General features: G+C 42.6%; 2 long non-coding RNA genes across 2 annotated transcripts; both read left to right on the top strand.

Moving 5' to 3' along the window:
* The first annotated feature begins 545 nt into the window (after window positions 1-545).
* Window positions 546-80,458, top strand: LOC123597954. Its single transcript, XR_006712322.1, has 4 exons — window positions 546-659; window positions 24,066-24,153; window positions 71,982-72,155; window positions 79,102-80,458. It is a non-coding gene; the product is annotated as an uncharacterized LOC123597954 (long non-coding RNA).
* On the top strand, window positions 38,709-39,360 carry LOC123597955. Its single transcript, XR_006712323.1, has 2 exons — window positions 38,709-38,976; window positions 39,085-39,360. It is a non-coding gene; the product is annotated as an uncharacterized LOC123597955 (long non-coding RNA).
* Window positions 80,459-121,896: the final 41,438 nt, after the last annotated feature.

Here is a 121,896-nt window from a genome sequence, read left to right as displayed (position 1 = left end):
TTCAGACCAGCCTTCCTAGAAACTCATTTTCAAACTACGCCCACTGCTGTGATTGAAAGTGGGTATTTTCAAAATTGCTTGGCTCGGCACACTTGCTGCTCTGGAATTACTTTGAATTGTGGCTTGACTGACAAGCTTATAGAATAGAAATTTGATATCTGAGTAAATAAACAGCTGCCAGGTTCATGCAGGGACTTCTGAGCGTGGCATTTTTCTAAGGACAAGTAGATACATCATCACGAGGGTCCTTGTTAAAAAGATACTCACTTTACCCTGGAAAGTAGGGCCAAAAACTATTCATCTTTATACCCATAACAAGTTCGTTACTTGTAAATATTTAGAAATGAATAACTATGTGATAAATCTCTTTTATAATCATTAAAAAAAATATCAGTTTATAAAATGATTCTTTTCAAGAGCATATGATAATTATTTTTTTAAATTTTGGTTTACAGAAGCTAAACGATGTCTTTTTCTTTTTTTTTTTTTTTTTTTATTTTACAGAGAGAGAGGGAGAGAGAGAGAATCCACGCTGAGCAGGGAGCCTGACATGGGGCTCGATCCCAAGACCCTGGGATCATGACCTGAGTCAAAATCAAGAATTGGACGGTCTACCGACTGAGCCATCCTGGCATCCTTAAGAGATGTCTGTCATTGTGGTAATTATCTATTAGCATAAGTAGTGAATAGTTTTGTTTTCTCTTTTGCCTTTCTCGTTTTCAACATGCTATTTTGTTTTAATATCTTACGGTATTTTCCAGAATCATACTTTCCTTTAGTTTCAAAACTACTTTTGGAAATACATCGGGCATACAATGCAAACAAAAATGGATGTATTAGATGTACTGTGTTTCTTCAGTTGAATTTCCTACTAGAAAAATATAGCAAAATCTTTGCTTTCAGAACTAAAAATACATTTTGTGTGTATTTGATATGATAAGTTAGAACAATCTCCTTCATTTCAATAAGCCTTTATTCCATACCTTCTGCATGCAAGCCACTGTGCTAAGCACTTTATAAGAACTGATCAAGGCAAGTCTAGATATAGGGAGATAGACACCCCCATTGACAGTTGCGAAACAGTGTGGTGATGCTTCCATTTATATGAAATATCCAGAGTCAGCAAATCCAGAGAGACAGAAAGCAGATTAGTAATTTCCAGAGACTGGAAGCAGAGGGAATAGGGAGTGACTGATTAATGGGTGTGGGGCTTCCTTCTGGGCTCATGAAAATGTTCTTGAACTAGAGAGTGCTAGTGGTTGCACAACGCTGTGAGTGTGCTAAATGTCGCTGATGGTTCATTTCATGGTATGTATATTTTACCATAATGCATTTTTCTTAAAAAAAAATACTAAAACAACAAACAGAAATCCCAGTGTGGTAAGGAAAACTCATTCATTCATTCATTCATTCATTCCACAAATATTTACTGAGAGCTTGTTATGTGTCAGTCACTGGTTACGTCCTAGGCACCAACTGCTGAGCAACACCAGACATTGTCAGTCTCTCATGGACTATGTCTAGTTGAGAGACAGAAAATTAACAAGTAATTTTTTTAAGTTTAACCATGGATAAATGCTATGGAAACAAAATGGATAACTAAGACACTTGGCCTAATTGAGGGTGTTGGACAAGGGTCAGGGAAGATTATACAGGGGAAGGACGCATCAGTCCGGGTTTTCACGGATGAGTAGAAGCTGGAACGGAACTGGGGCAGAGGGGTGAGGTGGAGGGACCATGGGGAATATGGTAGCCCCTTTAGGAGCTTGCTGCCATGGACAAGGAGGTGGTGGATATAGAAACAGTGCAAAGGGTGTTTAGAAACTTAATGAGACAGAATTTGATGATGGATTGCATCTGGGATTGTCGAGTCAGGAGGGAGGGAGACAAAGGGGGAGAGAGACAGAGTGCCTGCTTCTTAGCTTTCTGGTTTGCAGATCTGTATGACTGACAGTGTCACTCGAAGATAGGAAATAATCCAGAGGCACCTTTGCCAGATAACGGAAGGTGTTGCAGAAGAAAACACCTAACGTTGGAAGTGGGTCACGTTGACTCAGGTGGGAAGCCTGACACAGTCTCTTCCTCAAATCTTGTGTAAGAATTTTTCCTATGCTCTTTGGAGTTGTAATTAGTAGTCAACAATAAGTCCATGTTGCAATGATAGCTCCATATTCTTGTAACTCAGTAAATATATATTAGCTGTCTAGGAAATGATACATAGTTCCATTATCCCTAGCACATACTTTAATTTCTTTTTAAGAAATTTTTTTTTTTTTTTTTTTTTTTTTTAAATTTTTTTTTTCAATGTTTATTTATTTTTGGGACAGAGAGAGACAGAGCATGAACGGGGGAGGGGCAGAGAGAGAGGGAGACACAGAATCAGAAACAGGCTCCAGGCTCTGAGCCATCAGCCCAGAGCCTGACGCGGGGCTCGAACTCCCGGACCGCGAGATCGTGACCTGGCTGAAGTCGGACGCTTAACCGACTGCGCCACCCAGGTGCCCCTTAAGAAATTTTTAAGGATAAAATAAGAATGAAAGAGAAAAGGGGCACCTGGATGGCTCAGTCGGCTAAGCATCCAACTCTTGATTTCAGCTCCAGTCATGACCTCATGGTTCGTGAGTTAGATCCCCACATGGGGCCCTGTGATAACAGCTTGGAGCCTGCTTGGAATTCTCTCTGTCTCTCCCTCACTCATGCTTGCTCCTACTGTATTACAAATACAGGTCATAAGTAGGAGAGGTAGGATTTAAAATCAAGTCTCTAGGGGCTCCTGGATGGCTCAGTCGGTTAGGCGTCCGACTTCAGCTCAGGTCATGATCTCACGGTCCATGAGTTCCAGCCCCGCGTCGGGCTCTGTGCTGACAGCTCAGAGCCTGGAGCCTGCTTCGGATTCTGTGTCTCCCTCTCTCTCTGCCCCTCCCCCACTCACGCTCTGTCTCTATCAAAAAATGAATAAATGTTAAAAAATTAAAAAAAAAATCAAGTCTCTAGTTGCCTACCAAGATTCACATTTATTCAACTACACTGACATTTTTCTAACTTGAATCATTTGCATGGCACTTTTATGATTTTTTCTACATATGTATGCCACTTATACTAGGATTTTACAACATAGTTTCCTTTGAATTGGCTCATCTGTTTTTAGACTCAAATATATTTTATAAGGGCACTTTATAGTACTAGCATGAATAGAAAGTTAGTGCAATTATAAAGGCAATCATAAAAGGCAAATGGAAACTATAAAGATTACAATTAAACAATGAAACAGTACTAACTTCTAGCTACATGCTGTTGTTTTCTGTTGAGGTTCTGAGTTTGATGCTTGTTCTCTCCCTGTAAAATGAAGGATTAGAAAAGTCAGAGGGGTAATCAAGACCAGTAACATATTGAGAGATAATCCCTGATAATTATTGCAGAGAACAGAAAGAGAAATAATTTTCTCACCATGTGATTCAATGTTATTTACTGCTGTGAACCACCTGAAGCCGTTTTGTAGGCTACTGACATCAAATGTCCCAAGGCTAGGGAGCCACTAGTCCCATCAATGGGATATCCACACTTTGGATTTTCTCTTGATATTGATCCCACCAACATTTGTATTCAAGATCATGGTGGCAAGAGAGTATGTAGCAGTTCAAGTTGCCTCTTTTACAAGAATTATCTGGATCGGGTGTAATGTAGCCTCCCGTTGGCTATGCAGGCATAAAAGAGAAAGGATTTGTCAACCGAAATCTCAGCTCTTACAGCATGTTATGAAATTTACCTCAGGATGGAACATTTCCAAAGCTTAAGTGATTTTAAAAAGGGGGTTTTCATCACTTAGAAGGCCCCCACGTGACCGTAAATGAAATTATAAAACTTCAGAGACCCTGAGAGAATTATTGTCCCCAGTCCAGGAAGATGAGCCCACAACGACAGGTCAAAGCTGCGAGCAGAGGAGGCACTTAGGCTTGATTGAAGAAGAGAGGAAACAAACCTACCGCACTTGGCATTCATTGAAGGGAGACAGAGAAGCAACAAGTGCCTTCCTGAGGAAAGACCAGATGGAAGGAAAATTAAGCAAAGTTGAAAAACATTGCTGTGGTCTGTTCCACAAAAACCAGCAGAGCTGTGGTTTCTCTGGAGCCAGAGATTTGAAAGGTAAGGAAAATAGAGATCACATTACATGGTACTCAAGGGTTCAATGTGCAAAACAATGATTCTAATGAAGGTCTAGCTAACGCCTTTTCTGTCTCAGAGATGAGCAAGGGGAACGAGAGGTATCTAAACCTATAACGGCCATGTATTAACCCAGTCGGAATGATTTACTGTTACCATATTGGGGCTGACTTTGAGTTCAGGAGAGGAAAAAAAAAATGAAAAACAAGCTTACCCATAAAAAGAGATTGTAGAACTTCATGTCCCAACAAGTGGGTAAAAATGTTAACATTGTTTTTTATGTCTTAATAAATGTCTTTCATAAAAATTGCTGACAACACACTCCCTAGATCTCTTTATTAGATCGGAAGAGATATTGATCAGAAGGAGGAGTTGATCAGGAAAAAAAAAGCGTAGAAGGAAACCGGGTCTTAGGTTACATAAAAATATATTGGCTGTCTTTTTGAATTTAATAATCTGGTAAAAATAAGTATTTTTATACAGGTGATAGAAATGAGATAAGAGAAGTTAGGGAAAAAAAGAAGAAGAAGTTAGATAACTTGTCTGGAAACACATAACTGAAAATGTAGAAATCAGAACTTAGAGCCTGCCTGGATCTACAGCCTTTCGTCTTTCAACCAAACCCCTAAACCTTCTCTAATTAATCCTACCAGCTCAATGGAAATGGCCCATATGCTACTAATATTACCTTCAAAACTTCATGGAGTCACAAAACTACTGTGTCGGGAAAGAAGGATGGTGAGTTTGACCCCATTTTGGGGACATTGCAAAACTCCATGGGCAGTAAGGTAATGGTGCCCCCACTCCACAGATGACCAAAATAAGGCTCAGGCAATTACATGTCTTGCCTCAGGTGACGTAACTAATGTGTGGTCGTTCTGGCCATCCGCCTCACATCTCAGGTGGAATTCTTCTACCACGGTAACTTTTGGCTTTGCACGGAGAGCCAGAAGACGCCTTCAGTCATTATGGTCAGATGTGTTTTGTGAGCGACCATCGGCACTACTAGAGCAGTCAGTTTTAAAGACCAGACTGCTATTGTGGGGACTGAACTCTTCTTCCGAGGAGAAATTCAGAATGTGGTTTGTCTTTGCTGTCTCGAATTCCAACAGATTGGTAGGTGATCCAGACTTGTACTTTGCATACTTAGTACGTGAACTGTTTTATCCAGTGAGTGCAAAGACACAAAACGAAGGTGTCGGGTGACAGGGTCTCGATCCTCAGGCTGCACACAATGTCATGGTTACCTTCAGATGGGCAAGATAGGCACAGAACCGAGGAGTCTCTTTTCATGAAGGTTGCTGTAGGGCCACGGGGCCTACCTGCAGCGGGCCCAGCCAGAGGTGCATCAGGTGTAAGCACGGGAGACTAGATCAGAAATGAGGAGGAACGGGTCGAGGCAGTTGTTAGAATGCCCTTGACTCAGAGGTTTGAGTCTGTGATCCTGGAACCGTAAGTTAGGAGCCCCCTCCAGGACTGCCATCTGGAGCGTGCACCGTTTCCGTTATCTCTTGAATCCTTTCATGAGCAATTAGCTCATGTTTTAGCGTTGAAAACCTTCTGATTTGATTTTCCCCATTCTCACTGCCAGTGAATCGTCGTATAGTGTTTCACTGGGAATGTGAATGTGTGTGTATTACGCAGGATCTTTACTTGTATTGGGGAATGGTTGGCGAAATCCCCATGGGGACGGCTTGGCACTTCAGCACTGACCCCCAACACTGAGGGCTAAATCCCAGCCTGGACTGTCTTGGTGAAGCCCTCCATGGTGAACAACAGGGTAACTTAACTGCTGTTTGATTACTGTGTCTAGAGATAATCTGTGGAAATGATAGGAATGATGGAAGCCGTTGTTGAATGATGAGAGTCACCATCCTTCCCTAGAATCAGGGGCAGAAGAAGGAGTCACACCGTAGAGACCTAGGACAGGAGGTCATCGTGCAGTTTTGTAGATACGGCAGCACAAGGTGAGGAATCAAGTGTGTCTAACGGAGGTCTTCCTGTGAGGGGTTTACCTTTTTTGCAATTCTGTCTTGGATTAGAATGGACAATGACATAAAACATCTTCTTCCTGGGGCGCCTGGGTGGCGCAGTCGGTTGAGCGTCCGACTTCAGCCAGGTCACGATCTCGCAGTCCGTGAGTTCGAGCCCCGCGTCGGGCTCTGGGCTGATGGCTCAGAGCCTGGAGCCTGTTTCCGATTCTGTGTCTCCCTCTTTCTCTGCCCCTCCCCCGTTCATGCTCTGTCTCTCTCTGTCCCAAAAATAAACGTTGAAAAAAAAAATTAAAAAAAAAAAACATCTTCTTCCTTCGACATGACGGTTAAGTTGGTTATGCTTAACCTTTAGAGAGGCCTCTGGGCTGGTGTAATGGAGAACAGAGGTCAAAGTCTGCACAGGAAAGTGTGGCTTCCCCACCTTCATCCAGTGATGCCCATAAAGGAGGGACAGCGCCATCTCAAGCGGAGTGCAGTTCAGGAGCTTCCGATGCAGACCCTTTCAAAATGAGCAGGGGCTTTCCGTGGAGGGGAGGAGCGTGGGGCAGCCCTCAGTGGCAACCCACACCTTGCACTTGGGGCCAATGACTCTTTTAAAGGATTCTGAGGAGGGTGCCCCTTGAAGTGAGGGAAGCCTGGAAGGCTGTCGCTTACATAACAACGCATCCAGGTAGAGTCCACATTGATCCTATAAAAATACCACTCCTCTTACCTTACGGAATGCTTCCTTGAGAGGGAGGAATAAGAGACGGCATCCGATGGGGCGCCTGGGTGGCTCAGTCGGTTAAACGTCTGACTCTTGTTTTCAGCTCAGGTCATGATCTCGTGGTTCTGGGGTTTAAGCCCCCCTGTCGGGCTCTGTGCTGTTAACACATTCTGCATGGGATTCTCTCTTTCTCAGCCCCTTCCCCACGCACGCTTTCACTCTCTAAGTAAATAAATAAACTTAAAAAACACAGACACATCATTAGAGCTCTGGAATGTCAGGTAGGGATGGCATATGGGGCATAACCCACGAATAGTAGTATCTGTGGGAGAGTGCTGGGCTGGGTGCTTCAGCTCCGAAGAAGGTCTTAGCAGAGACACAGAACTGAAAGCAATGAGATGATGGATGGCACAGTAGAGGTGATAGAAACAACACGAGCTTGGGACTCAGAGTGACCTGGATCTGTCTTGGCTTCAAAAACTGTTCTCTTGGGGCGCCTGGGTGGCTCAGTCGGTTGAGCGTCCGACTTCAGTTCAGGTCATGATCTCACAGCTCGTGGGTTCGAGACCCGCGTCAGGCTCTGTGCTGACGGCTCAGAGCCTGGAGCCTGCTTCGGAATCTATGGCCTCCCTCTCTCACTCTTTGCCCCTCCCCTGCTCATGCTCTGTCTCTCTCTCTCTCTCAAAAATAAATAAACATTAAAAAAAAATTAAAAAAAAAACAACAAACTGTTCTCGTGTTTGAACAAGGTACCGAAACAGTCTCTGCCTCAGTTTTACCCTCTGCAAAATGAGACACATCGCTGCCCGCAAGTAGGGAACATCATATAAAACATGGTAGCATCTCACATCTCAATAATTAGTATCTGTTAGTATTTTCATTATCATTTTTACTCATGCTTCTAGCATAATTCTTGGGGTTAATTCTTAATAGCTAATAACAGCCAATACCTCTATCTCACTTAGCTGTGTCCTCGGCACTGTTTCCAGCACTTATATTAACTAACTGAATCCCCGTAACAACCTATGAAGTAGCTTGTATTTTCCATTTTACAGATAAGGAAATTGAAACAGGAGAGGTTAGTAACTTGTCCAGGGGTGCACCACCGGTAAATGGCAGGATCAGGATTTGAATGAAACCCAAGCTGTCAGGGTGCAGTGCTTATTCTGTTAACTGTGATGTTATAAATGTGACTCCTTGTCTGCCTAAGAGGATCTATGAAAAAAAGCATAAGGCATATCATTAATCTTTTTTATTTTTTTAATTTTTAACGTTTATTTATTATTGAGAGACAGAGACAGAGCATGAGCATGGGAGGCGCAAAGAGAGGGAAAGACACAGAATCCAAGGCAGGCTCCAGGCTCTGAGCTGTCTCCACAGAGCCCGACGCGGGGCTCAAACTCACAAACCGTGAGATCATCACCTGAGCCGAAGTTGGGTGCTTAACCGACTGAGCCACTCAGGTGCCCCAGCGTATCATTAACCTTGAAGGACATGGGGACACAAAACTCAGGTGCATGAGGCCAGTGGAACAAACACAAAGTCACATGGGCCCGGTGGTGTATCACAGCCTTTGAGCCAGTGCGGTTGGAGCCGCAGTGAAAGGCAGGAGTCTGAGAAGTCAGGTTGGGCAAGGAGACGCTCCAGGAGTTGGCCGAAGTAGTTAGCAGGGGAAATATCTGACCCAGGGTTCTCCTCTCCCATCTGGCAAGCACACAGAGACCAACAAGGAAGAGAAAGAGCAAATCCTTGCAGCAATTTTAAATGCATAGGACTTAACATCAGACATTACGGAGTCTCTTCATTTTACAGTTGACAAAATGGCGTCGCCAGTGGAGCCAGTGACTTGCTGGGGGTCGCAGAGGTAGACTGCGTAAGGAGGCATCCAGAGGAAGTGGCAGCGGCTCGTGGTAGCTATGGAGAAGGATGTGCTGTGGGAACGGGGAAAGGGAAGACAGGAGAAAGGATGTGTATGAGAGGCTCATGTGAAGCACGTTGACCACAGACTCTCAAGCGATGTCTTTGTGCTAGCTATTATTTTGATAAACATTGTCTTCAAGGGAGAGAGATGGGAGGTCAGTTGGGCAATTATTTCCTAACCCAGGGCAGTAATGAGAGTGTGGGTCAGGTCAGGGCCATGGTGGAATAGAGGAGGGAGCATGTTCAGTAAACACCTCAGAGATAAAACACATAGGTTTGGTGGGGTGGGGGTGGGGGTGCACTGAGACCCGACGATGTGATGAAACACGGTTCTCTTTCTAGGTGGAATCCCGAGGCCACTATGGGAATGGGAAGGAGGCAGAAGCCAGGGAGGGGCCAGAACAGACAAACCCTCAGCCTGCTTGTCATTACACAAAGGTTGGATTCTGTTGAGCACAGAGGAGTTCTTTCCTCTCTCCAGCTGAGCACATCTGGCTTTCAGGACGAAAGGATCTGATGTGTCAGGTTTAAACGTCTTGAATGACCAGCTGAAGCAGAGAAGGGATGAGAAGCATGTCAGGTCAACGCTGTGACCTCCCTGGGGCTGTAAGTGATATTCCCAATAATAAACACGGAGTCTGGGCTAGGAGAGGCCCACGATGGTCATTGTTTCCCTGACTAGAATTTTACATGCACACAGGCTGGAAAACTTGGCCAGAAGTTTGAACCATGTGTTTCGTCAAGTCCTATAAGTCTTTAGACTCCTTTTTTATATTATCCCAGTGAGAAATGGATCAGGAGGTTTATACGAGCCAGGCAACTGTCCTGATATTTTGCAGAGAGTATCATTGATATTTGGGCCACTGTGGTAAAAAAAAAAAAAAAAAAAAAAAAAAAAAAAAAAAAAAAGTCCTTTGCCCAGGCACACGGGTATAGAGTTGGCAGTTATCAAAATGTGGACAAACTGGAGAGTCAGCTTCATTGCTTCCACGCTGCCTATTTGCTGGTATTTGTGCTTTGATGACCTCCTCGGTTTGGAATATCTTCTATTATTCCAACCTGCATAAGCAAAGTACTGAAAATTCACAATAAGATGTGAAATACTGATGGAAGCTGGCAGTGTTCCTCCTCCCTGGGCGTTTGCAGGCACAAAGCAGTAGGGCTGTAAGGCACTGTGCTTCAGAAATCAGCCTCAGTGGTAGGGAAGTCACCTCAGTCGCTCCATCTGAAATGCACTTGAATTTCTTCCCAGAGCCTAACCTGTTCTTGGAAGCGCAAATCAGCCCCACCCACTTGGCAAAGCCTACTACCAACCCCAGCCCACAACAGTCTCCCCTACGTTGAACTTCTCCCGGATGTACTGCTTAAGACGTGTATAAGAATTGTGAAAAGCAAACCGATTAGCCATCTCCCTTTGGATGGCATGGTCTAAAACTGAGTCCTGGAAACCCAAAACCTGGAGTTCAGATCTCAAGTTCACCATTTACTAGCTGGGTGCCCTTGGGCTACATTACCATCCAGTGCCTCACTTTCCAAATTTGTAAACTGGGTGTATTCGTGCCAGGCTCACAGAACTGTGAGAATTAGGTGGAATCACACAGGAAAATACCAAACCATGATAAGGGTCTTCTAAAAGTTAACTATGCCCTTTTTCAAACTCCTGAAATTGTGACAAGAGGCCGCACATAGTAATTCAGTTGTTTTCCAAGCTCCCAGAATCTGCATTTAACATATGTATGTTCTGTGTGTGCGTGTACATGCTTGTGCATGCACACCCTACTTATATTGGTAATAATTAAATATTTTCTTTAAATCAACTTATGAAAAATTTGAATTTATTTAAAAAAAATTTGTATTACAATTCTAAATGAAAGGAGCAGGATCTCCTGCTCTAAAAAGAACGTAAACTGAAGTCAGGAAGACAAAGCAATATTATTTGATGCTAAGTAGGCTATAAGCATTAGATCTGCTCTCTTAGTATTAGAGAAAGGAGAATCAGGGGCGTGTGGGTGGCTCAGTCGGTTGAGCGTCTGACTTCAGCTCAGGTCATGATCTCGCCGTTCCTGAGTTCGAGCCCCACGTCAGGCTCTGTGTTGACAGTTCAGAGCCTGGAGCCTGTTTCAGATTCTGTGTCTCCCTCTCTCTCTGCCCTTCCCCCACTCACGCTCTGTCTCTCTCAAAAATAAAAATAAAATATTAAGGACAAATTAAAAAAAAAAGAATCAGCAAATGTAAAAGAGGTTTTGTGGATAGGCTCTTACAAAACTTAGCATTTTTTTTCTTGATGTAAGCTAGTTAGAAATACAATTGAAAAAGGGGGCTGACTGTTTCACAGTAAGACTCATTGTCCTTTAATTGATGTCCTTTTATCACTCAATTCATCTTTCAGGGCACTCACTCTTTAGAGCAAAAATTACAGTCGATAGTGCAGCGTTTTAGAAGCAGAGACATCAGCCTTTGAAATTTGGCCCTGCTCCCTACTTGCCAATTACATCGAACAACTTACTCAAGTCTTTGTACTTCCCTCTCATTAGTCAAATGAAGTATTAATACTCAGCTTGGAGGGTATTTGCGTGGATGCCATAAAGTATGTTACATACATAGTAAAATGCCTTGAATTCATAACAGAAAAGCATAATGATGATGACAGGGAAAATTGCCTTGTCAAAGTGCAGACACATAAAATAAAGAGCAGGGTGTTTGTGTGCCCAGCCATCCAGTTCACAGGGACAAAGATGTTCTGGGGCTCTCACCCCAGACATCCGGACAAGCTGTTAGCACATAACTGGGTGGTTTGAAGCACTCCAGGATTATATAATATTAGATGGCAACCAGAACTGTTAGACCTTTTTCTTTTATTCCTTACATAGATTTCATTTTTCAACCAAAGTTAGAAAAACATTTTTTTTTTAGTAAAATATTGAGAAAGCACCATAAAGCAGAAAGGAAAAAATAAAATCACTTCTGATTCTGCTACCCAGGCAAAACTGAATATGGTATTTTGCAAATATTTTCTTTCAGATTGTTCTACTCAGATTATAGGTATATAATGTTTTTTGTTTGTTTTCTTAAGATGGAAAGCTACTCTGCCCTCCGTTTTGTTATCAGGTCTGTTTCTTTAACAAATAAAATGTGTACTCATGCAAATATTTTTCTGATCGTTCTACAACCTGGCTTTTATGTTTATGATAGCATATCACATGGATGTAGCAAAATTTACTTAGTTATATCTAATGCCATTAGTTTATTTTTTTAAAGTTTATTTTGAGAGAGAGAGCTCGTGTGTGCATGAGCAGGGGAGGGGCAGAGAGAGAGAATCCCCAGTAGGCCCCCTGCTGCACAGAGCTGGACAGGTGCCCCTCTAATAGCAGTTATTTAAGTTGCCTTGAGTTAATATCTACTGTTTTACAATTTTTTTTAAGTTTATTTATTTTCAAAGAGTGTGTGCGTGCATGAGTGAGAGAGGGGCAGAGATACAGGGAGAGCGAGAGTCCGACCTGAGCTGAAATCAAGAGTTGGACGCTTTAACCGACTGAGCCACCCAGGCACCCCATACCGTTGTACTATTTTTCAAATGTTGCGGTTCACTTCCTTTTAAATGAATCATGACCCAGAAACAAGACAATTTCTTTCAGATAAATTGTGAGAGGTGGACGTTCTAGTCAAAGAATACGTGCAGTTTAAGGCTCTTTGAGACTGCCACATTATTCTCAGGAAATTTAATATTAGTTTACAGTGAATGTGGAAAAAATGCACACTTTTTAGCCTCCCTGCCCAAAGTAGGGGGTATCGCATAAACATTTTTTGGGTGCCCATTTAGGTGAAAATGTTATTTTAAATGTTTGTACGTTTCCTATATACTTACTGATGGCTTCTATTTTTTTCTTTTAGGAGTTTCGTGTTCAGATCTATACTTACTTTTTCCCCTTTGGGGCATTTATCTTAGTCTTATTGATTTGCAAGAAAATATTTACATATAAGATCAGTAATTTGCACGTCCTACACATTGGCACTGATTTTGCCGATAACCTGTTGGTTTCTTATTTTTACAAATGCCACGTGTGATAGCTACAATATTAAAAAATTATCACGTAGTCCTATCTGTTAGTGACTTCTTTCATAACTGTGCCTTTGGTATCAAGCTCAGAATGCTTTACGCTATAGTCAATTATATAAATTTTTGCATATATTATCTTTCAGCGCTTTACCAGTTTTAAAAAGTTTTGCGAATAATACACAAATAGAATTTTATTGCAAAAATTTTAATGTGATCAGAAACCACTGAAGCATGCCCTCATTCCCTTGGTTATCTCATTCAGTCTTGTGGCTTAAAATGTGACCTGATGACTCCCAAATTTATATGTCCGTTCCTGAACTGTTTCCCGGATTCCAGGGTCAAACATCCACCTGACTATTTGACAGCTCTACCTGGATTTGTAACAAGCGCCTCAAATTTCACAGACCCCAAACGAAGCCCTGACATCTCTTCTACAACCTACCTCTCCTGTCACCCTTCCCACTTCAGTTAAACACGAATCCACCATGCACATGCTCATAATAAAGTCCTCGGAGGCTTGCTCACTCTTTTTTTTAAAAAACGTTTTAATGTTTATTTATTTTGAGAGAGAGAGAAAGAGAGAGAGAGCAGGGGAGGTGCAGAGAGAGAGGGAGAGAGAGAATCCCAAGCAGGTGCCATGCGGTCAACACTGAGCAGGACGCAGGGCTCAAACTCACAGACGGTGAGAGCATGACCTGAGCCTAAATCAAGAGTCAGACACTTAACTGACGGAGACACCCAGGCGCCCCCCAACTCTCTTGTTTTTACAGTCCTGTTGAACTATTCAACAAATCCCATTAGCTCGCCCTTCAAAATATATCCAGAAGTCAATTACCTTATGCCACCTGTCCTGCCACCACCCTGGTCCCAACCACCATCATCTCCCTTCTCCAGGTTCGCAACAGCCCCCGTCTAGTTTTCCTTCTTGCTGTTCTTGGCTTAGTAACCGCGGAGTAATCCTGTTAAGAAAACTACGTTATATTGTGTGTCCTTGGCTTAACATCTTTCAACAGCTTGCTCTGTCATTCACAGGAATCACCACAATCCTCAAACACCCTTTAAGGCCCTGCAAGGTATGCCTTATCTTGTTGACCTCATTCCCTGCTACTCTTTCTTCGGGGAACAACATGCCCAAGTCAGGGTATCGAACGTTCCAGGTCCACTCCCTCCTGAGGGAGTGCTCACTGTTCTGCAGCCTGGGAACATACCCACGTGGCACATTCCCTCACCTCTGTCACATCTTTTCTCAAGTATCACTTTCTCAGCAAAGTGTTTTTTCTCTACCCCCTTTTGTGCTCTGTTTTCCTCTGTAGCATTTTTTCACCATTTATCCTATATTTTACTCATTTATTTTGTTTATGGTCTCTCTCCTCCCCACTAGAATGTATGCTCCGTGAAGGCAGAATTAGTGTTGCTGTCCCCTGCTGTATCCTCAGCACGAGGAATAGTGCCTGGCACATGGCAGGCCCTCAACTGTTTGTTAAATGAGCCAATGAACTTATATAAACTTCCCTTTTGTCATCACTCTCAAACTCAGTCCCTTCCCCAAGCACCAGAGGTAACTAATAATAAACGAAGAAAGCAATTGCAGAACATTATATACAAGGAATCCTTAATGTAAAGCAGATAAATAAGTAAATGCCAAAATAAAGTTATGGAGGCATACACACCAAACTAAGATGTTGTTATTCCATCTGGAACTTATTTCTGTCTGAAGGAGGGGAAGATATACATTTTTTTTCCCAAGTGACTAACCAATCGTGCTATTATTATTAAAACCTATCCACTAATATTCTAACATATCCTCACTGATACAATATGACACTTTGAACATATATTACATGTGTCTCAACTGGGGCCAGTTTGCTGGACTATCTATAGCTGTAATGCAAAATTTTAAAATTATATCACTATAGCAAACTTGTGTATCAATTAGAGTTAGTCACCTCTTACTACTCTTTCAAAAAAATTTTTTTTAATGTTTATTTTTGAGACAGAGAGAGACAGAGCATGAAGGGGCGGGGGGGTGGTCAGAGAGAGGGAGATACAGAATCTGAAGCAGGCTCTAGGCTCCGAGCTGTCAGCACAGAGCCCAATGTGGGGCTCAAACTCACGGACTGTGAGATCATGACCTGAGCCGAAGTCGGATGCCTAACCAGGCGACCCATCTTACTAGTCTTTTTTAAAAATGTCCCTGCTTGTTTTCATGATTTTATTCTCTCAGCTATTTTTTTTTTTTTTTTGGATATCTTTTAAAGCTGTTAGGTTAAAGAATTAGAATTTTAGTTGGAATTTCATTACGTGTACAGAGTAGTTTGTTAACAATTGACATATTTATACCATTAAGTACTTCCTTCTTGGAACATGGAGTGCCTTCCCAATAATTCATATATTTTATGGCTCAGAATGTAGTCATGTTGTCCTCATTAGGTTTAGGACATTTCCCATTCAATTTTTTTAAATTATTACACACAGCTAGAACAGAGATTCATTTTTGTGTATTCGTATTGTGAGCCAAAGTACTGAGTCCTATTAGTAGAATTTTGTTGTAGTTGTTGTGTCTCTTGGTTTTCTGGATAGATAATCATCACCTTGAGATAATGACAATTTTGTCACCCCCCCTTACTACATCTGGATTCCCCAACATTCACAACTTGAGATGGTGGCCTATATATGAGTGATTTGGTGGGAAGCACAAGGGCTCCAATCCCATGTAAGAGCTCTTTCACATGGGGGAGCAGAGAGAGAGAGAGAGAGAGAGAGAGAGAGAGAGAGAGACAACCAAAAGATGTGCTATTGAGTGGGTCACAGCTAGAGGTTATTTGTTGTCTGATCCCACAGGACTGATTAAGGATCATCTGTGAGGCATTTCCATATTAGCCACAACAAGGAGAGAGAAGAATTTATGCCTTTTGCCATTTGCTAACAGTCCCAGCACATTTCATGCCTCAGGATCAAGAGGGAAGCTTCAGGGGGAAAAAGGTGTATGGTGCAGGTCTGACAACGTGAGGCTCTGTCATATTATACTGCCAATAAGTCAGTCTGAGACTACACAGAACAGTGCTTGCTGGAATGAGATAAACAAGGCCAAGGGGATCTGAAGTGGTGGATAAGAGATACCAGTACAGTCCACCCCTTGTACCTATATCCTCTAGTGCTTGCCATCACATCTGGCTCCTATTCTGCAGTATGGAGCCAAATAATCCCTCACCTTATTCCCCAGACAGAGGAAATGCAAAGCCAATCTTTCATGGAGTCACCTTCAGAGAGGTAGCCAGCCTTAATCACTGAGGCTTTGTGAGAGAGTTAATGAAACAAGGTCTAGTCCCTATTGTGAAAGCAGCTCTGATTACCTCTCACTTTCTGCCCAGGGGATTCTCAGACCTGCTTTTTGGGATACTTGCAGAAGAAACTGTGCCAGCCATTCTGATGTAAAGAACAAACAAAGAGGTGTGAGGTGACTAACACCAATAAGGTGACCTTTGACAAATGGAGGAGAATTGGCAGATAAATAATCCTCTTTCATTCTTCAGTGGACAGTTTGAAGGCTTATTCTAAATTATTCTTCAGAGGGTCTTTAGCAGGATCAAGCCATAGATGCCCCCACTAGGGACCATCTTGATAACATATCATTGGATTGGTTTTTCCCTGCTTTTCTGCTTCATTATTTTCATTGACCCAACTCTGCATCTTTGGTGTTTCTTCCACCAGTTGCTACCTACAAGCAATCCCTGTCTCAAGCTCTGCTTTTTGGGAAAATCTAGACTAGCTGACATCCATGTGTGTCACCTCTGACCTATTATCCAATATTCATTGAAAATTCTAGCTATTTTCCTTTTCTCAATATTCCAGAAAAATCCAAGCACATGTTTATGGACAAATCACCAGAATATTTGTCATATATTCTTGTTGTGATATTGTAGGACCTTCAACAAGGAGACAGGCCTTCCCTTCTGTCAATAAGGGCTGGATCTGTGAACAGTTTTAGATCTGGAAATGAGGTCAGGGACCATAATTTTCCATAGCAGCAAATGAAATCATATTTTTGCTTTCCAGCCTTTTTTCTTCTAATCATGCAAGTTGAGCATCACCCTGGTCTGTTGTTCACATGATTCACTCCCAGAATTTTAAGATGTATTATCTATTGCCACAGATCTTGGCAAGCCAAAGCATCCTATCCTACCGGCCACTCCAAGGCTTGCTGCCCATTTTGGTAATTATGTCCGCTTTGTCTCCAATGTTCCTGGCTTCTACTGTTCCACAGCACCCCCCTGTCCATCCTGGCTTATACTAGAAAGTCACCACTGGGTTTCTCAAAAGTGCCAGTAGCCTTTTTGCTAGTGTATGTGGCCTTAGTAAAGTGAATGTGCTTGGGACCCACCTTGGGAACACAGACAGTGGAATTTCTGTTCTCACCTAATAAATCCATTTTCATATTCTCACTTACTTTCTGACCATTTTCCTTATGGCATGCTTAGGCAATTCTTGCATCCCCATCTCATTTACTATTGTCCTTTGCCAGGTTCAAGCTAGTGAATTGGGACTAGCTCCATATATTCCTGAAAGAATGTTGAATCTTGGGTGAATAAATTCTCACCTGTTCAGTCTTAGATTCTACCTTCTTAGATCCCACACCTCAAGGTCCACTCCTATACATGCTCCCTGGTTCCTGTGAGTGTCCTGTGAGTGGTACCAAGAAGTTATTTCCTGGAGCAGAGAGTAACTCCCTGCTTGGACTGTGCTGGAGACTTGGCTTGTGTTATCAATCTGGAGGCAATGAGGAGTGAAGGATTGGATCTTAAAGACAAACATGAAATTGAAATGCATTTGCCTCGGTCGATGTCTCAGGTTGGGTTTTTTCAGAAGTAGATTTGGTGCCAAGGATTCTGGTGCAAATCTCTGAAGATGCTAGTTAAGGAACAGGAGAACCAGGATAGGGAAGGACAGAAAGCCAAGCAAATGTGCAATTTCAGATGAAGTCCCAGACTCATTTGTTCACAAATGTTCGTAGCAATTTTAGTCACAATAATCAAAATCTGCAGCCTAACAATCTCTTTTTTAAAGATGTTTATTTATTTTTGAGAGACAGAGCACGAATGGGGAAACAGCAGACAGAAAGGAAGGCACAGAATCCAAAGCAGGCTCCAGGCTCTGAGTTGTCAGCACAGAGCCCGACGCGGGGCTCGAACTCGCGAGTCACGAGATCATGACCTGAGCCAAAGTCGGCGCTTAACCGACTGAGCCACCCAGGTGCCCCTGCAACTTAACAATCTAAAGGCCCATCGACAAGTGAATAGATAAACAAATTGTGCTATAGTCACTTAATGGGAAATTACTCGGTAATGAAAGGGAACACATCACTGAGAGGCAACAGCAAGATTCCATCTCAAAAACATGCTAGGATGCCAGATTGCAAGAGTTACATACCATATTAATCCATTTATATGAAATTCTACAACAGGGAAATATAATATATAATGACTTAGAGCAGATCAGATGTCACCCTGGGCTGGCATTAGTGATAAGGCGGTAGTGATAATCTAACTGCAAGGATACTTTGGGGTGGTTATGGTGGTATATACATGGATTATACACCTTTATCATAACTTCCGGAACTGTGCATTTAAAATGAGTGCATATAATCGTATGCAAATTCATTTTCTTTCCTCATTTCTTAAATAGAAACTTAGATCATTTTGAGACCCTCATTTTACAATATAAGCATTTCTTGCTAAGAACTGCTTTATCTGTATTCTTCAAATTTTGATGTGTTGTGTTTTCATATTCATTCAGTTTAAAATACTTTCTAACTTCACTTCGGATATCTTCATTCATGGATTATTTAGAAGTGGGCTGTTTAATTTCCAACTATTTGGAGATTCTTCAGATATCTTCTTGACATTCATCTCTAGCTTAAATTCCTATGGTCAGATAATATATGTTTGATTAAATTTATTGAGACTTGATAAGTAGCCCAGGATATGATCAATCTTGTTGCAGAACTTGTGTTCTGCTGTTTGGGTGGAGTGTCTAATAAATTTCACTGAGGTCAAGTGGGTTGAGAGTGTTCTTCAAGTCTTTCATATCCTTGGTGATTTTCTTTTTTCTTTTTGTTTTAATTCTTATTCTTTGGTGATTTTCTATCTTTGTGTTCTCTCACTTGTTGAGATCAGGGTTTTGAAACTCTAAATTGCAATTCTGGATTTTTACGTTCCTACTTTCAATTCTGTCTGTTTTTTGCTTCATATATTTTGAAGCTGTGTTGTTACATGCATACATTTTTTTTTGGATTGATATTTCTTCCTGATGAATTCTTCTCTAACTTACTATAGTTCACCTTCAAATTATTATGTCACTCTGTGCTCTGAAAGGACCTTATAGCAATATACTTCAATTTCCCCTTCCAATACTTTGGGCTATTCTGGTCATACATTTTACTCTACCTATGCTCTAAACCCCACAATTTAGTGCCTTTTGTTTGTTTGTTTTTATAAAGTTAATTGTTTACAAGATATTAACAATGAGGAAAAAAGGTCATGTATTTATCATTTCTGGGGCTCACTTTTTTATTTCGATCTAAATCTCCATCTGGTAATATTTTCCTTCTGCCTCAAGAATTTCTTTTCAACATATCTTACAGTGCAGATCTGCTGGAAATGAATTTTACACTGCTTTGTTGGTCTGAATTTTTCAGACACTATCCTTCATTTTGAAGGTTATTTTCTTTGTTCTGCCTCGACACTCTTCATTTCTTTTTCTCTTTGTGTTTCATTTTGGGCAATTTTAATGGGTAGAGCTTCACATTAATTTTTCTTCTTCAGCATAGAATCCATTTTTGGAAGTTTATTTATTTATTTTGAGAGAGAGACAGAAAGAGCAAGTGGAGAAGGGACAGACAGAGGAGAGAGAGAATTACAAGCAGGCTCCGCACCACCAGTGCTCGAACTCACAATCTGCGAGATCATGACCTGAGCCAAAGTCGGACGCTTAATCAAATGAGCCACCTAGGTGCCCCTGGGTATAATCTTTTTTTTAAAAAAGTTTTGGACATCGTGTTTTTATTTCTAGAAATTCCATCTGGGTCTTACTTTTATATCTTGTATTTTTTTTTTCCTTATCATCCTATTTATGTGTTTGCTGTCTTCCTGAATATATGGAACATCTGTTTTAACATTCTTGTCTGCTAGTTTTATTATCTCTTTCATTTAAGGGTCTATTTCTATCGATTAATTCCCTCCTGATTGTGGTCTCTCTTATTCTGATCCTTTGAATACCTGTTAATATTATACCGGATGCTAGACATTGTGATTTCGCATTGTTAGGTGCTGAGTTTTGTTATATTCCTTTATATGGTGTTGGATTTTGTTCTGGCATGCAGTTATTTGGAACAACAGATTCCTTTCCATGTTTGCTTTTTAAGCTTTGTTAAGGCGTGTCCGGAGTAGATGTACGTGTGGAGTTAGTTCGGCCCCACTGCAGTGGCGATACCCTTTTCAGAACTTGACCTGGTGCCCTCACAATGACACTGTCTTTCCATTCTGGGTGACTGGCGCACACACTATTTCAGCCCTCTGTATGGTTCTTTCCTGGCTTCGGGTAATTTCCTTTCATGCACGCATAGAATGGTGCTCAGCCAAGAATTCCAAGGACCTCTCTGCAGATCACTGGAGCTCTCTCTGTGTGTACTTCCCTCCACGCGGGTGCTGTGTCCTTCAACTTCCAGCTACCTTCGCTTGCCAGGTTCTGACCTATTTGAGCTTTCCCACCTGTGCCTCAGCAGGTGGGGAAACCTGAACTAGCACAGGTTTGTTTGCTTCCTTTCTCTCAGTCTTGTGCCGCCTGTTGTCCAATGTCACAGAACCATTTTTCACATTTATTTTTTTCCTGGATTTCAGGTTGTTTGAGGAAGGACAGTAAATATGTTCCTTGCTATCCCATTACGTTCTGAAAAAGGAGGCCACTTGCACAGAAGTTATACTTCCAATCTTTTAGGTAAGAAAAAAGAAAAGAAAAGAATATTGCTGTAAATTATTCAGTTTCTGAGTGTATGACAGATACGTTTTGAGAATTCTTATTCCCTTTAATCACAGCTTAAATCTCTACTTTGACTCCAAACTTAGGTATGTTAAAAAAAAAAAAGCTGGAAGTAAATATTAGTGGTTTATTACATTTTTATTGGACTAATTGTCAAGAGTTTGGGGTAAATCGAGGAGTTCAGTTTTGGCCTCATTTTTGAAGTTTTCTGTTCGGTATCAGGTGGAGATGTTCAAAAATCAGTTGGATCTATGACATCTGGCCCCCAAGAGAGTTCTGAATTGCAGATTTAAAAATCACCAGCAGAGAGGGGCGCCTGGGTGGCTCAGTTGGTTAAGTGTCTGACTTCAGCTCAGGTCATGATCTTGCAGTTTGTGGGTTCGAGCCCCGCGTCGGGCTCTGTGCTGACAGCTCGGAGCCTGGACCCTGCTTTGGATTGTCTCTCTGTCTCTGTCTCTCTCTGCCCCTCCCCTACTCACGCTCTGTCTCTCTCTCTCAAAAATGAATAAAGTTTAAAAACAAATTGAAAATCACCAGCAGAGAGCTGGAGGCTGAAGCAATGAATATGAATAGCTTATAATGAAGAACGAGAGATGAGGGGACAGGGTGACGTCCTGTCCAAGGACACCGACTGGCAGAGAAGCCGAGGAGAAAGAACTTAAAAAGGAGCATAACAGGAACAATGTTGCAGCTAAATTCAGTGCTAGTCTTCTTAGAGAAACTAACATTTAGGTGAATAAAGAGTCCTCCTGTAAACTTGTTTGATATTAGTAGTCATTCTCTGTGAGCTAGGCTGTCCCAGATCTATCTCTTGGCATTCTTTTCCCTCCCACCCCTCCTCTCCCCTCGAGCAGGGGTAAAACATTCAGCCCGTGGAGGCTGAGAATGAAGCGTTTGCACTGAGTGGGATATCGCCTGAGATCATGTCTAAGGGTCCTTCGGAGTCTAATTGACTATGAAAAATTTATAAAACACAGATCTTACAATAACCTAGCAGTAAAAGCTAATCAGAAGACTTTGTGAGGTATTCTGCCACACACACTGTTAAGGCCAAAATAGCTGTGCAATATATTTTCCGTGGCTTTTATAAAGAAATTCTTGGAAAATACTGCAAGCTGGCTTGGGGCTCCTCACTTATGGAACTCATATTTCCATGTCATTTCTCTCCATCTGAGGTTGAATAACTCTGAGGTTACAATTGTATTGCTCTTAAGTGGTAAGATGGTTTAGCTTTTGAAATGATGCTTCTACTCGGGGCTCTGGCAGCTAGTGGGTTTACTCTTCCTTGAATAATGAATCCACAGAAAGGAGTTAGATTGGTCTTTGGTTCGATCTCAACTCTTCTCCATAAAGGCCATTTTATATGAAGGTGTTAACCCCCAAACAGAGCAGAATTCAGTCTTCTTTGGAACCCTATAATTGAAAGATTTAGAGTTTTATGGGCAGAATCAATTCTTTCTTTAAAAATATTCTTTATTGGCAACAGAAGGTGATAGTCATTTAAGAAACAGAAAAGATGGTGAGTTAAATTTGTTGATTTGCTGAGGTGTTTAAAATATGGTTTTCATTCCTTACCACCCAGAGAAAGAAGACATATTATTCTCATTTTCTACAGCAGAAAATGCCTCCAGGGAGTGAATAACTTGCTCAAGGTCATCAAGCTAGTATGCCATGATTTGTCTGGTCTGCCTCTTAAGCCTTTTCTCTCTTTATATGTCACGATGCCTCCATAGTGTAGGGAGATAATTTCTGCTGTGTTCTTTCTGAGAAATCAGAGTTCACTTCATCCTGGAAGGTTTAGGAATGAGAGAGTAGTACAGAAGGAATTGTTACCACCACACCTCGTAGGATGCATTGTTTTTACTACTGAAATCCTAAGTGTATAGAACAAAATAACAGTTCACAATATAAGCGAGAAGCATGCACTTGGGAAATGGCATAGGGATTGGATCCAATTCTGAATCTGCCAATTCTAGCTCTGTGGCTTTGAACAAGGTATTTCCTGTCCCAAGCCTCAGTTTCCCCACTGGAAGAATGGAGCAATCATGCCCACCTCAAGGTGCTTCTGTTGAAATCTCAATGTCCGAGAAGCTCAAAGAGGCACGCTTTGCTAATAATTTCTGTTCGGAGTCCATAAATAAGCATGAGAGGCTACATTCCTAGCCCATTTTGAGTAGTCTGAAATTCCATCACTGAGCCAATGGGCCACAGCAAGGAAATGGGACTAGGGTGTGTGGGCAGACAGGACAGATAAAAATGACCACTAGTGAGAGAGGAGATCCACAAAGGGTGATGGGAAGGGAAGGTAAAGTCTGGCATCATTTCTACTCTGGAAGGAAAGTGGCCCACAGCAGTTCCCACATCTGCAGGAAGAGGTGTGCTGGCAAGTACGTGGGATTCAGGATGGAGCAGAAAGGGTTAAATGATATTTGCAATTGTATAGCCCTCCTAATTGTTCTTGTTACGCGATTGTCTCACCTAGAGTACCGCTGGGTACAACTGGGAAGATAAACCCTAAGTAGAATTCATATATATATAGATATCTATCTATCTAGATAGATAGATAGATAGATATGAAAGTACTTTGTAAATGGCAAGCATCGTAAATTTAAATTACTATCCTTCCTCTTTTATCGATGAGGATAAGTATATTTCCCTAGTTTCTATGGTTAGTAAGTGGCCAATTTAGGACTCTGAAAGCCATTGTTCTTTACTGTCCAGTTCTATTCTTCAGTAAAGCCTACTTGAGCATATGGGTGTGATCTCACGGAGGAAAGCTTCAGATTCAACAAATATTAAAGAAGTGCCCAGCAGACACTGAATTAGACACTGGGAATCGGTGACATAAGAGGCCATCGAAGACCTCACCGGTTAGCATGGGAGACAGACACATAAGAAAGAAAAAAAACAAAGAAGACAGTTCCCACGTTGAATACTCTGAGGATCACAGAGAAGGGAGGACTTGGCAGTGTATATTTTATTCAATTCACTGCATATCTATTATCCCCATTATGTGCTGAGCCCTGTGTTAGTTGAGGAAACAGATAAATAAGACAGAATCCACATCCTCAAGCTTATCCCCCAAAAAGGTGGCAGCACTGGAGAAATTTGCTTATTCATACTTAAATAAATACCTATTCCTTCCATATGGAGATATCTAAATCCCATCTTATTGCTGGCTCATTTTATACAGAAATTGGAAGCTCTAATCTCTGCTTTCTGTGTCTGTATTACACCGTGCCCTCTTTCCCCCGACATGTGCCTAGAGACCCAAGTATCAGGTAAAAGTCGTTTCATTTAAATAAGTAGTGATGAATAGAGGTGATATAGTGAAGAAATAGCTAAACCGAATGTGGGTAAGAAAATGATACTTCAAAAGTGGTTTCATCTAATATGAGATTTGAACTTTGGCCAGTTTTCACACCTCAGCACCTTGACTGTATTGTATTTCTAGAAGGTAGAGAATATTAAACATTGTTAATGATTGATTGCATCTCAACTTTCAAGTGTTACATCAAACAGACCTTTAAAAGGGGAATTTTATTCTCTTCGAGCACATCGACAGAACTTTTTGGTTATTAAAAACTAATGCCGTGGATTTACTACGTTTAATCCAAATTTGATCCGAGAGTGAAATTCCTTTTTGGCAGCATCATCAATAATTTACTGCATCATGAGCTCTCCTTTTGGGGGCACAAAATATTGGCTAGGGGAGTTCTGGCTGACACATTATAAAATAAAGCTGGCAAATGGATTGTATGGGATTTTGCCAATGCTGTACCCATCGGAGGATTCCCAAGTGAACGAGTATGGCTTTCTTTTAAGCTGCCCTCTGAGAGCTGGTGTGCACCACTGAACACCCAGAAACGCCTAGAACTTTGGAAATTTACACCTGGAATGGATATTAGTAGTCCTCTAGCCTACCCGCTCTCCTAAATCAGGAATTATTTTATTTCAAAACACCCTGATACAGGTTCAACCAGGTTCAATGGAACGTCAAAGTCACACCATTGACGCACCTTTGGGGCGCCTGGGTGGCTCACTTGGTTAAGTGTCCCACTCTTGATTTTGTCTCAGGTCATGATCTCACGTTCATGGGTTTGAGCTCCATGTCAGGGTCTATGCTGTTGGTGTGGAGCCTGCTTAAGATTCTTCTCTCTCTCTCCCTTTCTCTGCCCTCCCCCACTCATGCTTTCTCTCTCAATCTCTCTCTCTCTTTCTCTCAAAAAAGAAAAAAAGCCACACCACTATTGGTTAGCTCTGAATGCTGAACACCTGATAGACGCCCCCCCCTCAGATGCTTCAGATGACCCCACTGGTGCTAGGTCATTCCTGGGAGCCATAGTGAACCTAGCTGCCCCTCTTTAGTACAAGCCTTGCAGATAAATGAAGAGTTTACTCTAGGCTTTTCTAACTCTTCTCATTTTCAGGAAAACATTCCTGTTCTTCAACTAGACTGACTGCTCTTTTCTGGGCTTTCTCTAATTTGTTGGAATCCTTTGCACATTGTGAGGTACAAACTGGTACCCAGGAGTTCAGTTAGTTTCAACACACTGCTGACCAGTTGGATGTTCAGTGATAATGAATGTGATGTATGTCATGTGCTTACCTCCAACCAGTTCCTTATGAGGGGCTGCCTGGCATGCGATGTTGTGGAAGTTTCTAACGCTTTCTCTGAGCTCTCATGTTATCTCTGGGCTTGGCCATGTCTGCCACAGGTGCCCGAGGTGAGAGTGGTGGCCGGTTTGCCAATGCCGTAGATTTAAGGACCCACTGATTAAACATCTCTCTAAGTTTCCCTACAGAGTTACTGAAAGCAAAAACTAAAAAGCCTGCTCGCTTTTATTTCCTTAAGTTCTTTTAATGGTAAAGTATTCTCTTTATCCTTTGAAGACATCCTCCTCATCGGGTTTAGTTGTTTAGTTCCACATATCCCTGAAATTGAAGTATTGATAGCCAACAGTGACCAAGCTATGGAATATTCCGTAATGAAGGAAAATCATAACTTTGTGCTAAGATGGCTTATTCAGATATTCTTCTGAAATCGGTGAGTGTTTCCGGAGATGATGGTGATGATAAAAATAAGTAGCATTTTATTGTGTTTTACAGTTTTCACATCACCCTTAGATACATTCTTCCCTTCGATCCTGTGATACGCTTGGTATTAATCTTCCTATTTTAAGCTGAGAAGATAATTTTGAAATATTTAAGTAACATGCCCAAGAGCATTTGAGCAAGATGTCCTATTGAATCCAGTTTTATTTGTTTGTTTGTTTGTTTGTTTGTTTACTGTGAAATCTGAAACTTTCCCCACGTAGGATGGGCTCTGGGGACATTTGTTCTTACCTGTCTTTGCCAGCTCAACCGCCCTGCTGCTTTATCAGTAACTGCTCCTCTCTTCCTATGGCAACAGCACCTGCCACGCCTACCCTCTCCTGTGACTAAATCTCTCTCCATGTCCCAATAGCAGCCCCCTCCCCCGTCCTTTCAAAACTTAGAGGGGACGATGGCCTCTAGCTCTGGATGGGCAGGGAGAGAGGGTATGCCCGGGGGAAGCTAGAGCAAATTACGACTGCAGTCCCCGAGACGTTCGCCAACCCACACTGGTTCCCTTAACCCTGACCTGAACTCTAAATAGGCCTTTCATTAAACCCTCTTCAATTACCCCTTTGAGTGTGATTCTCCTTTTCCTGCCAAGGCCCTGACTGATACCACTGACCCAGGGCAGACACGTCTCTGCTGCCTTTCTCTGATTTACAAGGCACGCTTGGGTCTGAATGATACTAAGACTGGATATTAAAGAGAGGCTGCCCCATTCTTTGGTGGGAACAATCATGAAAGCACAACCCAATTTGTTTTGTTGGGAATAGTCTCTTAGGAAGGATAACTCCCCACATTCAGGGCCATACAGGACCTTGGGGATTTCTCTAACTTTAGGATTGTCGGGAGGAAGGTGCTGTTTGGATTCTCAGCCAAGTTTGATTTATTAATCTATCTTATTTGTGTCGAAAGAGAACCTCTCTTTCCTGGTGACATAAGTTTCAATTACATAGTCCACCATCTAGGTGTATGTATGTCTATATGTGTGTGTGTGTGTATCTGGTGTGTGTATCTATGTATCTATCCCCACCCCCTCAAAAAAAAAAAAAAAAAAAAAAAACCCAAACAACTTCTGGTGTGAATATGGCAAAGTTTATTTTTGAAACCATCTATTTAAACTGTTTAATGAATCCTAAAAGCATTAAGTGGGAAGTAGCCCATTTGTTTCCCAGCAGTGTTCTTTTATAGCCGCTAGGCTTTCCGTAGAATTTAATATCCTATCTTTTGGAGGCCTTCATAAATTTCTTCCTTTCTCAGCCTTTTACGCACACAGGCCATGATGGCTGGAATGCTGTCTTATGCTGTTTCTTTAATACAAACGTAGTGGCTTTTCTCTCATAAGTTATTAACGTGTGTGCAATATAATGATATCACTCAGACATATGCGTAGGAAACATATATCACTCAAGGATTTTTAAAGATCTTTTAGCAGGGAATTCAGGGCTTTCCAAAGTGCTAAAAGGGCTGGAAGTGTGGACAGTAGCTGTATATCTAGGAATGCCCCCGAGCATTACAAGAATCACACTTCCTCCCCACACCCCAGACCTGCTGTTTCTGGGCGGTTGGAAAGTGAGGAATTTGGGGATAGCTACTGAAACTACTGAGTTCAAGAGCATACCTCAGGGGCTACTATCCAAGGAAGCTCCCGGTGCTGTCACCACCTTGACCTCTACGAATGTGGTAATTGGGCAAAGCGACACTGAGTCTGCTCAGGGCTTTAACTATCTTGACAGTTGAGCCGAAAGACAAGTTGCTGCAATGACACTCTAGAAGAAAATGCCCAAGTCTCAGGCATGATGATGACCACTGTCTTACTCCCCCCCTAAAATCTCCAAGTCCTAATTTGCATCCTGAACTGTTGCCTCAAAGGACTCTGGGAAGAGTGGTTTTTCATTGAGCTTTCCGTAGTGCAGGGAAGTATGGCACATTGAAAGGAGGCTCATGCTAATCAACTCTACCTGCCCCAGCGATACAGCGAGCTTTGGAGGCAGATAGGCCTAATTTTAGTCTTTTTTTTTTTTTAAAAACTTCTTTATTTATTTTGAGAAAGAGAGGCAGTTAAGCCTAGTTTTAGTCTTTTTAAAAAAAAATTTTTTAAGCTTATTTATTTATTTTGAGAGACAGACGGGCAGAGAGAGAGAGAGAGAATGTGAGAAGGAGAGAGAGAGAATCTCGAGCAGGCTCCGCTTGATGGATGGGTAAGAGTTCTCAAACTGGGTACCAAGTTACCCTGGGGTGCCAGAGCAGTCAGAGGGGCATCTCAGGATAGCTTAAAATTTCAAAGGAAACACAGTGATATTTGACATCTTTTGGACTCCAAGGTATTAGCCTGAGGTAGTTCACGGTCTCAACATTATGCTCCTTTCCTTTTGATGATGTCATATCTCCTTGAAAATGCATTTTCAACAGCTACCGTCGTATCAAGCTTATAATGCACAAAAACCAATTGTGCATTGTCCAATTTGATTCCGACATTTGAGAAAGGATACAAGGTTTGAGAAAGGGCACAATGCCCCATAGGCCCACAAACCTCACGAGTCAGTATTATGGGCTGAGTTGTGTCCCCCTAAACTCAAATGTGGAAGCCCTAACCTTTGGTTCCTCCCAATGTGACAGTATTTGGAAATAGCGTCTTTTAAAAAGGCAATTAACGGGGCGCCTGGGTGGCGCAGTCGGTTGGGCGTCCGACTTCAGCCAGGTCACGATCTCACGGTCCGGGAGTTCGAGCCCCGCGTCGGGCTCTGGGCTGATGGCTCAGAGCCTGGAGCCTGTTTCCGATTCTGTGTCTCCCTCTCTCTCTGCCCCTCCCCCGTTCATGCTCTGTCTCTCTCTGTCCCCAAAAAAATAAATAAACGTTGAAAAAAAAAATTAAAAAAAAAAAAATAATAATAATAATAAAAAGGCAATTAACGGGCACCTGGGTGGCTCAGTCGGTTAAGCGTCCGACTTCGGCTCAGGTCATGATCTCACAGTTCGTGGGTTTGAGCCCCGCGTTGGGCTCTCTGCTGACAGATCAGAGCCTGGAGCCTGCTTCGGATTCTGTGTGTGTCTCTCTCTCTGACCCTCCCCTGCTCATGCTCTGTCTTTCTCTCTCTCAAAAATAAATGAACATTAAAAATAAATAAATAAATAAATAAATAAATAAATAAATAAATAAAAAGGCAATTAAGTTAATAAGGCCAATAAGATAAGGCCTTTAAGTTAATAAAGACCAGTGTCTTTCTAGGAAGAGAAAATTGGGGCCCCGAGAAGGACGCAAGGACAGCAGGGATGCATGTGCACAGAGGAAAGGCCACAGAGGACACAGCAGGAAGGCAGCCATCTGCAAGCCGAGGAGGGAGACCCCAGGAGACCTCAAACCTGCCGACATCTTGATCTTGGCCACGAAAATTTTCATCCTATCACAGCCTAGAAGAGAGGGGCTCAACCGTGAAATAAGAGATGAAATGAAGGAACCAGTCGTGAAGGTGCGAGGAGAACGGAATACTGAAGAGAGCACTGGAAGCTCAGGCAGTCATCAGAGGGGCAGGCTCTATATTGCTGCCTGGCATCCGATGCAGACGTGCTGTTCTAGTGCGAGCTTTGTCCTTCGTCAGCTCTGTCCCCGCAGCAAGTCGTCTCCTCCCTTACCTGGATCACGTGATCGTTCTGCTTCTCTAGGAGACAAAGCTGCACGATGCAGCTTGGAATGTAATACCCATGCACAGCCTTTGCTACGCAGCCAGAATTCCTGCTGCGTATGCCTCAGTCCCTTCAGGCAGAGAAGTTGCAAAAGTACTGAGTGAAGAGGAAAGACACTCCTGGTCTCCAAACAGAGTTGATCAGGGCAGAAGGAGAAGGGAGAGTCTTTCTGTAACTTGTTCCAAAAGGCCATTAAATAGTGTCTGGTTTTAACCTTCTAAATATAATCTGTCCAAGCACATGTTGCATGTGGATGTGTGTGTGTGTGTGTGTGTGTGTGTGTGTGTATAAAATATACATATCTGTCTATCAAAGTGGGACTTTGATAAAATTCTCAGTATGGACCATCAACAGGGAGTGTGGACACATAGGATTTGTACTGACCTTCAAGACGTTGTTATGTTTTGCTGTTGGCTTACACTTACTGGGTGCTTATTCTGTATCTTCACAAAGAGTAGCTCTTTTAAGACTCACACTGACCTTAAGAAGTTGGCACTATTCACGTCATTGTTTTCGGAGGAGAAGAACTGACGTGCAGAAGGGTTGGTGACTTCTTCAAAGTGACACAGCTAGTAAGAGGTGGCAGAGCCAGGATACAAATCCAGGCAATCTGATTGCAGAATGCCATGTTGCCTCTGTCGTACTTTATCGTGTGCACGTAGGTAAGCTTCCATCAGCCCCTTCACTCTTCTCCTCACTTTCACAGGACCTGATGACAACACGAAAGGGCCCTGGGTTTGCCGTTGCGTACAGAGTCACGCAGGGGACTGTGCCACAGGCAGGGAGACGAATTAGGAGACGGCAAAATCCAGGCGAGAGACCAATTTAGGAATTGGCAGAAGGAATGCACCTGGTTTCTCCCCAGATAATTTCAGGCCTCAGAAATGACAAAACGCCATTCTTCCTTTAAACCCGCCTCTCTCTATCTTAATATTCGTGCTGGTGCCCCTCATTCCAGGCAGTGATTTCATGGGCGCTTTGGAATCAGCTGGGAATGTTCTCCTGGGCCCTTCTCAGCTATGCAGCCTTCGACGGTAACGCCCCATTTTTCAATAGATTCTCATTTCCCTCTTTTGCAGCTCCTCTCCCTCACCAGTTATTTCTTGACCTTTCATCTTCTGAAGGCTGCCTAGCATGCAGACGGACAGCTTCCTTGGAATTTTTAGCTGACAGATGTGATCGCAAGTTCCCTGCCGTTGCCTGAAAATAAAGGGATCAGAACGCAAAATCGTCCCTGGTCTTTAAGAGAGGGATGATAAAGTAAGTGTCGGGGGAGGTGGTAATGAGAAGACCATACCTACTCCTGGTTTCCATCTGCACACACTCACAGCGCCTCTCGATGAGGACTCCTAGAGGCGGTGGAATTTTGTGCCCAAGTATGTTTTTTAATGTGAGATTCCACGTGGACCAAGTTGCACGTGGCCCGAATTTCAGCGAGAAAGGATTGGAACATTCTGTTTTGCCATGTCATTGTTTGTAAAGGCAGGACAGTGATTATTTTATGAATTTTTGAAGCAGTAGGAAGAGAATTAACTGGGATTGTCAGAAACCTGAGTGTGGGATTTTATTCTAGCACTCTGTAGATATGTGGGGTAATCATCCACACAGCACAGGGGTTTTCGTGAAATAATCAGGAAACACACAGCCATTTAGGTTTCCGCGCATGGCACTTCTTTGGAACTTCCTTTGTGTAGGTTACCGGTAATGCTCATGATGTGAAATCCAGTGGCAGCCTTTATGTTTTCACCTTGCTCACCCAGTTAGCAGTATTTAACACAGTTGATCCTCTATCCTTTCTAGCTCCCACGGTTGGCTGCTTTTCTTCTGTGACGCCTCGGTGGGCTTTGTCAGTTTCTCCTCCCGTGTCTGATGGAAATGTCGGTGATCATATTCTTAGCTCGCCAACTCTTCTTTCTCTGCGCTCCGTGCAAAGCGATCTCACTCGACCTTTCCAGTAGTATGTTTCATGGACATCTCAAACTTCACATGCACGCACCAGATATGTATTGGTTGATTACTAACCTGCACTTGCTGCCTTATGTTCTCCTGGAACTGCAAGGACGTGAAACCTCCGAACGACAATGCCCAGACTCCTAAAGCTGTTGACTTTCACATCAGGTTCTGCCAGTAAAAGGCATTACATGGAGATGAGGGAGGGAAAGCAGTTCAAAACCATTGTGCTTCTGGCAGGACCCCTGACAATGGCGACCCTAATGTCTTCCTGCTCAGTGGCAGCTGCCATGGTTCCAGCAGTTTCTGTAATGATGGTTTAAGCAACTTTAGTAGTAGAGGTTGCTGTAGTATTTGGGAGAGCAAAGAGGGCCCCTGCGAGGCAGCAGGAACTGATGGTTCCCTCACTGTTGGTGGCTAAGTGTGGCTCCTGAGCTCGGTCCCATTGGGGGCACCAGCTACCCCATCTCTGTGTAATATCCCACCCCCTTCTGCTTTCCAGTCCTTTCAATACCGTAAGCCTAGCAAACTTACCCATTAGTCACAACAGGCATGGCACCTAGAGCCCACAACAGTTTTAGGGACCCCAGAAGTTTTTAATTATTATTTTTTAATCAGAAAGGAAAGAAGTGAATGGAGGAAAGAGCCCATAAAAAGCAGGAGTACCTAGCTATAATGCAAAAGCTATAATGCAACCATGATCTTTGCAACCGTTTTCCAGGAACAAATTCCTCTTAGCGTGAGAAGCTGATAGCTTCTGCTTTCCTCATTTGGACACTGGCTAAGTCAATGCTCCAAATGGTACTCTTGATTCCTACCCCTGACGTCCCTGTTCTCCCCTGTCCATATCTCTCTCTCAGGGAATGGCGTCATCATTCACCATAAACTCAGAGACCCAGCCATTATCCTTGAGTCCCCACATCTAAAACATTACCAAATCCTTCTACCCGTTCAATGGACACGACATATCTCAACTCTGCCCACTGGTCTCTGCTTCTGCTGGTACCAGTTTGTCCAAGCCACTGTCAGGGCTTTCTTCTTGGCCTCAAAAACGAAACAAGACCTGGTTAGGCTGCTCCATAAGGCTCTGTGTTGTCTGGACCCTGCCTCCTCCCCCAGTATGTTTTTGTGTTCCCCAACCCTTGCTTATGCACCCAGTGTGGTAGGTGGGTTGCATTAATGGCCCCAGCTTTTCATGCCTCCCTGTTGCCATGTCTTTTGGTAGTACCTTCCCACACAGACTATGAGCTCATGTCCTTTACATGCTAACCTCACAGGTAACTACCTAAAATTGCCCCACCTCCCCCACACGTCCTAGTGCACCGTCAGAGACATTGCAGACCTGGTTTCAAAGGTTGGCCCCATTATTTTGTAGCTCTGTGACCCCTTAAGCTCTCAGATCTAGTTTCCTCATATGTAAAATGGGAATAATAAAGACCTTGTAGGGCATCATGAGAATTTAGTGGAATAAAAAGACATAATGCATGGGGCGCCTGGGTGGCGCAGTTGGTTAAGCGTCCGACTTCAGCCAGGTCACGATCTCGCGGTCCGTGAGTTCGAGCCCCGCGTCGGGCTCTGGGCTGATGGCTCAGAGCCTGGAGCCTGTTTCCGATTCTGTGTCTCCCTCTCTCTCTGCCCCTCCCTCGTTCATGCTCTGTCTCTCTCTGTCCCAAAAATGAATAAACGTTGAAAAAAAAAATTAAAAAAAAAAAAAAAAAGACATAATGCTGATCCATGATGGATCCTTAGCAAGAGTAAGGTTCTCTTATGAAATGTCACCGGCAATATTTTAAAATTAACTTCTGTTTTTGACTTAGGAGCCTACCCACCTACCCAGCAGGGTCAAAAAGACAGAAACGGCTTTGAGGAATAAAGATATCCTTGTAACTCTGCTTCAGCAAGTGTTTTACAATTACAGTAAGCGCTGAGAACTTTGGGGTGTTCTGTATCCCAATGTCTTCGTATTCACCACAGGTCTGTGCCCGTGCGTGTAGTAGACCAGGGACCCAGGAGACGAATAACATTGAACTCCGCACATGAGTGTGTTTTACGAGCGTTTTCCTGAGGATCACAGTGGAGGCATTTATGGTTGCAGAAAAAGAGACTTTTCAAGAGTCACTTCATGGGGCAAGAGACACCAAAGTGGTTATAAAAAGTAAGGCACCTCTGCATAGTGCGTCTTTTGGAAAGCAGGGCTGTCGAGGCCTTGGCATCATCACCCCTCTGGTTCCCCAGGTCGTCTTCATCTTCTTTTTTCCCTCAGGAGCTGTGAGATCTAAAAAACAGGTGAGGTTGATTGAAACAGCTTCTGCTACTGAAAGATTCCACTCCTTAAAACCAAAAAATTTAAAAAGGGATAAAAACTGCCTACAAAGGATTTTTTCCTCTGGACAGCCCTGTCATTTACGACACACAGGGCTCAGCCTTTGGCTGCCATCAGCCCCGAGAAAACCGTTGAACTCTTTCCCCTGTGTTTTGTGTTTCTCAATATTACAGCTGCCACTTGGATTTATGTGTTTCCACAGAAAGAGTGGACAAAGAGGTCCGTGCTTTTGAAGGAACAGAATCACGTTCTAGAGGAGAAATCAAAGCAAAGGGCAAATTTGGGTTCGAGGAGTCCCTGCCTCAGACATCCCTGGAACTGGTTACCTCAATGGCAGAAATGCCAGGTGTATTCTCTTGCTCACAGAGAAGTTTTCTTAAACACAGAGAAGTTAAAGTTCTCTGTGTTTAAGAAAACTTCTCTGTTTTACTATTACCTATTACTGTTACCTATTACTACCCAGCATACTTTCTTTTAGCAATTGATGTGAGGGGAATTCCTCTTATATTATAAAATTAGTGGGTTCCACTATCTATCACTGTCCTTATCCACCTGTCATCCCCAAAATGAGGAGATAAGGAACATTCAAGAAAGTCATGGAGGAACACTATTTCTCAAGAGTTATTTTCTGGAGCATTAGATGGATGATTATATTAATAAGTGTTCTGAGAGAAAAGATCCTGTGGTCAAGTGAGGTTGGGAAATGCTTCTTTAGTTAAGACGAAATAATCTCTTTTCTGCGGAACTTCTTAAAAACTTTATCTATGAGTTTCTACTGTCAACATCCAACACTGGGATCTGGCCTGTGAAAGATTTGATAAGAACGTGCTATTCACATCTTATGGGATTTTAATGGAAAAACAGCGTGAAAAAAAAAAGTTCCTGTTTTCAAGTCAGTCATTGCCTAATAGGGAGAAGATCCCATAAATAGACTATTAAAACCGACTAATAAAAGGGTAACAATGAAGACAAATATGGAGAGGACTGTGGAGGCTCAGTAGAGGGAAACTGACTGAGCAGGGGAAGCCAGTGCTTCCTGGAGCAGGTGACTCTGGAGCTGAGCCTTCACGATGAGTGCATCGTTCCAATCCCGTGGACAGGAGCCTACCTTTTCTGGTCATCTACATGGAATACGTGGTCCTTTGTCTTCACTAAAGCATAGAGCTTTTCTATGCCAGTATTTACATGCATATGCCTTTGTTATCTTCAGAAGCCAGACAGATCTAGATCCAAACCTCATCTCTCCCTATTACTACCTCTGTGATCTTGAGCAACGACCTGAGCCTCATCTGTTTTTCAGAATTGTCATAAGAATTAGAGATCGTATAAGTAAAGCACTAGCAAAGTGCCTGAAATGTAACAGAGTCAACCATTTATACTATTATTACTTTTATTAGGCCTTGAGATTATAATGGATTTGCAGATACCTAATCTAAGCGTTCGCTGGGTGTAGACCAATCCCATTCTGTAATATTACAGCTTTTGTTTGAAACTCCGCTGAAATTCAATTTTGTTTAATAAGCTCTCGGACACCAAAAGACTGTAGTGCTACAGCTGGGATAAATACAAAATGAATTAACCACAGATCTTGTCCTGGATCAAAAGTTTCCAGTTCAATGCTCGGAGTGGGGTAGAGTTGGAGAAACTAAGAGCATAATAATAGGCACAAGAGATGGGGAAATCCATAGACACTAAATATGAGACACAGATAAGATACTGTGGGAGAGAAGATCACTTCCCTTTGGCAGATGAGGGAAGGCTTCCTGAAAGAAGTGATATTTAAGCAGGCCCTGAATACATGACTCATATACGGACATAAGAGATTAGCAAGGGAAGAAAGCCAGGAGAAGAAAACAGAAGAAGCAAAGTAATAATTTGTCAATTTGGCCTACTTATGTAGCTCCTGTGGGTGATACGTGGAATATAAAACCAGAAAGATAAATTGTCAACAGATTATGAAGGGCCAGAACAGCTCACTGTTCATTTGCGTCAACGTGTCACTTTAGATAGCTCTATAAAATACAACAAACATCACTTAAATGTATAGCTGAGTTGACAAGAGAGGAAAATCTACAGGAACCCGAAGCGCCGCAAACTTCACTAGTAAGCTCATGAGCTGACCCTGTTAGTAACAAAGGTCTTGACTTCGATGTGCCTCAGCAGACAGTGAATGAGACAATAGTCCGGAGTGCTGGGGATAGATGGCTGCATACCTGGTATCCACCCACAAAGTAAGGGTCTTCGGAGCACTCTAGAAATAAAGTATACGGCTTAAAGAAATCCGTCTAATGTTAGAGGAATTCCCGAATAAAATCTGTTTGTCAGCCTGGACATAAAAACAAAGTTGTCGGGGCGCCTGGGTGGCGCAGTTGGTTAAGCGTCCGACTTCAGCCAGGTCACGATCTCGCGGTCCGTGAGTTCGAGCCCTGCATCAGGCTCTGGGCTGATGGCTCAGAGCCTGGAGCCTGTTTCCGATTCTGTGTCTCCCTCTCTCTCTGCCCCTCCCCCGTTCATGCTCTGTCTCTCTCTGTCCCAAAAATAAAATAAATGTTGAAAAAAAAAAATTAAAAAAAAAAAAAAAAGTTGTCATCTCTGATAATTTGTTACCATAGACCTGCTGCACTTGCGTGTGGAGGTTGAATAAATACTGCAGAAGAGACCTGGAAAAATGCAAGCTGAGAGATTAACGGAAAAGTTCTGCCAGACAGCTATTATTTTGGTAGCTCCGGGGAGAAGCAAGCACAAAACCATGCTGGCAGGACAGACCAGCAAACAAGGTTACAAAATATTTTTTTAAGCAGAAGCCCCATTGCAGATTAGCTCACAAGGAAAAATTATATAATTCATGAAGGAATAATCACTAGGGAAGGGTAAGAGACCAGTAAACAACGCGGAAGGAGACCTCCCAGAACTTTAGATAATAGAAACTATGAACTAGGTATCTTTAAAATGATTAAAAACATTAAAAAAGAAACCGCATATATGAGAGAAGAGGAAGACATCATTTAAAAGGTATCGGAGAAAGAATAAAAGTGAGAAATACAGTTTTTGATATAAAAATCATTATGTAGTATAAATAGTAGCCTAGGATAAGCTGAAGAAAAATTAGTAAATTGGAAAATAGACCCTAAGAAGTTGCTAAGACTATCATTTAGAGAAATACACATGAAAAAAATTTAAGAGACATGCAAAAATTTAAGAGGAATGCAAAATAATAACATAAACAGAATTGACAAGTGGAAGTAATAGTTGAAAGATGATAGCTAAAATGGTTCCATGTTTTCTATTAACTTCACTCACCACTATGACTACAGTCCACCCCACCGGTGTCTTTCACCGGGATTTTTTGGTAGCCTCCTACCCAACCTTCCTGCTGCTGCCCCCGTCTGCTCTACTCTCGACATCTGAACCTGAGACAGTAAAAGTTGGATCATATCGTGTCGATCCTCTGCCCAAAACCTTCCAGTGGCTTCCTATCCCATTAGTGGTAGACGTACATAAAAGGCCCACATAGCCCTGTTTGGCATGCCTTGTTAACTCTCTGAACCCTTAACCCCTTCGGCCCTCTGCTTTGTCCTCCCTCTCTGCTCCAGCCATACCTCCCTCCTTGCTCTTCCTCAAACACTTGAGTCAAGTTTCCCCCTCCAAACCCTTGACCTTGCAGTCTCTTGGGTTTGGATGCTCTCCCCCCACATAGCTGCATGGGTCCTTCCTTCCTCTCCCTCAGGTCTTTGCACAGATATCACCTTGTGTGTGAGGCCTTGCTTAATAATTCTATTTAAAATCACAAATCCCCCTCCCTACCCCTAGCACACCTTTATTCCCTTTTATGACTCATTTTTCCATAGCACCCATCACTTATAAAATATATTTTGTGTATTGATTCACTTATTTCTGTCCCCCATCTTCTACTACCCAATCCAAGAATGTAAACTTTGCACGTGATAACGTCAACACTAGTGAAAATTGGCTAACACAGTAAGTGCAGAAAAATTCATAACTTTAAATTGCTATATTATAAAAGAAGGCTGCATATTAGAATGCCAAACCTGAACCCAACAAATTAGAAACTTTTAAAAAGTGTAAGCCCAAAGGAAGAAATGAGCAGTGTAAGAACGAAAGTTAAATGCGTAGAAAACAAAGCTGTATTAGAGAGGATTGTTAAAATTAAAGCCATTATTCAATTTTAAAACATGAATTTAAGGGAAAAACCTCCAGAGAAGCTGGTTATGAAGGAAGCAGGCAACGTTTGTAATTGGCCTCACGAGTTAAAATGTGGCCATAACAGTAAAAGCAAGAGAGAAATGAAAAATACTGAAGCAATTCTATAGACAACTTTATGTCAAAAATTTTGAAAACTTAGAAGAAATGGAACATTTGCTACCCGATTATAACTTACTTCCAAGAAGAGCAGTAAGGAATGAGAAGGAGGGGATCCCAGGGCCTTCGTGCCTAGATCTAATCTTCAGGGTTAATTTTAAAAAGATTTGATGTGGGGCGCCTGGGTGGCGCAGTCAGTTAAGCGTCCGACTTCAGCCAGGTCACGATCTCGCGGTCCGTGAGTTCGAGCCCCACGTCCGGCTCTGGGCTGATGGCTCAGAGCCTGGAGCCTGTTTCCGATTCTGTGTCTCCCTCTCTCTCTGCCCCTCCGCCGTTCATGCTCTGTCTCTCTCTGTCCCCAAAAAAATAAATAAACGTTGAAAAAAAAATTAAAAAAAATAAAAAACAAAAAATAAATAAAAAGATTTGATGTGATTATCGCAAAATGTTAAGATTTGGCAAGGCTAGGCGGTGAATACATGGATGCTTATTACATTATTCATTCATCTTTTAGTATCTTGAAACATGCCACGATTAGGAAAGAAGACTGTGCCAAAACAATCTGTCTTTTTTGGTAAGCAGTGAGTAACTTTTGAAGGTGTTTAACGGGAAGTCTGACCATTGAGTGCTTCAACAGGCAGGCCATCATGGAAACCTGAGTGCTTTCTCTTCCCTCTCACTGAATGGATCTCAACACTCCTTGGTTCAAATGAAAATCCAGAATGAACAGGTACAGACAAGGTGGGTCTCACCAAGCCAGACATGGAACAAAGTTGCTTTATTGAGAAACTTTCTGAGGAGACTAATATGAAACTGTTTGTTTTGTTTGTATGTCAAGGCACCCGGAGGCAACCACACAACATTGTGAAATCCTTGGAACATAACCAGTTTAAACCGGTGGTGTTTCAGGCGGGGAGAGTGAGCTCCTCCGCGCAGAAGTTGTGAGACTGCCTAACACCTCTGTTATAATCAAGCAGAAGCAAAATCAAAACGTTATTTCTACCAAGTGCAATTTATAGAAGAGATTGCGTATAGAAAGGATCATGTAAAAACTATATGTGTTTATATCTCTACTTGCCACAGCTTACAAAAAAAATTCCTCTGTAGAATTCCATTATTGTTGTTTTATGTTTTTCAGTTTCTCTGTGCAATATGTAATTATTTCAACCTCTGCCCCTTTGTCTGTATTAGTGGGCTAGAATTCGGAAGGGGTTCTTTCTGAGAACTCCAATAGTCTCAGGAAAGCAATCTTCCCCCACTCAGCTCATCTTCCCTGATCTAAATAATTCTAGTTCTTGAATGCCCCAGTGACTTGAATAGGATGAAGCTTTCAAGACATAGTGTTCCCTTCAAGTATTTAATCTCAAAGAAAAGCAAGCTTCATTCCCTCAAGGAAAAAGAAACCTAATGCTAAATATGAATTGCTTTTCATTTCTCTGTTCTCTCTCTCTCTCTTTTTCTCCTTCTGAGACTGTTTTTATCTAGATAAAGGAACGAAATGGCCAGAGCCATTATCTGGATAATTTAATTCTAGGATATTTTGCCCAAGATTGGATGGCTGAGATAAAAAGTAGGATTTTACAATGTTAGGCTATTAGCTGCAGCCTTGATGCTTAGAAGTAGTTAGAAAAGATGGGAGTCTCTCTTGGAGGGATGGGAAGTGAAGGACAAAAGATAAAACAACGGGAAAAGGAAAAGAATGGGTTTCTTCTGAACGCTTGACTGTGTTCCAGATACTCCACGTAAATCACCTAAGTGAACTCTTGCACTCTCTCCAGGGAGTAGTTATCGTGTTCTTCGTGCCGCGGGTGACGAGCTGACTGGAACAGGTGGAATAATGACCAAGTGGGGGGCACGGAGGTGCATTAAAGGATCTCCGTTAAAGGAAACCTGCCGCTGCATCCTCAGATCTACACTGGCATTTTTGCCGAGACCACCCTCCACCCAGGCTGCTCCCCGGCCATGACCGAGCACAGCAGTGGCCCTAGAGCTGTGCGGTCCTGCCCGAGGTGGGATTCCTCCAACTTCCGCCCCGAGGCTCTGCATTAGCCAGGCCAGCGTTTTCTCAGAACCGTACTCAGATCTGCAGGGATTTTCCTACCGGATGCTGCTTCCTTCCCCCTGTCCTTTCACAGTATCAGACCTGCATTACCTACCCTCCCCTGTTCCCTCTATCTTTATCCTTTGTATCACTCTCCCCAGCGAGTGTCTTGTACATCCTGCCTTGTCATCTGCTTCTCAAGGGACCTTACCTGACACGGGCCACGTAACTAATGACTGTCACAATGAAAGGCTGATTCCAAAGGCATTGCTCTTTCAGTATTGACATTAACACCACTAATGGTACTAATATTGATACTGTTAATAATTAACGCTGTGTGTATATCCTTTGTTGAGTACTTCCTGTGAACTAGGTGTTGCGCTTAGACTTCCGTGCATTATCTCGTTCCGTTTTCACCACCGTCTATAGTAAGATAGATGTGATCTGCATTTTGCAGATGAGAAGACAGAGGCTCAGAAATGTTATTAATTTATCCATAGCACGTAATTATCCGGTAGCCTAACCAGGATTTGCACTTGGGTTTGTATGACTCTAAAGTCCATGTTCTTAACCCCTCTGTACATTCTGTAGCGTCTGTTCCTTACCATAAACCACCCCGCCTCCTTCCAACTTACGTGACTTTACATGTTTTTGGACTCCGATTTGACGGGTATTTTTCCACTTGAGAATAAGCAGCAAGCATTTATAAAACACCAGCCCCGTGCCCAGGTTTTTGGATATAACCTGAGGATTCAATAAAAGGAAAGGGCTAGTTCCTGCTTCCAAGGAAATCGTTATTAATCCGTGACATTATTAACAATGTAAGTGAAGAGAAACTATCGATAACGTCCAAAACAAAAAACCATCCAAGAAGCTAGACAACTATATGGCTGTTATTAAGTGACACTCCTTTTCAGAACGACACAACATAAAAGTGAACAAACGCCAAAGGCTATGAGATTTCAAGAGAGCAAAGAGTCCCTATTTAGCTGTAAAAAGGGAACTAGCTCTTGAAGAGTCTGTAACATTTGGAAAGGCAGAAAACGGGAGATAGCAAATGTGCTAGCTGGAGGAAGAGTCAATCCTTAACATAATGACAGATTCAGGGAGAAATGTAATTAGTAAATTCTCACTTGGCATCACCTAAAACATTCCCTCCTAGAGAATATAGTGGCATGTACTATAATGGAAATAATATGCACTTGGCTGTCAGACAGACCTGCAACCCCCAAGACCGTCAGCAAGAACTGGTTAAACAATAAAACCGCGAACTAGGGCAACCAGAAGGATGTTTAATGGTGCTGCACGGGAAATTTAATTGTGCGCAGGTATCTCCCCAATTGGGGAATCTGTTTTGATCCTGGACCTCATTCAGGAACCTACCCTTCCTCACTCAAGGAGTCTTAAAATACTTCCTGACATGCAAAAAGACAGGGGGGGGGGGGGAGGGGCAAAAAACCACATACTAAACCCAAAGAGAAAAATACTGAGGCCACTGGCCTTGAGTGTACAGGCTACCGGAAGGTTGTTGGATTCTACACTCAGAATGAAGCCCTGCTGTTAGTAACTCTCTGCCTACCGGTCACCTGTTAGCATCTTGGAAGCAAGCAAAGCCTCTTTATCAGTTCCTTAGAGAAGTTCCAATGTTTGAAATAAACACTGAAACAGCATGAGCAAAGGTTGAGAATTTTCTGTAACACAGCATGGAGAGCCCTGTTACAAATAATCGGTAACTCAGAATGAAGTTGTCTTAGGCCCACAATTCAGGAGAGACTCAGAAAGAGATCCATAGAACTTGGATGATATAGTAAATGAGGAGTTGAGACCAGGCCAAAGCAGAAATTGTCCCATTAGCCTTAGCCGGTTGAGGCCTTCCTCCTTAGAGAGAAGGAACTGGATGTTACTGTCACAGCCTGCTGGGTACCACTGGCTTCTCTGTGGCCAGTTACAGCATGAGGTGCACAGTCCATTAAGTTTTCCAGGTGGGCCAGCCTACACTGATGCGTTGAGGGACCCCCCCCAACTGAATGAACTTCTGAGGAGCCAAAGTGAGAAGCCCTGGATAGGAGGGGAGGAAGAAAGTCTTACTTTTCACTCCTCATTGAGATGTTCCCAAAACTAATAATATGGTACATCATTTTTATTTTTTTAATTAGTTTTTTAATGTTTATTTTTGAGAGAGGGAGAGAGATGGGGCACGAGCAGGGGAGGGGCAGAGAGAGAGCCGGAGACACAGAATCCAAAGCAGGCTCCAGGCTCTGAGCTGTCAGCACAGAGCCCGATGCGGGGCTTGAACCCACGACCTGTGAGATCATGACCTGAGCCCAGGTCAGACGCTCAACCGACTGAGCCACCCAGGTGCTCCTGGTATGTCATTTTTAATAAGAAGCCGCAAACTGAAAGATGAACAGCATAGCCAGAAGGAGGAGAGCGGAGGAGTTAACTGTGGAAGGGTGGGGTTTGGAGGGGGCCAGAATCACATAGGGCTTCCTGGGCTGCTTTAAGGATTACACACATGGGAAGTCCATAGATTACACACATGGGAAGACACGGAAAGGTTTTCAGAAGGAAGGTGACATACCGATTTCTGTTTCCAGAAGATTTGTCAGGGTGAGACTGGGTATCAGTGTAAAAACAGCAAAGTTGTAACAGTAGTTCCAACAAGTGCCCATGGTAGCTGGACTGTTGGTGGTAGTGTGAGTGAAGAGAGTACGTTGATTAAAGAGAGCGTGAGAAGGTGGAACCTCACAGGACAGGTATGGTGTAGGGGGAGGGAGAGGGAGAAATCCAAGATGGCTCCTAGATTTCTGACCTGCTTACCTGGAGGGGTGGTGGTGAGCTCACTGAGCTAGGGAGCACCGGGAAGCCGGTACCAGGAAGGATCACAGACTTGCTCTTCGGTGTGACTTTCAAGGGCTTTGAGACAGAAGAAGCAGGGAAGGTGGGTATGTGTGTCGGGAGCGCAGAGGAGGGGTCTGAGTGGGGACATAAGTGACTGGAATGGGTGCCGGTACATGGGCTGAGACTGAATGGGAAAGTGGAGTTCACAGGGAGTCAAGGAAAGAAAGAACAGTTACTCACTCAACAGGGCTTGCATTCTTTTCTCCTTGATCTTGGGCCAAATCCTCTATTATCAGCCTCTCTTACAAGGTAATATCACTGTGTTCCTCTGTTTGTACCCCTGTAGGACTGTAAGCTGGTTGAGGGCAACTCTCTTTTACTTATTTAAATGTACAATGCCTAGCAGAGTGTTCAGCATAGAGTCGGGGCAAATAAATAATGGGTGAGCAGGTGCATGAATGAAGAGTATAGCTACAGAATAAACCAGGGATTGAGACCTGAGAAATCTGGTTTCTGCTTTCCTTCTTCTGTGCAACCACTGGAAACTCACCTGATGGGGTTTTTTTTTTTTTTTTTTTTTTTTTTGAGGGGGAGGGGAGAGGCAGAGAGAGAGGGAGAGAGAAAAATCTTTTTTTAAATATTTATTTATTTTTGGGAGAGCATAAGTGGGGGAGGGGCAGAGAGAGGGGGGACAGAAGATCCAAAGCAGGTTCTGCACAGACAGGTTGGCAGCAGTGAGCCCAGTGTGGGGCTCCAACTCACAAACTGTGAGACCACGACCTGAGCCAAAGTCCGATGCTCAACCAACTGAGCCACCCAGATGCCCCAGGGAGAGAGAAAAATCTTAAGCAGGCTCCACACCCAGTGACAAGCCCAATGTGGGGCTTGATCCCACAACCATGAGATCATGACCTAAAACCCAAAGCAAGAGATGGACAGTTTCTGAGCCAGGCGCCCCTCGCCTGATTATTTTATAGCTCAATTTTCTTATTTAATCTGCTTGATACATCATAGGACATGTGCTTAGTGAATGAAGGCATAGTCTTCCTGACATCATAGGAGGAAGGGGTCCAACATCTACCGGATACCTAATATGTGCTACTGCCCTGATCCTGGAGCACGTGCACACACGTGCACATGCGCGTGCGCGCACACACACACACACACACACGCAATCTCAAAATTAATCCTCGTAACCATGCTTTGAAGGTAGATAGGATTGTCGTCACCTTTACACATGAAGACATCCAGATTCAAATACATTAAATGATATTTCAGGTCACACAGAGTAAGTAACTAGGGCACAATCAGAGGCAGAGGCAGTCCCAGACCCAAAACCTTATTGCCACTTGTTTGAGAAAGTTAAGAGCAGGGTATACAAATGAGGCACTGCTATTGTTTCAGGTACTAGCCTAAAGGCACACATCTAAATGTTTGTTTCTGTATAAAGCAGCCCAACTGGTTCTCCTACAAATTCACACAGGATGTGAGGCAAGAGAGAGATTTCAAATATTTATTAAGTGGGGATAAAAGGTCCAGATCTTGCCGAAGACCGTTTCGTTTTGGTTTTACTTTTCAACCTGGCAACTAATAGCAAGGGAAGCAAGTGAAATGTTGGCAGACAAGTTGGCTAAAGTACCAGACTTCTTTGTCATCCAGTCAGACACCAGAGATGGAAAAAAAAAAAATCTGACTGGTTATCTTTGTCTGGTCTTTCTTGACTGATTTTCTTTGGAGGTATCAGGGATGGTCCATTCCCCTAGTTAAAAAGGACTTTACACACAAAGGTTACCTAATATTTGGCAGGGGGGTGAAGAATGAATGATGGACATGTACAGGTTACTTACGTGAAGAGTTTATCACATTATACATGAAAGCCCATGTTTTCACTCCATAGAATGTACAGGCACACATGCATGTAAATATGTTGGTGAGTTAGATGTGTACGTATTTCATTTTCATTGCAAGTTGTCGTTCTTCTTTTTCTCAGACGTCTTATTTTCTTTGCCCTTTTGTGAAGAAAATGTCCTTTTTCCTGTTTCTTTTTCCTTTTGGCTGTCAGGAATCTCAAAACTCATGCCACGCCTGATTAGAACAGTTTCCTGGGGTTTTGTTGTAAATGGTCCCTCATAGACCGGACTTTTAGTAATAGACCCCCTTCCATGCCTTTTGTTGTAAGCTCCGGCAAATCGCTGCTGGAAGTATGAGGTAGGTTCTATGAATAGCCCTGATTCTTCACCCATCCCAGCATGCACATCCTCGCCGTGGCCTCATCAAGGGTGGAGTGTAGTTCCCCACCCCTTGACTTGAGATCTGCCCCGTAACTTGCCTGGAACAATGACAGATGCTGGAAATGACACTGCTGAGCCTCGGTTTGCAAAAGCCTTAGTGTTCCCACTTGCCTTCTTACACATCTGCCATTACAACGAAAAGGACAAGTTCAGGCAGCCCACTGGTGGCTGGAGGATGAGAGACACGTAGAGCAGACTTGCCCTACCTGCACACAGTCTAGATGAATGTCAGCGGACTTCCAGTAGACTTGTAGATACAAAAGCAGTAATAAATGACTCTTGTTTTTAGCCACTGAGTTTTGGCTAATTTTTTTGCAAGCGAGTTAACCAGTACAAGGTTAATGGGAAATATTTCTACTTTATTTTTTTTTATTTTTTTTAATGTTTATTTATTTTTGAGACAGAGAGAGGAAGAAAGAGACAGAGACAGAGCATGAGTAGGGGAGGGACAGAGAGAAGAGGGAGGCACAGAATCCGAAGCAGGCTCCAGGCTCTGAGCTGTCAGCACAGAGCCCAGTGCGGGGCTGGAACTCACAAACCGCGAGATCATGGCTGGCCTGAACTGAAGTCGGACGCTTAACCGACTGAGCCACCCAGGTGCCTATTTTAAATATACATACATATATGTATCTATGGTTAGTATACTGAATGCATCGAGTCTTTTAATTTTCAGAAACAGTATATTATTTCATAATTCAATACTTCAGAATATGTGCTTTTTCACTCAGTCTGCTTACTGAACTTCTATTCATCCTTTACAACCCTATCATCATGTCAGAAATCTCTGTGAAGACTTGCCGATGTCTCTTGAATCATTTCCTCCTCTGGATTAAATGTAAACCTTCAGTGTATTTGTTTTTTCTCTCACTAGATTTTTGTGACACCCAAAGTCAGAGACTAGGTTTCATGATTCTTTGTAACCTCTTCATGGGCATATCAGACATTCAAAAATGTACATCAATGGATATGCCCTGTGATCAATTTCCAATCAATTCACTTGTTGAGAACAAACTGTCCAAGAAGATGGTCCTCTAAGGAATACTGAATATGTTGCTTTTGGAAAACCCAAGGCATTGGTGTTACTAAGGAAACAAAGCACTCGTATAGTATGTAAAATCTAGTGCGGTGAAATGTAAGTCAACTCAAACAATGCTCTCAAGCCCAGACTTGCTCCCCGGCATCAGGATGATAGTTAATAGATAATGTCACAACAGTCCTGAACTTCAGTGAGAAAGGAAGTGCCAAAGTAATTTCTTCCCATTGATTTCTCAGAAGGCTGCAGTTAACTTCATTATTCCTATTGACATCAAATGAAATAACGTGATAAATGGAATAATGAAAATTAGCTTCAACAGCAGCAGAGTATACGTATTCAGGAAATTTTATGTGATGATCTAAACACTATGGATGGATGGAAAATACTTACTTAGGGTTTAATGTGCATATGTAAGTTGGTGCACGGCACTAGGAAAGAAACTTGTTAATGAGCACTGTGTGCCCTTTGTGCCATCTGTTACACTGTCCGGATCAATTATGGTGAGGTGGTCCCAACAACCTGTCTTGAAATGATTTAAATTTAGTGGTAGGGAAGGACATGGGTTCCTCTAGAATTTACATCATGTTATAAATCATCTGTAAGTGGTGAAATGACTGGGTCCATGAGATCGGACCAGGACTCTCTGTACCTACATCAAAATAGTTTGTTAAAAAAAAAAAAAAAAAAAAAAAAGGGGGCGCCTGGGTGGCGCAGTCGGTTAAGCGTCCGACTTCAGCCAGGTCACGATCTCGCGGTCCGGGAGTTCGAGCCCCGCGTCAGGCTCTGGGCTGATGGCTCAGGGCCTGGAGCCTGTTTCTGATTCTGTGTCTCCCTCTCTCTCTGCCCCTCCCCCGTTCATGCTCTGTCTCTCTCTGTCCCAAAAAATAAATAAACGTTGAAAAAAAAAATTTAATAAAAAAAAATAGTTTGTCAAGCAAGGGAGTGTAGTGTGGTCCTTCAGGACTGCTCTCAGCATTGAGCACATATAAACCCATTTAAATCTCACAGCATTCATTGAAGTAGTTCTACTTTTATTTCCACCTTGCAGAGAAGATTTTCATTGGTACGGAATCACAATTTTCTCCTCCCCTGTTTCTGAGTTCCCGGTCGACTGGGAGCTAAAACAAGGAATGAGAGAAGCAGCAGTCAATTATGTCAGATTCTTGGTAAATATTGATAAGAAAGGACAGCTGGGTCTATGACAAGACTCAAACTTCCTATTATGTTTCTCCAAGATCAAATGTATGTACAGGGAACAGCATCAACAGACAAAAACGTATTACAAAGATTTAAAAAATATTCATATTGCTAACATTCTTTCTCCACCGATATGAAACACCATCTGTGTTACACATGTAGTGCCGTTAACTATTGGATTTGCTTCTAAGCTTTCTAACTTGTTCCATGGCCACGCGTGTCTATTCCTGGGCATACACTACACTGTTTTAATGACCGAAGCTTTAAAATAGGTCTCGGTAACTGGTAGGACAGGCACAATCTTCTTCAAATTATGTGGGCTATCATCGGCTCTAATTCTCCCACTTAGATTTTACGGTCATCTTGTCAAGTTTCGTTTTCAAAAGGCGATGAAAATTTTAATCAGTATCTTAAGATATTTACAGATTGATTTTGAGAGAACTGCCAATTTTGTGATACTTCTCCACAAATTCAGGACTTCTTTTGCGTCCGTGTTTTCTTCTGGTTGGTTTTTTTATTCCCCCCCCCCCCCCAAAAATGCCTTGCCGATCTTGTTATACTAACTCTTGTATTCCTAAGATAAATCCTTTCATCTTGCTCAGCTATACTTTTTACTACTTCTTTTAGTAAGAACCTTTGTCTTCATATGCCTGAGATTGTTTTTCCTCCTTACTTTTGGACAATAGTTTTGTATCATATGTGTATCGTATTTTCAAGACTATTGTTTTCCCTCAGCATGTTGACACTAGTACTCTATTATCTTTGTTCTTTCTTGTTGATGACAAGTCTGCCATCAATTTGATTGCCTTTTTTGTAGGTAATTTTTTTTTTTTACTCTGCTAGCTTTAAAGATTTTTTTTTCTTTATCTCGGATATATCTAGGTATGGACATATTTGTATTTATATTACTAGCATTGGAGCTCACTTTAAGTATGAGACTCATGTCTTGCTGGAAATTTTTCTTACAATATATCTTAAATATTTTTCCATCGCATTTGTTTTAGTGTTTTCTTTCAAGGCTTTTATGGGATATATACACCCCCATAGGACATATATAGGATATGTTGAAGACTTGCCAATATATCAAACAGGCTTCCAAGTTTTATATATTTATCCTGAACTACATTCCTAGTTAACTTGTCATCACTGTATTCAGTGTTGTCCAAAGAAGAGTTTCACCCATCTAGCGAGGATTTATAAAGCAATTCCAAAAGCTATGCTTAGATACAACACCAAAGGTGTGATCCATGAACGAATTATTAAAATCAAGACAACAGGTCCCAAACAAACTTCTGCTGGGTGCTGCATCAGCAAACCAAGACTTAAACAGTTTCAGTTCTTCCAGAAATGGAATCTTAAGCTAGTCCATCAAGAATTACTCGATCAGTGGGATTTAGGTAATCTTCCTTTAGACGCCTGCCATCCCCTAAAGAAAAGTAATCCTGCAAAAATAATCCACTGTTTTGCCTCATAGAAGTTCCTTGTTCCTGCTCCCTTCTGCTTATAAAAGTCTTTCATTTTGTACAGTACCTTAGAGCACCTTTTTATCTGCTAGGTTGGATGTCACCTGATTTATAAATCATTGAATGAAGTCAATAAGATTTTTGAAACTTACTTAGTTGATTTTTTTAAAAGAGCCTCCATTCCCAGCATGCAGCCCAACATGGGGCTTGAACTCAAAACCCTGAGATCAAGACCTGAGTTGAGATTAAGAGTCAGATGCTTAACTGTTGGAGCCACTTAGGTACTACTGTTGAACCTTGTTTTTTTACCAGGAATAATGGATAAATTAGACGTCATTAAAACTGAAAACTTCTGCCCTGCAAAAGACAATGTCAAGAGAGTGAGAAGACAAGCCACAGACAGAGAAAACGTTTGCAAAAGACACATCTGACAAAGGACTGTTATCCATAATATAAAAGAACTCTAAATACGCAACAATAAGAAAACAAAACGCCTCAACTTAAAAATGGGCCCAAAACTTGGGCAGATACCTCACTAAGGAAGATGTACAGATGGTAAATAAGCATGTGAAAAGATGCTCCGTATCATATGTCATCAGGGAAACGTAAATGAAAACAACAGCGAGACACAACTACTACCTATTAGGATGGCCAGAATCTCGATCGCTGACAATACCAATTGCTGGCAGGAATGTGAAGCGACAGGAACTTTCATCATTGCTGGTGGAAATGCAAAATGGCACAGATATTTGGGAGACAGTTTGGCAGTACCTTACGGAGCTAAACATTCTTACTGTATGATCCAACAATAGCACTCCTTGGTATTTACCTGAAGGACTTGGAAATTTAGGTCTGCACAAAAACCTGCACACAGATGTCCATAGGAGTTTCTTCGTAACTGCCCGAACTTGGAAGCAACCAGGAGGTCCTTGGGTAGATTCGTGGAGCAACAGCTGTGTTTTCCATGTTGGATTTTCAGATTCAGTTGTTTTCATATCCCATCTCGTATATCTTCCTAGGTTTCTTTTAATAATCTCTTCTTATTTCTGTGAATATCATTTCTTCTCTATACCCCTTTGGAAATTTTATTAACCCCTTTGGAGATACTTTTATTTAAATCAGAGAAAAGCAACTCTGCATATTTGTTGGTTTTGTTGGCTGTCTAGCTTAGTGTAATTTTCTTTATAGGTTTTTGACATAGAAATTCATCCTGAGTAGTAGTTACATGAGTCATCGTAATAGATTAACTGTTATAAAAAATCAGTGCCCAAATATGAGAGGATCAACACAGTAGACACATTTCTTTCTCATACAACCCTTTAATAGAATGGTTTGGATGGTAACCCTCTACACAGTGATTCAGGGATTCAGCCTTTTTCCATCTGATGGGTCTGCTGTCTTCTAGGTCTTTTCAGTTTTCCCCTTGGTTTACCGTGTGAATTCTCTGACCTTCAGTCTCCTCAGATATGAACTGGAGATAGTAATACTACATACTTCATAGTTACAAGCATTAACCATGCTACTGTACTCAAGAAATAATAGTTTCTAATCCTAATAATGACTGTATGACTGCAGATGCAATGGGAGGTCACTGATATTTTAGGCAGGGGAGTGACGTGGCATATTCACATTCAGCAAATATTTGAGTAACCACCTGATGCCGTATGTACCTGCTGAGAATAGGGTAGTGAACAAAAGAGACATAACTCCCACGCCGGTGGGGCTTATATTCTAGTGCAAGAGACATGATCAACAAGTAAAAGGAATTACGTTTTAGAGAAGTCACTGTGGTGGCAATGTGGGGAAGATTTAGAGAGTGGAAGTTGCTTGCGTGATAAACAAGATAAAAGATGCACGGGCCTGTCTGGGGGGCAATGACCGTAGGGATGGAGAGGAGACTATGGATTTAGAACATTTTCGGGGTAAAATGGCAGCTCTTGGTAACATAGCCATGGAGAGAAGGGCAGGAGCATGAGAGAGAGGGAGAGCCTGGAATGATGCCCAGATCTCATGGGTTTCAGATTTGAGTGTCCCTGCAGATGGTGGCACCAAGATTGAGGAGCAGCTTCGTGGTAATTAAAGAATCCCATTTTCGACCACTTGCATGATGTTCCTGTAGGAGGCTGTGTTTGTTCAGTAAGCAGTGCAGTGTGTTTTGTTTGTCATGAAGCAGGTGTGCAGAAGTTTGCCCTCCAGATCCACTCTCTACTAGGCTCTGTGCCCTGAAGGGCCGACCTGTATGACTGGTATCAATGGGCTTCCTTTTGCCCTGAATGAACTTTGTCAAGGGTGAACATGACCCAAGATTGGAAGAAGAGCAGAGTAAGGTCAGGGTGTTAACGCCCCAGGCTACCTCCTGGCCGGGATGCTGTGAGCTGGCTTCATCCCTTAACTGGAGGCCAAGGTTCCCATGGAGTGAGTCTCTCCCCCTCCCTGTCTCTCTCAGGTTCTCTTCATTCTCCCTCTTGCCCCTTTAGGCCCAGGGGAGATCACGAATCCTATGGTTACTGCATCCAGGATCCTACAGTAATTCCTCCTAGGTTCCCTGCACTCACTCACTCACATCTTGAACGTCATCCCTGCGTTGAGTTCTTCTCAGCTCTCTCAGTTTGTATATGTGTCATGTGTTTTCTACTGGGACCTGACTGATACAGTAGATGCTCTGTAAATGATTATTGAACAAAAAATTCAGTAATAAACATGGAGGATAGGTGGATCTGGACTTGAGAAAATGACTCTTTTCAGGCTATTTGGGCAATAATAAAAGTCATGAGATCCTTGAGGAGTCAGTGCAGAGTAAGAGGAGAAAAATCCATTATCTGGCCAGGGTGAGAAACAACTTGGAGAGGCAGCGCACAGGGTGGAAGGAAATTCCAAGGCGTGGTGGATAATACTGGCAAGGCATATTATGAAGTTATTCAGGAATTTCCTCTCACCTAGTAAGAAAATATATTGCTCCCCAGGGATGCGAGGTACGGTGGGAGGAGAATCGAAGGTAGAACTAAGGAAGCAAAAAACAACTTGTCCGTATTTCTTCATTAACTTCAAGTGTGGATTTATTGCCAAGGGTAATGATGTGGATTCCTTAGGGGGAAAAGTTCCTCCTTCTGCCACATCTTTTCATCCATCTTAACTGGCTTATATTTGTCTGTCAGAAACCTAGGCATTTCCAAACCAAATAGCTTACTTTCCCTATAGCAGGACCAAAATAGCTACAAAAGGCTGGGTGTGCTTCATTCAAACAATCTTGGCAAAAAATATTTGCCACATAAAACACGGGTCACTCTCTCTGCTCACAGCTATAGGCCACACCTCTCAAAATGCAATGGAAGTTTTGGAACAGTTGAAATTGGCCTGCACATGCCCTTCTAGGTATTCCTAAAGTAAGCACAGGAGGAAGGAAACCCACCATCACAGCTATATGGGAGGGTGTCCAGGTTCTTGGCAAGAATATAGAACAAATGGCGGTTGCCTTTATTCTACACCCCACCCCACTCTTAAAACAGCAACTGGGTGATGCGATTAGTAAAATAAAAACACACCATCTGAGGAACTATGGAAGGAACGGGTATTTCACTATCTTGAATATGGTGATAGTTTCACAGGTATATACATGCATCAAAACATATCAGTTTGCACACCTTACACGTGGTGTATTTTATGTCAATGATACCACGGTAAACTTGTTTAAAACAAAACCACACCATGTAAAATGGACAGGTGGTCCTTGTAGGGAGCTGTGAGTTGGGAATTTATGTAACAGTTTGGATACACCTGGCATATATAGAGCTTCCAGCCATATTCTTCACATTACTGCCAGAGTGGTCTTCGGGATTTTAATCAGATCATGTCTTCCTCTTCTCGAGACCCTCCAGTGACTCGCACTTCTCCCTGAGTCAATGTCAAAATCCTCATAACCTGCATATAACTCCATCAAGCCCTATACATTCAAGCCCTTATGACCCCTGTGGCTTTGACATCTACTTCTTTCTACCCTTTAACCATATTAGCCTCCTAGTTATTCTTGATCAAGCATGACAAATTCACCTCAGGGCCTTTGCACATGCTATTTTCTCTCCCTGAAATCTTTCTTCTACTCCTAAATATGTACATGACTTTCTAGATCCTATACTTTTAGCTTTTTCTTCAAACTTTACCTCATAGTGAGGCCTTCTATGACTTTCCATTGAAAATATCATTGTCCTGCTCTCACCTTGGACTCCGTGTTTCCGATTTCCTTCCCTACTTTATCATCATCTGCCATTCTCTATAGTTTACTTAGTTACTATTTATTATTATCCTCCTCACCATCCCACTATAATAGAAGCTTTCTAAAGGCTGGCGATATTGTCTGTTGTTTCCAGTGGCCTGTACATAGGTATATGCTCAATTAAAAAAAAATGTCTGGGGGCACCTGGGTGGCTCAGTTGGTTGAGCATCCAACTTCTGCTCAGGTCATGATCTCCCATTCATGGGTTCAAGCCCCACATAGGGCTCTGTACTGACAACTCAGAGCCTGGAGCCTGCTTCGGATTCTGTGTGTCCCTCTCTTTCTGCCTCTCCCTTGCTTGTGCTCTGTCACTCTCTGTCTCTCAAAAAATAAAATTAAAACAGAAAGTTAAAAAATTTTTTAATAAAAATGTTTAGATACTACTTCCTTCCATTAAAGAAAAAAATCAAAATTGTTATGGATTAAATGCACAGCAGTAAACACATTGTATGAAAGCTAGAGGAATAGCTTGCTACCATTGGAATCATGTGAAAATTCTTTTTCTCCTGTTCTAAAACTTCTCTGGTGAGACATATCATGACACAACAGAAAATAGAGACATCTTAAAACCAATCTAGTTCATTCAGATATTTGAATGGCATGCACAATGTGTCAACTTATTTTAATGTGAACCTCTCCAGTATTGGGTAATGTACTATTCATTTATTCAAAAAGTAACTATGGTTACTGTGAAGGTTAATTTTATGTGTCAGCCTGGCTAGGCTGTGGTGCCATAGGTTTGTGAAGGGATTTTTAAGATGTGATTAACATTTACATCAGTAGACTTTGGGTAAAGCAGCATATCCTTTATGACATGGTGGGTCTTACCTAATCAGTGAAAGGCCTTAAGGAGGTCCTCTGAGGAAGAAGGGATTCTGCTTCTGGACTGCTGTTGGACCCTAGACTATAACATCAACTCTTCCTTGGTCGCCAAACTACCAGGCTGTCCTGCAGAGTTTGAACTTGCCTTTCAATTGTATGATCTAATTTCTTAAAGTCTCTCCCCTTTCTCTCTGTCTCTCTGTGTCTCTCTGTCTCTCCATCTGTCTCTCTGTACCTCTCTCTCTCTCACATACACACACCTTACTGGTTCTATTTTTTGGATAATTATGACTGATAAAGTTCCTGAGCCCATATTCTGAGCCAGACATAGTCGAGGCACTAAGATATGATGAAGAACAAGACAGCTTGGAGCCTAGTGAGAAAGTAAAAAGTTAACAATTCATACAATTTTGGTAAAGATTCTCAAGTGGAATGAACAGTGTGTCATGGGAAACTCTAACAGGGACATCTTAAATTTAACAGGGACAACTAACCTGGGTCAGGAAGGCCTCATGTTAGAAATAAGATTGATCACGAAGGAGCTTGGTGACAGCAGGAGGGATGCCCTGGGCCCCACTGAGGTCTTCCGTTTCAGCTTTGTATGGCTTGTGTGGAGGCTATGGTGGGTAATCCTTAGAGGGAGAGCTCCAGTCTCTGCTCTGCCATGTGTTTCCTACGTGACTTGAGTAAGTTGTCTCCTGTGTCTGTCTCCATTTCCTCATCTATTCAACAGTGTGTAATCCATTGGGTTGTTATAACATTAAATGAAAGAATTTCAGTAAAGCATTGAGGACAGTTTCTGAGATATTGAATGTGATCACTAAAAGCTGACCATGTTGTTACCTTTTAAAAACTGAGTCGACATCGACAACAAAAGAAACAACAGGTGTTGGCAAGAACGTGGAGAAAAAAAAGCCCAGTGCCCTGTTGGTGGGAATGCAAACTGGTGCAGCCACTGTGGAAAACAGTATGGACGTTCCTCAAAAAGTTAAAAATGGAACTACCATATGATCCCGCAACTGTACTACTATGTACTTACCCAAAGAATACAAGAACACTATTTCAAAAGGATACACGCACCTCTGTGTTTATGGCAGCGTTATTTACAATAGCCAAGATATGGACGCAGCCCAAGTGTCCATCCATAGATGAATGGATAAAGAAGATGTGGTGTATATATACACCGTGGAATATTACTCAGCCACGAAAAAGAATGAAATATTGCCATATGCAACAACATGGATGGAGCCAGAGAGTATAATGCTCGCTGAAATCAGAAAAAAACCAATGTCATATAATTTTACTCATCTGTGGGATTTAAGAAACCAAGCAAACAAGCAAAGGGAAAAAAAATGAGACAGAGCCAAAGCAAGAAGCAGACTCTTAATCATGGAGAACGAACTGATGGTCACCAAAGGGGAGGTGGGGAGGGGAGCAGGGATGGGTGACATGGGTGATGGGGATTAAGGAGGGCACTTGTGATGAGCACCTGGGGTTGTATGGAAGTGTTGAATCACTCTGTTGTACACCTGAAACTAATATAGCACTGTGTGCTAACTAACCGGAATTAAAATAAAAACTTTAAAAATCTGAGAACTCCCATTAAATTCAACAAAGGCTGGCTATCACCAAGACATGTCATAGTCAAATTCACAAAATACAGAGACAAGGAGAGAATCCTGAAAGCAGCAAGGGGAAAAAAAAGTCCTTAACCTACAAGGGAAGACAGACAGATCACACTCACAGCAAATCTGTCCATAGAAACTTGGCAGGCCAGAAAGGACTGGAAGGATATATTCAATGTGCTGAAGGGGAAAAATATGCAGCCAAGAACACTCTATCCAGCAAGGCTGGTATTCAAAATAGAAGGAGAGAGAAATTTCACAGATAAACAAAACCTAAAGGAATTTGTGACCACAAAACCAGCCCTACAAGAAACGTTAAGAGTTCTCTTTGAATGGAGGGAAAAAAAAGACCAAAAGCAACAAAGAGTCACAAGACGAGAGAGCATCACCAGAAATACCAACTCTACAGATAACACAATGGCTAAATTCATATCTTTCAATAATCACTTGGAATGTAAATGCACTAAGTGATCTAATAAAAAGACACAGGGTATCATCATGGATTAAAAAAACAAGATCCATGTATATGCTGGCTACAAGAGAATCACTTTAGACCTAAAGACACCTGCAGATTGAATGCGAATGGATGGAGAATCATCTATCATGCTAATGGATGTCAAAATAAATCCGGAATAGCCATGCTTCCATCAGACAAATGAGATTTTATTTTATTTATTTTATTTTTTAATGTTTCTTTATTACTGAGAGGAAGAGAGAGAGAGAGACAAAGAGAGAGAGGCAGAACGTGAGTGAGGGAGGGGCAGAGAAAGAGGGAGACACAGAATCCAGAGCAGGCTCCAGGTTCTGAGCTGTCAGCACAGAGCCTGATGCAGGGCTTGAACTCATGAACTGTGAGATCATGACCTGAGCCAAAGTCGGCACTTAACCGACTGAGCCACCCAGGTGCCCCAGACAAACTAGATTTTAAAACTAAGACTGTAACAAGAGATGGAGAAGGGCATTATATCATAATTAACAGGTCTATCCATCAAGAATATCTAACAATTATAAATATTTATGCCCCAATTTGGAAGTACCCAAATATATAAATCAGTTACTAAAAAAACATAAAGAATATCACTGATAATAATACAAAAATAGTAGGGGACTTTAACACTCCACTTACAACAATGCACAGATCACCTAACAGAAAATCAACAAGGAAAAAATGGCTTTGAATGACACTCAGGACCAGATGGACTTAACAGATATATTCAGAACATTTCATCCTAAAGCAGCAGACTACACATTCTTTTTGAGTGCACATGGAACATTCTCCAGAATAGATCACATACTGGGTCACAAATCAGCCCTCAACAGGAACAAAAAGATCAAGATCATATCATGCATATTTTCAGATCACAATGCTATGAAGCTTGAAGTCAACCACAAGTAAAAATTTGGAAAGTCCTCAAATACATGAAGGTTAAAGAACATCCTACTGAAGAATGAATGGGTTAACCAGTAAACTAATGAAGAATTAAAAAAAAATACATGGAAACAAATGAAAATGAAAACATGACAGTCGAAAACATTTGGGATGCAGCAAAGGCAGTCCTAAGAGGAAAATACATTGCTATTCAAGCCTATTTCAAGACACAAGAAATGTCCCAAATACACAATCTAACCTCACACCTAAAGGAGCCAGAAAAGGAGCAGCAAATAAATCCTAAAGCCAGCAGAAAAAAGGCAATAATAAATATTAGGGCAAAAATAAATGATATATAAACCAAAAAAACCCACAGTAGAACAGATCAACGAAACCAAGCTGGTTCTTTGAAAGAATCAACAAAATTGATAAACCCCTCGCTAGACTTATCAAAAAGAAAAGAAAAGGACCCAAATAGGTAAAATCACAAATGAAAGAGGAGAGATCACAACCAATTATATAAGAAACACAATTATAAGAGAATTCTGGGAAAAATTATATGCCAACAAACTGGGCAATTTAGAAGAAATGGACAAATTACTAGAAACTCACAAACTACCAAAACTGAAACAGAAAGAAATAGAAAATTTGAACAGACCCATAACCAGCAAAGAAATTGAATCAGTAACCAAAAATCTCCCAACAAACAAGAATCCTGGGCCAGATGGCTTCCCAGGGGAATTCTACCAGACATTTAAAGACTAGCTAATGCCTATTCTTGTCAAACTATTCCAAGAAACAGAAATGGAAGGAAAACTTCCTTGTATTTTATGAAGCTATTTTATGAAACCAGCATTACCTTGATTGCAAAACTAGACAAAGACCTCACTAAAAAGGAGATATATCCCTGATGAACACAGATATAAAAGTTCTCAACAAGATACTAGCAAATCAAATTCAATAGTACATTAAAAGAATTATTCACCATGATCAAGTGGGATTTATTCCTAGGCTGGAGGTCTGGTTCAGTATTTGCAAATCAGTCAACGTGATACACCACACTAATAAAAGAAAGAAAGAATAAGAACCATATGATCCTGTCAATAGATGCAGAAAAAGCATTTGACAAAATACGGCACCCATTCTTGATAAAAACCCTCCACAAAGTAGAGATACATGGAACATACCTCAACATCATAAAGGCCATATACAAAAGACCCACAGCTTGTATCATCCTCAGTGGGGAAAAACTTGTTCCTATAGTCAGGAACAAGACAAGGATGTCCACTTTCACCATTACTAGTTAACATAGTACTGGAAGACTTAGCCTCAGCAATGAGACAACAAAAAGAAATAAAAGGCATCGAAATCAACAAGAAAGAAGTCAAACTTTCACTATTTGCAGGTGACATGATAGTCTAAGGAGAAAACCTGAAAGACTTCACCAAAAAATTGCTAGAGCTAATGCATGAATTCAGCAAAGTCACAGGATATAAAATCACCGTGCAGAAATCTGTTGCATTTCTATACACCAACAAGGAAGCAACAGAAAAAGAAATCAAGGAATTGATCCCATTTGCAACTGCACGCAAAACAATAAGGTATCAGGGAATAAACCTAACCAAAGAGGTAAAAGATCTATATTCTGAAAACTATAGAACACTTATGAAATAAACTGAAAAGGACACAAAGAAATGGGAAAGCATTCCATGCTCATGGGTAGGAAGAACAAACATTGTTAAAATGTCTATACTACCCAAAGCAATCTACACATTCAATGCAATCCCTATCAAAATACCACCAGCATTTTTTGCAGAGCTAGAACAAACAATCCTAAAATGTGTATGGGACCACAAAAGACCCCAAGCAGCCAAACAATCCTGAAAAAGGAAAAACTGGAGGCATCAGATTCCGGTTCTCAAGCTATATTACAAAGCTGTGGTCATCAAGACAGTATGATACTGGCACAAAAACAGACGTGTATATCAATGAAACAGAATAAAAAATCCAGAAATGGACCCACAACTACATGATCAGATCATCGTTGACAAAGCAGAAGGGAATATCCAATGGAAAAAAGACTGTCTTTCCAACAGATGATGTTGGGAAAACTGGAAAAATGAGCCTGGACCACTTTCTTCCACCATACACAAAAATATATTCAAAATGGCTGATAGACCTAAATGTGAGACAGGACACCATCAAAACCCTAGAGGAGAACACAGGCAGCAACCTCTTTGACCTTGGCCTCAGCAGCTTCTTACTAGACATGTCATTAAAGTGAAGGGAAATGAAAGCAAACATGAACTATTGGGACCTCATCAAGATAGAAAGCTTCTGCACAGCAAAGGAAATAATCAGGAAAACTAAAAGGCAACTGATGGAATGGGAGAAGATATTTGTAAATGATGTATTGGATAAAGGGTTAGTATCCAAAATCTATAAAAAAAACTTGTCAAACTCAACAGCCAAAAACCAAATAACTCAGCCAAGAAATGGGCAGAAAACATGAATAGACACTTTTCCAAAGAAGACATTCAGATGGCTAAGAGACACATGAAAAGATGCTCAACATCACTCATCATCAGGGAAATACAAATCAAAACCACGGTGAAATACCACCTCACACTTGTCAGAATGGCCAAAATTAGCAACACAAGGAACAACAGGTGTTGGCGAGAATGTGGAAAAGGGGGAACCCTCTTGCACTGTTGGTGGGAATGCAAACTGGTGCAGCCACTCTGGAGAACAGTATGGAGGTTCTTCAAGAAGCTACCCTATGATCCAGCAATTACCACTATTAGGTACTTACCCAAAGCATACAAAAATACAGATTTGAAGAAGTACATGAACCCCAATGTTTATAGCAGCATTATCAACAATAGCCAAACTATAGAAAGAGCCCAAATGTCCATTGACTAATGAATGGATTGAGAAGATGTGGTGTATATATACAATGGAATATTACTCAGCTATCAAAAGAATGAAGTCTTGCCATTTGCAATGATGTGGATGGAGCTTGAATATATTTTCTAAGTGAAACAAGTCAATCAGAGAAAGACAAATACCATATAATTTCACTCATATGTGGAATTTAAGAAACAAATAGATAAACATACAGGAGTGGGAGAGAAGAGAGAGGAACAAACCGCTAGAGACTCTTGATAGAGAACAAACTGAGGGTTGATGGGGAAGGGGGGCGGGGGGGAGAGGGGAAAATGGGTAATGAGCATTGAGAAGGGCACTTGTTAGGATGAGCACCGGGTGTTGTAAGTGATGAATCACCGAATCCTACTCCTGAAACCAATATTGCACTGTATGTTCACTAAAATTTAAATTTAAAAAAAGGGAAAAAGAACCTAAGTTGAAATCCATCTCTCCGTCATTTTCATCTTTAGGTTTTTTTCCCCGTCACCTGGAACCCCACAGAACTGGTCCACTCCCTCTTTCACAGGACAGCCCTTCCTGTTTTTAGGGCAGCCAACATGTTCCTAGTACCTGCCTCTACTGCCGACCTCCCCTCTCAGTCCAACATCCCCCTTCTGTCACCACCCCTCTTGTGAAATAGCTTCCAGTCTCCTCACGAGCTGGGGGATTGTCCTCTGAGACAGCTGGGGAGTCTGTGCCTCTTGCTGTGTGCTTCCCAGAAATGACGCCAACACTGGCTGTGCTAGAGCACGTCGGACAGCCACCTTCCATACTTTGGGTCTAGCACCTGTATGCAACCTCAGTGGACTTCACTGCAGACCTTTATTTGTTTCTTCTGTCTCTTATTTATTATGGTTTCATTCATTTCTGGGGCAAAATTTCTGGGATAAAAGGTCTCATCAGATCATTCCCTGTTTGAATATCACTGTAGATTTCTTTTTTGTGCCTTTATCATAAGGGGCAAACGTCTGGTAATTATTTCTAACGGATAAATCCAGCCTGCTACGTGAGAGACAGAGACTTCTTAGGGCTTTTCACATGTGAACGCACTTCCTCCCCACTGCCTGTTGTGGGAGGTGCTCTAGGAGTTTCTGCATTTGGGGGTTAAAGAAAGCAAGGCTCAGAGCAAAGTGGTTGCCCAGGCCCACTCAGCTAGTGAGCAGGAGAGCTGGGATTCACACCCACGCCAGCTGTTCGTGACTGATGCTGTGGGTCCGCTGTGAGCTGCTACCTGTCCAGATGCCATCAGTCCCCAGCCAAGCTTCCTGACACCATGGTCCCCCAGCACAAGCCCCTTCTCACCACCAGGCCACACTCATGGACACGTATGCACACTCCCATGCACACTCCCTACTCTGCACGCACGATGCACTCTTGAACCGCACACTCCAGTCACACAGCACTGCTTGGACATTGCACTCCCTCGTGCACATGCCTCTGGGCTATGGTCTACACAATTCTTTGCGTAAGGAATGGAGTAGGCCCCCCTTGAACCCTTGCATAAGTATAACAATTGTAACCACTAACAGTTACACATAACTACATAGCTTGAACTACTCTAAGTACCCTAGGGTACTTATCAACTCATCCAACCTCATGACAGAAAACCCTATGAGGTAGACTTTATTATTGTTTCCAATAATACTGATGAAGGAATTAAGGCACAGAAAGATTACAGGTGTGCAGCTAGTAAGTGGTACAGACGCGATTCTTATCCACGCAGCCTGGTATTCTGAATCATCTACCTTTATTCTTCTCTCCAGTTTAGGATGTCATCCCTCTCATCCAGAGAGATACTTTTTTGGTAACATTTTCAACTTTTGATTGTAATTGTTAATACGTTTCCCACAGTAGTGTATGCCATCTTCAAGGGCTAGGCCTGCAGCACCCAATACAGTGGCCAGTATTTCAGTACCTCTTTGCTGAGTGAGTGTATGAAGGCCATAGGGAATGATGGAGCACAGAGGGTGGCATTTGTCAATGAAGGTAACGAATGAAGAGGAGAGATGGTTCTTCTTTAATCCTTTTCCAGAAAATCAACATATGAGAACGGCCAAGAATCCAGGAAGAAAACAGATGCAAAAGAGAGACCAAAACCAAACCACAGATAAAAGACAAAAATCGCTCCGCTGATAAAGAAACTAGAAAGGCTTTTAAAGACTTCTTTATTGGAACTTTGGTATAATATTTCTCATTGTAATACAGAGCTCTGCAACAGTCCCATTTTTACATCCGTCTGCTTGCTTCATTTCCTTTGCTAATGTTTCCATGACCCCACATTTGTGCAACTCCTTTCCTAGTGCCCATGTGTACATCTGGGGCTCTCAGCCAGTTGCAGAAATGCCCTGTTTGAATATTTACACTGAAGTCAGCAGTACCTTTTTTTTTTTTTCTTTTAAATGGGGGAAGTGCACGAGAACCTTGGTTACAATTTCCTGAACCAGGAAAGCCAGCCACCAGGGGATGGAAATTCAGTAGTAAATGACTTCTTAAGTATTCTACTTTGTCAAGTGACTTCATAAGAAAGCTACTATAGGTATAGAAGTTCTCAAAATTTAGAGGGTAAAAATCATCTCTGGAATTTGTTTACAATACAGATTCCCAGGTCACAAGCCTCCAGAGAGTCGATTCAGTATATCTCAAGTAGGGGCTCGGGAATGAGAATTTTTAGTCTAACACCCTAGGTGATTCCGCCTTAGGTGGTTCTGAGGCCACACACTGAGAAAAGCCCTTGTGATGCAAAAAGCCTGAACTGTGGCTTTTTTAAAAAGCCAAACCTCACACAAGTATCTTTTAAACTTGTAGAGCTCTCTTAAACTCCTTGAGCCTCAAATTGTTTACCTATTAAAAGGAGACAATAATACAGATCTCTGTAATGTTAGATCATCAGGCCGTGTTTCCGTGGGATGGAAATTTTAGTGACAGTCTGTGTGAAGTCACCGGGTTTGGCAGCTATACTTTGGAGGGAGGACGGTGGTGAATCCCCTTGAATACCACTTTCATGAAAAGCAAAGATCCTCAAACCACTGTAAAAATGCCTGACCATCTCTGGTAAAAAAAAAAAAACAAAAACAAAAACAAACAAAAAAAACACAAAAAACATGAAGAATGAAGTGATTACAAAGAATAATTAAAAACAATCTTTTCATGTTTATTTATTTTTGAGAGAGGGAGGGCATGAGCAAGGGAGGGGCAGAGAGAGAGGGAGACACAGAACCTGAAGCAGGCTCCAGGCTCTGAGCTGTCAGCACAGAGCCCGACTCGGGGCTCGAACCCACAAGCTGTGAGATCATGACCTGAGCTGAAGTCAGATGCTTCACCCACTGAGCCACTCAGGCACCCCACAAAGAATAATTTTATGTGAGTGCATTTGCAAACCTGTTTAAATTGCTAAATTTCAGGAAAAATATAAATTTGCCACAATCGACTGAAGAAAAAGGAGGAATCTAAAATAAACCAATAGCCCTAAAGAAAGGCTTAAAGGAATTAATATTAAATTAATCCACCTTCAAGAAAGGTGGATTGCAATCAAAATGATCTCTATACTATTACGTAAAAACAGGTCCAGATGCCAAAACACCAAATAAAATATTCACGTGTAAATTCAAGCTGAGGGTTTTTTAAAAGATATTATGAGCAAGTGATGTTCACTTAGGAGGCAGGTACTCACCATCAGAAAAATCTACTATATAGTACATTACATTGATATAAGAGAAAACACACACAACCATCTCAGTAGATGTAGACTAAACATTTAAGTGTTCAGCACACATTCAAGATGAAAAACAAGTCTCAATACTTTGATTAGGAAGGCACTTCCTTAATCTGATGAAAGTGTCTTTTAAACCCTATTAAGCATTATGCTTGATGATGGAACAATAGAATGATTTTTGCTTCCGGTCAATGATGTAGTAAGAGTCCTACACAATGTGATTAAAAGAGAAAATGAAAAAAAAAAAAAAAACAGAAATAGAAATTATAAAAGGACATGACTGTCCTTATTTGTAGACAATGCAATCGTCTTATTTAAAAAATTTGAAGAGGGGCGCCTGGGTGGCGCAGTCGGTTGAGCGTCCGACTTCAGCCAGGTCACGATCTCGCAGTCCGGGAGTTCGAGCCCCGCGTCAGGCTCTGGGCTGATGGCTCAGAGCCTGGAGCCTGTTTCCGATTCTGTGTCTCCCTCTCTCTCTGCCCCTCCCCCGTTCATGCTCCGTCTCTCTCTGTCCCGAAAATAAATAAACGTTGAAAAAAAAATTTTTTTAAAAATCTGAAGAGATCCTGGGGCGCCTGGGTGGCGCAGTCGGTTAAAGCGTCCGACTTCAGCCAGGTCACGATCTCGCGGTCCGTGAGTTCGAGCCCCGCGTCAGGCTCTGGGCTGATGGCTCGGAGCCTGGAGCCTGTTTCCGATTCTGTGTCTCCCTCTCTCTCTGCCCCTCCCCCGTACATGCTGTGTCTCTCTCTGTCCCAAAAATAAATAAAACGTTGAAAAAAAAAAAAAATTTATAAAAAAAAAAAAAAAAAATCTGAAGAGATCCATAGGCACTGTATTAGATCTAATTAAATAATTAAGCAAACTTGGCCAAGACAAGATACATACACAAACACCAAGACATTTCTATTCAAATGCAACAATCAGAAAAGTGTAATAGGAAGATACAGATCCCATTTAAATAGTGACTAAAACTTTAACTTAACATAGAAATAAGTGTAATGAAAAGATATCTATTCCCTTTATTAGGAAAAGTATAAAGAATTCTAAAAAAGAGAGAAAGGAAATCTAAATAAACCTAAATCTAAATCATCTAAATCTAAATCTAAAATAAAAATATAAATAAATGTAGGTATATATCATATCCATAGTTGGACAGACACGATAAAGATGCCAGTTCTCACAAATTCAAAACCAAATCTTGACAGTACTTTTCCCAGAACTCAAAGGGCCAAGAATAGCTAGGAAAAATTTGAAAGAACTAAACAAACTGCTGAGCCTTACCCTACCAGATATCAAGCCTTTGGTAATTAAAAACATGTGGAATTAGCCCAAGTCCACATAAACAATCAGACCAAAAACGAATACAGAGCTTAGCAACAGAACCATTTACATATGGAAACTCGGATCAATAGAGTAAAAAGAATTATCCCAATAAACAGAATGGATGTAATTGTATATACTAACAGAAAAAAAAAATTAAATTAGTTCCCTACATCGCACCATGCACACAAAAAATTATTATAAGTGGATTGAAGCCATAAATATTTAAAGTTAAACTCTACAACTTTTGGAGACACCAAAGAATTATTAAATTAGAAAAAAATAGAGATTGACATAGTTATCAACATTTAACCCCAAATAAAATTTCTATTAAACAAAATACACTGTAAAGTAAGAAGATTAACAAGATATTTGAAGCCAGTGTATGCAATGATATAATTGGCAAAGAATTAGTACCAGGGTATTCAAAGTATTAATACAAACCAACATGAAAAAAAACCTAATTTTTAAAATAGACAAAAGATATGAGCAGAAGAAACACAAATGACCAATAAACCTAGAAAAAGATGTTTGATTTCATTAATAACCAGAGAAATGCAAAATAAAGCTACGTGGAGATAATATTTTACACCCAGATTGCCTAACATTCAGAAGCTTGGCATTTCTAAATATCTGCTTCTGGCTATGATGGAGTAACTGGAAACAGATTTAGCTTTCTCATAGTAAACAACTAGAAAAATGAACAAAATAATTTTTTAAATGTTTATATTTGGCAGTTATAAAACAACTGTTCCAATAGAGAGGACTGGAAGTTGCAAAGAGTCCCAGAGAGGAGAGAGCTAAGCAGGGGTGAACCTCTTCAGATGCAGAGAAAACCACATAGGATTACCTTTCATTATATTCTCAGTAGAAAGCCACTGGTGTATAGGCTGAATTTCCATGGGTAAAGGCAAAGGACAACCGGCAATGTGTAAGCTGAGAAATTCTTAGAGCTCATATACAACTATCGTTGAGTACCAAATAGCCAGAATGGACAGACATCATGGAACACCCGGGTCATTTACTTGATACCCAAGAAGAGGCAAGTCTGGTTGGAGAACAAAATTATGCCTAAGGAAAAGAATACCTTAGACGTAGCCTAACGAAGTTAAAAACAAAATAAACCTGAAAAATAACATTTCTCTAAAGTAACATTAGCTTGCAGAGTAAATCCCAACATTCTAGACACAGACCTTACACCTTTCAGGAAAATTAACTTAAAATGTATCAAGACCTAAAGGTAAAATGCAAAACTATAAAACTCTGGGGAGAAATCCTAGATTTCCTTGGATATATGGATGGCTGTGACTTTCTAAATGATCATACCAAAGGCATGATCCATGAAACCCACTTTCAATATACAAAGATAAATGGAAAGTAAAAGGATAGAAAAAGATACACCATGCAAACACTAAGCATAAGAAAGTTGGAGTGACTACATTATTTACAGAAGAAGACTTCAGAGTAAAAACTTTAGTAGCAATAAAAAAGGATATTTCATGGTGATAAAGGGGTTAATCATAAGAAAACAGAACTCCTAAATGTTCATGCATCTTCTAAGAAAACTTATATGCAAAAACTGATAGAATTTCAAAACTTCTCTCTCAGTAATTAATTAAACAGTAGACCAGAAATGAGTAAGGATATGCAAGATTTGAAAAACACTTGAAATCAATTTGGCCTAATTTACGTTTATGAAACACTCCAACCAACAACATCACAGTATACATTCCAACAGGATGGAACATATGCCAGATTACAGAACTAGCCTTTAAAAGTAAATCAATAGGGGCACCTGGGTGGCTCTGTCAGTTAAGCGGTGGTCTCTTGGTTTCGGCTCAGGTCATCTTGTAATTTGTGGGTTTGAGCTCTCCGTGGGGCTCTGCGATGCTGGCGTGGAGCTTGCTTGGGATTCTCTCTCTCCCCCACCCCTGCCTCTCCTCTGCTAGTGCTCTCTGTCTCTCTGTCTCAAAATAAATAAATAAACTTTTGTTTAAAAAAGGAAATCAGGGGCGCCTGGGTGGCGCAGTCGGTTAAGCGTCCGACTTCAGCCAGGTCACGATCTCGCGGTCCGTGAGTTCGAGCCCCGCGTCGGGCTCTGGGCTGATGGCTCGGAGCCTGGAGCCTGTTTCGGATTCTGTGTCTCCCTCTCTCTCTGCCCCTCCCCTGTTCATGCTCTGTCTCTCTCTGTCCCAAAAATAAATAAACGTTGAAAAAAAAAATTAAAAAAAAAAAAAAAAAAAAAAAAAGGAAATCAATAAAGGATTAAAATCAGAGTATTTTCTCTGGCTTCAAGGAATTGATTTAGACATCAATAGCTTAAGATGTTCAATGACATAATCCCCAACTATTTGGAAATCAAAGGCTGCGCTTCTAAAATAAACCGTGGGTCAAAAAAGAAATCAAAAGTGAAAGAGAGATGAGCCCTGGGGACACAAGAAGAAATGCATTGTGTTTTCTACCCTTTTTGGGACTCAAGATCTAGCGGGGCAAGTAAATGAAGCAGTGCAATAAATATGGAAACTACTGTCACATAGTAAAAGTGTCATGCTGACATAGATAAAGGAGGGGTGCACTCTGCACAGGAAATGTCATTTGTGCGGGTCATTGTAAAATCACTGGCATTTACCAATGAAAGAGAAGAAAATGTTTAAGGGGGGGGTGGGCAACAAAATGGCGTTTCATTTACTGAGGCTAAAGAGAGGATGTGAGGAAGGATGGTGGTAGAATGTGAGGTTGGAATTGTTGAGAATAGACTAAAAAATGAGTTGGAGAGCTTGGAATTGATCCTTAGGCCCCTGGCAAAATGTGTTTAAAGGAAAACGAAGGGGGACTTGCTCAGATTTGTGTATTGGAGACCTAACTGTGGCCATCTTCAATATGGCAGATGAAGTGGGGTTGGGTTGGGGATGACAGCATGGAGGTTGAGTGACCAATTAAGAGTCAACGGAAATAATCCAGGGGTGGGGTCATGAGGGTCTGAATTAAGGGTCTAAGAATTTAAGTGGTGAAGAACCTTCTCCTTAAAAGTCGTAAGATGTGAGTCTGAATCCACGTTCTTCCAAGAACTCAACATTTACTCTTGAGCAAATTGCTTCACTGCTCTGGCCTTAAGAACATCATCTGGGGGCGCCTGGGTGGCGCAGTCGGTTAAGCGTCCGACTTCAGCCAGGTCACGATCTCACGGTCGGTGAGTTCGAGCCCCGCGTCAGGCTCTGGGCTGATGGCTCAGAGCCTGGAGCCTGTTTCCGATTCTGTGTCTCCCTCTCTCTCTGCCCCTCCCCCTTTCATGCTCTGTCTCTCTCTGTCCCAAAAATAAGTAAACGTTGAAAAAAAAAAATTTAAAAAAAGAACATCATCTGTAAAATGGGAGCCACCCACGGTAAGAACTGTCAGAGACAGCCAAGCTTGCGTCCTCTTAGAACTTTTGTGACCAGCTCTGAATACCTGTTCCCACTCCCTGGAGAGCTGGAGAGCTCGAGAGCTCTTCACCGACGCCCTCTTGTCTTTCAGATATGGAAAAGTTTCACCTTCTGTGGGGTGAAGGTTGACTGCCCAATCAAAACAGCTTCCACTGATCACTGTTTAATGCATTACTTTCTTTATTGTCTCAGAAACATTTATCAATATCCAAAATTCTCTTTTCTATTTGCTGCCTCTCATCTGTCTGCACCCCACTAGAATGGAGGCTCTGTGAAAAAAGAGAAATTACCTGTCTTATGTCCCACTGTACCTCCAGCATCTAGAACCATACACGTAAAGGACCCTCATTAAATATCCATCCAATGCTGAATCTTATAAACCCATTTCTTTTTATGAGTGTCATGAGAATTGCCTAAGATCACACAACTAATAAATAGTAGAGAGAAATGAAAATCCTTTTCTTCTGATTTCCTGGTTCACTGATCTTTCGATGCATGACATCTGGTCTCTTACCTCATAGGATCATTTAGGAGATCAAATGGGAGGATAAGATGAAGAGCCGTAAGTTTTCTGAGAAGACAAGGCTCATGATTTAGAAGTTGCCCGGAAAGGAAACAATGACTCAGTGCCTCTAGAGGCTGAGAGCACTTCACAAAATGCACTATCTGGGCAGTGTGGAACCTGGGAAGCTTGGAAAGGGGTCGTTCTTTGTTTCTGCTGAGATGCGAAAGCCAGCATTTGGTGCCGTTGAGAATGAGATTCAATAGGGACATATGATATGGGAGGGAGGTGGATGAGGCAAAGGAAATAGATAAAGGTCTGCCTCATTAAAATGTTACAGAAGTCCTGAGGTGGCAGGATTCCCAATTGCTCACATCTAATGCAGTCCTTCCTCTTGTGGCTTTCTGAGTGAAAGGTTAATTCCTCCTGGGTTTCTTCCACTTTCAAGGGCTGAGGAGGGAAAATCTGTTTGTGACTGAGAAAGAAAGAAGACCTCCACCAGGCAGTGGATGGCTACAAGTCTAAATCTGATGCCATGGAATCATCTATGATTGGCTCACTATGGCTGAGTGAGCTCACTCTATGCATCTATGGCTCACTCGCCTGGCAACTGTTGAATAAATTAATTAATATTGCCAGATACTGTGCTAGGCATGGTGATAAAGGGGTGAACGGGAAGATGCGGGCTTTACCTAAGGGAGCTTGAAGGTAGGTGCAGACAGATAGTGAACAAACGATGGTGGAATGAAGTCCCATCTTGTTGAGGTGACCTTGGGGAAGTTGCCCCTGCTCAGTGATGCTCAGGGCTACCCAGGAAAAGACAGCTGAGAACTTTGTCACCTTCATATTAAGTAGAAATGCGGCCATAAAGCAATTTGATTTTAGCGCAAAATTTGAATTTTGGAAACGGTCTTCAGTCTGAAAAATACTTAGTTTTTACATATATACTTTTCAGAGATTTGCGCATTGTGTCATATGTTTATTTTTAAGCATTTTGAAGACTATCTTTCAGCTTTATTGAGGTATAATTGATAAGTACGATGGTAAGATATTTAAAATGTACATTGTGATGATTTGTTACATGTCTACACGATAAAAGGATTCTTCCCATTTAGTTAACAAATGTATTCACCACCTCACACATTTATCAACCGTTACTCCCTGTTTCCTCCACCCCTGAGTTTGACTTTTTTTTTAAGGTTCCATATGAGTATTTGCCTTCCTCTGTCTGCCTTATTTTCCTTAGTATACTGCTCTCAAGGTCCATCCGTGTTATTGCAAATGGCAGGATTCCTTCTTTTTTAAGGCTGAATCATATTCCATAAGATATCCATATGTATATGCTTACACATACATACTTGGCAGGAGTCTTCACGTCCTACAGGCGTCACATGTCACAACTGGGAAAACTGCTCTGGCTGCGTACCAGGTGACAGGAAAGCCTGCCAGCCTGACCATGGGATACCGTGTGGCCACGTGTCTGGGACTGCCCATTGGTCTTTGGATGCGGGCTGCCCTGGGGAAGACTGGCTCTTGGGCGAGCTGGTGCCGTGCAGCTGAGGTGAGCCCAACAGGGGCCGACAGCTGAGTGCCACCTGCTGACAGCGGCTGGGCAGCGAAGCCTTTCTTGAAGGGGGGTCTGGGCGGCCCGCCTCCACACTCATCACGCGGGCTACGGTATGGTGACCAGGACATGCGTGACACAAGACTTCGTGTTAAAACACGGCTCCTTTACTTTCTAAAGTAAAAGTAGCTCAGGAAACTGCCTCCAACTTTCGAAGGCTCAATTCTACCATCCATAACGTGAGGAGAACAATAGTACTTTGATTATGAAACTGCTGTTACGCGGCAGTGAGGTCATATGTGCTCAGAACTTAGCACGGAGCTCGAAAGTGCCACCCGTCGCTGTTCTCATTATTTGTAAGCTGAGTCTGCGCAGTTAAGATGATGCACGTGCAGGTGTAATCATGCTTCATTATGCTCGATTGTTTCTTTTTTTTTTTCCTTCTAATTTTTTCCTGAATAATATTTCCAAGGCTCCACGTGGCTTTCTTTGGGTGAACAGCTGGCAAGGAGGAGAAAGGTGAGATTGGTAAAAGGATTAGGGAAGGAGAATTCTTTGTTGTGTTTGCTAACTGCTCAGTAGCCCCGGCAACAGTGGCTCTGTGGCCACTGCAGTTCAACTCGATTTATGCTACACAGGTTACAGACATGCATTAGGATGCATTCTCCAGGCTGCATGCGATCCTACCTCTCTTCTGAGACACCTAAGTATTCTGATCAAAGGTTTCCACTTGCCGGAGCAGTGGAGCATGATCTGACCAAATCTAATTTTTGTGTGGATATGGGTGTGTTTTCATTTCCCCTTTCATAAAAAAACGGGGGGGGGGAGAAGGAAGGGGGAGCAGCATATGTTATTCCTTTGCTGCCATCTGAAACAGCCAAGTTGAGAGCCAATTTATTCAGCCTAATTCATTCCAGATTTCTCAAGGAATAAACAGTGTTCCTGAGAGTTCTCAGATGTATGGCCAATAGAGATCCAGTTGTCCAGGAGCGCTAATGTCAAACATGCAGGTACATTTCAGTTAGGGCACAAGGCGCTAGGGATGAGCGTGGACTCAGACACTCTCTGGGTTACCTCTGAGACCCCAGAGCTGTGTAATGGGACAACTGCTTCGCACACCCTAAGCACAGACCTAAGAGAGCTCATTAGGGTCCTTGTAAGCAACATTATGTTTCATTGCTCAGAACTTAATTCAAATCTGCAGAGAGAAGGGATTGCTCAAGGAGAGAAAAACACAAGGAATTGTATTCGTATTCTTTCTCCATGAGTCTTACATATGCTTTAAGAACCGCCCCCCCTCCCCCGCTCTCAAAAGCCCTACCTTTTCTACAGAAATCTTCCTAGATGATGCCAGCCTATACTGAGAAAGGATTCCTGTTGGAGCCATTCCAAATCCCATTTCTCAGAGGACAAAATAGAGACTCTGCTACTCTCTGAACACCCCTCTTACTGAGAACTGGCAACACCTAATGTGGACAGAAGAAAGCTTACATCCTTTGGAGGCAGGTGAGTATAGGTTCCAATTTTGCCTCACTTTTCCTTGTTCTGTGAATTTGGGCAAGTTAATTCTCTGAGCCTGTTTCTTCATTTGAAAAATGAAGATGATAATTTCTGGATTTTAGGTAACATGTATCAACAAAACAATAGGGCTACCATCATTTTCGCTTTTGTTGCTTAGTCAGTATGTGCTTGGTCTTTTCCAATACATGGCACTCTCCTTGAGGACTACCGGGCTCATGGTGAGGGGACTAGTCTGTGTGCTGTTTGTATTCAGGTCCATTCTTCACTCTCACTTTGCTTTGCTCCGTATCTCTGGGGAGGATTCTGCATTTCCCAGCCTCCTGGTTAGAAAGTTCCAGTGGGGTTGAGCCCTGGGAGGCACACGTCAGAGATAAGAGGCAGAAGAGAGAGAGAAAACTCCAGGTTGACTGTGCCTCCGGCCCTGGCTATGTCTCCTTTCTGGCCCCTAGACAAGCCTGTCTGGTTCCATCTCCACCCAGGTGACCCTGACCATGGGGCTCTGGAGACCTCACTCGCTCCAGCCATAGGAATGACAGCAGTTGCCTGCTGTTGCTAATCTCTTGGTTTCTCAGCTCTTCTTTCAACAGTGCAACCAGTTTCTTCTGTGCTTAATATTGAGAGCTTCCTGGTTGAACCCTAATTCATGTATTAAGTAGAAGAAGATATTCAGTCCCATAATTGCTGCAGATTGTTTTTCAAACAAGCATTAAAGGGGCACGTGGGTGGCTCAGTCAGTTAAGCGTCTGACTCTTGATTTCAGCTCCGGTCATGATCTCACAGTTTGTGAGTTCTGGCCCCTCGTTGGGCTCTGTAATGACAGTGTGGAGCCCGCTTGGAATTCTCCCTCTCCCCCTTTCTCTCTGCCCCTCCCCTGCACCCTCCTCTCTCAAAATAAATAAACTTTTTTTTTTAAAAAAAAAGCATTAAAGAGTCCTGGTAAATATAGAATAATGGAAATCAATAAATCCTAAATATATGCAAAGTCCCAGCATGCTCATTTCATAGATACAGAAACTGAAGTCCCAAAAGGGAAATGACTTCCCCCAGGTAACACAATCAGAAAAATATGCAACATGCATGCTGATGTGAAAGGCTTTGCTACTAAATCTGTAATTCAGATTTCTAGATTGTATGTTACTTGAGAACAGGGATTTCTTTTTGCATAGTTAACACTTGAACAACGTGGGGGCTAGGAGTACCAGTCTCCTGTGTATTTGAAAATCCAAAGATAACTTTTAACTCCCCCATAAATGCAACTATTAATAACTTACTGTTGACTGGAAGTCTTACCAATAACAGTTGATTAACACCTATTTTGTATGTTATGTGTATTGTAAACTATATTCTTAGAGTAACTAGAGAAAAAATGTTATTAAGAAAGTCATAAGAGAAAATATATCAACAGTGCCGTGTTGTATTCACTGAAAAAAAATCCACCTGTAAGTGGACCCATGCAATTTGAACCCATGTTGTTCAAGGATCAACTGTATATCGATAGTTCCTAGCACATAGCCTGATATGGAGTGGATGCTGTAAGTGTTTGTAAAATGGAACTTATGCCCAGTCAAATGCAAACTCCTTGAGTAGGAGACACAGAGAAGCTATAAGTCAAATGCAAACTCCCTGGGGCACCTGGGTGGCTCAGTTGGTTAAGCATTGGACTTTGGCTCAGGTCACGATCTCATGCTCCATTTCTGGCTCTCTGCTGTCCGCAGGGAGACTGCTTCAGATCCTCTGTCCCCCTCCCCCTCTGCCCCTGTCCCACTTACGCTTTCTCTCTCTCAAAAATAAACATTAAAAAAAAACATGCAAATTCCTTGAAGTAGGAGACAGAGAAGCTACAAAGACCCTAATATGTATCATAGTATCCAACTTTTGTTTAAAATGTTGGGATTAATATTTGACCTGAGTTTTCGACTCTAGAAGACAAATGTTACACGGTTTACAAAATAATTTCTCACATAAGCCATTTTGTGGCTAGAACCATTTTGTGGTGTAGTAAGCAAAATCAGTATTTATCAGGCTTGTTTTATAGTTGAGGAGGTTAGAGTGGCTGGCCCACGCTAAGGTCATGGGCTGAACTTACATCTTCTGATTGCAAAATGAATATTGTTTCCATTACACTACCCTATGCTCCCTATCTAACATCTGAAATAGATATATCTGGAAGCTATAGTATATTTAGCCATTAAGGCAGCATTAACAAGTTAGAAATAGCCTTCTCAAACTGGGGTTACTTACATCTCCAGGGGGGTAACAGGGGTGGCCTGAGGCTACTTGAAGCTGGAGAGCCCTGAGCATGAAATTTACCTGAAGATTTGAATGACAATGTAAGTACTTTAAATGAAAGATGATTTCGCGTTAAATTAACATGAATATATTGTGAGGAAGAAGACAAAGTTCTTGTGATTTTTTAAAAAAGTTTATTTGTTGAGAGAGGGGGGGAGAGAGAGAGAGAGAGAGAGAGAGAGAGAAATCGAGACAGAGTGCAAGCAGGGGAGGGGCAGAGAGAGGGAAAGAGAAAAGACTCCCAAACAGGCTTCCCACTGACAGCTCAGAGCCAGATGTGGGGCTTGATTTCATGAACCCTTAAGATCATGACCTGAACCAAAATCAAGAGTCAAATGCTTAACTGACTGAGCCACCCAGGTGCCCCAAGGTCTTGTGATTTTTATTGTGAAATACAATCCCTCAAAGCTTTTATCAGTTTGTCATTGCTGTTTTAGGGGATCGCCTATATTTCTGCAAGGTGTCTTCATTTTTTATTCCAGGGGTACTGCAGTGAGAGTTTAAGAAATACTCCATCTTTTTTCTTTTTAGAGTGTCCTTTAAAAAAAATCAAAGTACTACTGCACATAATTAACAAATCAAATACTATAGAGGGATAATAATAAAACCCAAAAGTTCTTTTGTCCAGCCCTATCACACATCTTTACTTCCAGTACTACTCCCAGAAACGGTGATCTATTATGCGCTTCTGTTTTTCAATCTTTATATAATGTTTGTTTTATCATTTCTCAATGAACCAACTTTTAATATTATCATTAACTTCTTCCAATAAAAATGAGTATTTGCTTCGCTTAAACACCTCTAAAAATATTACCACCTTTTTCTGAGCTTGCCTTTTCATCGAAATGGAGGTTTGGGATGAACAATGTCTTATTATTGTTGTGATCAAATTTATTAGTCTATTTTTTGTTCCCTACTCAAGAAGACCCTCTTTACTTCAAAGCCATGAAGATATTCTTTCACGTTATCTTCTAAGAGTTGCATTGTCTTGTCTTTTTTATTTATACCCACGATGGATCTGGAAGTGATTTTTGAATATGATGTAAGGTGGGGACAAGTTTACGTTTTCTGAATGGAAGGATATATTCATGGCATAATAACCAACAAAGAGCTCACTTTCATAGTATACAAAGAATATCTGCAATTAGTATGAAAGATACTAACAATCCAATAGAAATATGAGCGTATTGAAAAAAGACTTTGCAGATCAGAATATTCTAATGACCGATTAATAATACATGAAAAGGTACTTAACCTCATCTGTATTCACAGAAATACAAATTCAAAGCATAATGGGAAACTATTTTATATTCTTGAATGAAAAAAATAGAACAAGTCTGACCATAACAAATATTGTTGAGATTGTAGAACATCAGAGACCCTCCTGAACTTCTGGTGGGGATATAAATTATTTTTTTAAATTTTTTAAAAATATAATTTATTGTCAAATTGGCTTCCATACAACACCCAGTGCTCATCCCAGCAAGTGCCCTCCTCAATGTCCATCACCCACTTTCCCTTCTCCCCCACCCCCCATCAACGCTCAGTTTGTTCTCTGTATTTAAGAGTCTCTTATGGTTTGCCTCCCTCCCTCTCTGTTTGTAACTTTTTTTCCCCTTCCGCTCCCCCGTGGTCTTCTGTTAAGTTTCTCAAGATCCACACAAGAGTGAAAACATATGGTATCTGTCTTTCTCTGACTGACTTATTTCACTTAGCATAATACCCTCCAGTTCCATCCACGTTACTGCAAATGGCCAGTTTCATTCTTCCTCATTGCCAAGTAGTATTCCATTGTATATATAAACCACGTCTTCTTTATCCATTCATCCGTTGATGGACATTTAGGCTCATTCCATAATTTGGCTAGTGTTGAAATTGTTGCTATAAACATTGGGGTACATGTGACCCTGTGCTTCAGCACTCCTGTATCCCTTGGGTAAATTCCTAGCAGTGCTACTGCTGGGTCATAGGGTAGGTCTATGTTTAATTTTTTGAGGAACCTCCACGCTGTTTTCCAGAGCAGCTGCACCAGTTTGCATTTGGTGAGGATATAAATTATTAAAACCACTTTGAAAAGTATTTGATACTGTCTACTAAAGTACCCTCTAAGCCAGCAATTCTTCCCTTGAGTAGATACACAACAGAAATGTATGCAAATAAGCACCAAGAGATGTGTCCGAGAATTTTATAGCAGTATTATTCATAACATTGCCAGACTGAGAACAACCCAAAAGTCCACAAACAGGAGGATGCTTGGCATTGACAGTAGACGGGGGTTAATACAGGATAGAATATTTTTATAGCAAAGAAACTGATGAATCTCACAAACATAATTTTGAGCACCAGAAGCCAAACGCACGCACACACGCGCGCGCACACACACACATACACACAAAGGCACTGTATAATTATATTGCTATGAAAATAAAGAAACAGGCAACACAGTAGAGTGATGGAAGGAAGTATGGAAGGAAGAAGTGGTGATTGCTAACAGGTAGCCAGAAACTCCCTAGAATGTGTGTGTTCCTTTCCTAGGACTGCCATAAGACCACACCATAGACTGGGTGGTTTAAACAACAGAAATTTATTTTCCTATAGCTCTGGAGTCGAGAATTCAGAGATCAAGATGTCAGCAAGATTGGTCTCTCCTGAGGCCTTTCTCCTTGGCTTGTGGATGGTGGTCTTCTCCCAGGACCTTCACGTGGTCTTTCCTCTGTGTGTGTTTTTGTCCTAATTTCTTCTTCTTACAAGGACACCATATTGGATTAGGCCCCACTCATGTCACCTCATATTAACATTACCTCTTTCAAGACCCTGTCTCCAAATGCAGTCACATTCTGAAGTCCTGGGGCTTAGGACTTTAACATATGAAATTGAGGGGGTCCCAGTTCAGCCTGTAACAGTGAGGAAAGGGTACAATCTTATTTTCCAGGGATGGCAATATCTCACTTCTTGACCTGGGTGGTGGTGCTAAGATGGGTTTAACTTAGTGGTAATTTATGGCAAGGAACATTTCTTTTTTTCCTTAATATATTTTTTTAAATATTTTATTAGAGAGAGCGCATGAGAGAGGGAGAGAGAGAAAGAGAGAGGGAAAGAGAAAATCTTAAGCAGGCTCCACACCTGATGCAGGGCTTGAGCCCAGGACCATGGGGTCATGACCTGAGCCAAAACCAAGAGTCAGATGCTCAACCAACTGAGCCACCCAGGCACCCAATTTCTTTTTTTGATTGTATTTGTACTTCATGACACAAGAGCTAAACATAGATAAAACCAAAAACGTGAATTAGTCAGCTTTGCTGAGGTAACAAACAACCCTAAAGTCTCAGTAGTGTATAACAGTGAGCATTTATTATTCACTCACATTACTTCTTGGTGGCTGTGGATCTCCTGGACCTAGGCTGAAGGAACAGCCTTTCTTTGGGACATGCCATTCTTGTGGCAAAGGGAAAAGAACAAGAGAGCTGATAGAAACCCATGATGTTCCTTCAAGCAAAAAAAAAACCCACAAAAAACTGTATAACATGATCTCATTTTGTGAAAATATCGGTGACCATTCACCAAGTACACATCAGTGGGGAGGGATGTTGACTTCTTCCCTGGGTGGGAGGCATTACAGGTCAACAAGAAAAGATGTAAAATCCTCTTATAGGATAGGGGGCAAAATAACGTGGAACAACAAAATAATCTGCCATAAAAAGTCAACAGAAACTTATAGACCAGGAGGAAAACATTTGAAATGCAAATGACAGCTAAATACATTTCTGAGCAGTTAAAATTTTTAAATACTTTAAAAAACAGAGGTGTGGGACAAAAAGCATTGGAGAATTTGTTTTATAACCTTGGAACAGAGAAAGTTCAAGTTTGACATCAAATTCTGAGGTCATAAATCCAACAACATACAAAGTAAACACGCTGAATTAGAAAAACTACCATATGCACAAAGTTGAAAGACAACTTACAAATATTTGAAACTCAAATCACAGGGAAAAGGTACTTTTTTGAGAATAGGATGTGCTTCCACAAATTAATAACAAAAGGTTTAACAAGTTGGCATAGGGGTGCCTGGGTGGCTCAGTCGGTTAAGCGGCCGACTTCGGCTCAGGTCATGATCTCACGGTCCGTGAGTTCGAGCCCCGCGTCGGGCTCTGTGCGGACCGCTCAGAGCCTGGAGCCTGTTCCAGATTCTGTGTCTCCCTCTGTCTCTGACCCACCCCCGTTCATGCTCTGTCTCTCTCTGTCTCAAAAATAAATAAACGTTAAAAAAAAATAAAAAAAATAAAAAAAAAAAAACAAGTTGGCATTATTTTACCAACCGGACACAAGAATTAACTCATGTGTTGTCTTCATTTCTGGGGCCCCAGGCAACTCAGATGAACAATTCTAAAAAAGAAAAAGAAAAAGGTTCAAACATGGGAAAAGATCTCCCGTCACATTTATAATAAGGTAAATGCAAATGAATGAAATTTGTAACGAGACACAATTTTTTCACCTATCACATTGGCAGAGTATGGAAGTAAGAAGTGGTTTTTGCTAACAGGTGGCAAGAAACTCCCTATAATGCGTGTGTTCGTTTCCTAGGACTGCCATAAGACCACAACAGACTGGGTGGTTTAAACCAGAGATATTTATTTTCTTACAGCACTGGAGTCTAGAATTCGGAGATCACAAACGTGGATAATGGATATCGGGAGCCAGTAGGTCATCTTATATTGCTGAAAAAAGGGTAAGTTGCCTCACCCCACTCCAATTTGGCAATATCTCTAAAAGTCTACAATGTATCTATCCTTTGATCAAGGGATTCCATTCCTAAACGTGTACCCCATGGAGAGCACATGTACAAATATAAGCTTGCAGAAAAGTATGTATCACAACATTGTTTCTAAACACAGTAAATGATGGAAAAGAAACAGAAATTTACTACTTTGAAGCACTGGTAAAAATATAGCCCATCCATGGAATAATATGCTGCCATTAAAATAAGACACTTTTACATTTACTGAAATGGAAAGATCTCCAGCATGTATTAAGTGGGAGAAACGGGAAGGAAGTGCAGAAAAATTTGCATCCAAATCCACCTGTGTGGGAAAGAAAATGGACCGACTCTGAAATCTATTCACTGGCTGACTGTCTCTGGGGAGGAGAATTGAGTGGATAGGAGACAAGGGAGGGATTCTTGTTTTTTGCCTTTTTATACCTTTGTACTTTTGTATTATGTGTATTACCTAATTATAAGCAACCAATCTAACAAACATGAATGAACAGCCCAGAGAAACTTAGGAAGTGATGTGAGCAACTGAAAAGATCCCAGGATTTATCATCAAATGGGGTCTGAGTTGAAATCCTAGCTCTCACCCACTATGGGCCCTTTGTTCTCTGAGTTCTGTAAAATATAAATCTGTAAAATCAAGATCATAATGCCCAACAAGCAGCACTGTTGGAAGAATGAGACATAACATCAATGAAGTGCCTGGCTCAGTGAAGAGTAGCCGTCATTATTGAATTCACATTGGGGGAAATTAATAACCACAGAGAAGGCTCAATCTATTCCAAGTTACACAGGAAGTTTAACAGCAAATTCTTTCCCAAGGGGCTGCTTCAGGCTTTGGCCTATTCTCCAGAGCCTGCTGAATATGAGAGGAACTGTTTTTAGGGCGGGCCAGACCTGGGTCTGTTTGGCGGTGCTCCAAAGTTTCAGGTGCAATAGGTTAGCGGCAACGGGTCGTCTTGTTTTCCTCATTATCATTGTGAAGAAATTAGCCCGCAGTTGTTCAAGCGGGGGCGGGGGGGGGGGGGGGAAGCATTCTGGGTGGTCTGGGGCCCCCTGAGAAGGCCTGTCAGATGAAGGCCGGGATGCCCAATTACATTTGAATTTCAGGTAAATAACAAATAACCTCGCAATACAGATATACCCCAAATAGTACAGTACAGCTTACGATGCGGTGTACCTGGGCTACAAAACCGTTTGTTGATTATCTGAAATTCAGATGTTACTATGAGTCCTGTCCTTTTATTTGTTAAACTTGGCAGCCCTATCCGTGAGTGGAGATGACCCACAGGCGAAGGCTTGTGTTTATTTGGGAAAATACTGCGAAGGTCCTCAGAGCTAGTCTTTGAGAAGCACTTCTCCGTGGGCGCTCTGTAGCACAAATGTGGAGGAGCTCTGGGGGTAAAGGTGAAATGAAGGTCAGAGGAGGCCTGGCTGTCCCCAAGGAACCCACCAGATAAAGCTGCTGCCTTCGCTACGCTTTGGCTTCCCTTTTTCTTCCTGGAGGCCGCAGGTGCCTGGAAGTGACACGAGGAGGCAGCACGGGAGGAGGGATGGGAAGACAGGTGTTTCTCCCCTGGCTGATGCAACTCTCTTCCCAGTGAGCATGCGCCAATCACGCTCGCCTTTAAAAGCGGGCCTTGGGTGCTTGTTGGTCTAGAGGAGGGGTTTTCCTGCCGGTCGTGTTCTGGGCTCTTGTGGCTTTTTCCGTGGGGGCGGCTTTTCCGACTTTGGGTTTGCAGATTTGTGTTTTTTGAGGTAGGGGGTTGGGTGAGAGAGAGGGGGATCTAGGGGATAGGGGAGGGAGTAGTATCTGCTTTCTTTCCCCCAAGAAGTTTCTTTCTCTGTCCCTTTTCCAGGCCTGGAAGGCCATTGTGCTGGCAGGACTGTTCTCTTTTCACTGTGGCTTCTTTTACAAAGCGTTGTGCTGTCATGTCCAGGAGAGCTGGCTTTTCACCTCCTCTTTCTACCCTAATTCTGAACAAGGCTGTTCCCTAAGTGTTAGGGGGTGGTTTGCGTGACTGAGATTGCTCCCTGAGTTTCAGGCTTTGTCTGATTCACTGCTAGGGAGAGGGAAGCAGGCCCGCAGAAGTTTTTTTTCAGCTTCCTATAGAAGGGGCTCTGCGTCTTTCACTTTGGCCTCTAGCAGGAGAAGCTGTGCTCCAGCAGAGACGCTCCATAATTTAGTGGTTATGGCAATTGCTGTTATTCCCGTAACGGTAGGGGAAGGTCCGTCTCCCTTTTCCGACAATTGAACGTAGAAACCGGTCAGCTACACTTTCCTACTGCTTAGAGAGGAAACGTTGTGATGGAGTCTGGCTGCTTATTTCATAGGAAGCTTGTTTTCCAGCTACATGTGTCTTGCCGGAGCTCTGCTCTTCTGTACTAAGGCTTCTGAAGGCAGACTCAAAGCGGCATGGTTAAGGAGCTAAGCAGGTCTTTCTGGGGTTTTCTGCTAAGTCTGAGGTTTCTCACCTAGGGTGCAAGCAAGAGCTCAAGTTGTCTTGTGCCTAATCACCTTGCTTTCGGGGCTCAAACTGCTGAAATCTTGGTCAGATAAAATGCCAGAACGATTGCAACAAGCTACTAATCCCACTCTTAGGCACTGGTAGTTAATGGCCAAGTAACAGCTGAATAGAGAAGCAGAATAAGCTACACTTGACGACTGTTTCTAGGAGGGGGAAGAGGAGTTGAGCACCTTTGAGCAGGCAGCTTGCTATTGATCACCTAACTTCAGCGTATTCCATGGAAAATCCACACGGAGTAGTGAAATCCAGGTATCCTGTGAAGTAGCAAAAAGGTTAAGTCTGACGTTTAGTGCGGGTATCCTAAGCTCTGGGCAGGCCTTGATGCTCACGTGGAAACCTGTCAACCGTGAGTCCAGAAACACGGACATCGGCTTTGGTAGGCCTGTCCAGCTGCTGGGTATGCCTCCTAGGCTGCTTCCACTCACACTTAACGGGTGTCGAGAGCAAATGCTTCAACTAACCGATCACAAGGATACTCTCTACCAGGTCTGATCCTAGAAAACTCAAGTACCTCACCCTTGTATAACCAGGTTTCTAAAAACGGCTTCTCCTAGCAGCTCCTAGGTCAGCTAGAGTCCCTAAAGTGGCACCTCCTTTGCACCTTGCTAGGGTGCTGGGCTTCCTGGTCGCCATCTCGGGCAGGGTCTTCAAGTGCATGGATCTTGAGCTGCAACCCCAGGCAATTGCACAAGTGTAGCTAAAAATCTAACCCAGCAGTCCACGGTATGTAGTCTCGGGGGGAACACTTCTCAGCTTGCTTGAGAAAGGACAGGTGAAGAATCTAAAGTCTCGGGACAAACGAGCACAACTTAAGGGGGTAAGATCTTTCCATAGTCCTGATACCTAGTGTCAGAAAGCTCTAAAAAGAACTTGACTTCTTTTGACTGTGTCTCCCCACTTTGCACTGACTCCAATGTCCGTAGCTCCTACTTGAAAGCTCTTCCAGCGATTTCAGCCAAGCAGAGTTAGGGTGACCAGCCAGCAAAACCATTACAGACTGAATAGATTCTTGTGACATGAGGTGCTCTAAGACTTAAGTTTACAGACTTCCGTAGAAATCCCTGCTTATCACCCTGTGAAAGCTTTAAGGTGAATAGATGGCATGGAGGTGGTGATGTAGCAAAATAAGGGACAGCTGGGTTGTAGTTATAGCAAGTAAACCTCTTTAGCTGGGGGAGGGGGAAGGAAGATGAGGATTTTTGGAAGGATTTTAGGTTAACCTGGACAAGTCTCCATAACCTTCCAAGCTTTCCTGTACTGCTACTTGGTGGCCGTTGGAAAATGCCCAGGGAAGCTTCTAACATCCCAGTGCTGGGTATAGCACTTGCCAGGAGCACCTCAAAGGATTCTAGGATCTTGACGTAAATAAGTGAGCTCTCGATGGTGCTGTGGAACTGGAGAAAAGCTTTGGGTAGAGGAACTTCAGTAGTGAGCTGTGAGCGGGTCTTGCAGGCTGGGTAGAACTGACTCCAGGGCACAAACCAGGTAGGAAGTAAGAATATGGTCTCGGGAGTAAGGCTGAAGTGTGGGACAAGGCAAAAGACTTGGAAAAACTGGGGGGACTGGGATCATTCTTGTAAGCTCAGTGCTCAAAGCTGTCTTCATCTCCTGGTAACAAAATGCTCTCACCTGGGTTCACTCTCCGCATACGCCATAAACTCGAAAACCTGTGCCTCAAGTCGGGCTATTGTCTCAGCCTGTAAAGCTTCTTGCCTCTGCTTGGCACCTCACACTTGGGCATCTGGTTCCAACGTGGCTACTTGAGCTTTGCTGTGGTCACTGAAGGCTTTAGGGGTAGGAGTGTGGGTGTAGCAGCTGGAGCTCCTTGGAACTCCAAGTGTACGTGACTCCAGGTGAGTCTAGGTCAAACTCCAGATGGACTCCAGGTCATACAAAAAAGCAGTTACTGAGGGGCTTCTGTTGAAGGTAGTTAAAGCAACCGTGTGTCCCATCCACCTATTATCTGACCATAGCCGTTAAGCAAGTTGAACTCTGCAATGGGGGGGCTGCGTGGAAAAAGAACGCGTGCTGCCTTAATACATCCAGTGGATACTCCAAATTGGTGTTTCTCCGTGACCTTGACTTTTCAACCCCAAAAAGTGATGTAGCAGAACTAAATACTGGGTAGTCTCTAGAGCTCGTATTCAAATGCTGCTTTAGAAAGGCTTCGATGTGGCCCAATCACACACATCGAGAAAACTGACTTCATTGCTTCACCAACCATAAAGAGCTTAGTTTCCCACAAGGTGTGAAACGCTTCCACATCCCAGAACCCTGGAATTCTACCTGAGCTGTTCTTGTGAGAGGAACTCCACAACCCCTAGCTGCTCACCAGCTGATGGCGGAGCAGCAGGCCCATGGAGGCCTTGGTGTCTCCCCAGCCGTATCAATAACATGAAGACCTAACCCCAACATTCTCCCGTTGTTTGGGCCCTCTATTTGTTGAAATACTTGAGAGATTCAGCTGCAGTGCCTTTTCAGCTGACGCCAGAAACCGTGTGGTCATTCAAAGGTGTCTAAATTTGAGGCCTAGGCCTAACAAGTGGCTTTTCTCTACCCTTTTTTTCCTTCCTGCCCTTGGAGCAGCAGCTGTCTGATCATGTGGTAACGCTTGAATCTTGTTCCTTGTGAAGCCAAGACTATGGCTAGTGCTGCTGGGCTGGGGTTTTTTTCACCCTCCATTATAACTTGGTCTCTTGAGAGAAGCCTCTTGAGATAAGGAGGAAAATATTTCTTCCTAAACAAAAGGGAACCCAAGTAGTAACGTGACTTCACAAAAGCAGAAGCCAGTGTGGAAGGTGAGCAGATGCTTATTTCAATAAGTCCATCTGGTTCCAAGCATAAGAACGGGTGACCTTCCTGGGGGCTTTGTAACCTCACCCACTATCGCCGTTGAGGTCTTAATCGACCTAGAGCCAATTCTGACTCTGCAGAATGACTTGGATTTTTCTCCTGAAGGAACAAGTCTTTAAAGTTCTGACTAGAGGGGACTTAGGGGTTCGGCACCATCACAGAAGGAGCTTAGAAGTTGTTCATCCCATGCCTATGACTAAGAAAACCATGACGTAATAGTCAACTCTTCAGTCCACCGGGAATTGGCATTACAGGGAAACTGTTGCTCCAATTGGAAAGACCGATACAGAGAACTTTTAAAAGAGCAGCAACTCTGTAGAAGCCTTCATAGGACCTAGTACCGAACATAAACCTAACAGGCTGCTGGAGGCTCAGTGTGGACAAGTCCCGAAGGTTTCAGAAGGCAGATCCTAGGGTGGCAAATTCGTAGCTCCCCAAATGGAAGTGGAAGGCTCCAAATAGGATAGGAGGCATCATCTGACACGGAATTGACGTGAAATTGAACAGAGCAGCTGACTCATCAGTTGTTCACATGCAGATTGTTCCCCTAGGACTGATAGTGATCCCAGTTGGTGTCCTTAAAGTTCTGGGCAGCAGAAGAACAGACATGTCTCCTCCTCAAACATTGACATCACCATAGAAATGCCAGTCAAATATTGTAGTCATACAAGATAAACGTAAAACAGATGGGCTTAACCTTAAACTTTGTTTTGATCAGCAACCAGCTTATTCAAACTGAGTGGAAGAAGCATGCAAATAGGTTTTCAGGACTACCAAGATTTCTAAACACCTGAGGTACTGACTAGTCCCACCAAGGTAAATGTTTAAGAATAGGGAGCCTGAGGAAGACTGAAGAAATGGACAGCCTTAGAAAACAGGCTTAGGCTCCCTGCTCCAGCCATATCTCCCTTAACCCAAGTGCAGTTACAGGTTCTGGAAAGGGGTCTACAAATGCTATCTGTAAGAAAGAAATCTGAGCAACTTCCTGAGTTCCCTGTGAATTTTGGGCTACCGATGTAATGGAATACACAAGCTACATAACTGGATAGTCCCACCCTAGGCTGGAGAACTTAATAGCAGTTGATAGTCCTGTTAAGCTGGTTCACTGGATCAGAGTAGAAAGCTGGAAGGCGCCTAGACGGTGACCGGTAACTTGAAGCCTCCAGGGTTGAAGTTCAGAAGATCAGGCAGTGCCCATTATGGAGTTGAGTCCTCTGTCAATAAGCCATAAACTGGGTTTTCAGTTTAGAGTGGGTCCCTGCATACCATCTAAGGGGGAGCAGGCCTTGAGAGCAATGGGAGGTAATGGACCAGAACCATGGAGCAAGTGGTCAAGAAGGGGTTTGGGGACAGACGTCCAGAAGACCTGGAGCACTTGTGTATGTGCAGGAAGCTATGGGTGATCCTGTAGAGCTTCCACTTGCCCGTAGCTGGGGGTTTACCTCTGTGTTCTACGAGCTGCTGTTGTCACATGAGTGGAAAGACTGGTGGCTTCTCCCTGATGAGAATCTAGTTCTGACTAAATGAAGTGGTCACAGCTGTTCTTGTTCCTATCACCCCCACCCCCGTGAGTTGGAGGGAGATGTGGGAGAACTATAAACCAGAATAGGGAGAAATGCTCAGAGGTCTGGGCTGGCATCTGTGAACCTGATAGACTTCTGTTGCTTCAGTCACCCAAGTGTCTGGGTGCTTTCCGGAGGTTCAGGATAACTGCCTTTCCCTAAAGGTAAAGTGGTTCTCCAAGTGTCCACATCTTACTGTGAAGCTCCTCCCACCTTGGAGGGGAGGGCCACGTCTTTCATCATAAGCCAGCCCCTGTTCCTCTATAGGTCACTGACTTTTCCTGCCTCTATGCGGTGCAGTAACTGGTCAGGGTACTTAGAACAGCGGCTGGACAATTAAATGAAGGCACACGTTACCAGTGGCAGGCTATATTCCAAGAAATGGTAGCTGGCTCAGATAGCCATAATGTCCTAACAAGTCTCCTGAGTCATCTTTGCCTGACCCTACCTCAAGGCAACTGGAACTTTTCTGCCTGTATTCTCTTCTAGCCATTAACTCTAGCCCCAAAGAGCAGTCTCCCTACGACCCAGGGCTAAGAGGCAGATTCCCTTTCCTACCTAAAGGTGAGTTTCCTGAGAGTTCCAAACTTTGGGTGGGTTCTAGGTGTCTCGGGCATCTGCCGTGTGCTGCCTGTGTAAAACAAAACACTGGTCAATAGAGTCATAACAGAAGCCATGAGGGACAGAGCCTCACCGTAGAGCTGGCTGCTTTCCTTTTAGTCCTCTTGCACATTAATACACCCCTTACTTGGCCAGTTTATCTCTGAACCTTAACCAACAATTCCCCATATTCAGGTGGTCCTGTCTATTTTCTAGGCCTCTGGCTTCTCTAATACAGACACAGTGATAGTATTGTTTTGGTTACATTTTTGTCATTGCCTCTCGGTATATTCTGACTTGTTAGACGTCTCTTGATTGCTAACTTGCTTTCTCTGACATTTCCAGTGGCTCCTTCATATTTCTAACCTCTAACTGAACACCATTGCCTTTCATTCTGAAATTCAAAAGTCCAGTCACCTTGGCGGACAAAGATTTTAAACGTTAAAGGTAAAAAAAAAAAAAACAAAATTGCCTAATGATGCAGAGTTGTACTGGTGCAAACACCAGGTTAATGGAAGGAGGATTATAAAGAATGTCCTATCGAGAAAGCCTACTAGTCCTTGTCCCCCTAACTTTCACCTCCCGTGGTGGGCAGTTGCGGGGGGGGGGGGGGACCTTTCATGCTAACGAAAACCTGTGGCCCTAGGTCCCCACAGTGCCCATTTTCGGCCGGGCATCCGTGGTACTTTGGGCAAATGGTTAGGCAAGTCCGAATTGTCACAAGTTAGTGTGGAACAGTGTTAGGCGTTTCACCCCACGCTTCGTGGCCCTGTTGAAACTGGGGAGGTTTGCCTTCTTCCGGTCACATAGGATAAGTGTCACCTAGGCTTAAGTGTCACCTAGGCTTTTGCCTGTAAGATGGCTTCTCAAATGCAAACGTGGCTGTGAATAGCTGAACTCAAATGTGGGAAAGCCAGTAGAAAAAAAGCAATACAGGGAGAGGAAGGCAATTGGTAATGGTACATCATCGTGCCAGCCACTATTGGAGCCTAACCTAAGAAAGTTGTGGGGAAAGTGTCAAGCTCTGTAATTCTTTGACCTGATGCGCAGGAGCAGTTAAGGTATCTGTGCACTGATCTTGGTCACTGATGGAGGCTCCTGGTAGAGGAGGGAGTGAGGTCGTGGTACCCAGGATCATGGTCCTTTTGGGACAGACCCTAGCCAATGACCTAGCATGGTGGTAAAACCTGGTACTGCTGTTCTCCCCCGTAAGCTGGACTCCTCTAAAGGACTCCCAAGCTTTGTATGGGATTGGCAGAGACTAAGTTGGCATGATAGTGTGACAGTCCTCCCTGCTTAATCTAGTTTCTTCCCTGCCCCCCCATCTTACATCACAGGTGTTACTCTCCAGTGAACCTTGTACATGCTTAATTCCTCTTTAACATCTTCCACTAGAGCCCCGTTTTCAACACCTGCCCGGGGCCTGATACCATATGTTACTTTCTAGGGAACTTGGATCCATGTGTCCAACATCGTAGATGCTTGGATCATCAGGTGCCCAATTCATGATGGACAGCTCAGGTTACATAGTTGGTTGGCGTATCAAGGTCTGCAGGGGCCCAGCAATTGGCCTCCAGTGGCCTTCCTGATGTATAACTGTTAGGAGAAGGCCTGTTCTGGGGGCTTGCTGGATGCTCTGTTCCTTGTCCTCTGTAGCCTCTACTTCAAAGTCCGGTGGATCTGCAGAGCATAAGGAGGAGGGGAAGGGGTCCCACGTATCTCTAAATCCTGTCCTCAAAACGTTTAACTATCTTCTATCGGATGCCCACACAGTTCTTAAGATACATAGATACTTTGATCATCAGTCCTTCCTGGATTGCCTTTTCAAATACTCTTTCAGCTAAGGAAAACCTGATTTATTTCATGCTAAACTTTCAGGGATGCTTGTTTGCATACTAATCTTCCTGTATCTTAAACTGCCAGTAATTCATCTAGAGGGTTCCACTTAAAATCCCTAGGATCTGCATTGAACAGGTGAAAACTCTCCCTTTTACTCTTCATGGTTTTACCGGGAAACTGCATCCTTTTATTCAAAGGCCATTACAACTTTCAATATTGTCCAATTGTTAGTGACCTATGGTAAACCAGACCATATTTAGCCTTTGCCTATAGAACTTCAGTTCTGTTGGCCAGCCCTTGTTCTTGTCCCTTGTAGCCTGAGTTCCTGTGACTGCCGGATTATTACAGGCTTACTCTTCTCCCTCCTCCCATTGCCTAAAAACATTGCTTCATCAAATTCTGACTCTTCGGTTATTAGGAAACCCCTTGCCAATAGTCCTGACTTTGTACTAAGTGTCTAAATGCCAATTTCTGACTATCCTTAAAGCCAGACTGAGACACTACTTAGGCCATATTCTTTGTAGTGACTTTGTCCCATACTCCTCAACCCAGGGCCAGTGACCATGTTGGAAGAAGATTCAACAGCCCCAGCTAGGATTGGGGATCCTAATTTGTCCAAGTTTTCTTGTTCTAACTGAACTCCATGGGATCCTAGAAACCTGTAGGGAAACCAGTTTGGATAAACTGCTCAACATATGGATACCCCGCTCCACTTTGATTACAGGCCCACACTTAGGAGGCTTTGGTATTCTCCCAGGAGTACTTAGCTGCCCAGGGGTCTAGCAGACGGTGTGCAGTAGTAGTCTGGAGTATGGGAGGAGGGCTGTGGATGTGGGAAATAATCCATAGGCTTAATATCCAAGGCTTCTCCTCCAGCTACCAATTCGAGGAGGGTGTGTGTGTAGCTTAAAATTTCTGCCACCAGTGGCGTCTCCCATGAAAACTCCATCATAAGTGTGTGTGTGTGTGTGTGTGTGTGTGTGTGTGTGTGTGTGTGTGCGCGCGCGCGCTGAAACCACAGAAAGGGGTAAAACGAGCAGCACTAGCCAAAAATCTCTTGCCAGAGTTGCTGTTGCTGTGAGACAAGTGTGTGGGAGTAGGGCTTGTGGGTAAGTGAAATCAATGTCCTGGTCTCGGGAAAGCTACATCTTGGTGTCGTTATCAAATATAACTTGTCACACTGGTAACATTGGTACAGTGTGCTCTTGGTTTTTGGGGTAGATCCCTGTGGTTCATCGCATGAATCTAACACCCAGTGCTCTTCCCACCAAGTGCCCTCAGTGCCCATCCCCCATTTCCCCCTCAGATGGTTTTCGGCATTCAAGAGTCTCTTACGGTTTGCCTTTTTTTTTTTACCCTTCCCTTCCCTCATGGTCTTCTGTTTGTCAGGATTCACAGGAGTGAAAACCCGTGACCTGTCTTCTGACGGACTTATTTCACTCGGTGTAGTACCTTCCAGTTCCATGTTGCTGCAAATAGTATTTCATTCTTATTGCCAAGTAGTATTCCATTGTACGTATTAGCTAACGATGACGTTGATCAGTTGATGGACATTAAGGCTCTTCGCACAACTTGGCTATTGTTGAAAGTGCTGCTATAAACATCGGGGTACTTGTGCCCCTATGCATCAGCACCCCTCTATCCTTTGGATCAATTCCTAGTAGTGCCTATGACTGGGTCGTAGGGTAGTCCTATCTTTAATCTCCTGAGGAGCCTTCACATGGTTGTCCAGAGCGGCTGCACGAGTTGGCATTCCCACCAACAGTGCAAGAGGGTTCTTGGTGGTTGTCTTAAGGGCAGATAGTGTCACTGCCTGAACCATGAGGTCTGCCGTTTATATTCTATCACTTTGCATCAGTCTCTACCTAGATAGTAGGACAGTGACAAGTGTATCTGAATCGACATATTGTCTTTAGGTACACTCGAGTACTTTGAGGGGTGGAGATGGCACTTGTTACCCAGTTACCTAATCATTCTGTGATTATAGAAACAGACTCCTTTCTTTGACCTAGACAGAGCAATCCAAATGTTGTTCCCGCGGGTCTGGTTTATTTACGGCCCCTACTGAAAAACGTGTAGGCCTACACTTCATTCTGCTTCCTGCTTGTACCTACATTTTTGGGCTTAAATCCTTATTACAGGTGACTCCTACCTTACTCTAATTCCCATTTACCTGTACAAATAGCACTTATCCTGTTGGCTTTCCATTCAGAACTTTTAAACCAAGAGGGATGCAGCCGGATTTAAGGCATTTTGACTTTATCTTTGAAACTTTGTTCTCTAAAACCGATATTCCCGGAAAAATCACTTGGGAAGTGTTCATTAAATTTCCATGTCAGCAGTCTCTTAAGTGTCCCCCTTTCCCTTTACCTGTAGGGTATAGCTTCCAAGACCGCCCCCCGCCCTGGGACTGTGTGAAACCTCAGATCATACCAAAAGTACATAGTGCTCCTAAGCATGCATATCTATGACACAGTTCAGTAAGTTACGCACAACAGACAAAAACTAACATGAAGCTATATGAATGTGGTCTCCTAAAATCCTGTTACGCTGTAATCCCTCTTGTGATGGGAGAGGATAAAAATGCCCATGTGAGGAGATGAAGTGAGGATGAGGATGGACTGGGGACATAGCCACAGCTAACTTGATAGTCAGAATTGTCCGTCTCTGCAATGTGAGGGACTGTGGGTTAACAAACTGGGTCAGGGGGGCTATTGGATGAATCTTGTTTTGGTGGATGTTAAACAGCCGCTTACGCGTGAAAGTAAGTGAACAACCATGAGGACTATGGACTTGGCCTCAGGGCTAGGAACTCCTCACTACTTAAAGCAGAATGTCAAAACAATCCCTGATACAGGAGCGGCTGGGGAACAGGTTTAGGACTTAAGAATGAAACTCCATAGGTCCCTGTTGGAGAAAATCTTATTTCAATACAAGTTTAGGTTCTATGTATACATATACAAATATATAGAAACGATCTAACCTTTTTGGTATAAGTTCTTGGTGTTAGGAATTCTTGCAGAGTCCGACTAGCATTTGTAGGTGGTTCTTTCCTCTGATAGGTTTGTAAAAATGCTTCTGCCCGTCTCCTTCCTGCTGCTTCCGTCACTCTGGTTTTACCATTTTTGACAGTGTTGGCTTGCCGAACTCCTTGTTAAAGGGAATGGTTTCTGATTTGGTTAGAAAGCTGCCTGATGTTTGCTCTGGAAACAGGCTAAAGGCTCTACTTCCCTGTCCTCGAAGCTAGCCCTTCTGAGGCTAGGGGAGCCATTCCAAGTCCTCCTTACCCCTTTAAGGATCCATGAAGCCCTTCTTTGGCTTTCCAGGACTCTGCTTCATAAAAGTGCTACCGAAACAGGTGAATTTTTCTACAGGCTTTAATGATGAAGGTAGGGTGTATAGTCGAGTGTGGTACAAGTCAGGATCAGTGTGGGCACCCAGTCTTTTTCCTCTTTAAGTGGCACATCTACCAATTGGTAGGTCTAGAGCTCCTTAACCCATTTATAATGGGTGTATCATACATTTTTCTGTTGCACAGTTAAAATGCAACATAGAAAATGTACTTAGACCAATACACCGGACTTGGAGAAACCTACAAAATCAAAGTGGTCTATGGTATTTAACAAGCCCAAGGAAACCACTTGGACTATGTGCTGTATAAGGCCTATACTTGGTCTTGGTCCCTGGTTCTTGGCACAAAGCTCCAAAAATCTTTGGAATCTCATGAGTGCTAGGAGGGTCTTCTGTCACTCATAAGGAGCCCCTTGTGATCATACTTGAGTCAATGCTAATGAAGCAACTTAAGGTGGTCCCTCTACATGACCCTGGATGGGCCTTTGACCAGAAGCAACACATGTTTGGAGGGTTAGACCTTTGAGCTCTCTCCCCTGACTTCCAGAAAAGAAGTGTGGGAGCTGGGGATCAAATTCCTAAGCAAGGAGATCTGACCAGCTTCTGGGTTGGTGAACACCTAAAAGTGCTAGGAGTGTGGTGTGCCCAGAAGTCATGAAAGCTCTGTACCAACTACCAGGTCTCCTTCCCTGCACCCCCAATGTTGCCCTACGCATCTCTTAAACTTAGCTGTTCCTGAGTCCTATCCTTCATCATAAACTGGTACACATAAACATCTGCCAGTTGGATGAACAGTTCCAATAAACGGAACCTAAGGGGATCTAAGAACTCGAGTCAAGTTGGGCAGATGTTCAGGTTATCTCTGAACTTGTATTTAAAGCGGAAGCAGTTTTGTGGTACTGAGTCCTTGAACTTGTATCTGTCCACAATTCTATGCATAGTGTCAGTTGAATTGTTGGACACTCAGTTGGTGTCAGAAAATTGGTTGTTGTGTTAAAAAACCAAACCAAAACCCCAAATACTCCAGAAAACGCATGAAAGAAAAGGACAGACTTTTCAATCCTATACTTAAAGCTAGGTCTGAACAGAGAAATAAGGTAGTGTCTAAGCAAGATTTTGGCAGACCATTTCAGAGTATGGCTCTACAATATGTTACAAAATGCCATAACGTCTTAAATAGTGACTTTGGCTAAGTCTTTAAAAATATTAGCAAAACAGATGAATAAGCTGAATTAGAAAAGTACACCTGTAGCTTTGCTTGCTTTTTTCTCTTGAGGTCTTAGGACAATTTCAATCGAGTCTTATCTCTTCAGTCTTCAGTCAATTGCCAGAGTAAAGAGCACAGCAGACCTGTTATCTTAGCAAGGTTGACCAGGTTTCTGCTTAAGGTAAAACTTGGCTCTTTGCATGACCATTGTTCTCCATGGAGTAGCCTGAAATGCTAGTTTTTGGTAGTATCAGATGATATTAGGGGGTATAATGAGCATATGTGTGGCTCTTGCCTTTGGAATAGAAGTGGTACCAACCATGAAGTCCAACAACCATTGGTAGTGTTCCCAAGCTGAATCGTATCCCTTAAAGATACTGAGAATAGTAGTTACTATGAGAATCCCTTACTTCAGTTAGTGACTTAAGGTGACGGGCTGCAAATTGGCTTTTGCAGGCTTGATAGGTGACTCCCTGCTTTGCAAGAATATCCAGTGTTTTTCATCTTCAATATCCAGGTACATCGATGGTGTACCATGTGAGGAGATATATCTATATATATAGATCGGTTAGATGGCTTTATCCTTGTAAAAACCCTATCAATATCTCCCATGAACAAAATGCTGGAATTGCTTCCACTTTGTACCTTTGCAGGATTAAGGTGCAATCTTTAAGATTCTCCTGTGCAGATGCTGAATGAGATCTGTTTCTTGAGCCATGACTATATCTTGCCCAATAGGCCTCCTTGATGGTGCCCATGGAGTGAATCTATCTCTGCATTGGACTATTCTGAGGCAGTTGTCAAGTCCTTTCTTATCCAGTTCCTTCAACCAGCTTTGTAGTTCTTGACTAGGCCTTCACTGAAAGACCTAGTTCTGTGACTTAGAACAACACCAGGCCCAGTAAACGAATAGGCAGTTGTAACCATCTGTCAGGGTCACATCAGCAATGTAGACCAGACCTGCCTCGATAGTGGGAAGTACCTTGTGTGGCTTCTATCTCCGTTTTACTGGGACATCTGTGTTCCTTCATGCCCCACTTCCCTTCCAGTGCAAGTCTTGAGAGTCCTACTGGATGAGGACTATTTCTCCTTCCTAACCCTTTTCAAAAGGAAGACTGACTTCAGCCTGAAAGGCATAAGGTATACCAGTCACTCTGATCATAGAATCAGAGTGGTTGACGAGGGTATTAATCCAAGTCCTAGGTAGGAACTTGAGATACTCCTACTTCGAGAATCGCTAATGAAGAGTTCTATACTTCCTGTGTTCAAACTCGTGACTGGGCACAAATACATATCAGTTACACACTTCACAGCTGATGGAAAGCCTGCCAAAGCTTAAATGTATCCGTGGTGAAAGGATATCAACAGGTACTACTGCCCCAGAGGACAGAACAATCCTGAATGTCTTGGTATTGGGGGAAAAGGAGACCTCAAAAGATGTTTCTTGCTAAAGTATGTAACAGGAAAGGCCCTTTCCTTGCAAATAAGGCCTGGAGTCCTGGAATCTGGGCTTTATAACAAGCTTACCTAGTAAGAGGACAGGCTTCAAAAATACTATGACAGGTAGCTGGGAGTCTGGCATAGGAAGCCTGTTTCTTGGGGATTGAGATATTTTAAAAGGGCTTAAACAGACTGCTCTAGAAGGGTAAAATCCTGAGCCTAAAACAAAAGCACGTATGGGTACGGATAGTGATCTGATGGACATTATGGTGGCCGTCTGAGGATTTATGCAGAGTGAACTTAGACTGTTCATTGAAGGAATATTTTCTATTCCTAACACTGGCTGTAGACAAACTTAGTCTCTATTAAAAACTGGAAATAGAGCCATGGTGGGCCAGGGATTCCCAACAGCTACATCAGGGCTCTGCGCTTTGGGACTTGATGCACTGGGAGTAGCCCAGCATAGTTAGGAAACCATTTAGGGGGACATAAATACTTGAGTCCAAAAGTCTGGAGGGATTCCAAGACAGCCGAGAGGGTTATTTACTCTGAATTTCTTCTTTGAAGCCCAAGGACAACTTGGTGAAGCTATCTCCAGAAGGCCACGGAAGGTGACACACAAATCTGAAGTGGAGTTGCACTAAGACTGTTGATCCTGGGGGTCCTTTAGAAGGAATAACCTACTCAGTCTTGACCTACTCTCATGGAATGCTTCCCCTCTTTGTTCAGAGTTGTTAGTAACTATCCCTACCTGCATATTCTGTAACCACTACCTGCTCTGCTTGGGAGCCTAGCAAGCAGGTTTAAAGTCCGTGGGACTACCCATTTTCCTCCTCTCAAATTTTCTCACTGGTGCCCATAAACATGGAAATCTACATCTCTCCTAAAACCCTGATTTCCTAGCTTCAGCCTCCCCATCCCACCCCTGGCCTGGAACCCTAGTGACCTACCTTGGGGTGGCAGCTTCCAGGAGCAACTACCTGGTTTTCTGTGCTCTACTGAAGACCATAGTTGACTCTCCCAGCACTTTCATGTGGTTTGGGTCTCAAGTAGGCCTTTGTATTTCTAAGCAAGGCCTTATGTTCACTCGAGTTCAGGTATTCCCAGTTTCCAGTGTCTGGATGGGGATAAGAGCAGCCTGTATCAGAATAGCATTCTGCTTGTGTAGGCCAACTACTCTGTTACTGAAATGCAAAGTAAGCCTTGTTTTGACCTTGAGTCCTCTGATCACTTGCTTTACCGGTTAAACCTGGAAGTTGTAGCCTTAAAGTCTTCATTCCAGAAACCCAGCTTCGTTGTGGTTAGTGATTGAAAAGCTACTAGAAGTTGTCATGGGTCACTTACCCTACTACCGGGCAAGTGAGATTAGATAAACCTTCAGACTTAAATTCTCTAAGCCACACTACCATACTCCTCTATTTAATTCACAGAAAAAGGACTTAAAGGTAACCCTCAATAGCTCTGTCTGTGGAGGGGAACTGGCTTCACTCCTAAACCTAAAATCTCCTGAACCTTCCACTCTCCTTCAGTCTCTGGAAACCTGTCTCCTCATTTAACAAGTAACTTCTCTATACCTGACTTCTTTCAAATCCTGACTTGTTCACACGTCCTGGAACAGCCAACAAAGCCTAAATTCTACCTCCCATTGTGGATTGAATATCTCCTGTAATGCCTTCCGTTAACTCTGGGAAGGCTTGCTACATGGATATCTTTAGATTTGATCAGAAAAATTCTCCAGGAAACTAGTCCTCCCAAAACAACTTCTGTGGCTTTTTAAACTGGGGTCTGAGCTATGTGGCCAGCATGGGTAAGACTAAGCCAAAAATCCCAGGAAAAAGAGGGAAAAACTCCTGTGAAAAGTCCTCTCTCCCTATTCTGAAGACTTCCCTGGCAAGACGCTATGTTTACACTCCAGGATCCCTGACCTATGGGAATTGGAGAGCAGACCAACTCATCCTGGCAACTGGCTATTGCTTTCCCCAAGCCTCTCCCCCATTTAAATGGTATGGCTGTACTGATTCCTTTCCCTTAAACTTGGGAAGTCCCCTACCTGCTGGTCCTGGAGACTTCTACCTTGTTGGTCTTGGACCTTTCCCTAGAGTTCATCTCATGAGGGTCTTGATCTGGTATCTCCTGTCCTGCCTCACTTCTTAAACTACTTCAGTGAAGGTGAATGACCATGCAGAAAGAAGTTGGCAAGTCACAGGAAAACCGTTGGAGCTAAACCTCACACCAAAGCGACCGATGGAGCTCCTCTGATCTTGTTCCTTAGTTGCCTTCCCGACCAGGAAAAGCTGCCAGAAATCAGCCTGCCTCTGCGATTATTCAAATTCTGCCAATGGGAGATAGGATATATTCCACCCGCAAACCGGACTGCTTGTCTTGACTATCATGAGACCTCTTGCTGTGGTGGTGCACTCTCTACCTGGGACTCCCCTCCCTTTTGTACATACCTGAGTGACTAGTTAAACTCCTGAACTATTCCATCACTGGCTTCTAGTGTAAGGTCTTGTCTAAAGGAGCTGCTAACATGGTGGACCCAGCTGAGCCATAACCTAGACCTTCTGCTTGCCCTTTGGAGAAGGGCTGTTGTTAACTCCTTGAGGACTGCTTCAGTCATTCTTCTTGGGGGCCCTGGGCTTGGCCTTTGAGTTGCTTTTCTCTGATCTTCAGTTTGGATATCCATGAGGAAACCATGCATTTCAGGATTTCAAGACTTGCAAATCTGCATCTTTGTGTTACAAGGCTTCAAAATGCTTCCCCAGTAAGAACTGCCAGAACATAGGGACTCTGGATACTTGTCTTGGATGGGTCTGTGGTCTGTGAAGCCCTGTTTAAATTGTACTCGATTTGCTAACTAAGGTCAAAATAGAATAATCAAGCCCAGAGTTCAAGAATCCATGGTAAACTGCAGATGAGGAAAGCTGAGCACTTGATGCTATGTTTAAAGTCTTTCATATTACAACTACACCTTTTAACACTTCTGTGGACCAGAGAATAGGGATCCCATTTGGAAAAGAACAGGGAAAGGAGCATCAAAATAAGCTGAAATGGAGCTAAACATCCCTCAGATAGTGGCTTCAAACTATCCCATGGTAGTCCTAAACATAGGCGTAGACTTTTTACTGAGAAGGAATATTACAAGCTGACCTTGTGATCTATCTTCATGATTAGGCCAAGAAAAGGACATCAAGACCTGTTTGCTAGTGCTTTTGAAAACCATTCCTAGGTTTGAAATTTTAAAATCCTAATATGCAGAGCACAAATGGTCAGATTCTTGCCATGTCTCCAGTCAATTCTAGGCATCTTGAATTATCTTTAATCTGGTAAACACATGGTCCCAACTTGTTGCCAATACCAGTAATAGACCACAACTATATTGATACAAAGTATGAGAACTTGGGATGACCTTAAAACATCCTTCCAAGCTACAGAAAAACAAAGGCTTCCAGGTTATTTTCCCTTGAATATGCAATATCTACATCATGGGATTCATTATCAAGGCCTGGCACTGTAGGAGGGACCCACAAGGAATGAAATAGGTTATTCCAATTGAGAGATCCGTATAAAGGGACAGATCTACAAGGGAGAATGCAATAATCCAGAGCTAGTAACAACCAAAGACTTAAAAACCAGTCACGTACTATTGAAGGCTCCAAGCGAAGGGGTTTACAACTAAACCTGGAGGTAGGAGTGGGCTGCCTTGTGAGAAAGGGACCTTCTGTTGATGGACACAGCTCACCAGAAAATGCCAAGAGAATGGCCCCTTTCTCCTGCTGGATTTCTGGCTGATAGTGCCCCCCTCCCCCCCACAACCAACAAATTAATCCAAACCACACCCCTGGCAGTTCTGCATGAAAAATGCTTCAGGTTAGCCTGCTAACAGGAGGCAGAAGGGCTACAGAGGGGCAAACCATATATCCAGCATATAGGCATAGAATAACTTTGTAATGCTCTAAGTCTTCCCAACTCAAATGCGTTTTTTTGTTTTGTTTTTTGTTTTTGTTTTTTTTTTGAGAGTACATACATAGGGGGAGGGCAGAGGATCCAAAGCAGACTCTGGGCTGACAGGCCGATAGCAATGAGCCTGATGTGGGGCTTGAACTCCTGAACCGCAAGATCATGACCCAAGCTGAAGTCAGACTCTCAATCCACTGAGCCATTTGGGCTCTCAAATTTATTTTTCAAGTATAAATTTAGACTTATGGAAAGCAGTCACATGAGTGGACTACAAATCTCAAAAAGCTCTTACCCACTGTTGCAAACTGCCTTTGCAACCTGAATGGCTGTAAACCATATCTGAAGCTGGTCCTGTCTCTCCTACTGGGACTGCTTTGGAAGAACCCTAAGAGCCACTCGCTCCTACATCTCATGACTGTTCCTGTAATCTTGATACTTACCATCCCAAAGTTACACATTCAGCACTAGAGGGGAAACTTGGCTTCCTCTTGGGTACTGTGAAGGTTCTCTTGTACCTTCTGTTCACTATTGTAAAGATGGCTTGCTTTGTATATGGAGGACATCTTTCTCATATCTGCCTCTATTTTTCACGATGTGCTAAGTCCTTGCCGTGTGCATCAGGCTACACGTTAGCATCTGGTAGGCCACAGGCTGCATCACTATCACAACGTCAATGTGGGTTAGTATGCAGTACTGTTAGCAAATTCAGATCTGATGGGTTTGCTGCACAACAGGCCAAGAATTCCAGAGATAAGTTGTTTGGGAAAGGAAAGAGAGTCTATTCAAGAGTGGCAGCTAACCGAGAAGAAGGCAGACTAATATCCTGAAAAACGTCCCTGGCCTCTTGGTGCAGGCAGGGGTTTTCAAAGGGGATAAATGGGGAGCAAAAAGATACCAGCTACAGCTGTCACTCGGGCTTGAATAATCAGATGTCTTCAGTTGACAACTAGGTATGTGCTGATGAGTTGACTTTGTGCAATGTGTTCTGTGTCTTCATTGCTCCCATAGAAATGCAAGTCCACTAGTTTGCCAGTGGGCTTAAAATGTGCATACAGGTCTGACCTGGAATAACAAGGGAGGGAGTGAAGTGTTCAAGAGGGAGTTGGTCTTGATACAATTCTTGACTGTCCACGGTGTCCTCTTAGCCTTGTCGGAATGAAGGGTCAAGGATGTTGTCTGGAGTCTGATTACTTCCTGCAGAACTGGGGTGTTGGGGTGGTCCTAGAGTGAAGCAACTGGTTTTAAGAGGGGCACCCCGATTCCTTTAAGTGAGGACTTAAACAGTGACACTTGTCCTGCAGTTTTCTCTAGAAAATACCTGAGCCATGCAAATCATCAACTTGATGAACACATGCATGTCAACTTACATAAGTATTGAGCTCATCTTAGTCTAATACAGACCGAATACCTAAAGTTACCCTGGAGAACAAACCAGAGAACCATTGTCTCCAGTATGGAGCTAAGTTTTAGGGTCTGAAGCCAAGGGACAGGCTTCTTCTACTGATCCTTGTTTCAACTTGGGTGGGGTATTAATCTATAGGCAGCACGATGAATTAGCAACTAAAAAAATACTACCTTGTTCTGCTAATATTCTACCTGGGGCTTTTCTGTCATCAATACCACTTGTGTTAAAGCATGCAGAGACTCTTGTGGACTGGCCAGGATTGCATTAGTGATAATTGCGTGAAAGATACGTTAGCAAGTACATGTTGATAGGCAAGGACACCCAACCATGCTACTACAATGTAACCAAAGCAACTTCGTTCTGGTATTCCCCTGAGAAGAGCTCTCCTCATGCTAGGGGTGGGAGGCTGAATTAGTCTAGTATCTGAGGGTGAACTGCAACTCACTTGATTAAAGTCCCTAACAGAAGTTCTCAGAAAAAAGAACTCTAGTGCTATTCTGACCAGAGGCAGGGTTGTAGCTGGTTTAGGCATCACTTGATACTAAGCCTCTTGACTATTTTCAGGAATAGTTAAATAGGAATGTTTCAAATGACCCTTACTGGATTGGATAGACAACTCCTTACACCTTTGTGAGGATTGTGGTGCTGACATGAGGGTATATCTGAAATTCTAAATGGATGCACTAGTGGGTTTCCATGATTGACAGGATAAGGTTTGGGGTGGCAAATCCAATGACTACTTGGGAGCTATGCACGAAAGAATGGTCCTGCTAGCCATAGAATATGCACGATATTAGGTCAAACGACTGGGAGAAAGTTTAAGGAAGCTTATGGAATACGTATCTCCTGTTTTATTGATCCTGAGATCCACTAAGAGGATTCAGGTCCCTGATTGCTGCAGTGGGGCTCACTTCCCTCAAAGTCAGCCATCTGAGATTTTATCCTAGCTAACCTAGAAGGACCAGTAGGTGGTCAGTAATGGGTCATGTGGCTCCGTCCACTTCTCGGCAAGCTCGTCCTCAGGTCTCTGTTGCCTCCAGGTTCTGAATTCCATTTTGTCGCTGGATTCAAGGATGGAGTAGTTTATCTGATAACTAGATCAGGTGGAAGCTACTGTATGCTAAACATTTGACTTAGGGGTAACACAGCGTTTAAACTTCAATTTGATTTCTTTCAGGGGTCAGGAAGGTCAAGGCTGTGGACTGGAAGGGTCTCCTATACACAAGGTTGAAGGGGCTTAATTTTAGCCAACTTTGGGGAGCTACCTCTATTGGAGAAGGGCAAGGCAATGTCTTAGATGAAACTAAGCTAAAGAGTGGTTGCGTGTTTTTGTTTTGTTATTTTTTGTTTTTTTGTTACTACAGTCCTCTTGGAGGCCTCCACTTAACAATTAATATCATAAATACTTGCTGAGACATCCCAGCAACAAATACTGGGCCCTGATCACTTTGGATTGAACTTGGCAGCCCCAAAGGTGGGATGACTTTTCAATATTTTTAGCACTCGTGAAGCCCCCTCAATGCAAGTGGATAAGCTTCCATGCGTTCTAAGAAAGTGTCCACAAATACTAAGTACTTCAAATTACCAGAGGCCTTGGGCATTTGGGTATAACAGTTGCCAGTCTCCCATTGGACATACTTAAAAACTTTCCACCAAAATGGGAGTATAAGTCTTGGGATTGACAAAAGTCCTATCCCCTACTTAGTGATGTTTATTTGTTGGCTTTGATCTTGGGGTTTTTAAAAATTGGGTTCAACCATGTTTGAAGTGACCCTGTCTCTCAAGGCCCCCCACTCAGAGTGGGATCTTTGCTGCAAAATATTTCTCTACAGGATAGACTAAATCTTCAGGCAATAATGTGGCCCAATGTGTATTTTCCGTTTAAAACTTCTATCTGTATTGGTCAACTTCCATTCTGTAGTTCATTCCTGATCTCTTGTAATCTACTGGGGAAGTCTATAGGAGGAATCCGGAAACCCAAAACCTGGTGGGCTGTTTGGCCACAATGCCTGCTAACAGATTGCCTTTAACTGGGTTTTTAATACTCTAAGTGATAAGTGATTGCAACCCCAGATGGCTGTTCTACATCCTCCAGTAGAGCTAAAGTTTCCATAGGGTGTGTTTTTTCTAGTTGTAACGTGAGGATTGCAGCCCAAATTGGTCCATACCATGTTAGTTACAAACGTCCAAACTCTGCTACTCGCAGTACATTTTGGAGGGGGCAAATTTCTAACCCAAAAACCCATAACAAGAAAACAAGGGCAGAAACTGCCATGAAAACAAGTGGAAAAGCCCGTCTTTTTGGAGAGTCCCCAGACTATAAATTCAGGAAATAAACTCCTCAAATCCTATATATTAAGTGGATAGTTTGCCTTTGTCCATCATACCTCATCCAAGGATCTCTTAACTGAAAAGCATACTGGGCTTAATCCTGAGTTAATACTAAACATGATTTGCTGGTAATGTGTATGGTCTCCTATAATAAAATAGATTTCATATACAAAATTAAAACCTAAAGCTATCAATTGATTTAGAAGTAACCTTAAATATCTTTAAGCAGTAAGAACAGTTGTACATGGAAACAATACTGGCTAAGTGTTCTGGGTCTCAGGTCCAGCGATAGACCATAGAGGTCTTGTGGGTTATTAAAAATGTCAAAACGTTTGATCAGGAGTGGTTCTGGGAGTGGGGAGAGAATAACTTTACCTTTTTGGTTGAAGGTACTCAACAGATGAAGTCCTGGACCTGAGAAGGTTAGCAACCTCCAGAGGAGTCAGAATCCGAGAAATGGAAATAGGCATGGAAGGATACCGGTCCTCCACTCCACCCCTCCACAAGGCTCAGCTCAGACTCCCACTTTAAAAGAACTGCCAAGGTCCTTTATATTTCAGAAAGTTAAACAATGAGTAGTATGAACAAACCTGTTAAACTAGCTTTTCCATTCATTCCAGTTAGTATCGCAGAAATTCCCAACTTAAAACCTAAGCTTCTGTAGCCCAACACAGAAAGCCCCAGGCCCTGTTGGGGGTCTGAGGGTGACCTCTGCAACCCACCAGGCTGTGTCCTGTAAGCAAGCATGGAGGGTGTGCAGTATTTTGTGGGCCCCAGATATGAGTGGCATGACAGAGTTGGTTAGTTCCTTTTTCTACCACTAATCATCAAACCAGTTGTACTCCTAGTATTGTCATCTCATTGAAGGTTTTTTCACAAATGCCTTATTCTTCCAAATACATTTGGGATACAGCCTATTACCCTCCAGGTGTGGGGATGGAAAATTGCAGCCAGGTACAGGGAAGAGTGTGTGTGCTCTCCCTTGTTTTTTAAGGCACCCAGGCTTGGCTTGCATGAAATTGTAGGCAAACCCAACCCTTGGATCTGCAGGTATCACAGGCCTCCTGTAGCAATTCCACTGTTTGCATCTTCCCAGCCCTGGCTGCAATTCTGGACCAAGAGGCAAACGCAGCCTTTGGGGCCAAGGCATCGACTCACTCCAGGAGAGTATCAGACCCAACCAACCCCCACCCTCAGGGGGCGCAGTCATTTCAGGAGGATAGGTTCTATCAGAAGATGCCTTTTTTCCTCCTCCCCCTCCCCCACCCCAACTTCTTTGCAGAGAACTATCCCCTTTGTCCACCTTTAATCTTTTGTATGACAGCCTAAGAATCTTGGCCTCCTTTGCCGGGACAGGTATATTCTTCTGATTAGGGTAAGCATATTCAGTTACTTACCTGCATCTAACTTCTGGCCTTCAGTGCTCAGCTTTGGTTGCTGGCGGCAGGCCCACATGATGTCTCTGTGAAGCATATTGGCTGGTGGCAGTTGAGAAGGTAATGGAGGAATTGGGATTTTCTTACCAAGTCTTGCTCTGCCATTGCCTTGTGCTGCCTTTTGCTTTCAGTCCTATTCACTGAGGCTCTTTGTAACTTTGGTTCACCGGAAGCCTACTGTTTATAGCTTCTCCGGATAGAGATTTGCAAGCCAGATGGTGGTCTGCTGACTTCCTCATGGAGTTCCTTTACCCTGTAGCCTTTTGCTTTCTCCATATCCAAGGAGAAGTCCAGGGTCTCCATATGGTGTTCAATGCCCTTGTTAGATACCTGGTGACTGCTGCTTACAAATGACACGATGAGCATGCACTCATCAGAAAGGCCTAGTGAGGGTTGGTGTATAGATTCACCTTCTCACCAGACCAAAGGAGAGCTCTTGTTAGGGCAATGATGGCCTTCAGAGGGGAATTTCTGGGGGGCAGTTGTTCAGCCTGCATTATCTCTTAGGTCACCATAGGATCTCCAACCTCTGCTGCCTGTGTCCCGTAGAGCTATCTTCATCTTTAGAGTTCCCAGTCCAAGTATTGGAAAGGCTGGTCTGTAAGTTCTGGCCCTGCTAAAATACTCTAAATCAATATGTAAACAATCCTGCTCAAGGTGATCATTAGGATCAGCAAGCAAAATTGCCAGGGTTTAATTTCACACTAGGGTTATAGGCTAGGATTCCCTGATAGTTCCCCCACTCAGCCAGTAGTAAGCCAAAATCCTCCCTCCATTCCAGCAGAGTAAGTACTTAATGATATGCATAGACGGTTACTGGTTGTCCAGGTGACTTTTTTGGCACCCTGTAAAACCGTACGAGTAGCAGCAACTGCTCAGACAGGGTGGCCACACTTGGTTCTGCCCGTCTTTTGGTGGGGGTGGGGAAGCCAACAGGTTGGAGAAAGTCCTCAGCATTTGGATTAATACTCCCACTCCAATACCTTGTCTTCTATGCACCTATGATTCGAAAGATCTCTTGATCAGGCCAATTCCAAGGTGTAGGGACTGGAAGCAGACTCCTGGAGTATCAAACGCTCTCTGGCACTCCTCTTCAAATCAGAGGCTCAGCTTCTAGTCCTTGTAATGCCTTGTACAAAAGCTAAAACAGCCATAGTTCAGAATTGAAATGTGGCAGAATCCAGTTATGCTTAGGAATGCCCTCAGTTGGCATCTGGTAGTGGGTGCTTTGAGCACAGCAAGTCTTAGTCAGTAGGTGGCTTTACCCTTGTTAGGCTGCAGCACAGGTAGATTATTTTACGTGCAAATCACCTCGTGGGGAGTAGACCTTGTATCCAGTCAGCAGGTGACTTAACAGGCAGATAGTGTTGTCAAAAAGGCTTTTGTAAGTAGAACTGGAGGGTCCTCCAGTCACAGGCAACAGTTTCCCCCAAATAGGGGCAATTCTTAAACCGGAGGTAAAACTGTCCAACAGTAATGGTGGGAAGTTCTAGGACCTGGTTCCTGCCATTCAAAAGCAAATAACAATTGGGTCTTCCCTATCAGAATACAGAATGACATTTTTCAAAGTTGAGACAGAACCATCCATAGGTCCTGGGTATAGTAGTCAAGAACACATACAGATTGGGCACATACAGATCTATGTCTAACTGAAAATCAAGTCAGGAGGTCTTTGACAAAATAAGTACTCAGAAGAAAGTAGTGTTTTTATTTTTGTTCTTCTTAAAACATGGGCAAAATAATACTATAGGGAGACATGCAAGGTCTGAGCCCATATTAAAAGCTTGGAAGACTGGCTGTATGCTCTTGCAACTTCCTCTTCAAAGGATATGGTATTTTACTTGGCATTTTGTCATCTCTCAACATGATGGAAACGGGTTCTTACTAGCTTTACCTGGTTTTCCATCTGCCCATACGACCTTCCTCACTTGTTCATAGGTCTCCAGGGACTAGGTCAGCAACCAAAGCTGCCTGTCCCAGTGTAATGGTCTGTAGTCCAGAGGTTGGTTTAGGAGGTACTTGCAGTCTGAAATGCTCTTTTTCTGGAAAAGTGACTTGAGGATTCAATTTACAAAGCCAGTCTCAAGGGGATGGGATGCCTGGGCATCTATTGAAACTTATTTCTGTACTGACTTTCTATTCCATAGGCTACAGAAAGCCTTTTCTGTTCCCCAGTAAATCCTGTTATAGATACTTGTCTACTGGAACTTTTTGCTACTTTAATAACTGAATCAGTGGCTCCAGTGTGTCCTAAAACGTCCATGGACTACTGTCCATTTCCCCTGGGCTCCTGAGGGAAAATCACTATTGGCTTAGCCGGATCAGTGGGAGTACCTGGGCCCCTTTGCTCCTCATCAGAGCCTGCATCTGATTTACCACTTGACACTTGATTTCTCTTTTTTTCCCCCCTCTTTGACCTTTCTATTTTTGCCTACTGTCCCTCTTCCTTACAGTAAGCACACCAGTTCTTACCCAAGGGACCTCTGATTTTTTTTCCCCCCTAAGAATCCTGAATTTGTGAGAAGTGACCAGAGATTCTACCTCTTCATCTTTGTTTTCTGCCATGGTGCAGTGTGAATGTTCTACCCACCAGCTACAATGAGTTCGTCTTTCATTTTCCATCCAACTTTTATGACCTTAATGTCAGGAGCACTGTAGGGTAAAGGCTTTTCTGTTGAGGAGCCCTCTTTCTGAAAACGACCAGGATGAACTTTTTGTACGATTTCAGTCGAAGCATGTTGGTGTCCTTCGGATCCCAGTCTAGTTCCAACAAATAAACAGCAACACCAGCATCGGGACTTCGATCAGCATGCTTTATCTTTTTTAATATGAAATTTGTCAAACTGATTTCCATGCAACACCCAGTGCTCATCCCAACAGGTGCCTTCCTCAATGCCCATCACCCACCCTCCCCACTCTCCCAGCCCCCATCAACTCTCAGTTTATTCTGTTTTTAAGAGTCTCTTATGGTTTGGCTCCCTCCCTTTTTTTTTTTCCTTCCCCTCCCCAATGGTCTTAAGTTTCTCAGGATCCACATAAGAGTGAAAACATGTGGTATCTGTCTTTCTCTGTAGGACTTATTTCACTTAGCATAACACTCTCTGGTTCCCTCCGTGTTGTTACAAAAGGCCATATTTCTTCTTGCCAAGTAGTATTCCATTGTGTATGTAACATTCATCAGTTGATGGACATTGAGGCTCTTTCCCTAATTTGGCTAGTGTTGAAAGTGGTGCTATAAACATTGGGGTACAAGTGCCCCTACGTGTGAGTACTCCTGTCTCCCTTGGGTCAATTTCTAGCAGTGCTATTGCTGGGTCATAGGGTAGATCTGTTAATTTTTTGAGGAACCCCCATGCTGTTTACCAGAGTAGCTGCACTAGTTTGCATTCCCACCAACAGTGCAAGAGGGTTCCCGTTTCTCCGCATCCTCTCCAGCATCTATAGTCTCCTGATTCGTTTCACTCTGACTGGCGGGGTGTGGTATCTCAGTGTGGTTTTGATTTGTATTCCCTTGATGAGTGATGTTGAGCATCTTTTCATGTGCCTGTTGGCTATCTAGATGTCTTCTTTAGAGAAGTGTCTATTCAAGTTTTCTTCACTGGATTACTTGTTTTTCAGGTGTGGAGTTTGGTGAGTTCTTCATAGATATTTGGATACTAGCTCTTTGATATGTCATTTGCAAATCTCTTTTCCCATTCCATTGGTTGGCTTTTAGTTTTGTTGACTAGTTTCCAGTGCAGAAGGTTTTTATCTTCATGAGGTCCCACTAGTTCATTTTTACTTTTAATTCCCTTGCCTTTGGAGATGTGTCAAGTAAGAAATTGCTGCACCTGAGGTCAGGTTTTTCCTGCTTTCTCCTCTAGGGTTTTGATCAAAACCTCTAGGGTTTTGATGGTTTCCTGTCTTACATTCAGGCCCTTTATCCATTTTTGAGTTTTTTTGTGAGTGGTGTAAGAAAATGGCCTATTCTCATTCTTCTGCATGTCGCTGCCCAGTTCTCCCAGCACGATTTGTTAAAGAGACTTCTTTTCCATTGTATATTCTTGCCTGCCTTGTCAAAGATTAGTTGGCCATATGTTTGTAGGTCTAGTTCTGGGTTTTCTATTCTACTCCATTGGTCTATGTCTGTTTTTGTGCCAATACCATGCCATCTTGATTATAGCTTTGTAGTAGAGGCTTACGTCTGGGATTGTGATGCCTCCTGCTTTGGTCATCTTGAATATTTGGTTATTCGGGGTCTTTTGTCATTGCATGCAAGCTAGATCAGCATCCTTTAAATGGAGCCTGCATGCCTCTTGAGCCTTCTTTCACTCTAATGGTGGCTCACCAGCTGTGAGAAGCTTATTAAAATAGGAATATCTACCCAATGTCAGGGAATTGCAAATATTGAGGTAAAAAGCTCATTCTGAGATCATTATACTAAGGGGTTATTGTTTATCCAGCTAAACAGATCCAAAGTAGAAAAACCACTGTAAGATGTTAAGTATGTGGCCAGTTGTCCATGCTGATTTATACTACCAGTGGGAAACTGCCTCAATGAGAATTGCCCTGCTCTGGCTGGAATTGTTCCCTGGCCAAACTCAGTCCTTTGCTGGGATCTTCCAGGAGGTGTCTACTCCAGGTTCCAGTGCTGCCCCGAGTTCATACTGAGGAGGGAGTGAAGCTCTGGAAGGTTCTGGAGGGCTCCAGCATTTCCTCTAGAGGATGTGGCAAATCTGCCAGAAATGGGAAGGGGGTGGAAGGGCAGATCAGGGATGTATAATTTGTAATCTTCTTTCAATTTCCCCATCTTGTAGTACCAGGGCAGTAGCCTTCTTTGCTGGCTTCTGTACCATCAGCTTAGATCATTCCTTTTTAGTCCCCTGGTGGAATAGCATAAGGGCTTGCACAGAAAGGCTTTCTCTTCTTGGCCAGCCCTCTTGCAGTACAGCTCCACCTGCAAAACCGTATTTTAAGGAGGCTTCTAAAGGCCATTGTTAACCAGATTCTAAAGTGTAGGGAAGCCATTCTGTATTACAATAAAAGATGACTCTTAAGGGTGAATAAGAATGGAACTACTTATTCAAAATGCACCAGAGCAGGCTATCAGCTAAACTACACACTCCATGTCCTAGGGCTGTCACCCAAAATCACAAAAGAGCTGCTCTCCTGACAAATCAAAACCAAACTGGGTAAAAAGTCTCTTTGCACTCAAATAGGTACTCAAACAATAGAAATGTCTCATAGCTCAAATGGGAAGGACCAAGGGAGTTTCTGGTCTTACAAACTGTCCGCTCACCCAGAGGTCAGTTTCTTGCCCCAGTGAAGAGCACTGGGTCAGACTACCATGTGGTGGGAGAACCAAAGGGAGAGTCCTCTGGAACCAAAGCAGTTCTGGCAGCTGCAAGGGATGGTCCCCAAAATTGCCCTGGCAAGGGCAGGCTAACCATAAGCAGCACCCCTACTGGCTGGTTCAACAAAGTTACCAAACCTAGTCCAATCTGTTCCTTCATCGGACAGACGAATAAGTTAAGATACATGTCAGGACTAGGAAATCTACTTGAGTTGGCCATCTTTGCTGTTAGCTGGTGTCTTGAATAGTGTCCTGAAAAACCATCCTGACCTGGTGAAGGCAGGGGCTTCTAAAGAGGGAAGCGAAGGGACACCAGTTGGAGCTGCCATGCTGACTGGAGCGATCAGTCCTGGGTCTTCAGTTGACCTCTCAGAATGTGTTGATGAGCTAATGTAGTGCAATGTGTGTTGGGTGTTGTAGTTCAGTAACTGGCATCAGTTACCTTCATCAGTTACATGTAAGCCACTACTCGAATTGAGACACCTTCTAAAACTAAGATGCTACTCCTTAAATTACATGAAGTAATCCTCAGTTTGTAACATAAAATATCTGAGCACTTCAGTCTTGATTCTTGCCCTCCTATTCCTTAATCCATGACAGCAAAAGCTAATAAAGACCTAGGTCACCCTTTCAAGAGTAGAAGTGGTTGTATCTTATTCTAGGACTATGTGGATCATTGGAAGCCTTGAGCTTGCTAGAGTTGGAGGCCCAGAAGCAACTAGTAGTTCATACTTGGTTCTGTAGTTCTATGACCCCTCGATCTGTCTAATTAGGAAGTATCTCTAATGGTCTGGAATACAGAAGAAATAAGTACTTGAAACTTGTAGAGAACTGTAGTAAAGCTTGACAAAAGGTAAGGCCAGCTCTTTGGAAAATAGCACCTTCTGTCAAACTTGCCTTAAGTAGCTCTCAGGCTACTTCATTTTTGTCACGTTGGGGCTCACCTTGAACTTCCTGTTCCTTGAATCAGTTTTGAATCTGGTTTTACCACATGAGATTTTTTTCCCCCTTAGAACTCAGAAAACTACAGTTGGGCTGAAATATTTTTCAGGTCTTGACTAAGGTCCAATAATTCAGTGGTTGTATCACACAGGATGTTCGTGGAAACACTTGAAGCAATGTGAAAACTTGTATCACTGAATCTGAAGTTCACTTAGGAAGTTGTCAGCTGAAGATAAAGTTCAGAAGGTTTTTGGGGGGTTAATACCTAAGGGAGATAGACTGGACTAGGCAGTGAATAACTTTTTTTTTTTTTTTTTTTTTTTACATTGCTATGTAAGGTTAACACTCCTGAAAAGAGGAGGAAGAATCCACTAGGAAGAGCTTGAACTGCAATGTAGCTCTGAGAAAGTTTCAGCCAGCCCAACAGGGAGCTTCAGCACACAGATGGCTTATAGAAGGATCTTAGGAAATGGCCATTATCTGGTTCTCCCACGGTGCCCAATTACTGCATAGGAGCTCCTGGGAAGAATGTGGATTCAGCTAGAACTAGGTCAGATCCTGAAGGAACTAAGCTGGAAGTCCCCTCTTTTTAGAAGGGAGATGGGAGTAGTCCACCTCTATGGCTGCCACACAAGCTAGAGCGGAAGATCCTCCATAACTTCAATGATAGCTTGTCTAGAATGGAGTAAGTTGAGCAAAGTGGCCAGGCAGGATTTCTTGGCTTAGGTCTAGAATAGACCATAGGGCATTCAAAGCTGAATGTAGAAGTTAGTCTCCACAACGCCCCTACCAAGGAGAAGGATCTCTGAATTGCATTGCCTGAATTGTCCCTCATGGGGCTGAAAAGGGAAAGCTTTTCTGTAAACTCATTGGCTTAGTCATTGAAGGTGGGCTACTTCTCCAAAGACTTGAACCTGGTGTGGCACAGCTCTCTGAAGCTGAGTTAGACCTTGGAACTGGTATCCAAAGGCAGTATACTGAGCTCTCTCTCTGCTCCTAGGTGTAGTAAGCCCTCCTTTGGGAGGGAATCTGGGTGGTGCATCTTTTGTGTCTACCACTGCCAGTCTCTCATTCATAAGAAATACTGGCCAGGTTACTTCGTGTCCTTTAGGATGTTCACGGGGAAAATTACCCTTGGCATCCTTCTAATGGCACAGACGGATAAAATCTACATCAATCCCCATCATGGCTTCCAGAGAAAACCAGTGCTGAGGCATTATGGTAGATAGGCTTGAGTTACATCACAAGGCTGACAAATATTGGGGGGAAAAAGGGCCCTATGCTACTGGGACTAATCAGTATAAGTGGTTTAGTTTGCACAGTGATGTGATAGAAAGGTGGTCACAGTGCTGCACACTTTGAGATGAGTGGTGCTTAGGAGGGTTGTTCCAGCTTTCCTGGGAACGTCTTGCTACGTTGAGTCCAAGTAACTTTCTGTCACAAGAGGTAAAAGTATTCCAGTCCGAAGCCTAGTTGTTACAGTTGCTTGAACTAGACATGGTATCAGCCCCCTAGTTTTGGTACAAGAGATCCAGAGATTCTTAATACGTGTACAAATTGGCATAAAAATGTGAGTGCTGAATATGAGGGTATATTTACACTGAGATACAGCTGTTGGAAGGGTTGGAGGTGTCAGCCTCCTCGTGACCGACCACCATGTATTCCTTAGGCTAAAATAGCGTTAGCAATCAACTCACATGGTGAAAGGAGAAAGAATTGAAGGTGACATCTAAGGGTGACATTTTCCTGGCCCACTCTGAGCAATTTACTTTCCCTTACTGCTATCTCTTAACTCCTCTGAATTTTACATCTGAAAGAACTCTTTCATCTAGACTATGACTTAGTTAAGGGGTTATACCTAAGTCATCTGTTATCAGTGGTGGCCACAAAAACAAATAGTTGGTAACCAACAGTCTTGATATTCTGCAAAAATGAATAAAAAATGGTGACAACAGAAGGGACTAGTGTGAGTCATGAGGTTCTCTGAACCTTTGTTATCATTTGGGAAATTGAGTCAATAGTGGAGAGCAAGCCCGATTATCCTTCAAGTATTTTCAGCCCATTTTGGATGCCTTTTTTTTTTTTTTCTTCAATTTCCAGATTCTGCATGCAAGATGAAGATCCGATCAATGGGTACTTACTTCTATCCCTGGTTCTATTTCCAGATTAAACATTCTTAGTCTTGAGGTTGATCTGGAATATTATTAGAAACCAGAATTAGTATTTCAAAATGATTATTTTAAATGCTGTGCAATACCGTGTACTTGAAGGCTTAAAAACTGTGGCCATATAAGCTATCAAACTCCATATATTACAGATATAATAGTAATCATTCTACATATCTTAATCCTGGAAACTAAGAAACTATGAATGAATGGATTGTCTAAAGAAGGGACAAGCAGATCAACCTATTTAGTAAACATTTCTTTGAAGCCTGAGGCTGTCCAACTTTCTGAGAAATAGAGCAGTGAAATTTTCCTTAAGACCTAGATCAAGGCTAGGTTTGTCCTGGCCTGGAGTTTCATAGCACATTGTTTTGTCCTAAATACTCCTGGAAAAGTAATCTGGATGAACGGGTGTGTACTGACTACATTCATATTGAAACCTCTGGAGGGCTGAGATTTGGCAGCCCTAGATTGAAGAGTAGGATCCCAGAGGAGACCATTAGTGGAACCAGAGAAGTAGGTTTAAAGGAGCCATCAGAACCTTTTGGTAGAGACTGGGAGATCTACACAGGGTTCCATGCAAGACTGCTTGGCTGATCTATAGTACCAGTTAATGTACTTCATTCTTGGTATGCTGCTGGTAAAAAGGAAGAATTGTGTACAAGGGGCCCTTTTCTTCACCTACCATCAATGATGAGGATTTCAGCCAGCTGGCAAGAGATTGATTCCCCGGATCCCATTTGATGACTTCATTTTTGTCCACTTGTCCTAGCAGTGCTGAGCCTTGGGTTCCCCCTATGTTGAGATAGGAGATGAAGTTTTGTATACAAGATAGTGAGGCATACCTGTTTTGGATATATGCCTGTAAAATGGAGAAGTGGGAAACCAAAGAATTGGTGGTGCAGTGTGACCAAAACAGCTTGAGCTACCCTTATGGGAAGCTCTAGGGTGGGGTTCTTTGATATTTGTTCTAAATGGATTAATATAGCCATGTCTTGATCTTGCCATGTGAGCTGGTCAGTGGATGTGGGTCAGTGTGGGAAGAGCAAGGACCTTAGGCATGAGGTGGCCTTCTGCAGCTGAAGCAATCCATGAAGGGGCAGCTAAAGGTTGTCTGTACCACACTTAAGATACCTCCTCGAAAGATTTCTGGCTCCTGTGTCCTGCATCAGTGTTCAACACGTGGATCTGATTTCTCCCACTGAAAGCCTCTTGGCTTCCTTGTTAGGGCATGTTGAGAGCTCTGTCTAGAAGGAAAGTTGACAAAGTAGATGAAAGCAGGTCAGAGTGGCATCATCTTTGAGGCCTTATATAAATGAGCTGGAAATTCAGGAAAAAATGGCAGATGATTCTAACCTGGCTAAATACCGTATATACTACATGCTATACAGTTAGACTTTGGCTTTGTTTCTTGTGAGCCTATGTGTACCAATTGGTTTACAGGCTATAGCTTCCTGTTTCCTGGCTCATCCCAAGTAAGTCCATTGCCTGAACGGTTTTCAAGGCCAGGTCTGGGTCTTTGACAGTGGTTAGCATGTAAGCTTGTAGTCCCAAAACACATGTGAGAATAAAAATATTCATAGTATTGGGCAGAATAGAATCTACTAATGTGTTGGTAATCCATTCCTCAATGACAGATGATCACAGTATTTCAAATTGTGATTAAGTTCACCTAGAGAAGATCCTGAGACCAGGATTCTGATCTGCGGATAGTTTAAAGCCAAGGAATGGGGAGTTTGAAAGGCAAGAACCCCAATGAAAAGAATACATATTGAGGTGCTGACATAATAACTTTTCTGTTCTCTCCTTGCCTGAACTTTAGAACCTATTGCCTAAGATTTTCTAGAGCTTCCATAGAGCCTTGCACAGGGCACTTCAGATTCTGAAAATCATAGTCCCACTGGGAAATTTTGCCTGGAGAACAAGATGACCAACAGCATCCTTTTGTTTCACTCGTCTGTTTACACTGCCTTCGTAACGACTTTAAAATGTGAGTGTCTCAAATCAGTGTCTCTAACAGACAAATTAAAAAATGTCTAAAGATGGTCGCTAGTTCATGGATGAATTCAAATCACAGGGTCCCTATTGCTTTTGTATATGCGAAACTAATAAACTCAAAACCAGGTATTGAGTACTTACAAGGTGGTAGACATGACTACATTTCAAGGACAAGATGTTAAGTATACCCTGAAGTTACTTTGCATCCTTTCATAAAAAGAGAAGAGTGAACAATCTTATAGTTGATTTTTTTTTGAAATACAAAGTGGTCAGAAGATTGCATACCCATCACTGGTTTAGGATTAGCAGCAGGTAAACCTGAATCAGAACAGAGACAGATATTGTGAGAAGCCCATCACTTTGTAAGCTTGAGAGAGACTGCAAGGTGAGGAGGGACAGAAAGGGGAAGAATACCAAGCAGGCTCCATGCTATCAGCCCAGAGCCCAATGTGGGGCGCAGTCTCCTGAACTGTGAGCTCATTACCTGAGCCAATATTAAGAGTTGGATGCTTGAATTGACTGAGACACCCAGGTGCCCCTGATAAGTGCATCATTTGTTTCAAGCTCCTTCGCAGAGAGTATAGGTTATATTTAGGGACTTACACCATATGTGGACAGAAATGGACAATAATCTTTGGGTGAAACCCTTGAACCTCTGTACTCAAAGTAGAGATGATCAAGATCAATGAAATCTGGCCTTTATTTACCTCATGGAATATGCTGGTCACTGTGACTAGGGCCCTGAAGTTCAAGTTCTGTCTCCTATTAAGGTAACCTGACTTTTGTTGGTACTAGATTTTACCCTTTGAAAGGACTACATTGGCCTGAAATGGTGGAGGAAGGCCTGTAAAATCCAATTGAGAAAAATAGCTGGTGTCAGTTTAAAACTATGACTAAGAACTAGGCCTGATAAAACAAGTCTCCAACAAACAAAATACTCTAAGAACCAAGGGTATTCCTTGAGCCTTCTTCACATCATTTATAACGGATCTTGCAAGTGCCAGGTACCAAAACAGGATTAAAAAGAATAATAAAGGGATTTTGAGGGAAGTGCTCATAGGGAAGGAAATGCAAAGGAAGCCTGTGAAGGCCATGAGAACCATCAGTCTGATGGAGGTGAGACCCCAGTGAAGGAGAAGGTTGGGTAGAAACAGCCAAGATGGCCAAGCAGTCTAAGGAAAGTTTGGCATTACTGTCAGAGTGCTCAAATTACCTATGTGGTCCCCTGTCGACCAGCAAAGGCTCTTAGTGCCCTGGACATGTTGTCACTGGGAAGTAACTGTAGTATAAATGCAGAAATGGACTTTAAAGACTAGGAAAGATGAGATTGGTAACCAGTCATAATGAATCTACATTAATCGCCTCATCCTGGGGTGAGGAGTTGTATGAATGCTTTGAGGAATTGAGAGGTTAGGAAATGAAGTTAAAATTCTCCTAGGAACTTGCCCTCTTTACAGGACCTTCTCTTGAGTCTGCTGCTTGAGTCAAGTGTCCCTAGGTCTTCAGCTGTGGAAAATGAATGAAAACAAAGGGAGTCTGATCAGATTGTTTTCAGTCATTGGGTAAATCCAGAGAACATCATCTGAGTGACCTAATACAGGGAGTTTGTATTCAGAAATAATTCTCATCCAAAGGGAGTGAAGCCACACTGTAAACAAGTAGACCCAGTGAAAAATACTAGAAGAACCCTTTTAGAAATAGAGCCGAATATAATGTCACTTAACCACTGTTGGTCATCTTCCCCCCACCCCCCCCCCCCAAAAAAAAAAAACTGGCCATGGATATCTTGCTTCCTACTCCAAGAATGTGCAATACCTATCCATGGGGAATAGAGTTAATACCCCTCCTTTTCTCTCAGGAGCATTGCTGGGAAAAAAAAAATCCCACACAAAATCAGTGATCAGTCCACTGAGTGTTGTTTTTTGTTTTGTTTTGTTTTTGTTTGTTTGTTTTTTGGACATGGTGGCTGACAGCAGAGGTCCTAAGATGAGCTTGTGTAACATGAAGTCAGACTGCCTCTTTGGTATCCTCACATTCCCAGGAAGGGAAAACTCATGGATCTTGATACATCTCTTAGTGAAGACGGCAAGAGAAAGGCCACCTTCCAGGATCAATTAAGGTTCTAGGCAGTGATGTGAATGAAAAAATTCAAGATCTAGAAGTGGGGAAGCTTGAGTGTAGGAATTCCCAGAATGCATAATTGGAATGGGAATGGTAAGTGGTACAACCCTAGCAGTGTTCTTAGCCTGTGGCTAAAAACTACTGTTATGGAGATGACCAAATGGAAGGTTTTCCAACTTGCCTTTTAATGGCCAAGATAGAAGCTTAGATACTGCTTCCTGGAAGGAACTGGCAATAAGACCTGAAGACTACATCTAACTTCAGGTGAAAAATGCCATCAGTGGGTGTCTACTTTGTGTCAGGTGAGATAGGTCCGAGTGCCTACCCAGTGAATATAAGATCAATATCCCTGCCCTCAAGCTTAGCTTAAGTAGATGGAATGTAATCAAGTGTTCTAGGCAGTCAGAAAAATGTTCACCCTACATTTGGGATAAAGGGGAGTCAGAAAAGTAACTGCAAGCATGGAACTTTAGGGTGGTCAGGGTTGAATTCCCTGAAGGGACTCAGATGTGAAATGAAGAAGACGGAGTAAGCAGGTAGCTCTTTGGAGAAGGCAGACATGAGTGAGGTTCTACTGGTGTCTTCCTGACCAGAAAGCAGGACGACTCCCAGCTCTCCCCACAGAAAATGAGAGATTGGAGTTATTAATCAGTTTGCTCCCTGCAGAGAATGATCTCCATGGGTGTTCAGTCTTCTACACAACATGGAAACAGGTGATACACTAAAAATTGAGTATTGGTCAAAAAGGAACTAAGTTTTCTAGGCAGAAGTGTGTTCTCCATCTGTCTGAAACCCTCAGGTACATGGAGGCTGGTGCTAGAGAGAAAAGGCTACCAGATGATCCCCCTGGCCCTTTACTCAATTACATCATTATTTTAGTTTGACTTGGGGCTGACTAGCAACCACTGTTCTACTTCACCATCTTACTATGTTAAAAAATACTCTATTGAAACTGTCGAGTGCCTTTTCTTTGGGTGACACTTTGGAGGACCGTTATTGGAGGCAGAACCAGTTCTCTTCTTCACTTTAACCTTGCTGTTGTGCTATCCAACATTTGAGAGAAATCACTAATATATTCAAGGTAAGGACCATAAAACCAGGCAATCCCATTCTTGTTCTTTATAATAGAACATGCAGGCCACTATCTGAGGGCCACAGTTTAGAGATCTACCTCATAGAGAAACGATCTTGATTTTTAGAGATTTATTTGCACTTCAGTCTACTTTTTGAAGGGCCAAATGAGCTTGGAAGGCTAGGAAGGCATGTAAGCCTTCATAATGTAAGAGAAACACCTCCTAACTGTTCAAGTATTTAAGAAATACTTAACCATGTCCACAACAGAGGATATATAACTGTAGGAAACAAGAACCTGTTGTTCTTACTGTTGTCTTCAGTTGACATTAAACTGGGTTCTGTTAGACTGAGTTGCCAATATGGGATTGAATGTGCAATCCCATGATACTGGGGTAGATTGATAACCCCTGAATGTCTTCAAGGCTGTTTGAAAGTGATATAGGGGAGGTAAAACAATTAGGGTCTTTGGCCACAATAGCAAGTCCCTTATCGGTGAGGCTCAGGTGTGATACAGAAGTCCTGAGGAATGAAAGTCAGCTGCTTGGTTGGGCTTAGGCAAAGATCCAGTTAAAAACTTCCCATGTAGGGGCGCCTGGGTGGTGCAGTCGGTTAAGTGTCCGACTTCAGCCAGGTCACGATCTCGCGGTCTGTGAGTTTGAGCCTTGCGTCAGGCTCTGGGCTGATGGCTCAGAGCCTGGAGCCTGTTTCTGATTCTGTGTCTCCCTCTCTCTCTGCCCCTCCCCCATTCATGCTCTGTCTCTCTCTGTCCCAAAAATAAATAAACGTTGAAAAAAACTTCCCACGTAACCTTGACAATGTTGCCCACAAAGTTAGAAAGTCCACATCCCTAAGATTAGAAAGTCAGGTTAAGTTTTCCAAGAAGCAGGCATCAAGATTGATCTTCTGATTAACTGGAATACAACTAAAATGTGAGAAGGGAGAAGAGTAGGGGAGACACTGGGCTAGAAGGCAGGTCTGATGCCTGAAACAAAAGGAATGAGGATTTACACCATGGTGTGGTTTTGAGAAACTTGCTGTCAGTGAGAACTCAGGCCCTAAGACTGTTCCAGAAGGATTTTTGCATCCTTCTGTGCTGTGCTCAACTCCTGTAATGGCTGTGCTGTCATTAGCTGGAAGCATCCCAGGAAAAATGGGGCCATTGTGGATGCTGCAGCTGACTTGGAAAGTAAGCAGCTGGAGGACGTCTCCCCTGGCTAATCTTCTGGTAGATGTTGCCCTTGAAGGGAAATCAGACCACCATATCTTCGTGGCACCAGGGATTACTTCTTGAGAGAGGATAAACCTGAGATGCGTGTTTGAGAGGTAATTCCTCTGATTTCCCTTGGCTAGAGGAAAAGGATTGAGATGAAATCTGAGGTCTTGCCCAGATTCCTCTATTAAATATTTTAGAGCTTTGTGTTTTTCCAGACAGAATCCTGATACTCCTGCATGCTCAGTTCAAGTCTGTTACAGTAACTTCAGTCTAAGTTTGCTCCTCAGACCTCTGACTTTGTGTGGGAAATAAGGGTCTTCATATAAGCTACCAGAGATGCCATCTGGCTCACGTTTAAGCTCTGTGGTCTGTTAATTACCTTCACTTAGTATTCCTGTCCAGAATATTGACTTGACTTAGGACCAACTGGGGATCTCTGCTGTCCTAGATTTTGTTGCCCTATACCTCTTAACACTAGAGTCCTTGAATTGCTATGAGAATTGGTCTCTGTAGGGTCACTTCCCCAGATCGCATGCAGTGCCTTGAGAAGTACTACATGCCTGGGACTTGCTGTATGACCTATACATTCCATTAAAAAAAAAATCATCAAATATTCCCTGATCTCTTGGGCCACTTGCATTACTGTTTACCCAGGTCTTCTAAGAAGCAACCATCAAGAGAATTGGGTATTTAAGCAACACTTAAAGGGAAAATGGCTGTAAAGAATGAAGAGAGGACTGAGCAGGAATGTGGTTCAATATTGGTTTGATACCTGTGGGGATGGGGTAGAAATAGCAGAGGAAGTACTGTGTAGAAAGAGTGTCGTCAGGACAGCTGACAAAGTCTCAGCCAGGACATTGTAGATTTCTGGAGGAAAAACTACCCATAGAAGTTTCTTGTACTAAGCAAAAAAGTCCCACAGTGAATAACCAGTGAGGCTTCAACAATGAGCAGCCTGGGGAGACTGTGGCCTTGGCATGAAAGCCTCAAGGAATTTGGAGGTGTGGTCGCTAAGGCTGTACCTATCCTCCTTTACAGTACCTTCTCTTGAAATCTGCCTTTGCGGTTAGGTATCCTTAAAACTCCAGCCGTGAACAATGAATTAAGACAGGAGTCTGATTCTGAAGTAGTCACGGGATAAACCAAGAAATGATCTAAGTGATCAAATCTAGGAAGACCCAGTTCAAAAAAAGGGAATTGAACTTCATGATAACCAAGTAGGACCTATCAGACTAAAAACAGCATTCTCAAGACCTACCACAGGATCAACCACTACTGATCATATTCCATAATTGGACCTGGATATCTTGCTTTCTCATCCAAGAATTTATAATCTCTATCCTCAAGGAATGAGAAGAATATTGCTTCCTTGCCTCTCTGAAATACTCTTGCAAAGATCAAGCTTCCTGATGCAGTTAATTGGGTTGTTGTGATCTAGACATATTAGCAGGGCTATCAGCTCCCAGGTGACCGCAGATCACCTCTTACTATCATAATCCCAGGAGACGGGGGTTTACAGATGTTGTAAATTTCTGATTAAAGTATCAGAAAAAGCCTTCAGTATCAGATTCTAGGCTGTTCACTGAATGAAAAACTTAACACAGGCCTTAGGGGAACCTGAGTGGCTCGGTCAGTTAAGGGTCCAACTCTTGGCTTCAGCTCAGGTCATGATCTCCCGGTTCATGGGATTGAGCCCTGCACTGGGCTCTGAGGTGACAGTGGGGAGCCTGCTTGGGATTCTCTCCCTGTCTCCCCATCTCCCCTCCACCTGCACATACTCTTCTTTCTCAAACATTAAAACAAAAACCATGGACCTAGGGATGCTAGGGTGTGGAAATGTAAAACCTAGGTGACTGTTTCAAGAAAGGCCCAGTGAACACCCTCAACGAGAGCAATAGGGAATGCAGTGTCAAAAGGGAACTAGAATCATTGAGACACTCTGTGGTGCCTGTTTTCTGTATGCTGATAGTACAAATCTAAACTACTCGATAGGAGTGAGGTTGCCACCATCAATAGTAAAAACTAAGTGGCATTGCTTAATCAGGACAAGAAAGGATAGACAACTGGAAACCTCCAACAGGGTGGACTCAAGCATTAAGAATAAGGCCAATAGAAGGGCGACTGGGTGGCTCAGTCAATTAAGTGTCCAACTTTGGCTCAGGTCATGATCTTGCAGTCCATGAGTTCAAGCCCTGTGTCAGGTACTGTGCTTACAGCTCAGCCTGGAGCCTGTGACTCCCTCTCCGCCCCTCCCCCACTCATGCTCTCTCAAAAAATATTAAAAAATTTTTTTAGGCCAGTAGAACAAGGCATTTCTAAGGAAGATCGAGGCATTTGTAAGGATGGACAGGCTAATAAAGACTTATCTCAACAAGAACAACCAGAAGACAGGGCAATCATGATTATTTTTTGACAAGTTGGCAGATGTCTCTTCTCAGACCTAGAAATAGGAACTAAAACATCCTTGGACGAAAAGCTTTGCAACACCAAATGGTTGATTGCCTAGCTTTCCCAGAGGGCCCAATCCAATGAACTTGGGGGCACCCACACGGGTATTTATTCCCCCCCCCCCCGAAATTTGATGACTGAGACATGGGTCCCATAAAAAGTTATCCAGAGATGGATAGTATAATCATGGTCTCTCCTAGAGAAGGTACATGTTTGGCCAGATAATTAATGGAGTCCTGGCCCAGTCTTGCCCACAGACCAACACAATGGTCGTTTCCTTTGTACCTGACCATTTAAGTGTAATTTAAAAAGCTTGGTTGTTGGGACACTTGTAACATTATTAATCATTCCTACTTTGGAGCTTAAAACATTTTGTGAGGAATATGTTGACAATCAAGTACAAGTAAAAAATGTTAGGCATATGTAGAATGATCACAAGTGGAACTTTTTACTCTTGAGATTCCATTTTGGAATATTGCATAGGAACTAGAATTATTAGTACTTGTAGGGCTGAATTTAATAGCTATCTGTGAAACCATTCACTTCATGCTTTAAAAAAGTTGACCATATGCTATAAAATTCTATGTAATAGATTACATATAATCATGCTATATTTTAATCCTAGAAACTAAAAATACTACAAAGGCTTATCTAAAGTAACACCAAGATCTTTTGTTGATCTATCCCCATGCCTTTTGCAGCCTGAAGCTGTCCAAGTTTCTGTAAAAGGATTGAGGGTACCCTTAAGGAAAAGACCTGGACTGAAGTTGAGGTTGGATCTGGACTCTAATTAGTCCCTTGTCTTGTTCATTTCGGTGGTAAAGTTGTGATGTGCATGATGGGAGATGTCCAGAGTCTTGAAAT

This window comes from Leopardus geoffroyi, chromosome C1 (assembly GCF_018350155.1).
Source record: "Leopardus geoffroyi isolate Oge1 chromosome C1, O.geoffroyi_Oge1_pat1.0, whole genome shotgun sequence".
In the NCBI taxonomy this organism is placed as follows: domain Eukaryota; kingdom Metazoa; phylum Chordata; class Mammalia; order Carnivora; family Felidae; genus Leopardus; species Leopardus geoffroyi.
Note: the sequence above shows the minus strand (reverse complement) of the source record. Positions and strands in the feature narration are given on the sequence as shown.